Source organism: Aythya fuligula, chromosome 11, assembly GCF_009819795.1.
Source record: "Aythya fuligula isolate bAytFul2 chromosome 11, bAytFul2.pri, whole genome shotgun sequence".
Classification (NCBI taxonomy): Eukaryota; Metazoa; Chordata; class Aves; order Anseriformes; family Anatidae; genus Aythya; species Aythya fuligula.
This window is the reverse complement of record NC_045569.1, coordinates 131115-275293: the sequence shown is the minus strand read 5'-3', so window position 1 is coordinate 275293 and position 144179 is coordinate 131115. Positions and strand designations below refer to the sequence as shown.

The window sequence follows — 144179 nt, the reverse complement described above, 5'->3', positions numbered from 1 at the left end:
TGCACAAGAACAATAGAGTCCCCACCTGGTTACAGAGCCTAGCCGTGGTGTCTCCACTCCACTCTATGCTCCATACTGTTCCTTAGAGCTAGCACACCAGGTTTCCCCAGCACGATAGCATCTAAAGTTGGAAGCCTAGGGAACGCTCAGGTAATGCAGCTATGCCCTACTCTGAAAGCCTCTTCAATGCTGTACATTTTCTTTAAGTTTTATTTTCCTAGTTACTTCAGGCAATTACACCACAAAGCCATACAGAAGAGGTAACTCCCAAACTCAAATATGAAAGGTTTAGGACCAATCTTTCAGGGAAATGGACTGGAACAAGGTGCCTGAAGAGTGAAAAAGACTGGAGAAGGGTGGGAAAAAGACAGTTTATGTCCTAGAATATTTGGGTCAAAAGAAGGAAGATGGAAAGCAAATGGAACAAAGTCTATTCAGGAGCAAGCAGATTTGCTTAGCAGAGGGACTACAGTAGAAGCCAGAAGAGGTAAAGAGGAGACAAAGTGCTGTTGAAGAAGAACTGATGAGGAGATATCTGAGTGTAATGCTGAAAGAGTGAAAGAGAGACAAAAACGAAAATATGGAGTCAAATTGTGTAGCCAGGTAAATGAACTAGGTCTAGTGAAACATCAGAAATGCAATACAGGTGAAAAATCTGATGAAATGAGATCAGCAAAAAGTATAAACAAATGGAGGAGACCAACAATACTGGGCAGAATGGAGGGAATGCAGTTACTCCAAGAGGCTAGAATGCAACCAGAGATTTCCAGGTCTCATCTATCTTTGCTGTCAACAAATGTCTACAAAACCCATTAGGAAATATCTAAGTCCTTGAAAATGCAAAATACAAAATCATTAAGTGTATCAGAGCATGATTCCCAGAGGAACCACCATCCACCTGGACTCCTACTATCCTTTTTCTTTCTGTTGTCATCCTCTGTTAAAGTTCTTTAGTATCTGCAGTGACATTAACTTCAAAGTGCCACTGGAATTTGATATGCAAAGAATAGTGGTAGCCACTTACAAGAAAAACTTTTTATAATATGGCTGAACTTGTCATTTTAAATGAGAGACATAATTCCTCACTCTAAGAAAATGTTTTTTCCTCTGTGTCCTGTGTATCAAACATGACAAATGAGAAAAGCAAATACCAATTCAGTTACTCCTCACACAACTTTCCACAATGATCTACTCTCTGCCAAAAACTGCTACTGTCACTGGTAGAGAGAAGATTAAGCTCAATATTATTGCTACAACAGCTAAAGATCTTTTAAGGATCAAGCTATCAACTTGTAAGAGATAAGGTAATGGATTGTGCAAGTGGATTAGAGGATGAGAATGTAATTACACCTGTAAAAGTCATGGTGGAAGAAGGAACAGCTGGTTCACAAAAGGTTTTTGAGTTTGATACAGATGCAATGGTAGAAGACAACTTTCAAACCAGTTATATTTTAACAGTCCTGTGTACATCAAGAAAAATAAGGGACAATTTCCACTCCTAGACACATTACAAATAGTCTCAAAACATTATCAGTGATTTTCATTAACACTAGTGGATGTTACTGGAGGGACCGCAGTAAATTGCTTTGCATTTATTTATTGCTAAATAAATGCAAAGCAATCCCCCACACTATTTATGCTGAATTATTTCAGAAGACTCTTGACCTGAGAACTCAAGGAGAGGTGTATCTATTCCGGGACACTTTTTGTGAGGATAATTGCTTGCATTCTTGTCCTTGATCAAAGTTCACTGAGTAGGGAGACAAGACTATTTCAGGACTCACTTACAGATTTATGCTTTATCTTGATCTTCCTCTTCTGCAGAGAAAAATTATTTTGGAATTGTACATCTTACTGAGAACTCTGGAGAGTGAAGAAGCTTGATTGCCAGTCTAAAGACCTCACTCTCCATAGCTGTAGAATCCCTTTATACCTACTATCCACACTATTGCAATGCCCAGAATACTCTGTTTCCATCTGCCCACTGAAAGATTTATTTTCTGAAAACTTCTGAAGTACAATGCTCCCCAAGATAAGTCTTAATTAATAGATAACAAAGGCTAAGCCCCAAAAATATTTTGCAATAAGTGAAAAACCACCAATGCTCCTAGCATTTCTAATTTTCTGTTACCTTTAAAGGAAATAGATGAGTATTTTCTGAAGTCTTTGATTTTGACACAACAAAAATTAAACTTTTTTTTTTTTTAATAAAAGGAGGATACTCAAATGAAAAAAAAAAAAAAAAAAAAAAAAGCCTTCGATAAAAACTTTGACTTTCACAAGTGTGCATCAAGGCAATTTAGCCCATACAAGGCACATCCAGAAACACATCAAATTTTTGCTTTTCTCTTTTATAGTTCACCAGTAATTGTGCAATAAATTTGTTTAGCCCAGATACTGTATCTGTCTTGCTTTGTGAGAACAAGTGCAATTGCTTCTGCAGAGACATTCTGCAGAGAGAAGTTTTTCAAAGCACTACAGCTTTTCCATCTTATTTTTATAGTTCCTTAAGCATCATGGCAGACTGTATGTAATAAGTATTTAACTACCTTTTAATATATATATATATATATGTATAATATATATAAATATCATAAATAAAAATAAAAATTGTTATAACTGAAACAATTCCCAGACCAATGGTGTGTTATCCATTTTAATCAAACCCCACCAACGTAGGTACACAATATCGAAGGACTCTGAAAAAAAAAAATGGACATTAAAAGTAATGAGGAATGTAGCAATTAGACTGATCATCTATATGAAATACCTGAGATTTTGTTCAAGGTCAAACAAAAACTCCAGTAAAAAATTAGCCACAGAATCCTCATCTCCTGATTCCTGACCCGAACACGAGCATCCCTCTAAATCCAGTAATGTCTCAAGTGTCAAATGTTCACAGGTAAATCAATGAGATAAAAAGTTCCAATGAAAAAGTGTTCTTTGAACCGTTGAAAAAATATCAGAAAGATTTATTCAATATTTTCATATCACTTAGTTCTTCTGGCTTGCATCAGAAGAGCTCTGACAGCTGCATGTCAATTTTCAGATTTCAATATTGCCTTTGATAGGTGTTATGCTTTGTATATATCTGGTTTATTTCAGAGCTTTATCCTTCTAACATTCACCACTCAGCTGGATCTATTTTTCACTGTCAATGGCCCAAACAATATGATCACTTAATGTGAAAGAACCCATGATGCAGTATGGCAGAATGACATGCTACAGCATCAAATTTTGCAAGATCGTTCTCTATTACTTAAGTTGATGTGACTAAATCATGATCTGGAAAACTTAATTTTGGAACTCAGTACTGAGTTTTGGAAGACAGTTCTTAATTGAAAAGTTCGTTTACTAACGAAAGTGTGAGGTGGTGAAAGCTTGGACTAGCAGACTAGATCATTTGAGTCTTTATTAATAACATGAGTTCATTTTAATTCAGTGAAGCACATAATTGGCATCAAGCTTTTGAAGATCAGCACTCTTTTCTGTGACTAGAATCTGTAATATTTTAAGACTTTTTTGATGTTATGGCAAATGTTTTTATTATTTGCATTTTTAAATGAGGTTACTGTTAAATAGTTCAGACTAATTATAAGCTTGTTGGTTTTATTGAGCCCAGTGATATCCACTGGCCAGCAACAAATCTTTATAAGTCAAAACCTGAATTCTTTGTAATTAACTCTGCAGTCATCTAGTTCTACAGTATAGAGATGAATGGGTCCCCCTGAGATTACTCCACCTTGAATAACCAGAACAGGGCAATGGGGTCAATTACTGTCTCAGTTTGCCCCACAGCTGCTGCATGTGAATCAGTTTACCAGGAGCTCAGAAAGTAGTTTAATAACGTTTATTTCAATGTCTTCACCTCTGCATGTTTCAGTCATTCTTGATGCAATGAAATTCAAAAGCAAAATAGGCTAAACTCACTGGAAATGGTCCTAGCCATTTAGAACAGCAATCACTACTCTGTAAGAAACTTTTTAATGTTTGACATACTGCCTACATCCATTTTACTGGCATACTTGACTACAGAAGAGATATGTTAAAAAGCAAATAAACAATTATAAAAAAAAAAAAAAAAAAAAAAAAAAACACACAACCATAATGCAATATTCATCACTCAGACATAGGTACCATTCTTTTTGATATGAACTTTTAATCAGTAAGGTTTGAGTACTTGTACACTGTTAGTGTTAGCAATGCTGGCATTTTCCAAATTATTAAAGGGTGGGTTGTTTGTTTTTTTCCAAATCCATAGTTTGATTTTAGTTCAGCTTTTCAAAAGAACCTGTGACATCCAAAAGCATAAGTCTTATTTCATTAGTCTTTTTGGCACTGACAAACTTTACCCCCAAATAATTGACAATTAATATTCTTTATTTAACTAGTTACCAGTTAAATTCCTGTTTGTTATTCCACTTTACTTAAGCTGATTATTTTTCTGACTTCATGTTGGGAATCTGCAGATCTAATTTTTTTTGAAAGAAATAAGGCTTAGTACACAGCTAAAGATAGAAACAATCTTAAACCACCAGTGGGTATGTTAAAATCACCATCATGCATCTCTCTGCAGAGGTTTATAGCCCTTATTACCAGAATTTTCTGTTTTAAACAGAAGTAACGTATTGGATTGGTCTAACTAAAAATGCTCTAAGGTATTTTTAGGAGATTTTCAGGGGTATAAATGAGAATTAGCTACCCATCTAGCAATGGAAAACAATGAGTTTTGAATTTTCTGAAAGCCTCAAGTTGTCATGATTGAGCAATAAGGGTGAGATTTTTCTCATTTTATTAGGCTGCTGAAGGTGGCAAGAAGAAACAGAGACGCTATGGTCAATGCAAGTAATAACTTCTGCTTTCAGTGATGCCAAGACCGAACAGTAATTCTCATTTCTCTATAGCATTTTCTTGGCCTCAAATACAACCTCTTCCTCTAGCATAGCAACAGAATCCAAACTCTACAGAGCTTACAAATTCATAAAGTCTCCAAATCTAAGATTCTCCTTTCTGGAGAAGCATCTCACCAGAGCAGGAGCTTAGATGGAGCTCTTCCCATGTATATTTTCTGAAGCCTAATATGAGAGACTATCAAACAGAAGACCTGACAGATCTTCCTTGAGATAAACATTCAGACTGAACTATTTTCATTGCATACATAATTATATCTTTTTTAATAATTCAAAAATACATGATATCTTAGATTTAGTAGACATCATTCAAGAGCCTAAAAGGTGAAGATAGGAGGTAGCAAAAGGACAGACAACATCTTAGCACAAAACTCCCACAGAAGTATTTTTAGCCAGTGTCCAAGGTCCTTGAATTTTGAAGTCATAACCAATCATGCTGCATTTACTTTAGCATGCTTTCTTATTCCTTCAAGGAACTGCATGAGAAATTGATTGCAAAATTTAAGCTCTGTATTTTTTACAACATTTAGACAATGGAGATGTATTTCTTTTATCCCAGAGTGATCCACAATTTACTCCAACAGAACCTGCACAAATAATGCTACACTGTTTCCTGCAATCCTTTCAAAAATATAATTTAAAAACAGCTGACAGTGTTCTATTGTTAATGAATTAAAAAGCAACAAACAATAAATTTTTCCAATACAAGAATCTCAGGACAGAACCGTGCACAATCATCACTTCTGTAACTGCCTCTAGAAGAGCTTCCCTTCAGTCTTTCATTTCAAACCCCTCCAGAATCTCAGCAGACCCCATAGCAGCTGTTAAACACAAAGTACAATTTATGATACAATGTCAGCTGTGTGGCAGCTCCAAGAGCATGTAATGCAAATGGACCAGTTCTGGCTGCCAACCAACTCTTAAGCAGCAAAGTGAAAATATTGTTATCAGCATCCCAAGCAGAAAGGGACACAGTGATAAGGAGCTATTCAGTCTTCATGGGATGACAATTTTACTTAAGGTCAGATAAGGAATCATGCAAACACTATGTATGCAGCAATTTAGAATATGTTCTCTCTCACCTGCCCATACACATAAAGGGAAGTAACACATATTATCAAGTCATTGCAGTGCACTACAATTAAATTCAATTCAAATTAGACACCTGACACTTAATAAAAACAAGCTGAAACAGCCTCCAACTGAAGAAAGTACACAGGCAGAAGAAAGCACTAAAGCCAAACAGATTAACATTCTTAAAGACCATGAGGAGAAAAAAAAAAAAAAAAAAAAAAAAAAAAAAAAAAAAGAGAGAGAGAGAGAGAGAGAGAGGAAAAAGCTTTATGTATTTCCTTCATAAAAATGGATTACATCAAATGAGACAGAACAATGTGTATCAAGAAATTTAATAACAACTGGAAACAAAGATATTAATCATTTTAAAGGGGAAGGAAGGGTTTAGGAGGTGTAGCAAGGAAATTTATTCTGATTTTAACTGCTACAGAATCACAGAATTCAAGGAGTTGGAAGGGACCTCAAAAGATCATCGGGTCCAATGCCCCTGCCAAAGCAGATTCCAGGTTCCTGGCTGCCCAGGTAGGCATCCAGACGGTCCTTGAGTATCTCCAGAGAAGGAGACTCCGCAACCTCCTTGGGCAGCCTGTCCTAGTGCTCTGACACCCTCACCATGAAGAAGTTCTTTTGCATGTTGGTGCAGAACTTCCTGGGCTCTATCTTGTGACCATTACTCCTTGTCCTGTCCCTGCAAACCACTGAAAAGAGGTTGGCCAAATCCCTCTGTCTCCCACACCTCAGGTGTGTATACACATTGATGAGATCCCCTCTCAGTCTTCTTTTCTCCAGGCTGAACAGACCCAGGTCTCTCAGCCTTTCCTCATAGGGAAAATGCTCCAGGCCCCATATCATCTTTGTGGCCTTCCACTGGACTCTTTCTAGGAGATCCCTGTCATTTTTGTACCGGAGAGCCCAGAACTGGACACAGTACTCCAGGTGAGGCCTGACCAGGGCCAGAGTAGAGGGGGAGGATCACCTCCCTTGACCTGCCGGCCACACTCTTTTTAATGCACGCCAGGATCCCATTGGCCCTCTTGGCCACCAGGGCACACTGCTGGCTCATGGTCAACCTGTCGTCCACCAGGACCCCCAACTCTCAGAGCAACTCTCCAGCACGCCATCCCCCAGCCTGTACTGATACATGCAGTTGTTCCTTCCCAGGTGCAGGACTCTACACTTGCTCTCATTAGACCTCATTTGGTTTCTTCCTGCCCATCTCTGCAGCCTGTCCAGGTCTCGCTGAATGGCAGCACAGCCTTCTGGCGTATCAGCCACTCCTCCCAGCTTTGTGTCATCAGCCTGCTTGCTAAGGGCAGACACTATTCCCTCATCAAGGTCATCGATGAAGATGTTGAACAAGACCGGACCCAGCACTGACCCCTGGGGAACACCACTAGTCACAGGTCTCCAGCCAGACTCTGCACCACCGATCACCACCCTCTGAGCTTAGCCAGTTCTCAGCTCACCTTACTGTCCACTCCTCTATCCCACACTTTCTCAGCTTTGCTATCAGGATGTCATGGGAGACAGTATTGAAAGCCTTGCTAAAGTCAAGGTAGATGACATCCACTGCTCTCCCTCCATCTACCCAGCTGGTGATGCCATCATAGAAGGCAACGAGGTTGGTCGAGCACAACTTCCTCTTGGTGAATCCATACTGACTACTCCTCATAGCCTTCTTCTCTTCCAATTGCTTGGAGATGGCATCCAGAACAAGCTGTTCCAACACCTTTCCAGGGACAGAGGTGAGACTGATTGCCCTGTAGTTTCCTGGATCCTTCGTCTTGCCCTTCTTGAAGACTGGAGTGACATTGGCTATCCTCCAATCTTCAGGCCCCTCTCCTGTTCTCCAGGACCTTTCAAAGACAATAGAGAGCGGTTTGGCAATCACCTCTGCCAACTCCCTTAGCACATGCGGATGCATCCCATTGGGACCCATGGATCTGTGTGCATTGAGCCCACTCAGACGCTCCTGAACCACTCCCTTGTCAAACAGGGGGGAGATCTCCACTTCCCAGACCCTTTGTCCTCCCTCCAGGGTCAAGGAGTCCTGGGCAGGAGTCCTTGAAGCAAAGAAAGCATTCGGTATCTCTGCCTTCTCAGCATCTCCCATTACCAGGACACCCCCCTCGTTCAGCAAGGGACCCACATTATCCCTAGTCTTCCTTTTACTGTTAACATACTTAAAAAAAAAAAACCTTCTTATTATCTTTTATCTCTTTTGCAAGCCTCATCTCTAGGTGGGCTTTAGCCTTCCTTGTCGCATCCCTGCAGGCCCTGACAACACTTCTATACTTCTCCCAAGAGGACAGACCCCTTTTCCACATTTCATAGACCTTCCTCTTCCTTTTGATCTTACCAATGATCTCCTTGCTCATCGACGCAGGTTTCCTGCCCCCCTTCCCTGATTTTCTACTCTTAGGGATGCACCAATCCTGAGCTTGGAAGAAGTGCTGTTTAAATGTTGCCCTGCTCTCACATGCACCCTTGCCTTCTAGCAACCTAGCCCATGAGATACTCCCAAGCAGGTCCTGGAAGAGGTCAAACTTGGCTCTCCAGAAGTCCAGGGTTGCAATTCTGCTTTTACCCTTACTTCTTCCACCAAGTTCCATCTTGAACTCCACCATCTTGTGGTCGCTGTATCCCAAGCTGCCCCCAACCTTCACATCCCTAACAAGACCATCCCTGTTGGTAAGGACAAGGTCCAGGAGCACCCCCTTCCTCATCAGCTCCTCCACCACCAGCGTCAGAAAATTGTCTTCAACGCATTGTAGGAACCGCTTGGACTGTGCGTGCCTGGCCGAGTTGTTTGCCCAACAGCTGTCTGGAAAATTGAAGTCCCCCATGAGAAACAGCACCTGTGATCATGAGGCTACTACCAGCTGCTTGTAGAAGGCTTCATTGACCTCCTCCTCCTGATCTGATGACCTGTAGTATACCCCCACAACAGTGTCCCCCATACCAGCCCACCCCTTAAATCTCACACACAAGCTCTCCACTTGTCCATCCCCCTCCCCCAGGTGGAGCTGGGTATGCTCTAATTGCTCCCTCATATAGAGGGCAACCCCACCCCCTCGCTTCCCCAGCCTCTCTTTCCTAAAGAGGACATAGCCCTCCGTGACAGCGTTCCAGTTGTGCAAGCTGTCCCACCGCATCTCTGTGATTGCAACGAGATCGTGGCCCCGCGATCAAACACAGATCTCAAGCTCATCCTGTTTATTTTCCATGCTCCACACATTGGTATACAGGCACATTAGGGAACCACCAGGCACAGTTACCCCTAGAGGGATGCAAGAAGAAAATTCCGGAGGGGGTATCAGGATCATCACCTTCTCTGAGGAGCCCTCAGATGATCCTATGGGACAACTCAGAGGTTTTTCCCTACTATCTTCAACAGCGACAGCAGTGACAACTTCACCCAGCCCTACTCTGTCACTTTTAGCTCCCTTCCCTTCCCCCATCAAACCTAGTTTAATGCCCTGGTAATTAGCCCAGAGAGCTTGCTCCCCAACACACTTGTGCCCCACTTACTGAGTTGAAGTCAGTCAGCAGCCCACATACCCGGCTTCTCAAAGGGCTGCCCAAGATCGAAATACCCAAATCCTTGGTCCAGACACCACCCCCTCAGCCAGTCATTCACCTGTCTCGTTCTCCTTCTTCTTTCTGTGTCCCAGTCACCCAGAGGGAGGACAGAGGAGAAAACCAAGGTGTCTATCAAAACAAGGTGTCTACCCTTAGTGAGTTATCTGGTCTATTCACCATTACTAGTCCCATTATAATTTCTATCACATTTATGTCAATTTAAATAGTGAAATCTATAATCAAAGTTGTATTTCAATACTAAATAAGCAATTAGCAGCCAGACACTAATCTTAAGCTGACATTTCATAGGGATTTTTATATCCTCTGGATCCAAAGTTCAGCCTGTATATCCATTTACTATGTGCACTATTTTTTAAGTAACACATTCTTTCCCAGCTAATTTAGTGATATAATACTACAATTTAGAAAGATTAAATACATCATTTTCAGACTGCTTTCCCCATCTCATGACAGAGTACAGGAACTCCACGTCAGATCTAAAATAACTTTTTTACTGGGATGGAGATCTGAATTTAGTAGGGTCAAGAAACCTACAGTTTTGTTCCTGTAAAGCAAACATCAGCCCCAAATTTAAGTGTTATCTCCTCCAGCTGTCTGATTTCATACACAGTACTACATAGTTTAAATCTTCACTCTAGAGTCTATACAGGTAAGAGCTCTGCTTGTAAAATGGAGGCCAGTTTTTGGCAGAAGAAATTCCCCTTTTACTCCTGATACAACTTTGATGTAGCCTGTGGTACTTAGAGCTGGCTAATATGCTCAGATACAATATGTATTATTCTTAGAAACATTCAGTTTTTCATAAATCTAATATGTAAATATTAAAGACTTAAAACAGCCTCTTCTTGGAAGTGACACTCCTATCTTAATCTTCTTGCCTGTCAGATCTCCACCAAACAATAGAAAGCTTCTAGGATGATCTAGACCTGCACTTTTGCATCATTTTTTGTGCCTTAGTCACCTCTGACACATGTATTCATATCAGACTGAAGCTGAACAGCTCCTAGACGGCTTACTAACAATATTGAGCATAACCACTCAAAGTCTTTACACAGAGTGCATGATTTTCAAATGACTCTTTCCTAATGAAATTTCCTAATTAGGCATTAGCCAAGCAAAAACACCTGTATGGTAGCAAGTTACAGTTACTCTTCCTCCATGACAATTCAAATAACCAAGCAAAAATTTTCAAAAGACATTTTCATGAGAAAAAGTCAACACCTCTAAGTTCTCTGCCTGGATACACTCCTCCTGAGTGCAAGGGGATAGTAAAGCTTCAGCAACAGGAGAGAGTAGGTTTATCTTTTGCTAACAGCATAAGACATATTGACAAAAGAAGCATTACATTGCATAACTGCATAGATGACAGCCAGGAACATGTCAAGGCCATTACATCTAGACATTTTAATTGCACTATTAAATTGCATGTTTATCTTAAAATATTAATATAAAATAAAAACCACCTTCATATGAAAACATCATAATAGCAAAGTACTCAGTTTCATGTTATGCAAACCTAGGCATTTCTGAGGTCACATAGCATCAAACTTACAGGTAGACACATGATGAAAGAAACATTTTTAATGTGATTACATTATCTGACAATTAAGGATCAACTCAAGCACAGGTCCCTCATATCCATATTAATGTAATTTTATTTTTCATGTGATCAAATCCTGCTCATTAAACAGAGAATATGAACCACCTTCTTCGGTACTCAAAACCTAGGAGTAATGCAAGGGCACAAAATTAGAGTGCTATCTCATAGCAGTTGACAGCCATTAGATCACTACCATTTTCCCACAGGTACTGTGCTCCAATATTTCTGCCATGGCACTAAGCCTTCTGATAGAGATATCATCATCTACTTTTTCAGCATTGCATGGGATTTAGCCACAGGAGTTACGCAGCTAGTCTTGTTCATGCATTGCCTGGAAGATTTAAACTGAAATGATTAATTATTACCTTTTAGCACTATTTTCTGCATAAAGACTTTAGAGTTCAGGAGCCAGTCTTTCAGGAAATTACTGCTTAACATATGTCCCTCTGTGCTTCATAATAAAAAGTTCATTGCAATGATTTTTCACAGGTGAAAGTTTTTGGATTTTTTTTTTCTATACTCCTTACTTGAACACACTTTGTCAAACCCTTTTCATTTATTTTTGTTCTCCTTTTGGATTGAAGAGATCATAATCTCAATGAAATTCTTTAGTACTGATTGTAATTAACAATCACAGCCTGAGATACACCATTTACTTACTGGGCATCTGGCACTTTTCCTGCAATCACTGACTGAAAGTAACAGTGACACACTGGGAAAAAAAAAAATAATCCAGAAAATCAGATGTCTTTGTTCAACTTTTTTTTTTTTTTTTAATTTGATGGATGTTCAGAAATAACATTTACACTTTTGTGGACACCAAGCCTTTCTTGGCAAACTAATAAATAAAAAAAAAAAAAAAAAACAAAACAAAACAAAACAAAAAAAAAAAAAAAAAAAAAAAAAAAAATTTTCCTTTGTTTTCCCTCTCTACCCCAAAAAAGGTCAAAAGTGATTTCAGATTACATGCAAGAGTCATCTTCTGTCTACTAGTAGAATTAGGATTCTGGTGAAATTGAAGTAAGCCAATATTCTTCCTTTATATTTGTTGATGCAGCTTCTTTCAAGGCATTCCCAAACCCTGATTACATAATTATAGAATTAGCTACAAAATACACTCACATGGCCAGAGAATTATGCTCCAAAATACATGGCAAACATCACAGAAGCATGATGTAAATTGTTTTTTATAAAGATGCTATTTAGTTTGAGAAAAAAATAAATTAATAGAGTGGTCTCTACAGAACAGCTCTGAGCTGACTTTACATTATGAAGTATTGCATAGAAGATGGTCTTCCTTCCAAAAGATGCTAAGGTCTATGCTTACCAATGACTTCCAGTGCATAAAAATAATTTATGAGGCAGGTCTTCCACTCTCCTAACAGAAGGAACCTTGGATGTGAAATGCAGAAACTGGTTCCACAAACTGGTAAATGTCTAGATACATAGTGCTTTTAACTTTTTTTTGTCTTTAGCTATATGTTTGAATATTTCTGAACATCAGGAGTAAATAAAAGGGGTAGGAAGGAGAGGGGACATGAGCAGAAAAAGTTGAACTCTCCACTTAACATACTGCATTTTTACAGAGGTGCAAATAAGGATACTGTCCACACATACAATATGGGTTAAATGCAGAAACAACTTGACTAGAAAGGAAATGGATGAGTTAGTTCAGGAAGCCAAAACAGAATCAACCCAGAAATGAAGAGAGGATTTCTGCTGAGCTACACACGTGCTGCAACCTCATTTTCGCAGGAGAGGAGACTATCGTAAAATATTCCACTTAGCCTCATCTCTAGCTGATGCTGATCATTCAGTCCACTGAGTTCAGTGATCCTTCAAGCCTGACTAAGTAATTCCACCATGAGACAGTTAGCTGGAGGCATAATGCTCTGCATGTTCAAAAATTCTGTGACCTTCTGGAATACAACTCCTACTTCTTTTAATAGGAGACTTTTTCTACATAATGTGCTTAAGATTTATAAGTTGACAAAACTTCCAATGTGAAAGAGATGACGTGGTATATTAACTGACTATGTAGCTGTAAGAAAGGCAAGCTGACGCTATAAGTAATTTAAGCTCTTGCTGAAAAAAAATAATAATGCAAGTAACATTTATCTATATGCACAATATTATTGCTCTATTCACAATTTAATTTCAAAAATGAGTGATTATTTCAGCATCCTAAAAGAAAGTGTTACCTAGATGCTTCAGTTTTAGGATTCAGAGCCTAGAGTCATTCTATTCAGATTAGTAATAGTCCTTCCAAGGATTGCTGGGAATTGGCATTCTTATTTGTGTCTGGTGTTCCTTCCCTGCACAGAGATAGCACCCTTAGGGTACGCTAAGTACAGAGGAATTCAAACATTAGTAACCTCCCAGAACAACTTTTCAGCCAGTGAATTCAAGGAGAACCACACAAACTGAAACCATCACAGTGACATAAAAATATAAAACAAAATTATTTTAAATCAAACCAATTAAAAAATAAAAAAAAAAAATAATAAAAAACAACAACAATTCAGATCAAAAGGGGAAGTGATAGTATTCTGGAACTGTGGCTTTTCATTTCCACAATAGATTTTTACTCATGGTCTCCAAGCTGCCACTGTAACAATATCAGGGTGAATTTTGAAGTAATATCAGATTAGTCAGGGAAAAGCATATCACAGAACATCCAAACTTTGAAGGCTGCCATAAGGCTTATTTGCTGACCACCTCAAAGTCTGGCAAAGTATAGAGACATGAAAGCAAAAATAATATTATGAAGATGTCTTGTAAATAATGCTGACAGTGTAAACTGAGTATACATTTCACTAGGTATCTTTAAAATAATCAAATACGTCAGTGCACATTACAAATCCAAGTATTCCATATTGTCTGTCTTCACCACAGAAATGTGTTATAGAAAAGACTCCAAGCAAAGTGTAAAATATGAGCTATTATGGACACAGTCTGCAAATTACCTCATTCTCATAATCCACACTAAAATCTAAGCAGTTGTCTATATTATCTGTTCTTTTTCTACCTACAGGAAGCTGCAAAGATGCACGTGTGAACTGATGTCTAAGGTGACCCAGGTTAGTAATTGTCCCTGATGAACTTTCTTGAAAAAGTTTTTTTTTCTAAAGAAATCCAGTACCTGAAATTTGCTCAATTAAAGAGGCAACCTGCTCTCTACTGCACTGTGTGTTATATACGATTCCTCCCCAGTGCTATTAGAGAAAGACAGGTTTGGAGAATACTTCAGGATTGAAGTACTGGTACAGTACAATAGGAAGAAATATTTTTTAGTTCTCCAAGGCTTTTCTTGGAACACACATTTACTCACTGCTGGTAGAAGACCTGAAGGGTGAAATGGATATCTTTGACCTGAGGAAGTATTGCCACAATATCACTGGGAGAAAATGGAGTGTTAGCATGGAAGAGGTGGAAACCAAACCAATTGCTGCCTGGGGCTGCCTGAAATAACATCTGTCTTGGAAAGCACTGAAGCCGATGTTCTGAGTCTGGAGATTGCAGCAGTTTCAACACAAGGTTTAGGCATGACTCCTTCAAAATGTAAGTTTGTGTGATTGCAAAACAAGCACTACAGTATTTTTGGAAAACGTGGGGAAGACCAGACACATTATGCATCTCCCCTAAACCCACTTAAGATATGTTTCTCCTTAAGAATAAAATAAGGAAATAAATAAAAATTAAGCTTATCACTTATATTTCACCTGAACTTTCTCCTTTCTGAACAATCAAATGTAAGTGAAAAGCAAACATAAAAATAAAACCCTATTCAAATTAGTCTCCTGTAAGAGTCTCCTATAACAATGACAGAAGCCGTCATTGATGAAGTATGCCTGCTTTAGTCAGCTGTCCTCACGTGGTGATAGGACTGTGGTGTCATCACAGTTGTCTGCAGTAGTGGGATGAGGAAAGGTTTGTCCAAGTTTTCTCAGTATTGGCTCTCTTAGGAAAACTGTGGTATGGAGAATAGACAATTAGAAAATGTGGGAAAAAGTAATGCAGAAATTCTGAGATTAACTTTCTTGGTAGGAAAGCATTAACATCTCCTTGCCAGGTGTGTGTATATTCTTAGCTGGCAAGTTCCGCATTTATTTTGAAAAAAAGAAGAAAAAAAAAAGGTCAATTGCAGTATGTTGCATTCCACTGCAAATGGTATAGCTCTGGCAGCATCAAAAACAAATCACTGAACATGGCCAGAGTATAGTCAAAAGTGATTAATTATTTTGCAGCAATAGCAGGGTTTCAGCAGGAATTCATCCCAGAAAATCATTAGGGAAATACACAAATGTTTTGTGATGCTTAAAAGTGTTGTAGATTATTTCTACATATGTGGTGGTTTTACCGTGCTGGGCAGCTAAACACCACAACTGCTCTCTCACTCCCCCTCTTTAGATGAGGAGGGGGGAGAAGTAAAGCAAAGAACAACTCATGGGTTGAGATAAGTATAATTTAATTAGAGGGAAATAATAATAATAATTAAAGAAAGATTATTATGAACTAAACTATTTAACTAAAGGGAAATAAAAAGGGAAAGAGGAAAAGGGAGGGGGAAAGGGAAAATAAAAAAAAAAAAAAAGGAGGAAAAAAACCAAATAAAACAAATGAAGGCTATGTGGAAGTGCAGAGGAAAGAAATTACTCTCTATTTCCCACAAATGAGCGATGATTGACCATGTCCTTGAAGCAGGGCCTCAACGCACGTAGCCGGTGTTCGGGAGGAGGGCCGATGTTTTCACAATGAGAGCCCACCCCTCCCCTCTTCCTCCTGTTTCCACCTTTTATTGCTGAGTGTGACATCACATGGTATGGAATATCCCTTTGGTTGGTTTAGGTCAGCTGCCCTGGTGATGTTTCTCTTCTCACTTTTTGCCCACCCCCTAGGAGGGTTAGAGAGAGGCCCGATGCTGTGCCAGCACTGCTCAGCAGTAGACACAACACTGGTGTGATAACACTGCTGTTCCAGCTACAAGTACAGAGTACGGCACTGTATGGGCTGCTGCAGGGAAAGTTAACATTCCAGCCAGACCCAGTACAACATAACATAATGATCTTTAAGGTTCCTCACAATGCAAACCATTTTATGATTCTATAGCTAGGGTCGATTTTTCCTGCTCATCTTCTCAGCAAAAGTCTTTGTCCAAGCTCTGTCTCACATACTGCAATACCACCTTTCCCTACCAAAAAAAATCAATAAATAAATACAAAATCTGTGCATGAAGAGGTTACTGCATTCTCAACCAGTCGTGTTGACTGTGTCACTGTACTTCTGCTTTCACCATCTGGCAGAGTTTCACAAGGTTTCTTCCACCTCAGGAAGGAGTGCCATCTTCCTGTATCTGTTCATCAAATTTGAAATGAAGCATCTCTGGGTTTTGTTCTTCTGTGATGGAAGAGATTCCTCATGAACAGCACAGAAACCAAGCAACATCACTGTTTTCCTCTCAGTCCCTTCCTAAACACCTCACTCAGCAGGCTGCAGAATGTTGTAGGATGGTTAGGCTACAGGTGAACTATGACACCTCACTTAACAGACTGATTGATATCATCTCATTTATTTGCAGGCCTCAAGTCTGCTGTCTCGTATATTTCAATATAGTGGTAAGCTCTTTCCACAAAAAAGAATAGTTGTGTGTATGTCTGTGTGTGTGCATGCATGTGAATGTACTTATGTAAGTGTCCACTGTAATTATATCCTAATTCCTATTAATAATAATATTAGTGTCCTATCCTATTAATAATATAAAAGATTAATGACAAACAAAGCTGGAAAGCTGATGGGGTTAAAAAAAAGAGAGAGAGAGGAAAAAAAAAAAAAAAAAAAAGAGAGAGAAAACAAAACACTAACAGTCACAGCTTCCTTATGCATGGAAATGCTGATCAGGAAAACCAGATACTGCTTCTCATGCAGCATGGTGCACTTCCACTAAAAATATATTTCTTAGATAAGATCATTCCATGAACCTGTGTCCTCATTCTAGGCATCCTCACATTCTCTTTTTCCCTTTTTCGTCTGAATTGCCTTCTCTCCTTCAGCACTGATTGAATGACTAATTAATTGTAATAATTTTAACATTGCATTTGCTGTTCACATTAGAGATGTCATTCATTACAGTGAGAAAAGAAAGATAAGCATTTCTTAGTTTGCCTTTCAATCCATGTATATATAAGGCCTAAAAAGGAGAAGGACACTAATGTTTTCAGGGCAGTTATGCTGGCATTTGTCAACTGTGAACTCTAAACATCTTGAGGCAGAAGGATCTTGTTACTACAGCATGTTTCACAGAATGTTGTGACCACTGACAGAAATGTCCAAAATACATGCCTTGCAAATAAAAAAAAAATTAAAAAAAAAAAAAAAAAAAAAAAAAAAGCTTTTTCAATGTCTCTATTAACATTTGCTCTTCCTCTACCCTAGCTCTTATTCCTGGCTGTGCTTCAGTGAGTCTGTGGTGGTCAAGAATGAATGACATTTAAAAGAAAATATATATGTTTACATGACCAGTTTTTGCAGTTTTTGTTTTTTACTTGAACAACTTCACTAAGTTGTTTTAGTTATGACTTGCATTTAGGTAGTACATAAATTCTTATCAGACACTTTTGTCATCCATGATCAGAGTCTATGTTCTACATGACTACATGTCCACTATGAATTCAATATGAATTCAAGAATGAATTCAATCCAGAAGCCTACAAGGAGCTGGAAGAGCAAAGATTATTTAATCCTACCATAACTCAACCACAGAGAAGCCAACTGTTTTTATTCCCTGTACCACGTAGTTCTGTCCAGATTCAGGACCAAAGGCTAAGACAATCAGATTTGCATTCTTGTCAGATAATACCGCAAAGTACTGACAGAAGCCCCAGAAGACACTTAATGTCACAGCCCTCGAAACTTCCTGATCCACTGCATTATCACCTTACTTGCCAGTCAGGGATTCAGAAATTACACTGTACTTCCTATGCCTCTAATTATTTACATCTCAGACATAGGCTGTCACTCTAAAGCAAAAAATGAACAACCAAGGAAAAAAGAATGGCTGCAAGAACACCACAGAGAAACTACATAGCACTAAGGCAACTTTTTAAAAATATAGACAAATTCTTAAAAGGCTAGGATGAACCCCCCTTGCAAACTACTACCCACCCCTAAAAACAACCTTATGACCCTATGCTGACTGTAAGAAGAAGACAGAAACCATCAGGAAAGAACTATAAAATGTGAAATTCAGTGTGTAATGAGGAATGCATTTTTCTTCACACTGTGCATACTTTGGTCAAGCTCATCACACAGCCCTGCTATGTCTACAGTACCATTGTCATTGTGGCAGTAATGAACACTTTTGTTCACAGAAGCAACATGAAAGGGAAAAATGCTTTCATGACACAGAATTCTGCCTAATGCTGCCCTCATAAGATGTAGAAGTCATTAAAGGAAGGGTTAGAAATCTTTTTACTACCTTTCCATTTGCCATTCTTTGGTAATCTAAAAGACCCATTCAGCAGCAGTTTTTCCTCTCTTCCCCTCCTACATCAAAGTCTCCCCTGAAGCACAGCACAGTAGCACACCAGACATAGAACAGACCAGTTAATCTCATTCTCTCTGTTTACCTTCCCAAGCACTGTTTAAGACCAGAACAAGCACTGCTTATGGCAATTGCCAAACAAGGATTCCACAATTAAATTAAATGAGAGGATTGGGGCCTGCCTATAAATATTCAAGGGATGGTGTTTTATGAGGAAAAGATAAGCAGGTAGATCCCAACATGAGGATAGCAAGACACTAATTTTTATGCAGCAAATGAAATGTTAGGTCACAAGCAATTCTCAGGGAGTCAAAACCTCATTTGGTGTGAATGGACTTCTAAGGCAAAACAGATTTACGTCAGTCAAGGATGGCACTTGTTTCCAGTTGCTCTAGCTTCGTATAAGTCAGGGCTTGATTTATTAATATTCAAGGCACTTTGGAAAGTCCATCTTTTCTGTGAGCGTTTGTGGCAGAGACAGATTGATACATCCCAAGGGGTTTGTGATTCAGGATTGTAAGGTGGATTTTTTTTGAAATTAACATAGTCAATGATTAAATGAATTGCATTTAGCATATAAATTCTCTATCAAGAGTTACATTGTAAATAATATGAGGTGGCTAGAAGTGGCAAAAGTGTCAGAAAACAATCAAAATCTTTGTCAAATATGAAGAAAGCTGCACAGAATATGAATTCCTTCTTTCTCTGACAATGCTGATTCTATTCCTTGTTTATCCCTTACCACTATTTTCTACTTCATTTAGGCTCTAACATATTTCATAATAGTACAGATGTTTAAATTCATACAACATACATCAATTTATTATAGTCACTTGTTCACCAGGCAATCTAGTGAACAAAAATTTTCTTTCACCAGAATGCTTTAAGTCAGATGGTGTCATGCATTCATGTGCTAAGGCAAGCATTTAAAAGAGTTTAACATTTTAATGTTAGATAAGTAGGCAGTAAAGTCTATTAATAGTGTAAATGAGTTCCCATCTCAACAAGAGACGAACTAACCACTTCTTCATTTCAGATGATGATTAGCTTAGGCTTCAGGCAACCACTTTGGCCATGAAAACAAATTCCTATTTGCAAAAGCACTTAGAATTTAGAATCAAATGGCATTTAACTGTATCTGTCTTTGGTTCTTAACCAATTTAACTTTTGGGGAAAAAAAAATATATATATATATTATTTTGACTAATTTGCTTTATATTGTAATTTGAATAAAATCGAAAAATAAAACCATTGTCTTTAACAACAGGCAGCTATGTACAACAGAAGAAAACTATGACAAAACATTGCCATACCACATATCATGAATACATATCTATTAATGGATAATCTGGTGCCTCTTTAGCAACCTCCATCCTCCAGGCTCTTCCAAAATCAAAATTATATCTATCTATCATTTCCTTGCCAGGCCTAGTCACATGCTCATATAAACTGTCCTGAAGAAACGGAATGCACCATGTTAATTGACCATGACATTCTGTGGCCAAATGTGGTAGCTTACATTGTCAGAATATGATCACACACTGTATCACTTACCAGGATACTGGTAAGCAAGTAATGGGATGGATGAACCGCTCAATATGGTTTGATTCAATCAATATATCATCAGGTGGCCAATCCTGAATTGGAAATTTTTCAATACATACAATACACCACTGGAGACTTACATGGTTGTCTACCTGAAGGAAGGGGGAGATTTATATGATTTATAATACAACATATTTCCTATACAATAAAACTAACTTACAGGTCACACATTAAAGCTATCTAAGAATAGCTTTAATATTCTTTTACAGGCTATAGATATATTCACCCTAGTTTCCCTTCGTAATCAACAGAAATCTATTTAAAACTCAGTGGAATCTAGTGAGTAATTCAATTCACCCCAAAGTAAACATTTCAAGCAGATCAGAAGAATCATTATTTCAGTGCATCCATAAACACAGAAACTGTCTTCACAGGCCTAGATTTGTAGGGCTTACCTGGAATGTGGAGAGCTGAGTTAAAGATTTCCAAATAAGGCAAAAATAAGACATTTTGATCCCAGAGCCTGCGTATTAGTATCCTAACTGGACAGCTAATGACTAGTCTTTCCCATGGTCTACCATTTCACTGTTTTTCACCAAAAGCTCCCTTGTGGATTTAAGAAACCATTCAAAAACAATTTTTTTTTTCAACTAATAACCTTAGTTGGAAATAAACACCATTTCCTAATGGGATTTTTGAAACATAAAAAAATAAAGATCTAAAGATCAAGGTAGATATCACAGAATGATAGAAAAACCCAGGCTGGAAGAGATCTCAGAGACCATATGGTCCAATCCCAGGAAAGGAAGCTTGCTTTTAGCATTCCCAGTGTTCTCATCAGCTGAAAACAAGATTTGTAAAGCTCAAGTATATTCTCACATCGTTCATTTCACTGAACAAAATCTGGCTTAAAATTAAAAAAAAAAAAAAAAAAAAAAAGCTGCATTACTGAAATACTTTCAAATATGAACAAATCACCCTGGGTTGAGGGCTTTTAGGAAGGGCTTTTTATATAGTTTTTTACTAAACAAAAGGGAACTTCATTATTTTGAATTTAAAAAAAAAAAATCAACATCACACGCATTTCCTTCCATTTTTTATGGTTCTTTGCCAAAAATAAATAGCAGCATGCACACACAACAAGGAAAAACCTAACAGCTTTTATAACTATTTCTTTTTCAAACAGAAAGGAATAGCAATATATTTTCTCTTAAATTTTTGCCCAAAGACATAAGATTTATAAGTATTTGAAATAATATATTTTGATCTCACTTTTCACAAAAACACATAGCAATTTTTAAGGCATTTCTAGCTGCAAATACAAGAATGACTGCTCTTCTTTAAAATGTCCCCCACAATGTATACACTTAAGGTGACAGACAAGTATTTCACTAGGAAAAGGTGTCAGAACAGATCAAATTAGAACAAGTAGAAAAGCAATGAAGCAGAAACCCATAAGCAAATCAGTAGAATTCAATGACTTTGTTTAGGAAAAAAAAAATACATTATTCCAGTCTTCCATCATAAAAATCGTGAACTAAAAGGTGTCATTTGATACATTGCCATTTATCTCCATGGGATTTGATCCCATCTAAGCATGTAAGATGTTCTTGGTAAATATCAGCCTTATTTTATGAGTTGCATAGCACATGCCTGGATGTGTCATAAATAAATAATACTATATTAATAAATTATAGCAATAAATAACTAGTATTCAAAATAACCTACTAATAAAGTAACTTAGTGATTAACTTATTTTAAATTCAGATTTTTCTAATTCACTCCTTGTTCTATACTGTCACAATAGTACTACGGAGTACATATTTGCTATGTTCCAAAATGTAAAACTTACATTAACTTTAAATATCACTCAGTTTAGTTTTATCACTCAGATTAGGAAGTAGCTTATGCAATGACTTATTTTATAAATAATAATTTTAAAAAATCAACAACGACAAATGATGAATTTGATAAAATTGAAAAGAAAATTTAAACATTATGTAGAAAAAGCCATTGCCTGTACACATCTCAGAGCAAATGTTATGCACACGATGCTAGAAGCATTCCTGGATTAAAACCAGTGGCATATCATATGACATGAAAAGGGGAAAAAATGTTATATAAGTTTTAAATGATTTTGTCAACTAGATCATTTGTTGCATATTCCTGAAATAGCATTATTTTAACAGACCCCTGCTTACAGGTCACTTCTAATGCTCTAGAATGGAAAAAGAATCCTTGGAGTTCTTCACTCTGAAAAGTACAGAAGCAGGCATTCATGCTACAGCCAGCAATGAACCTGTAAAACTCACTTTACATTTTTGTTTCAATGGATAATCCTCCTTTTGCTAAATACCGAGACAGCAACTCTCCTTAATATCAATATTCTTGGCACACATTGAATGCTTTCAATTTTTCCAGAATTTTGCTGGAATTAGTCTGACTGTATAGAGACAGAAACACTGGGTCAAACTGGATGTTACATCATGGAATAGGTGGAGGTTAGGCCAAAGAAGAGCAAAGATGACTTTAAAAGTCATTTAACTTGTGGTATCGTTCTGTAGAGTGATTTGGATCAAACCCAAGGTGCCTTAAATTAGGACTTTTTGTGGCTACCTAAATCTGTATGATAGCTGAGAATAGCTGCACTGTATTAACATCTAGACATATGCCATCACACTTTCATACACACATACGCCAGTTAAAACTATGTGCATTCCCCTACTAAGTGATGGGCTGGTTAACATTGAAGGAAGGCAAGCAAAGGAGCATGGATAGCACAAATAGGACTATGTAGCTGTATTATCAGGCAGCAAGTATAGAACACCAAAGGAAATTTTTTCATGCAACACATAATTGCTCTGTGAAACTCAGTGCTACAGAAGTTGCAGTCACTAAACTATATATGGCTTCAAAAAGATTTAGACAAATTCCTGGAGCGTAGATAGGCCTATCAGTGTCTATTTAATACAATGGTTTGGATACAACTTTTGACTTGGAAGTCCTTACACCGTTGATTGCCACAAGCTGTAAGAATATAAGATGACCCTTTTCTTAAAAGGGTATTTATATACCTTTTCTGTTAAAATCTGATGATGAATTAAATAGGTCTTTGGTCTCACACAGTGAAGTTTTTCTCATCTTACCCATGTTCTGTGGTAATACAAGAACTTCACTGAAAGTCTTTGATCTTACGTCTCCCATAAACGCTAACTTTCTTTATATTGTAAATGATGTCCACAAAGTCACAAGGTATATGCATACTCACCTACAGTACAGGAGCAGCAGTTTAAATTCCAATAAGCAAAAGATTTTGATGAAATAACACACTGAACAATGCAAAAATTTTACTGAATAGGAATATTATGTACAGATAGTTTTCTTCCATATTTTGATTTATTCATGTTAATTATGTTTTCTAGCAGTCAAATGATATTTTTATTATGAGCTGTTTAATCCTGTAGGAAGAATATTCATTGCATATTCACAGTATTAAAAAGATTTTTCAGAAGCTCATACACAATGTTTTCTTGTTGGACATGACACAGTTTTATATACACTGATGAGGACAATATTATTTAATAATAATGATAATAACAATAAAATAAAAAAGAAAAGACACCAAAAATATAGGTCTAGTTGATATGAATCTAACTAAGCAAACATCATGGGAGTCCAAGGAAAACTTATACAGTCAAATTGGTTGGTACAAGTGTTAGTCTGCTCTCAAATATGTCCAGATATAAAAAAAAAAAAAAAAAAAAATATGTTGCTGAATGATGTTCAGGAATTAGCTAGAGACAAAGTCTGGCACATTGTTCTGGAACATGCTTGCACATGTCATTAGTTAATAACAAAACTTAATATGCAAATATGGTAACAAACCATAATGCTGCCTTACACAGCAAACCTGCTAGACATGAATTGAGGTGGATAACGCATAACTACTTAAAAAATTGGGTGGCAACTCAGAAAAGATTCTGCTGACTGATATTGGACAGAACAATCCCAAAAGAGACCACACTGGGATACAACTTTCATTACCATATTGACTTGTTATATCTAAATTATGTAAATAAAAAAATTAAATGAGCAATGCCATCTTACTTAGAAAGGCACCAATTTGACTAAACAAGCTAATAAGTGAGACATACTATTTCTGCCCTTCTTTCATACCAGCATTAAGTATTAATAAGAAAAGAGATTCTTCACTGAAAATCAGTTCAATGCTAAGAATCAGACTGGCATGAATCATATCAGGCAAAGCCTCTCTAAAAGTGTAAGCATTTTGCATTGGTAAAATGCTAGTTTACTTATAAAACTGCAGGAAAATGTTTTGGGATCAATCTGGCCAAGGCTGCTGAAGTAGAACAGAGCATGTATTTCTGAGAAATTTTGTCCCATTTAAAAAAGTATATATAAATATTACTCTCACTGTATCTTCCTTTAAGTAATACCATAAGATCCAATATTTCTAAAATTTGTAAGGAAAAAAAAAAATGTATTCAGCAGGAAATTTTGACTTTTCAGTAAACTATCTTGGCCATTCATAAGCATTGGAAAAATATTCATTAAAACATCTCCGCTAGTGTATTACAGGTACTGTGAGCATGCATAACCAAATATGAATGAGTATGTCCATAGATTGTACCTCCCACAATACACCACTTTCCCTTCTAATAAAAGGAATCAATGACTGTGTCTCTAATCGTACTTACTTCTAAGAAACAAAATCTATCAAAGAGGGAAAAAAAAATAAAATTTCAATGTATTACAACAGCACTCAGAATCCAAACAGATGTCAGGTTTCTTTATAAGCTAAGTTTAAAAAGCCTCTATACCTTCTTTGGAAAAATTTACTTCCAGCACACAGTAAAAAATCTAAAATAATAAAAACCCCATTCTTCCATCAAGATCAGTTTCAATAGAATCACAGAATTTCTAGGTTGGAAGAGACCTCAAGATCATCGAGTCCAACCTCTGACCTAATGCTAACAATCCCCACTAAACCATATCCCTAAGCTCTACATCTAAACGTCTTTTGAAGACTTCCAGGGATGGTGACTCCACCACTTCCCTGGGCAGCCTGTTCCAGTGTCCAACAACCCTTTTGGTAAAGAAGTTCTTCCTAACATCTAACCTAAAACTCCCCTGGCACAACTTTAGCCCATTCCCCCTCGTCTTGTCACCAGGCACGTAGGAGAACAGGCCAACCCCCACCTCGCTACAGCCTCCTTTAAGGTATCTGTAGAGAGCAATAAGGTCGCCCCTGAGCCTCCTTTTCTCCAGGCTGAACAAGCCCAGCTCCCTCAGCCGCTCCTCGTAGGACTTGTTCTCCAGGCCCCTCACCAGCTTCGTCGCCCTTCTCTGCACCCGCTCGAGCACCTCGATGTCCTTCTTGTAGCGAGGGGCCCAAAACTGAACACAGTACTCGAGGTGCGGCCTCACCAGAGCCGAGTACAGGGGGACAACCACCTCCCTAGCCCTGCTGGTCACACTGTTTCTGATACAAGCCAGGATGCCGTTGGCCTTCTTGGCCACCTGAGCACACTGCTGGCTCATATTCAGCCGACTATCCACCATCACTCCCAGGTCCTTCTCTGCCTGGCAGCTCTCCAACCACTCATCTCCCAGCCTGTAGCTCTGCTTGGGGTTATTGCGCCCCAGGTGCAGGACCCGGCACTTGGCCTTGTTGAACTTCATGCAGTTGACCTCAGCCCATCGGTCCAGCCTATCCAGATCCTCCTGCAGAGCTTTCCTACCCTCAAGCAGATCAACACACGCACCTAGCTCGGTGTCATCTGCAAACTTACTGAGGGTGCACTCAATGCCCTCGTCCAGATCATCGATCAAGATATTAAAGAGGAAAGATAGAAATCTTTCAAGTACTCCAATCTTCTACCTCATTAGCAACATTAAAATATCTAATGCTAAAACATGTGGCACTCACCCACTAGTGAAATATTAGGCAAGTCATTCCGATCTCTTATATATATGTCTCATTTAGGAGAAAACAAAGGCTGAAATAAAAACCCCATTTCCTACTGAGAACTATGCAGTTATGGCAATATTATGTGTAATAATCATTATATGCCTCTTTTGCATCCAGCGTGCAGTTCCTTCTATATGACTGTCCCTATACATTGAATGATGTGAGCTAGAGCACACAGAGTTTTTAGCCTTAGTTAATCTTGTTAGGGAAATGTTTTCAACAAGTCTTTTACCTGACCTTCCCATTTTACACAGTCGTACTTGGAAACAGAAAGTAAAATAGAAGTATATACGTGTATATATTGCCATTGAACTTCTACCACATGGGTACAGGACAGTTAGTACAGCGTTAAGAAGGGGAAAAAAAAAAAAAAAAAAAAGAGAGAGAGAGAGAGCACAAAACAAATTACCTACTTATTTTGTATTCTGAAAATTGGTAGCAGAATATCAGAATCTGGAAATGAAAATTTACTTCTTAAGCACAATAACTAGACATTTTTTATATTATACAGGTAATAACTGGGAATGGATCCAGGGGAGCCTTATATTTCAAGTGAAGAGAAATACAGTCTAAGAGGGGAATCTTGTTCCCTACATTTATAATCCAGGTTTCCACATTTGAACAATATTAACATAAGGTAAGCTGCCCTGCAAATAACACAATCATCACGCACATGATACAGCTTAACTACCTTCTCAAAATCTCTGGCTTTGATATTTCAGGTGCAGAGAACTGACACAAAATTTATACCATTAAAAACTTTTTAAAAACAAACAAAAAAAACTATTCTGCATTTTTGTTTTGATTTTCTGATTGATGTTTACTAGGAGTTTAAATGGACCAACATTTTATGAGTTAACACTTGCTTACTACACTGCATAGCTATTTCCATAGCTGGTGTCGGATTTCAGACAAAGATACCCCTCTATTGATCAAGCTTACTAAAGTGTTTGGTTACTGCATAGATATGCCAGATAGATGACTGCTTTATACAGAAGCCTAATACAAAGCAATCACAGGGTAGCAATTAATCAGATACATTAAACGTAAATAGAGTAAAACTGAGAAGGTACATCACTGATTAGGGACATTTAAACAAAAGGTTTTTCCTAACCAATATATTTTGAAGCAGTGAGACGTGCTGCCCCGACTTTTAGGGTGCGAGCACGGCACTAACCCCCCAAAGCTTCATCTGCAGTGCTGACACCATCCAGATGCCAGATGAGCAGAAGCAGACTCAATAATGAACGTGACTAATAATTAAGAAATTGCACCAAGTATAGACATGCTCCCTCTATAGTACCCACATGCACACCTCATACAAAACAGGCATAATAGGTAAGCATCACTCTTTGCTCTTTACCCTGGGGCTCTTCTGAGTGTTTTCTTTCTCCTCTACCAATAAACATTATAGAAGTAGCCTGCTAAACAAGAACAGAGCTCAGTTTTTGCATGCTAAAACACTAGTTGATAGCATAAATACATTTTGTTAAAAACATGTACCCATGGTTTCCATAGATGGTTTATTGATTAGTATAGGAAAACCAATGACATTAGTAGAGGAATGTAAAACTTGACCTTCAGCTAGACAGTGATTGGCATTCACTGTAATTCTTCATGATATTTCATTTAATCAACATGCAGATGCATGTGGAAGAAGAACATAATTAGTTGCTCTTGATCAGAGACCACTTTACATGAGAAAACAATCCAGCATTGGCATTCAAAAGTATAAGGGCTACGACAATTTTAAGTGTAAGTTAAAGTTATGGTGAAAAATATCAAAGGGAAGTTGTAAATTTATTTTATTTGAATGAAATAATACATTCACACAAGTTTTATACACTACAGACTGAGAAGGGATTATGGACTTAATCAGTTTCTTTTGTCCATGGATGCTGCAAATAGTATCCAAATGCCATTTTCACTGATGACTCTTTTTTCTATCTTTAACTTCTAACAGTGTCTCAGACAAATATATATATAGAAGGCTGTCTCTTCCTTAATCACTCATTTAGTTTTATTCAGCATTTATTGGGGACCCTACAAATATGAGGTGAGATCTACTGATAAACATCAGTTCTAGACATTAGAAGTCAGACTGGCAGGCAAAGCAGTACAGTTTCTTTTACATCAGTCATTTAAAGAAAAAATATATTCCAACATTAGGAAAAAAATTCTTTACCATGAGAGTAGTCAAATGCTGGAACAGACTTCCTAGTTAGGTGGTTGATGCCCCATGCCTGTCAGTTTTAAGAGGTGTCTAGACAGTGCTCTTAACAACACATTTTAACTTTCAGTTAGACCTGAAGTAGCCAGACACTCAGACTTAATAATCTTTGTATCTCTCTTTCAGCTGAACTCTTCTATTCTAGACACACACAGTTTGCTCTGATGCATATCACCAATAAAAGTTATTTACATCTTGCACAACAAATCTGTGCACAACTATACAATTGCACGTGTAACTTCAGTGGTTGTGCATAAGCAGTTAACAATCACCTGAGAACAAGCACTTTTCTGATATTCATGTGTACTTGCAATGACTGCACAGGCAAACATGGGTGGACAGAGCAGAATGAAACCTGGGCCTTATTAAAAATATGACAGTCACTACAATTAAGTAGAGGTTTTAGGAACAAAGAAGTAGAAGGGTCATCAGATTGAGCCCATTCTTACTGCAAGCAACAATGCCCTGTAACTGTTATGGGAACTAATAAAGTTGCAGTGTCAATAGGTCAGTTTCAGGGCTTTCTGGAGGGAAAAGGAAAACCGTATCAGCAAAGGAAGAAAGCCAGCTGTATAATATAAATTCCACCTTATTAGCTCTCAGTTTTACAAAGATTACAAATAGTACGTCAGACACTTCAACACCCACAGGTGCAAGTTCTGGATTGGGAATTTGAAAGCTACACAATTATATACTAAAGTTTGCAACTTCATTAAGCACTGAAGTCAGTTGAGACCAAGGTTCAATTCAAATATTTGGAATTGTGGACAAAACCCACCTCAGAATAAGTTGCATAAATCTAAATAACATTCTTCAGTAACAATATAATCTCTAGGAAACATTCAATGTGGGGGGGAAAAAAAAAAAAAAGATCAAAATGCCTTCCTTACCACACCTGCAATGTGTATTGGGTTTGTAAAACAGTTAATCCGATTATCAAAAAGCAAGAGTAGTTCTATATATAGCAGTTAGACCATAAAAGCAGGCAGCTGTCAACTCAAATTCAAACAGATTTTGTAATCATCTGGTCAATAAACAGGAGTTATTAATCAATACTCTGTTGTACTCATATTTGCTTCAACTTCAGGAAAACTTATTCACCACTCCAATCATGAATGCGCATATGTGCATTTTAAGTAAAACTCCACTCACTGCCCCTGTAAATAATTTATCCATCTTTTGTTGTTGTTGTTGTTCTCTAGTATAAAAGAGATATAATTTAATTCATGTTAAAAGGACTCTGGACCAAACTTGCTCAAATAATAAAACTCAACAGGAACCTAGCTTCAGTATAAATTTACAGTAGCCTCTTTTCCATCCCTCAGTCATATATCCTTATATTCCCCAACTATAATTCCAAAAAGATGATTGGAAAAGAGGCATCTCTTCAGTCAATTTGCAGATCAAATACAATAACAGTGTTCTGGTCCTGGGCCTCTGTGTTTTGAGCAGCATTCACAGTAGGCACATTTGTATAAGTCCCTAAATACATATCCTGGGTTTATATCTAAAATAAAGATACACCTATATGAATATAAGAGTTTGGATAAGGATTTCCATGCTGAATGTGCAGAGAGAAGCAACTTAGAGAACACTGTGGTGGTACTGTGTACCTTTACTAGGAAAAATAATACTCTATCTTTCTTGGTTATACACATGCACACACATACATACATATATATATTGGGAAGAAGGTCATTTCAGCTGGCCCCTTTTTAAAATATGAATATATTTTGAATATGAATATCTGTATGTTGCACATACAGATTTTTAGTACTATAAAAGGTCAGCTCTTCTGATTCTGCAAGTGTTTCTTGCAGAGTAAAGAAGCACTTCATGAATATGCAGGCGCACACCTCTCTAACACTTCAGTCACTGTGCATTAATGTGTGTTCTCTGTATATTTCAAAGTCAAACAAATAATACCTGTCATGAACATGAATTTCTAATATCTTCTATATTTCATTTTAAATGAAATGTCAAAATGATGGAAAATATTTTCCAGAAAGTTTGCAAAGGGCAGTGTCTAGTAAAAAGCTGCAATATGTAATTCTGCACTGGTGCAAAACATCATTAAAGGGACAACGGCACTTTTTAAATCAGATTTTTAAAATCATTATTTTACTTACCTTTGTCAATCCTTACACAGTGCAAACTTGGAGCTGAAATCCGTTTGTAATCCTGATTTGTCATTCTCCAATTACACAGCTAGTGATACTTCCCTGAAGCTCAGAAAATGGATGACAATATATTCTTTTTCCTTTGTAATACGATATCATGTTGACATAATATTTACAATGCACACTGAGCTGGAAGCCAAGTTTGGATGAGTGGTGCTTGCAAAAGATGGATTTTCCTGGCTCTGTCACCTGGCATGTATAAAAGTGCTTTTATACATTTATTCACTGTCATTGGTGCAGTTTATTAAGCACCAAGGAAATCTTAATCAGCATATGTGGGGTATTCCCGTAATGTTAGCTGCCTTTTGCATCAGCAAGACAGACCTATCAGCTCTCCTCAGTTCCTTGACTTGATATATTTCTCATCCCTTCCTCATAGCACTCAGGTTGTATTTTTTTGTAGACACTCAATAGCCTGCTTCTTTTATTTTTCTTCCTAATCACACAGCTAGCAGCTTCTGACATTCAAGGAGGGCACAGCTGGGCTATCCTACATCCTCAGTACCTTTCTGAACATGCCAGAAAGAGTTCATATCCACTTCTTTCTCAGGCCACAATTGTGTTTTCCTGTCCTCTACTTGTCTCTCTCCAAACTGTCCAGCCTCATTTCCCCACCAACAGAAACATCAGAACTCAAGTCCACTCAGCCTGCACACCTCAGCTCCACCCTGGATTTCTGATCTCCCACAAACCCAGACTGGTGACAGCTCACATTCCCCTTAGAAGCAAAGCTTCTCAGGACACTCTCTGAGATATACCTTGAGGAGAGATTTTTTTTTTTTTTCTGGCAAATACAAAAATATTTAACCTGAATAACCACCAAAAAGAAGACAGGTGATTACTAGTAAGTAATCACTTATGTTTAATTTGAATAAGTTACCACTACAATGTTTAATTCTGCTTGGAGTAATCCAACAGTTTGTAAGTACTTATGTTCCCCCTTAGTATGCTGCAGGTTTTTTGTTTTTGTTTTTGTTTTCTGTTAGCCCTTCAAGGCCAAGTACATGTACAGCCTCTCCATGTCCACTTGCATAGTAACTGCCCCCTCAAAGGAGCACTTTGTGAATGAAAACACTGGACTTGAACTTTAGCAGGCACAATTTAGAGCAACTCCATTAATTCAAAGTATCTATGTTGATTTATGTCTTTAAAGGTTGCTAACAAACGCCTGGCTAATAAATGCTGCTGTACCCACTTACAAGTGCCCAAATCATTCCTTTTTAAAACATATTTGGCAAAGCCAGTGAGACTTCCTTCTTTTTATTTGAACAAAGACACCTTGCCTCAACTTCCTAAATCTTCTGTATACAACCTTTTTGATCTTAAAGCATTTTTGAAAGATTTGCGTCTTTAAGATGTTTTTTACTAGAAGTATATGATAGCTGTTTGGTATTTCTTGTTTACTAAAAGAATGCAAACAAGATTTTGTGTTCCTGAACACATTATGAATCAAACAGCAATACAATTTCTTTAGTTGCTGTTTAAGCCTCTTGGCAGACTGTAGCCTGCCAAGATTCTAGCTCTTGCTCACTTTTTTCCATAATTGCTTCTTTTAAACAATATATCTGTCTCCTCCATATCCACATTTTTGTGTTTCTGCCTCCCTCAATTTACCCATTACCCAAAAAGTCTTTCTTCCACCCGAAAAATGATACTTGGTCTCGTCTGCTCTAAAACAAAATATTCTTTGGCCATATAGTATAGATTACAGATGATCCAGCTACTTATTTCCTTTCTTACCCCTGCCTCCTCCGTCAGCTCACAAACTGCATGTTTGGTTTGTGTGTTGTGGTAGTGAATCTTTGTTAACACGGTAAGTCCATCTTTCAGTATATTAGCTATATTCATAAAAAGAAAATGTCATTAAGCCAAGTGACATAATTTTATCTTTAGCTAGTGAACACAAAAGAGTGGTTTGGGGTGGTTGGCTTTGTTTATGTTTGTTGTTTTTTTTAATGTTGGCACAGTCTCAGTTTCTTTCAATGTTAATATTTCAGACTTGTGAACCATCAGAACACAGTCCACACAGATGAAAAGATGAAAAGATCTTACAAAAAAAAAAAAAAAAAAAAAAAAAAGAAAGCAAGCATTGATTTTCAGGAAGCAAACAAATCTCTAATGTCCATACTACCTGCACTGTGATCTCTAGCAGATAAATTATTAATGCAAGTGTATGAACACCATTTTGTTGTGATTAGATTTCACTTAAATTTTAATTTAAAAAATGTCACTGGGGATCGAAGAAGCAGTTGCATAAGATAAGCGAGTCAGTCAAAGTTTTATTTTTCATGTTTGCATGGTGGGATTATCTGGAATCTTATCATTCATGCAGCAAATTACCAAGAACTATATTAAAAATGCGTATAGCCATTTTCATTTTTGAAAGATTCAAGACTATAAATAATTAAATGGGTGAGACATCTGTTATTTATGAGCTGAAATGACAGTTTTAATTTAGTTCTTCATTTAGCTGAGCCTGACGTATTGAGACTAAGTAAAAGAAAACATAGGAAATATTTTAAAATGACATCTCACAGAGCTTAGACCTTCAAAGTGTGCAAATCAAACACCGGGATTTTTGTTTGTTTGTTTTCCTTCAAGGCCCGTCAGAAAGCAGTCTTCATTCATGACCTCATATTACATGTCCACATGGATTCTGATGACAAGCTAGAGTAACCACAGTGGCTTCACAAAATAATCAGCCATGTTACTTCTTTTCAGATTTTCTGAGGAGAAATTGTTGATTTTGCACATAGATATATGTTGCTCAAAAACCACAGCAGTACCATAAAGCAAATATTATTTCCCTTACTTTTCCTATCCCCTCTCTATCCACAAACATACTCCTGTATTTCTTTATGTAAAATATTACACTGACCTTTTTTTTCTCTGAACATTGCTCACTGGAAGAACTTTTTTTTTTTCCTCAGGGCAAACAGGAACTTGGTTCGTTAACAGATAAAAGGGAACATACGCAATGATACATATATGAGTCCTGATTTGAATCACATTGTTGTGAATGGAAATATTTCCTATGAGAAAATAAAAGACTCCAAAAACAGTGTAAGAAGATTTTCAGAGAGATGGCTAAATCAAATTAAAAAAAAATAAAGTTTGGTAATTTGGTACCCATCTCCACCTTGCCAACCTGCATGCTGAAACTGGTGTTTTGACATGGCAATGATAAGTTGGCTTTTTCTCAGAGGATTCTCTCCCTCTGTCTCAAATACCTCTGTACCATAAAATGATCCCTTCCGAACAGACCTTTAGAGCTTCTCCCTCATGATTGATTGTTGAAACTACTTAACATCTCATGGCTGCTAACTTTAAAGGAAAAAGGATTGGGCACATATTACAGATGTGTTGTTCATAGCAGAAATTTTCAGACTTCAGTAAACAAAAAGAGTGATTAGAACCAGATTTTTTTTTTATTATTTATTTACATCTTTTTAAATAGAAGATTAAAAGATGATTTGGGATATACTTTCAACATGGGTTACAAAACAAAGACAATTTTTGTGATCTCAGTTATTTGTATATCCCCCAGTTTCATATAGCATATGGCCCTCAAAAACCAAGGACCAGAAAGCAGAAATCAAACTGAAGAAAAGTGATGTAAGTATGTTTATAAATCTATCATTACAATTAATTTCAGATTGAGTTTGCATTGGAATTAGCTGTCTTCATTCTCTATGTGAGAAATCCAGATTCATAGCCTGAGGTGACCACAGGTGAGATTAAGGAGAGGAAAAAACAAACAAACAAACAAACAAAAAACTAGGAAGGAAGCTTTCCAGTAGAGAGGATTGTAATTCTTCTCCTACTGAGGAGTTCAGGTCTGGACTCCCATGTGGTCAGCCTGAAACAGAACTGCTTTTCAGAGGTGATGGACACAATAGCTGTCACTGAAATCAATGACAGTTGTCATTGCTCTTTCTCTGAAAAACGCTGCTGTAATAGAAAGAGTTGATGACGTTGAATCCAAAGATATAAGAGGGTGATAGAAAAACTTCCTGGAAAAGGGCCCAAGTCCAGAGACATGAGTGTTGTAATAACAAGCTATCCTTTATTCAATCATTTATAATTTATATTCACACACAAACAAACAAAAAATTAAGTGAAAATGAGGAGAAAAAAAAAATAGTTGTTTTCTTACTGGAAGATCAACTTGATTGAAAAAAGACCAACAACTTGTCACATAATATGTGAACAATTACCTCACCCTCCCCCATCCCCACTCCCAACATGTAAAAGTTGGGACAATTATTAAAATAAGGGAATCTAGAAAAAGGCAGATGTTGAACAGCATTCAGACCAAAGATATCTGCAGTAGATTTCAAGAATATTAGAATAAATTGGGGACACACTAGAGGATGAACACGGGTGAAAGCTAGAAAAGTAAAAAGGTGTCAGGAGAAAAATTAAACAGTGCTAATCACACTTGAATCATACTTAAAAGCTTGTAGATAAGCAGTGTTGCCATGAATATAATAATTCATGGCCACAGAAGTGTTTCCAAAGTTGCAGACTGATGCACACTTGGTCATATACATCCTATAACTTTACAAAGGTGCTTGACTTTATTTCAAATCCATCTTTTTCCTTTTTTTTTTTTTTTTTTTTTTTGTCAGAGTGAACTAATATATGTCCTGAAAACAACTAATAAAAGATAAGAACAAGACTACACAAAAAAAAGACTGTTACAAGGTAATATTTTAGAGCATCTGGAAATCAGATGTCAATAACACCTTGGCTTTCAATAACACCTGCTCCAGTCACACGGCATGTGGGAGCTATTTCAGCAGTGGAGTTGTGGATTGCCTGATCTACAGAAATTTGTTGCATCTGGCAAACTCTGTTTAGCTCTCGTTGAAACACAGACTCCTTTGAAGTCATAGATCATTAAGGCATATTTGTTAATGTATTAATAAAGTACGATTTTAGTTTTGTGAGTCATATTTAATTAGGAAACTTTAAAAGCTGTATAGATCAGGTCCTGAAACTATGTGATACTACCAGAAGTATTGCTTCTTGTAGCCTTGAAACACAAGAAGAAACACATGCAAGTGCTCAGAGCTAAAAAAATCATCATTATTTATATGGATTGAAGCTCAAAGCCTAGTTATTGACAAGGAGGTATTAGCTGTCTTAACAAAAAAAAAAAAAAAAAAAAAAAAAAAAAAGGTAAACTCTATGCTAGAAATGTTTTGCCATCACAAAAGACAGGGCCTGACCACAATGTAAAACAAAGGGAAAAGGCAGACAAGTGCTGAAATATGGAAGATCTGAGCCCGTAAACATAAGCTTAATGTTTAGTGTCTGAAGAAGGATTATGAATTCTGTAGTCATATTAAGGGTAACATAATTCCAGCAAACTACAAGTACTTATTTTCTCCACCTTAGTGCTGCAAAAAGGAGTTGATAATAAATTTTCATTTCCACTTTCCAGCAGAGAGAAGTCAGAACTGAAAAATTTTCCCAACTGGAGTAATTCTGGAAAATAAATGTCACTTCAGGGAGGAGAAAAAAAAAAAAAAAATTAAACATATTTGTATCTGAAAAAAAAAAAAAATTAGCTGTATCAAAGTTTTAGAATACTATGAGCTAACATAAATATTTCAAAAACAGATTTGCCTCTAGCTCATGGAGTGCTCATTTTCTATTTCATGACAAAAAAATATATATATGCTTTGTCAGTGGCATACTACTTTAAATGAGATTCAAACATGAGTGTTTCTCATACCAACTGGTAAAGTACCATCAAGAGTTAAAATCATAAATGGATACAGTCGGTTGGATACACAGCTGCCTTTCTAATCCACCCACACAAAAGAAACCACTTGCCATTCTATATCAATGCTTCTAAGATGTTAAAAAAAAACAAGTTGATAGGATTTTAGGTTAGTTTAGTTTTTAATTATTAGGAAAAGAAGGAAAGAAAATCCAACTAAGCTTTGAAAGGAGACGCAGCTCTGCATGTGCAATTCATGTTTCACCACGGTTTAAGTACATACTTAACTATTTTAAATCTATTATGTGCAAAGCAAAAGTAATAGAAATTTTTTATTCTCCTCCCACTTGCATAATAGCTGACTGCATTTAATTGAAACCTTCCTCAAAACTTTTGAGCTGAGACTAATGATGGCAGTTTTGAGACAGCAGATTTTTTCAAAAATATGAGTTGGGGCAGATAAAAAGAGGGCTATAATGAAAGTCTGTTTGCTACATTAACTAGAGCATTCACTGGTGCAGAAATACCAGAAATTATCAACATACATCTTTTGCTCAGGTAGGCTGCAAATAAAACATACACAGCAAAATGAGAGATTTTTCACTGGATTTCCACAAGTACATTACCCCAAAAGTTCACGGTGAAGGAAACAAAACAAAACAAAAACAAACAAACAAACAAAAAATAATAATTTCTACAATCTACTTGCCCAAGTTCCCCAAAGAAGGGAAAACTGCCTCTAGATGTACAACAAAAAGTGAAGGGCAAATCAACAAATAAGAACTATATTAGTATTTCTTGTGTGACATGTCCTAGTAGCTGTTCAGGCGTGAAATAAAGGTTTTGTTGATCACAGTAACAAGCAGTGATATTTCAGTGTAGTCTACCAGAAACAACAATTTCTATATCACTGATCAGTTTACACAGATACTTGCAGTCATAGCTGGGGAAAATAAATAAATAATGTTGATATAAAGAAGTCCTATCTCTGAAATAATTTAGCAGTCTCTAAGCTAAAGTAAAAGCTACTGAAATTTGAGAAATGGTACATGTTCTATTGCATTAATGCATAGCATTTGCTGTTTTATAGGAGATGGAGAGCTAGATACAGTAAAAGAAGTCATCTTGGAAGCCAGATTTTGAAGCCAGTTGCTTACCATAATGTTATTGTGGGGAAGAGAACCTACAATGTCAACCTGTAACTCTATCCAGAATGGAAACTCTTTAAAACATCAGCTGAGTTTTGCTTCATGTTTACACAAAGCTTCATGTATTGAATCCCTGATACTGATTTAAGTCTTGCAGTGGTACTGTAATAAGTACCAGTAAGAACAGTTAAAGACACATCGGCTTAAAAAAATAAAAAAATAAACAAACAAATGTTGATTAAAAAAAAAAAAAAAAAGTGGTGTTCATTTCACATGTTGTGACTAACAAGGAAAGAGGAGAGAAAAGGATGATTGCATTATTATGTAAAAAGAGAAAAGAAAAATAAAGTTATCAAAGAATTGATCCAGGTCCTAAGCCTGCCTAGGCAGATGTGGATATACTGCAGTTAGGTAACTCCATGGAATAACTGCCCACATTTAAAATCTTCCAGTAACACAGGTATGTATCATACCTGAGTGCAATTTTCGCCTACAGATCTGTGTGGCTATGGCATGTGAAAACAAAGAGCAAAGCAGTTCTACAGAAAGGCCAAACTCTGTGCTGCATCAGTCAGTGTAATCTCAACCCAAGATCCATGACCTTACACAGCCTTTGTGGTATGCAAGACCACAAATCATTACAGCTTAATAGAGCTCTAATAGGAGGACCACCTTTCTTCTTTGCTCCATGCATCTTTGAGAGAGTGAGCTGACATCCAATAGAATGGTAATCGATACATACCTGACAACAGCGATGTACGTAAAGTATAGATGAAGGATCATTTAAATACATTTAAACAGCACAGTTAGCCCCTCATATGCACTTGAAATGCAGATCTTGTTATACAAAAAATGGTTTGTGGTATAGAATTGTGCAGGAAACATTTTTCAGCAGTAGTAGGTCACATTACAAACTGGCTGAGTTAAAGGACCAGATGGTTCAGAGAGACAATACCATCAGACTAAGAATAGTAGCAAACCACCAGATACTTCCCACTTTCCCAAGGTCTTGGTTCTTTATATCAACAGTAATTTACCTTAAGGTATTGATTGCCTTCACCAAAGTGTTCCTTGCTTAGCAATCGTGCCTGATTTATTGCCTGCTTCTTACTTCTACATTTCTGCTTTTTTGACTGCTTTGATTATCCTTCAGGCCAAGAAGCACTGAAGGCACTACTACCAGTATTATATTATATATGTTGTCCATCCCTTTGCTCAAGGACCTGAGCTAAATAAAGGCACACATTATCATTCTCATCTTTCTTATGCCACATTGCTCCAGAATAATTCCTCTCAGAGCAGTTCCTCAGCCATGTCTTCTGTCTTAAGCAGCACTACACTGATTTACGCTAGTTAAGCAATCCAACCTATGAACTTAGTATAAGCACAAGAGAAAAATCAAGGCCACAAGAGAACTGTTCTTTCTGTGGTGTCAGTGAGAAATGAGCTGAAGCACTGACATAACTAGTCCATGCACTTGTCATGGGCAACCTTCTTGTTTTTCTTCTTTATTCATCTCTTTCACTTGTTTTTCCCTTCACTTATCTCTTGTTTCTCCTCTGTTCTTTCAGCTTTGAGGGACAAGAGAAAAGGCAATTGAATTCAGATATTCTGCTGAACAAAGACTAGGCACCCTCAGAAACAGGAAACTACATAAGTTTATTTTGCAGTAATTGCCAAGGAGTAAGTTAGTACTCCAGAGACAATTCTACCTAAACTCATAACACCTGACTACTTCAAAGGTGTATTAGAGGAACTTTTTCAACATTGACATAGTTCATATGACAATGTTCTTGTCATACACAAGGCATGGCCAGTTCCACATAGTGCATTAGGCAAACTATTAGATCTAATTTGGTCACTAAGAGAAAGTGTCAGGTCAGTAAAACACCAAAAAAGATTTATTTTATGTTAAGTTTATATGAAACCTTGTTTCCTTCTGTCCCATAGATAATATGCTCACAGCTTCTGAGTCTAGTATGAAGAAACTGAAGTAAGAGACTGTGCAGCAGTAAACCAGCACACACAAGAAGAGAAAACTTGCAAGAGTAACTGATAAAGAACTCTTTGCTCCAGCAAACAAATTTTTATCACTGTGATCATGCCTAGCTATTCTCCTCATTACTTAATTCTTTTCTTGAAGAATACAACTTAATAGTCCATCCGTAACATAGTTCTTACAGTCAAAATGGCTTAATTCAGATTTTAATACCTCCCAGCTTTTAGTATCTGTTCAGCTATTGCAAGAGTGAAATTTCCTATTAAAATTTTGACCAAACAATTTTATTGAAAAACATTTTTCCTTTACTGCAAAATCATTGTCTAGTTTGAATTTAAAGCTAAGGAAAGTTGTTCTGCTCACAGCAGCAACAAAAACATATGAGCACAAGACTCACCTTGATTCTAAGAGTTTTACCCACAGAAAAGGCAAAAAAGCAGCTAGAAGTGTGCTGAAACTAAACTGTCCCTTCAACCCTGACCATTCCTGCAGCATAGAGAAAATCGCTGGCTGGTATAGAGCTAATTCAGGCTACATCCAGCACAGATAACAAGAGCTCAGTTTCTGACAACAGCCATGTGCCTCAGTGCAAGTGCAGAACTAGTGAAAAAAACTGTACTGATGAACTGATTAAATAGCACATATCCTCTATGCTGCCACACAGCTGTAATCCAAGTCATTTTAGGTGAGTTAACACAAGGTGCAGTTACCACAACCATATGTATACCAAAATAGATTATTTTGATTCTAAGTACCCACAAATTCATAAAAGCATACCAGAGGCTGTTTATAATATACTGGTAAACCCAGTTTTAATTCCATCAACGCTACCCATGAATGAAAATAAATAAATAAAAATTGTCCAAAGAAAGAAAATGTCCTACATGGCCTAAGAATGAAAATAGCTATGTCAAATATTTAAATTGTTCTAAAATCTTAAGCAGGGGTTCAAAAGTTTAATTAAATTAAACAAAACATTGCTATCAACTAAAGTAATTTTCTTTCTTTGATTTTTATACATGTCTACTGACAAAAATTCTACTTTTCACAAACAGGTATTGCAAAATAATGTTGCAGCACAGAACATAGCACCTAAAAAGCGGTTTGATTTTTTTTTTCCATTATTAGTGATATCAATTATCCACATATTGAGGACAATATTGTAATCAGAACTCAGTCTGTTGGTTCACTACATGTAATTCTTTCTGAAATAAGTTGGTAAATAATACCAGGTATGCAAAGAGAAAAGGATTGTGCTGTTGTATAAATCCCCAAGTTTACCTTTGGTGTTGCTGCTCTGGTGATACATTGGCTTTGCCTACAATACATTCTTATATATTCCCTTCATCTTATCACAAGTACTATTTACTTATTGTTTCTACCTAAGTATACATGTTGAATGTCAAGGTCAGTAGCCAGTATTTCCCACAATTCCATCTATATAGACATTAATTTAATGGTTGAAGACCTGGGTCTGGCCTAGAGAATCTAAAACCTAGTATTTAACCACTTCCAGTAAAAATAAGTACAGCCCAAACAACCACATGCCTCTACTTATAATTAGACACAGTCTTATATCATTCCTGTTTGACACAGCGTGTCACAAGAGTACCACGACATTGTCTGCATCAAGTGTTGAGTTACTGAATGATCCATGGCTAGAAGGACAACACAAAGAGGACTTAAGCACAAAGAAGCCAGAACAAACAGGACTATACAAGCTAAAAATGAATATAATGAGCCTTGGTAGGATTTCTGGCTTAACAAGGGACAGGAGAACAATACCTGAAACTGCTGAAACTGCTGAAAAGTTGTGGCATTGAAATCAACATGGACTAATTTTATCAGTAGCCTATGCTGACAGCTGGTTGTGGGGGAAAAAAAAAAAAAAAAAAAAAAAGGAAGGGGAAAGAAGGGGAAGGAACGGAAAGAAGGGGAAAGGAACGGAAAGTAAAGGAGGCACAGAGCTGGTATGCATACATCTGTCAACACGTAGAAGCTGAGTGTCCAGGGTGGAACAGTTACAGTTATAGGTTGGTGCTGAGCTGCCCACTACTACCTTACACTGAGACCCGCTGGAGCAAGTGTTGGATCTCCATGACTCACCTGTGCCTACCTGCCAGAGTGACAGGTCTCAGCTCATTCAGTGCATAAGTGTTTTTAAAAGTATCTCTGACATAATCTATCCCTCACCTGGTCTGCTTTAGAGAGCTTAATAGTATCACGTTGTTTATTACTCTTTTTCCCATGTGAGACAGGGAATCACTCATAAATGATTTAGCCAAGACATCCTTTATCTGCCACATCAGCATTGCTGACAGCTTTCCAAAGGAATAAGCTGTCAACCTCATTGCTGCTGAGTTAGGATCACAGCAAAATACACAATTCAACAGAGACACCTGACTAGAAGATGCTCGTACATTTTTGCTCATAAGACTACAAAGACATGAAAGTGAAGAAACACTTTCCTTCAATATCCTTAGACTGCTAAAAGATAAACATGTACAAATTCAGACAGCTTTCAGCAAAAAATCTTACATTTTCAAATACCACTGCAGGTGTCACAGTGATGAACTCACCAATGTAAAAACACATTGTTAACCCATTTGCTAACCACTGAACCAAACCAGCCCATCATGAAATATTCATAATAAATCAAGAAATCATACAAGCTAGCCCATTTTTACATGTAGGTTTTGCAGTGAGGTTAGAACTAAGGTGATGATAGGCTAAAGCTTCTGATGATCCAGATCTGTTGTGCAATGAACCACAGCTGAATTACAGCTTTATAGTACCACAGTAAACAAATAGGTTGATTCACATTTTTGTAAGCCTTCGCCTGCGTTCCACTAGAGTTCTGGGTTTCACTAAGGTCAGGTGATACAGGTAGAAGTGTGAGCTGGTAAAGTCAATAAAAATGAGTGTTGCTAAAACAAACCTGTGCTCATTTTCGGTGAAATCCAAGCTTTTTAAAAATAAATAAATAAATAAGGAAGAAAGAAAAAAAAAAAAAAAAAAAAAAAACACTCTCTCTAAAAAGTGAGCACCTCACTTTACACTAATCTCAATTCACCATGCTGCAGATACGAACAGCCTAAGCTGCCACCTTCCAAAAACTGTAGTTATTGTTCACATCTCACACTACAGGTTCTTCCCAGTTTGTTTTGGTTTTGTTTGTAGCAAGTGTCAGTTCACTGTGAAAACTACTATCTGGGAAAATATTCTGAGAGATTTGAGAGATTGAAAAATACTTCCTGCAAGGTATACTCTGAGAATACATCTTGAGATAAGCTTTAAAAGGCCAAAATGGTGGAATGATATTAGACTCAGAAGTTAGGCACCATACTGCTTTGCTTTACCAAGAACACCAAACCAAAAGCATGGCCAAAAGTTGCCTAACATATATTACTGAGAAAAATTAATTTCCTCTGGACTTCTGGCAGGCTGCTCCAAGCTTGGGAAGCAGTGAGCTTTAAGAACTGTGATTTTAGACTGAGCTCTTACATCCTGTTATATATCCAGCTTTTAATCCTATTTTGCTCAGTCCTGGTCCCGAGTACCATTTTGCTATGAAAGTTTTCAATCTGTCCTTTCATGTAGATCCATACCACTTCAGTGCAACCACATTCAGTGTCTGCTAAAACAGACATCCCTGCAAAGACTTGTATTAAAAAAAATATATATATCTACAAATTCATCCTCAATTCTATTAACAGAGCTGCAGTAACTCTTGCAATAAATTAAATCTTCAATTCTTCAATTCCTGTTCTACAAGTGAAAGAATTACCTAAACAATTGTTACGTGCAAATGCCTGTAGAAGGGAGGCAGCAGAATGTATCTCATATGAACAAGCAAGTTCATCTCATGTAAACAAGGGCTGAACTGTACAGCTACAGTTTCCCCTTCCCTAGATCCTAAAAGCAAAATACCTGCCATGTTCATAAATCCCAGGTAGCCTGTGAAGTCCCGAGAGCTACTGTGAAATGTGTTTCCACCTTCAACAGAACTACATTATTCAGAGGACCTTGCATTTCTAATTTGTCATCATAATATGTTCTTCAATACCTTGCACTGACATTGTGTAATTTGACAGTGTTACGTGAATTGGTCTCTGAGGAAGAGTTATCTAGTAATACTCCCAGCACCCATTAGTTTCACTGCTGAACATGGCCACTTCCACAAGAAGGACAGAGGATTTAGTTATTGCAGAATAATTATTTCCATATTGGTTATTTTTTTTTGCAAAGTTAGAAGTGGCATCACTAAAGTTTAAACAGCCTCCACCACCTCATCGCTCTCTCTCCAACAGAGGCTTAAAACAGCCGAAACTGCTGAGACAGCAATGATCAAAATTTATCATGTTTTGCAAAATTGTTCTGAAAAATCGGTGTGGGGGGGATGACTCTTTTTTGTAAAACAGCACCTAAAAGACTCTCCAGAGTGGCTCAACAGACTAAAAATACATCAAACAATGCACTGCCTACAAATCGTCAACTATCAACAGCACTTGGCTTGTGGATAACATGCTTCACTGAGCAAGGGACAAGGGAGAGAAGACAGAGGGGCAGTAAATGAAGAACACATGCCAAAACATATACACCAACTTTGGCACATCAATATCTCTATTCAAACAAATAGCACATTTTTCTAATGAAGAGTAACTTTTTTTTTTACAGCTGTTATCCATAGATTACTGTGATAATGTAAACTAGACAGATAATGTTATCACAGACAAGTATCTTAAAGCATATTTTAACACAGTTTAATTAAGAATCAGGGAACAGTTATCACTGCAATCAGTGAAAAGCATAGCTCATTAGATCAGACTATTATGGATGGAAAATATATATATATATTAAACAAAATATATATTATATATATAAAACAAAACTATTTGATTGTTTAAAAACTACCAAAACAATGATTACATAAAAATCACTGCTAACAAATTTTAAAGAAAGGTATTTTCAAAAGAACATTGATTGGAACAAATAAGTCTGTCTTCTAAGCAAAGTAATACAAAGGAATTTTCAGCTTTACAAAATTACAGCTTGATTCCTGATAATTCAGTATACTTCTCCCTCTGCTGGAAAATCCATTCTGTTACACAATCCAAACATGCATAAAGATGAAGTATGATTATAACATATTTCTCTGACTCCTCCTGCTGAGACTTTAACCTAAACACAGCTCAGTGCTTTTATAATGAATGCTGCATAGCTTCAATAATTTATTCAATTTCCTCTTCAGATAGGAGATTCATTTTTGCGAGTGACTTGCAATCTGAAATCAAGAAATTATAACTGTTACTAGTTAAATATTTCAGTTGGTGGAGACTTTTAAAAAGTTCATTATTAATTAACATATTTACTCCTTCTACCCACTTTTTTCCAGAAAGGAGGAAAGGAATCCTGTATACGGACAAATTTCTAGAAACCCATCGTTTCTCAAAATTGAGAGAAGGGGGAAAATGTGTTAGTGTGCAATTACTTTAAGAGAACTTCTGCACACAGTGATGTAAAAGATAAACTCCTACCTTCATCTTCTAGAGATGCTGAAATCAGTGCTTAGGTGTAAACTGATGGGTGAAATCAATAACAGAGTGTAGCATGTAACCACACTAATTTGTAGAAAACTTTTCCACTCACATGAACACCTGATGGAATTACATGTAGATGCTCTGTACAAGTATTTCACAACTAGCATAACTCCTTCCATTGTTTAACATTGCAAAGAGGTTTCACTAGCACTTTGGAGTACAGAGGTTCTGGGGTAAGTGTATGTAAACTTCCATACAGAGAAATATATATGCAGACAGAAAGACTCTTTTATGTTGCTGTCTGTTGCCGACATACAAGCAACAGACAGTGATGAATTTGGGCTGGATACCCATCCAGACTCAAACCACTCCAATGTTTCCAAGAACCAACTAGCAAAATTTCACTCGAGTCAGCAGTTCGATTCCAGTATGCGCAGCAACCTCTGCGTTCAGTTTACACAAAGAACAATCAGAAAGAATGAACACATCAAAAAGCAATTTCTTAAATGTGGTATTTATTTTGTTTAATAGCTACATCACACACTCTTTGATGATACTCTTCAACTTAGTTATCTTAATAGCATCATGATTGAACCCAATTTCTGGAGAGAACAAACTGTAATGAGTTTTGTAAAACGGGAGCCTACTTGAAAGTCAAAAAAAGTAAGATCTTATTAAATGGAAAAGTAGCACCCCATGAAATCCTGTGCATAGCTTTCAGTCAGCAAGGCCTGACTCAGATACCTCCTACATTTTATCTCCTTTTCTGAAAAAAAAAATGTATGTACTATCTTCCTAGATCAACAGTATTTTAAATTCCTTGTTATGCACACGTGTATTAGCTACATAGCCAGATAAGATAAAGGTTAAGAGGACTGAGGAATCTTGCTACAGCTTTTGTTCATATTGGCCTGAGACATAAACACCTTGAAATATCATGCCCAATGTCTGATGACATCAAAACCAACTCATCCATTAGCAGAATTAGAATGGGAAATAAGAATTTGATTTAAATGTCAATATTTAGCATAGCAATCCTGCTCAAGTGAAACTAGCAAAAATACCTCATCTCTGACAGCAGAAACCTTAAAAAGAAAAAGCTCGTAGTTTAGTAATAATGATCAAACACTACAAAATTGCACTTTAAAACCCGTCTGCATCACCAGCTTTCCCTTTCAAGCAGCTGATCTGCACATGGCACATAAAGCACTGCTGAAAACTACCCTCCACCCTGAACAGGTAGTACATAAGATACATAAGTACATAATACATAAGAAGTTCCTGCAAACATTGAAGTGCTAGTATCTTTGAAGCTATTACTTTTTTAATCCAGGGAAGAGCTAAGACTGAGTTTCAAATTGACATACATATGGACATACGATTAGACTGAAAAGAAGAAACAATAGTAAAGTAAATAAAAAGGTACTCAAAGACTCATTCAACTCAGACAAAATAAGTATCAGACCATAATGAATAATGCAGAAGATCTGAAAGTTGAGATAACATCAATAGAAACATGTAAAGGAAACCAAACCAGAGAGGAACAGGAAACAAATTACACTGCAAGTTTCACACACAGCTGCGCAATCAGTGATAAAACCAGAAACCTCTGAGTAGGAGATACTTCCGCAGAGCTGTTTCAGAGTGAATCCCAGCTGGCTGATTTCTCTGCAGCACTTTGGAGTTTATAACTTTAATTTACAAATCATTAAGAAAATCCGGTATTTTCTGCCACTTTAAAATGTGATCACAAAAGATGCTGCTATAGTTGCCCTTCAGGCTGTCTCAATTTTCAAACAAAATTACTGCAGTTTTGTTCAAGTAAGGTATTGGATTGGGAATTAAAACTCATTAAAATTTTAAGTACCTTGGCACCATGCATTAAACTAACATACATCTTTGACCAAGATGTAAATAAACCCAAGAATAAAAAAAGAGTATTTACAACAATTTCTTGGGAAACAGGACTGATCTAATCAACACCTACATTTCCAAGTAAGTCACTACACAGACTGTGTCTATCAGCAACATTTGCCTAACAATTTTCACAAGGAAAAAAAAAAAATAATCAACCTCTTCAAATCAACAGCACTGATGATTTTCATTCCTTCATCACTCCCTTGATAGGAAATAATAACCTAGATCTATGAAGACAGAATGTAGGCATTATGAAGAGAGGAATCAAAAATGAGTTTCAAGAATGACTGGGATTATGTACCATCCAGATACTGTGTGTTACCTTGGAGCAGACGTTCCTCTCCAACACCTTTTATATTTGGTCTATCCTCAGCTTCTTCTGAGATTGTCATAAACATTAAGATACTTTTGGCTGCTGGGCTGTCTCACTACACCAAGAACTAAACACAAAAGAACTTTCATTGAACCTTTAGGAAGTTCAGACTGCAAGCTAGGAAAAGGTTCTTCACTGAGAGGGTGGCCAGGCACTGGCACAGGCTCCCCAGAGCAGTGGTCACAGCACTGAGCCTGCCGGAGTTCAAGAAGTGTTTGAACAGCTCTCAGCATAGGGTTTAATTTTAGGTAGTACTGTGTAGAGCCAGGAGTTGGACTATGTTCAACTTTCAAAACTGGGTATTTTTTTTTCCCTTAAAAGTATTTGTGCACTCAGCTCCTACACCCATGCTAAGTAAATCTTTGACTACACACCTGTCTAAATCTTTTATACTTTTTTCATATCATGCACAGAAAAAGCTCAGAACCATCACCAGGGCTCAATGTATACTTACTGACTCCAGTAGGAGATTATGTACGTATAAACAGCTTTGGGATTTTTTATTTTATTTTTATCCTCCCCCATTTTCCCTTTCCACAGGACTTTAAATCCTTTAAATCCTAACCTTTAAATCCTAAAGGTTAACTTTTATTTTTAATTTTGTCACTGGCATATTTACTTTGAATTTCCTGCTGTACTGTGTAAATGCATATATTTCCCAATATATGGGAAAACCTTTGATTTTGCAATGTTATCATGCTGATTTATTTTGAGATATATATATTTAAGTTAAAGAAATACTGCAGCAGTCCCTGGCAGTGGTTTATGTTTGGAAACAGTTTCTATGCATCTGAAACTAGAGGTACTATTATTCATAATAAATTAATATTTTGCTAAATTTATCCCATTCTTTTCCTAAATTGTCCACATTGAATGTTATTAATTTGAGCAACTGTGAATTGTGAACCGTGAATATATACATGTATCTGCATGAATACATGAGCCAATGGGTTGATCGAGAATTGCGTGCTTTTCATTCTCTCTTTTACTATTGTACTTGTTTTCTGACTTGTCTCTTTTTAGTATGATTTATTATTCAGAAATCAGAAGAATAATAAGAAAAATAGTTTTAAATCAATAGTATCCAACCCACATTCCATTCACATGTGTTTCTCCTTACATCAGTGTTTGAATGAAATGGCCATTCCCTGAATTACTTTAAACTCCCGTGTGCAAAGGTAGGAAGAGCAAATGTAAATGTCTTGTTCAAGACCTAACCAAACAGCCATTTAGATTTCAAGTGAACTTGAAAAGACAATGCTATATTAACTCAAACCCAGCAGAATAACTTCACCCACTCTATTTACACACCACATGTCCTCATATGCATAACTTTTGGAAACATCTACCCTGGGATTGAATTTTTTCAAACATTCTCCCTATCAAAAAATGAACAGTTTGGTAAATAAAAACACATTGCCTCAGCCATTTCACTTAATCACCTGCAAGTGCCAAGAAACTGCAAACACTTCTCAACAGAAAGATAAAACTGTTTGAAAATTGTATCCTTGGTACCAAACTCATCATCTCTGATGATACCTCTCTGATGCCTATGTCTGATTTGTGAAGCTGAAAAACAACGACTGTTAGAAACTATGTTCTGAGTGTTCACTAGTTAGAACTTCAAATTTTGGTAGAGTCTAACAGACTCTTGAAACAATCCAACACTTCCTTATGAAAAGTTATTCAAAACATGCCTATTTTAAAGAAAAAGTGGTTGTTGCCAATGTACTGTTGAAGATGCCTACTCCTCTTGCAGTAGCTCCTCTTAATACTGATGATCCTGTACATCTAATATACCATTGTTATCACTGGGTACAGATTCCCCTAAAGTCTCTCATATCCACACTGTTGTTTTTTTTTTCCACATAGCTGAACCCAGCCAGGAATTTTAAATAGATCTCCTAAGTTGTAGGGTTTTTATGCAAAAGAAGAAGAAATTCCCTTGTCAGTTCATTGCAATTTTTCTCATCAGTTATGATTTTGGAAGAGATTTTTTGTATAAAAAAAAAAAAAAAAAAAAAAAAAAAGTATCTTATTTAGAGAGATTAAAATCTGACTGAAACTTGCAAGGTGCATGTGCAATCAGCCAGAGAAACCACAGCATTTCACTAATGACTAGAACTCTGTGCTATCTGGACCAACAGATGTGCTCCAGTCCAACTCTGCCCTGCATCTATACTCTCTTGGTATAATGCTGTACTCAGCCACTGGGTGAGACAGAAACATTTAAACCCACAAACCTGGTGGGACTCCACTTATCCTATGATCATTCGGTGATGTCAGGTTAACAACAGCAGGCAGATAGTCTTTTTAGAAAGTCCTTCCTTAAAAGACCTGTCACTAAACTAAATGGGATTTGTAGACAGCCAGAACAGACTATCTTTGTAACACTGCGAAATGTCATGCTGCACTACAAAAGTCCTATAGCTGTCACTGTGAAGCGTTGCTGCTTCATCTTGCTGAGGTGTGCAGGCATATTGTTACACTTGCTCTCTCACTTGATCTTGTTCCCTTCACTTTTCCCTTGGCTTTAAGCAGGCTTTCAAACAGCACCATCTCTTCCACTAAAATTCCTTGTGTGTGTAAGAGTCCTCACATTTATAAGCTAAAGGCTAGTAGCCTAAGGCCACGTGTACATGAAAGAAATGTGCCTCATGGCAGTTATGCTAATGTTGTCACACTGGAACAGATACATACCACATACATGCTGTAACTTCACAAGTTCAGCTTATACCAGCTTGACTTTATCTGGCAGCACAACAAAATACATTATGTAACTATAGTAAAAGGAACTGCCAAATCACAGAATGGGCTTAAGATAATGAGTTTTTAGAGGTTTGGAGCTGACTACCTATGACCGTCTGTCAAGTTTCATAGCCTAACTTAATATATGCTCTGTACTTTAAATGTAAAAGAGGGCTAAATTCCATCTGCTTTAGGATATTCTTTCTTAATTCCAGTCTCTACAAAGCTGCCTTCCAGTATTGATAACAAGTCATATCAGACATCACAAAGAACTGTAAATTATCATTTTAATTTTGCATTGCTAAATTTAGTTAATAAGAACAGATGCAGTTGCTTCCTTATCTACATAATTCTCTTTGTGCTGTTTAGAAAGTACAGGCTATGTTTACGGCTTTGTAAGTAACTATGAATCTGATGCTTTGTTTCCAAGAATTATTTTTCTTATTCCATCTTGACTGGAAATGTCAGAGCACAGCAATCTGCAGAACAATCTCCATGTTTATGATTAAAGAGTTTTTCATGGTATTACTCATTTCTGTGGGAGATAGGATAAATATATTCTGTAGTTAAAGACATACATCTGAAGAAGAAAAAAAAAAAAAAAAAAACAATATTTGAATATTTCAGCTCAAGTCTTGTCAAAGGCAGATATAAGAAAATCAATCTCACCCTGGTCTCATTTTGATTTCCTGGATTCTCTCCATTCATGAAGCAGAGTGTTAGCCAATCTGACTGGAAATAGTATCTGTCCTAAAATGATAAGTATTACCCAGAAATGGACAGGAAGGGTTACTTGCTGAAAAGACAAACTGAGTGCTGAGTGATATTCAGGTTTATGATCAGTTATTTTTGCTGCTCAACCCAAGACTCGAAGTCAGCCACTTAACAACAACACCATCTCTTGTGAAACGGATACTGAAAAAGTACAGCCATATTCTGTCAGATGCTAACATAACCTTAGCATGTGTTGAAAAGAGAATAGTATACTACCAGGAAAGAAGCATGTAGATGTTTCATTTTTAGTAATGAACGCAACAAAAGTTTGGAACAAATTCATGCAAAGTCAATGACACTGAAAAGGTCATAAGTCATATTAGCTAAGCATTCCTTCTAAAATTGATATAAAACCTGATGGTTTTAATGTGCTTGGTAAACTATGCCTGCCTTTGATAGAAGTCTCACAGTCTTTCTTAACAGCAATAGGATTTCATACTGATTAAGATCAACTGCAACAGGCTTCCTCTTCCACAAAGCCATATTTTCCCTTCCTATTGGTGAAACACACATTTTCCTTTCTCTGTGAGAGAAGATGAGAGAAGACAAAGTTTAAGTCCACCAATTCAAGTACCTGGATATGCCATCAGCATGTGTCCCATCCTACCCCTCCTTCACTAAGCTTTTGTATATTTAATCTCAAAAATACAAAAGCACTGATATCACCATTTTAACAGATGACAAACAAACATATATAGAACTACACAACTTGCTCACATGTGAAAATACGGAATTGGACCCAAATCATTCCCATGAAGCTTAAAGGTTACATCACACCCTAGGTGTACAGAGATAGGTTCAGAAGCTATGTTTCTATATTCATTAGATTACCTCTTTTTTTTTTTTCTTTCTCTCCCCCCACCCCTACCCCTTCTCATCTCCCTCTCAACTCACCTTTTGCTTTCTTTCTCTAACTTTCTAAAAGCCAGAAGGGTACTAATATGACTACACCACGTTTGTGCTGCTGGAGTATGAAATTCCTATTGTCTAGCCCTTTCCCATCCTGAATTGTATACCGATACAGTGTACTATTTTAAAGTGTGAAATAAAGAGCGGAGCAAGGAGAGATAGAGAAAAAGGAAAAGCAAATTATTCCTTGTATCACACACATGCAAAAAAAAAAAAAAAAAAAAAAAAAAAAAGCACTTTTCGAAAGGCATGTGGACCTCAAACAGTTTTTCTGCAGGTTCTTTGAGGTCCACTTGTTACAAGGAAAAAAGGCTTACAATAAGTTTTATAGTGTATCAGACTATAATCAAATGTAACCACTGGGTGTCACTAATGTTCTATTTAAAAAAAAATAATAATAATAAAGGACAGCAATTTACTAGCTTTTATGTGTATTTTCAGGTGGAAATATTTCAGCATGCTTTGGCCATCCCCAATCTCTGAGTCTTCATAAAATACCCACATATTTAGGACCAGCACTAAATTTAAACAGATGAATAAATGGGAGTACAGAATCTCAAGAGTTCTGTGTGCTTTCCCAAGAATCAATACTATTCCTGCCTCAATTCTAACTGAATAGTATTCAATTTAGCAAGCAACAAAATCCTGCCACAGAATAACAATACAGGAAAGCAGCTGTTTCTATGCTGTTGTTCTGAGAACAGACCAACCTAATTAGTTGGTGTCAAATACAACAAAAAAGGCCAGTGTGTTCCTACAGTAAAAATCAACAGATCCTTTGTTATCATTGCTATCAATTGATAGCAAATCCAGCACTGATAAGAATTTTTCAGCATGCTTTGTATGACTGCATGGTTGATCTGTAAGTGAGCTTTGAAGGTGAAACTCTATAAATTTGTTCTCTTTTTGCCACCAGTAAATTACCTTTCCACAAGCAATACTCTGGTTCAGCCTGGATAAAGGAAACGTATTAAAAGGATATTCTTTCATCAGATCTAGGGAAGGGGGTTGACAAGGGTCAGGTTGTCGACTTTCTAATTACTTCTTAACAAAATATGTACAAACAATAAATAGTTTAAGACAAAAATCCACCCTTTTAAAGTATGCAGTTTCTGCCAGAGCAGATCAACATTTATGTATACAGAAAGGCAGTTTTCTAGGTGTGTTATCTAAACAGATATTTTGATTTTATGTTTGAAAGATCAACACTAAGAATAACACTTTAAATCTAAAACTACTGAAATCAAGTTTATTCTTGCTGTTTAAGCATCTTCTTTTCTTATTAGCAATTCTATTTTTTCTTTGATATTTTAGTTTGTAAAAAGGAGAGCATTGCCCATTCCCTTGGTTCTTGAATATTGATCGTTATTCAAAAAGAGTAAGCTTTTTACTTCTACACAATCTTGCTATAATACACTGAGTGTAAGGAATACAAAAATATTACGCTAACAACAGTATACCTCAGAATAAAGTTTTATATCATCACCACTGGTTCCATGGTTCACATTTCAAACTAATCATGTCCAACTTAATGAAGGTTTCTGTTTGTGATGACTTTATGCTGCCTAATGGATGACAAAATGACTGCTTCCCTTCCTCTGCTACTTTGTGATCTAATTATAATATCAGATATCATCTGACATGAAAGTCTGTAGGGTCATATGTAGATAATGCATACGTAATGTACATAATATATGTTTCTTCCTGCCTCCTTTTCCCCAATGCTATGTAACTTTAACATTCAGTATGCATCACTCAGAGAAGCCTGACAAGATAACATCAACAGATGCAGACTAGTTAAAATAAAGCACAGAAAAGCTAGCAAATTTATCTTGCATTTTTTCCCCATCCTTACATTATTCATTAGATACTAAAATATATATTTTATGTTTTTATTAAAAGGAAGAGATAGATACGTAACGGAGATATATATTTGAACATTTTAATGAGCTGGAAAATGACCCTGAAATGATGTAAGCACACATAGGCCTGCATAAAGACAGAAGAATAGGGCTGAATTGCATTAACCAAGGTCCCAAGTATCTCTTTGGTAAGGGCCATTTCTAAATACGTTTTCCTTGAGTACAGCATGAAGAGAGATATTCTGGGATCAGAAATACAGATTAATAACTGAAGGTTCTCTGGTGTCTGTCAAGCCCACAACACCAAACACACACACATACTTTGGAAATAAAGAACAAAGCTAAAAGTCACTATAAGACAAAGATCTTGTCTCTCGCTCTACAGGCAAAGGAAGACAGAATTTTTCTATAATCACTTCTCTGAACAGGTGGCCCTATTCCTACATTGTTGGTTTTTTTTTTTGTTGTTGTTTTTTGTTTTTTTTTTTTTCTGTGTATGTAAATTGGATATTCGATGTTTTTTGTAATCTTTCAGGTTTTCAGGGGAGAGGGGAATTGGTTTGCAACTATCCATGTTCCTGGAGATATTTTCTTTAACTTATAAAACTGTAATAAAAAGACTGAAAGCCTTCTGCTGTATTTCTCTAAGCATCCATTCTGTCAGTATATGCTCTTCCTGGACTATAAAGTGTTATGTGATGTTGCCCTGGAGGATGCTTAGTCATTTTTCTAAGGCACATACAAGAGTATTCCTTGGGCAATTGTTCTGATCTATTTCACAGTATTGGTACTTACTAATTACTAGCAAAGAGGCGCAAATTTGCACTTTGGGACACTAAACTGGAGGCCAAACAGTAAATATTTAAGAATAGCATAGCTGAGAACAAAGCTATACAAATGCATATTTGTTTGGCTACCATAAATCATCTGGACACCACCTTGCAGACAACACTTTTTCCCCAAAATGTTATCTGCAGATAAGAATCCAGAACTGTTAAAGTTCCTTCCTCCTTCCACTCCTTTTTGGATCTTCTACTAGACATCCAATTCCAATGCTGTTCTACCTGCTGCATGCTCCAAAACATGGAGGAGAGAATTTAATGGAAGTGATCATTCATTTTCTCCCTTGATTGGTTAGGACAAAGAAAATTTAGTGAATCATTTTGATACTTCGTGTAGTTGCTTCATATTTTTTTTAAATAGCAAATTTAAGGTCTGCTGAACTCTGAGATGAACTTACAGGCAAAAATAATTTACAATTGCACCTTAATGGGCAGACAAACTATGAAGAAAAGCAATGTTGTGAGAAGCTTCCTTTATGACCAGTGTAACATCTAATGAGACCAGTGGTGATTTCTACCATTGGCAGAACCAACAAGTCTGAAGCACCTCAGTTACCATGAGGAACATTTTACCAAATGAATCACAGAACTTTCTCACAGCTACCACCAGCTGGAAGTTCTGAAATGCTAATGTTTCTTACCTTATGAATCCAACCCCTTCTATGTATAGTAGCACAGACTACTTCCCCTCCTACTGCATCCAGGGAGAAACTAAAGCAAATTTTGACACACAAACACCGCTCAAAAGGTACTTATATATTTTTATTACCTTTTCTGCCATAAGTGTGCTGTCGTCCCAGATTCAATAAATAAATAAATCACACTGGCTGTGCTGGCTTGTCATTTTATCTCCCACTTCCATCTGTTCATTTGCTCTCAGCTGGAAATAGGAGAAAAAGCCAGCAACATTCAAATACCCTGTTCCCTGGAACATGGAGCAGTGAAGAGACCAAATTTAACCAAAACCAATATTATATATAGCCAAAACAATATATATATATACACACACACACATTTTTTAATGCACTATTTATGTATATTGCATATATTTTTTTCCATCATAAATACAAATTGTATAGTCAGGTAGGTCAACATGACTACAAAATGACTGAACACAAGTGCAGATAACAAAATTTCTGTAGGACTCTGGGCTCTATAGAGCAAAATACATAGACCCTGTCACTTCTCTTCCCCATAAAATAAATAAATAAATAAATAGAGCTATTTTCAGTCTCTGCAGTTGGAATTGGAAAGAATTTCTGATGCTTTTGTAGCACCAGTTCCCAGATTTCCCACATTAGGTGGAAGAAGTGGTGGAAAGAAAAAAATAAAAATCACATTTTTGGCAGCTCAGTGTCTGACAGTCCCAAATAACTGAATTATTACATCAACTGTTTTTTTGTTGTTGTTTTTAAGTTTTGGAATTCCTGCTTCATAGTTGTTCTGGTTTAAATTTAATAAAGTTTCAAAGTTTTCTGCAGAACAGGGATTTCAGTCAACAGCCAGCTCTATAAATTAATCTGTTTGTTACTTTGTTAGGAGAACTGCACAGATGGAGACTACACTGGTGCTAGAGGTCTAAGCACCCAAGCATCAAATTAAGCTGTTCAAACCATAATAAATTATTACATAGCTGGATTGCAAAGTAGCTGATTTATATCTACTACTTTTCTTAGTCATGGCAGGACTAAATAATTAAGTCATTTGCAGTGCTGCACCATCTCTCCTAGGCATCTCTCCTTTTCAAAGTTGGATTTTATTTTTTTTGCATTTCAGGCTAAGACATAATGGAATAATTAATCTTTGTGCTGAGCCTGAGCCCAGCTCAAGAACCAAACAGAGAGCACTTGGCTTCTCTCAAGCTTGCTGTGGTTACTTCATATCTGTGATACAAAGCAGAACAAATGCAAGGCTGACCTCACCGACCACTTGCAGCAAGAGACAAGGGGTACTGTGCTGCCATCCACAAAATGCAGCTGGAAACAGAAGAAATTCAGCCTGGATGCTTCCTATTCTAGGGGATCTCTAGAGCAATGAGGAGAGGCAGAAGATAAGAGGTAGCAACTACTGCTCCCATCACAAGAATATGTCAGCAAAACAGTGACAGATGCTTTAGCTAAATGAAAGCTGATGACTCCAGATCAGGTTGATGTATCACAATGATGTGCTGGGACAGTGAACTGGAGACCATTTGAACATCAGAATATACTGCTTATAGATCCTATATGCTGTACTTCACATTTTTTAGCATGCTTCAGTAACACAGCACAGCTGGTGTCCATACAGATGGAAAAACAGCTATCCAAGGTGTTGAGTTTGTGGCCCTACTCATACAGCTGGTCCTCTTAGTAAAACCATACATTTAAGACCTTAACATTTATCCCTGATAAAAGCTGGTAGCCTGAGGCACTATACGGGTGGACCACCACACAGCCCTGGTGGGGCTGCATAGGCAGCGACAAAATAAAGTTTCTTTAAATAGGTTATTTGACCAAGAATGATGGCAAACACCCTTCACCAACAAACACAGCAGCAATTGTCATTTTTTATTTGATTTGCTTAACTCTGAAAAGGAAAACATAGACTCTCTGATAACTATAAGGTCATAATGAAATGAACCTTTTTGGGTACTTCATTAGTAATACATAAGAAATACCATAAGATTCAAATAATAGACTGCTTGTCCTGCTACCTTAATTTCTGGATTTATATATTTGCTGGAATAGCAAAGCAAAGCAAAACATAATGTTGATCAGATACAGAGAAAAATATTTTTTACATTGATAAGGCTCCTTTACACTTATACCATCCATGGAAATTCCAAATATTATGAACAAAGAGATTTGACTTGTTTTCAGATGACTTTCAGAAAACAAATATCCATGGGAAAAAAAAAAAAAAATATATATATATATAAAAAAAAAAAAAAACAAGTTTTTCCACAATTTTAACATGTGGAAAATTATACAATTTTCTACTCCTCTTACCACAGCAAACCTTTGTGAACAGATGGTAGCAGATCTGTGTGATGCAGTGGGCAGCATTTCCATATCACGCTGCTGGCAAATATCAGTGACATTTAACTCATTTACTCGTGCACACCCTCAGAACACACATGCATTGCTGCTCTGTCAAAGGTGTTTGGCACATACAAGTCCTCTCCTTAATACTACCACTTGCTTCCTCTAACCAAAGGTATTGACATTAGTTTCCTCCTGTGCCGAATGAGCCAGAATGATCACGGAATCAAAGAATGGCTTGGGTTGGAAGATCTAGTTCCAAACCCGTGGCCTGGGCAGGAATGCCACCCAATAGATCAGCTTTCTTAGGGCATCATCCAACTTGGTCTTGAATACCTCCAGGGACGGGGCATCCACAACAGGCGCTCACTGCAGCCTATCCACCAGCATAAGCCTAATTAAAGTTCTCTTCTTTACCCCACCATGAATTTCCATAGTATGTACAAGGGACTTCTGCATGTGATCAACCTGAGTTAAGGAATTCAAGAGTTTAGGGAGATGGAGTGGGAAAAATAAAAATAAAGCAGAAAGCATTGGAGGGGTGGGGGGGATCACAAGCTAACAGGTAAGAAAACACAAGACCCCAAAGACATACACACACAAATTAAAGAAAACCTGAAACACTCTTCCCACCAAGTCACTGGCAAAAACTATGGATTTAATTAGGTCCAAATTTTACCTTTTGTCTCAACTTAATTTAAGGTATGTAACAGGATAGGCACAATGCCCTTTCAGTGAACTCTTTGCCCACTATCATTAATAATGGCTAGCATTCATTTCATTTCTCATATCCTGTTTGCGGTTGTGGAAACCAAGAGGATGTTTTCCATAGGCATCATCTTTATTACTATCTCAGAATTGTCTGCAAGATCAGAACACACAGCTCACGTCCCAAAATAATCCTAGAGATTCTCAGTACTACATAATATAAAGATTCAAGCAAATGTCACTTTAACACATACTAAAGCATTGTGCAGATCAGTTTGAAGACTAGAGTAAAATCTACATGCTCCTTACAGACATGTTGATTGGCAATCAATCATCCTTAATTATCCCTGCACGGTGAATCTCCACAGTTATAAACCTCTACAGATCACTCAAATTCACAGGAGAGAAGGTTCAAAAAAAATGAGTTGTTCCATTGATAATCTTCTGGGAAATATATTTAGCTTACTGTTAACAGTAACTTGTTTTTTATTATTTATTATTAGTAACACAAATCCCACAAAGGAATGCCAGTCACCAGTTTAAAACGAAGAAGGCCATAGAGCTTCATAGATCATACATGTCATCCTTGAACTGACCTCTGAGAAATCTTGCATGAAACACTATTTATTTTAGCAACTGAATACAGGGACAGCACTTTGCTCGATGCATGTGCCAGAAGTGCCACATCCTGAGTGGCATTTGCATATATAACATACATGCAAAGAACATTATTAATACTTAAGGTATAATTGATAAAAAAAAAAAAAAAGCCAGGTCATTTGGTCATGCCAAGCAAATACCTGTCAGTCCCTTTCCTAGTAAATCAATTTGCAGTTGCCTCTGAACACAGGACTCTGTCTCTAAACTATTTCCTTAATCTAAAATAAATAAGTACATAATTAAATGGTAATTTAACACTTTATTAAGAAAATGACAGTAACTCAAACCTAACTCACTGAAAGGCTGCTCATGAGTATTACTGTTGCTTTCTACCTCCTGAAGTTTACTTCACTGAGACTGTTTTAGAAAGGATAAAAACAGCTAAATAATATTCATTGCAACTGATTCCCATGAATTTAGTTTTCATCTAGAGAGGCATATAAGTTCTTTGCTTCTTATGTTCACAAAGTGGTCAGACTGGAGATACTTGGTGAAAAAAGAAAAAAAAAAAAAAAAAGATGTTTAGTTGTTGTTTCTCAGGAGATTTTGTATTTTCAACTTTTTAGTCTGATATATAGAAAAAAAATATCAGAATCCTGTATAGTCCCAGTTACTACTAAGTACATGCTCAGTTCTATATCCACAGCATTTTAAGAGTTAATTAGACAAGAGAAACTCGAGTTTAAAAATAAATGTCATCAGTGAGCAGAGTTGGTGAGAGATGCCTCAGTTATATCAGTAAGGAAGAATATTGATAACTATTTTACTTCATTTCAAATGGTTCAAATGGTCTTGACACGCTCACTGGAAATGCATAAAGCTTGTGGTCCCAAAGTTACCCATAGTAACCGCATTTGCACTGCCTAAGCCACACCCCAATATACACTGTTGTTCACAAAACAAGAAAATACCATCGGGGTAACTAGCAATGGTTTGGCTCTTGAGTATCAACAAGGTCACGAAGCATATGCTACTGACTTGAATACTGAAGAGTTAATTATTAGCCCTCAAAAAATTACCAAACCAAATCAAAACCTAGCAGCTTGCGCACAGATCAATTACACTGAACTGTGACCTGTTGCACAATGAACTAGTTCACAGTATCATTTAGTACATCTCTCTTCATGCTGCATTCCCTGCAGAGTCAAGAAACTGGTAAACTCTTCTAGAGAGCACTTAGAAAAACCTACAGTTAGGTACTCTACATGAGTTGTTCCTCAGGTTGCTCTGTTGAGCACATAAGGAACACAAATTAAACTACTTGGATACTGTTTCCACTCCTTTTCCTCAACCAATGCTAATATACATTTATCTAGAAAAACAGTGCTTATTGTTTTTAATATTGCAAATGTAGAAGAAAATTGGTTCATAGTGACATTCAACAGCTAAATACATAAGTGATTTCATATTTTAGTTCCATCTGCAGTTCAAAGGACACAAAAGTGACAGCTATAACATTAAGAGCTCAGTTGTTTTCACTTGCAACTTAAAAGCCCATATTACAATCATTTGAAGTGTAGATAATATTACAGTGGGCTCAAGGTAGTCTTACCAAAAGCCAGTGAGTCTTAAGAATCTGTTGTTTTAGGATACATTCAGATACACATGGGAAATAAGTTCGGCAGAATGGCACAGCAAGTAAAATGTAGATTTATATGTTGCTTTAAAAAAACACTATGTAAGTGCCAGCAAAATTCAAGAAGAGTACCAATAGGAAAGCAAAATGAAAATAAGACAAGAGAAAAGCTACTCCCTTACAGATTCTTGATCTTATTGGAGTAACAATAGCTTTCTTATAAAATAAGGATGTATTAGTGACAAAGTACCATGAATTTGCAGAAATACACAGTACAAGAGCTACCAAGAAAGCAAAACGCACATAAATTGAGAATAAACTTTTCAAATGAGGGTCCTGAGATTTTTGGCATATGTTCCCCAAAAAGGCTTTTAATTCAAGTCTTCCTTAATTCTTCCTTGAAGAAACAGTCTGTACCTGAAAACAGGCTTCAGAAATTCACAATCGGAATCTTGTTCTGGTGTCCTCCAGTTTCTAGATAAGAGCCTGTACTATAAATAACCACGTTACACCTTTACAGCCTTAAGGACAGAAATCTCTGCCTCTGAGACACAAAAATTAAAACCTTACTGTAGCATAATACAACTCAATTTTGTTTCACCCTTCTTAAGGACATATGAGTCTGAGGTTTTGTTTGTTTGTTTAAAAATATGACCAGGAGAAATGCCTGGAAAATCCTTCACATACATCTACTGCCTTCAAAACAGTCTCATATAGAATGCTTTATCATGGGTCAGGAAAGTTATTTGTATGTAATTGACTATAAAATCATTTGTTGTTTTACTGAATCATCATTTAGAGTAAAAGTTGAAGAATATGCACTTAGAATCCCTCCACTGAGTTCACAAATAGCCACATGTATTAATCCTTTTCTTCCTGATGCTTGTGAGATTTATAGAGAAGATACACATGATCAGAACTGCAAAAGTAGAAAGCATCATTCTTCCATCTGATGAAAAATATTTATTAAAACAACAGTACCTCCTACTGTATGTTAGTATCTAAACTCTCTGAAAGTGATTCCAAACATTTGATCACTAAACATCTCACTAAAATTGTCTATAGCATTAGCATTTAGCTACTTGGAGTAACTTGGGTTTACGTTGTCTCTGCTTTCTTAGCATTTGGGTATTTACAACAGAAAAATAAACAAACAACTCAATCATTGCTTAAAAAAACACCCATCCCATACAACTCTCTCCAAAAATTCTAGCCATCTGGAGCTGGCATCGTGATTAGACAGACTGGGAAGGAAAGAAAGAAAAACCTTGAAGCTTCTGAAGAAAAGTAAGATACAGGGCTTCCAGAAATCACCTGCCTTAGTCATGGAGTCAGCACTGTTAAACAAGTGCCTCAAATCCTTTGTGCTGTTTTAACTATCTGTCCTTTTCTCTACCCCACAATTTAATTAGATTACACTTTTAAAACAGTGGTTCTTTCCCTCCAGAGGTTTCTGATTGTGGTTTAAAAGAACTCTTGAAAAGATGCAATTTAGGAGCAGCTTTTAATGTTATTGTTTTTTACTTCACTCAGCTTCATTCTTTAAAACTGAAGCATTGGTGATTACAGGAGAGTAATGGTCCACAGTGGTGGACATGTTTAGACACCCAACTACTGCAGAAAGTGTTCAGCATTTATGTACCCTTGAGGAAGGAGAACTTTCAGTTTCTAGAAACATGATCTTTTAAAAATATCCAAGCAAAAATGGTGCTGTAACAAGGTCTTTTCAGCAGTATAGAAGTGATCGTCCTTCACAGATGAATGTCTTCTTCAGCACACAATGAGCAACAGTTTACAAAGTTAACCTGTTAAAAGCCAATCCTATTCTGTCAGTAATCCTATTCTGTCAGTTAAAAGCCAATCCTATTCTGTCAGTAATAGCAAAAGTACAGCAACAAAAACACATTCCAGTTTAGAAATTAATAGCAGAGAAGAGGTGCCACTTATTATGAGTTGAAGCATGTGATTTTCTCCAAGCTAACAGCTGAATTTGAGTTCGGGGGTGGGAAACAGACAACTTTTCTTCAAATAAAAATACAATTTTTTCAAGAATTCAGTGAAGATTCAAGGCAGACATCACGAATCACGAGGAAAACATTCACAGAATCATAAAAGCATTGTGCTTAAAAGCTCTGTGTCTCTTGTGAACAGGTAAAGGCCTTCAGCAGAATAGGAACTGACACAGTGGTCCAAACAAGGTGTGCTCCTCATTCTTCAAGATACCAACTCAAGAATGCAGCATTTCACTTTTGAAATAAAATGAAATGTGTCCAATATGGCTATTTATCTTCCATAATGTTTCTTCAGACTTCCCCTCCTCCCCCAGGCTATGGGCAGAACATTTCTTTCATATGTGCTTTAGGACTTCTTCTTGTGCAAATTCCACAGTATAATCTTCTGAACCATTTCTTCCCCTCTCCATAAGACACTTGGATTTTTACCCTTCTACCACTAAGGAAACCTAGGAAAAAAAAAAAAGCCTATATGTTCTTTTGTTGTTGTTGTTTTGGTTTTGCTTGTTTTATAATCATTATTTCTATACCAACATATATTTCCTTCTGATTATTCTGTATATCTTATTTTGCCAAGCAACTATATTCCTTCCTACAGCAAATGAAAAAAAAAAAAATAAATAAAAGTTATTTCTCCATAGCATCTGTGTAGCTCAGTGCCTGCTTTCTAAATTTGGATCTCTCTCATTTGCCTCTCTCTCACTCATTTAGGAAGCCACAGAAAAGAATGTGAAAGTCCCAACCTTTGAATACTTACAGGCTTGTTTTTTTTCTTTCCCTGTTGTTTGGGGAAGGCAAACAAAGAGTCATCCATACATACCATGCAAACAAGGTCTTGAGAGGTCATCTAATCCATCCTACCAGACCAAGCCAGGAGCAAAGTACCCTAAGCGTTCCTAATTAAGCGTTCTTATTAAATCTCCACCTAAGGTGCTGCTCCAACTGTGGTTTATTAGCATAAATTAAACTGTCATTTTGGTTCTGTCCAGCAGCTGCTTTCCTGCAGTAATAGGACCTCTTCTCCCCCAGTTCCAATTAATTTCAAGCCAAAGGAGGGAATTCCTGGGCAAACAGCTTACAGTAGAGGTAGTGCCAATACTTTCCTTGCTTTGTAACCCTAAGCAAAGTTATTGAGCAATGCAACAAGCTAGTCAGGAACAAAAATGAAAAAAATGCCCCTTACGTGTTTCTTTTTCCCCTCAGAGAGAGAAGGAGGGGGGAGAATGGGAGAGATTGCTACATGTTCTTGTGCATAGAAACCACCGCTATATGCACTGAAAACCATTTCAACATGAGATATTTAAGTCACAAATAAGGATGAATCAAGATAAATGAAACTTGATCTGTCAGCAAAACTCAGGTGAAAATATTTTTTTTCAGGAGGAATGGGAAGGGCTTATCTGCAGGTACTTGGAGAGCAATTCTTGCACAAAGGTCTGCTTCCACAGCCCCAAACACAGTATTTTACTAGGAAATCCCTATTTTGGCATTATTTTCACTTTAAAGAGGAATCTTACCTGCTTCATTCTCTGTCCCATAACAAAGTCACAGTGGAATAAGAGCGCCACACAAGTCAAACACTAAAAAATCCCTCACCAGCTCAAACAATAAGTCTCTCTCACAGCTGGCACGCTTAAGAATTACTGGCACTCTTAGTCTGATTAGGTAACAGAAGTCTGAGCTAAAAGCCCGAACTCTCATCAGCCATGTCTGTCACCCAGTAAGATCAAAGTGGTCCTGCAAGTACTCTACTTGCACTAAAGACTCTTTGCAAAGAAAACCAGACAGCTTCACTACACCTAGGAGAGGAAAATGCTTTTCTTAAGATCACAGTGTTCTCCTGTCATCCTACTTAATATTATGCCTGCCTGCACTGATTTTCTATTCAAAAGCTCCTTATCTTTTCAGGCATTAGTTAAACTTTATTCCACTGATTTCCAAAAATATACTGGTTTTACCTTTAAGTCCTCCTGCATGCATTTGAAAAATCTTACCAAAACAGAAACAAAATTAGCATACATTTTATGTGGAAGTTAATCAGAAAAGTTATGGAATAGTAAGTATCAGTGGAAGCATGAGAACATTCTATAGTAGCTTGATATGTAACCTGGCCAACTGAAGATCAAAATGGTTATCTCCCATTTCATCTCAAATAGAGATAGCATCCCCTTTAAAAGGGAACAGACATTAAGTAGCATGGGAATAGGGTCAATCTTACTTTTTTGACATTTTTGTTGGGTTTTTGGTGTGTGTGTTGTTGGTTTTTTTTGTCATTAAAAGGTGACTTCATTATATTTTAATTTACCGCTGCATTCTGAGTAAACTCATTTGTTCAGTAAGAGATGTGTACTTTCAAGAAGCAGTATAAGGCAAGAAAAAAAAAAAAAAAAGCAAGGGGAAATAGAAACGTTGGGGTGCAGCTGGGCCTTGGGATGCGGGACCGATGCCTCCTGCCAGGAATAAATGTCCAAGGAGAGGAAAAGGTAGTAGTTTTCTCATCAAGGTGCTGTAAATAGACGTTTACAAGTTTGAAACACTTGTTTCTCATTGACACGAAGCAGCTCTCTTAATCCAAGGGGGCCTGCAGGGCTCCTGGTACCCACTGCAGGCTGTACCATCCCGCGGGCTCTGTTCAAACGTGAACAGCAGCTGCAGGGACACTCACTGATTCCCAAGAGCTTGGTGAGAATTTTGAAACGTGACAGAAAGTGACGCTCTTTAATGGAAAAAAATACTCTCTAAAGCAAAGTGAATAAACGGGCAGCTTGCTCTCTGCACCTGCAGAGCGCAGCGCACCCGAGCATCGCCGGTCCAGCCGCAGGCTTCCAGTCACCGAGGCGCTGCCCGGGCTCCTCTGCCCCGAGCGCTTCTTCCCTCACGCCTCCCGCTCCCCAGCCCACCTCCCGGCTTGATTAAAACCCCTTCCCCCTCCCAGAAAAAAAAAAAAAAAAAAAAAAAAAAAATCCCTCCCTCCTGCTCCTAGGAGGCGCCCTGCCGCAGCCTCACCTCAAGGCGTAAGCCGAGCGCCCGGCACCCCGCGGCACCCCGCGGCACCCCGCGGCACCCCGAGGCTCCTCAGCGGCCGCCCGCGCCCCTCCGCTCCCCCTCAGCCCCTCAGCTCTCCTCAAGCGCCCCGCGCGCGGGGCTCCCCCCATCCACCCATCACCCGCGCAACGGCCGGGTGCGCGCATAGGGGCTCTTGCTGCTGCTCGCGCCTCACCTGACTCGGGCGCTGCCCGGCGCGTGCGCCGCCTCCCCCCACCTTTCCCTTTGCCTTCCTCCCTCCCGCGCGCGCGCGCTCCCGTGGCGGGCAGTGCCCGTGCCCGTGCCCGTGCGGCGGGCGGGAGCGCGGAGCCATCCGGGTCTCGCTCGCGCGGTGCTCGGTGGAGGCGGCGGTGGCTGAGGCGCTGCCGTCCCCGGGCGAGCCGGGGTGTGTGTGTGTGTGTGGGGGGGGGGCCGCCATGCACCTCCACCAGGTGCTCACCGGCGCTGTCAACCCCGGTGACAACTGCTACTCGGTGGGCAGCGTCGAGGACGTCCCCTTCACGGTAACGACGGGGGGGGGAGGGGAATCGCTGAGAGGGGGGTGCTAAAGCGGAGGTATTGTGGGAGTACAGGCGGCCGCGGGGGCGCTACCGAGGGGCACCGGAGCTCTCCCGGCTCCGCAGCCCCCCAGCAGGCAGGGCCAGCCCCGCCGTGGCCGTTGAGGGGGAGCCGGGCGGGCTGCGGTGCCCCCGCGGCGTTCCGAGGGCCAGGGGCCCTGTGCCCTGGGCTGGGGGAAAGCCCCGAGCTGGGCGGCCCCAGCCTGGGGGTCGTTTCCTCGCCTCTTTGTTTTTTTTTTTCTTCGTTTTTTTCTGAACGCGGATGGTGTTTTTCTGCACGGAGAAAATACTGTGTTGCACCAGGCATCTGAAGAGGCCTATCTGCTACCCATGGGCAGTTGGCTTCAGTTACTGGGGTTAAAAAACCTCTAATTTCTTTGGCAGGTGCTCCTGTAAAAGTAGATGAGAAGAAACGCCTTCGGCAAATTTCAGGGGTCTGTGAATTTACATAATAAATCTGCTTATCATCCACGGGCAATTTCTTGTCAATTCCCATGTCGATTTTGTGTTCCTCAGTTTCTGAGGTGCCTGTCTGATTTTAACGAATGATCACCTTCTGCAGCACTTAGCACACGAAAATCTAATCAGTATGTTGTTATTTGTGAATAAATTGTCTTGTTAGACTTTGTGTTAACATCTACAAGATATTATCCAAGACACAAGCAAATTCCAAATTAAATGATATAGGGCATCATTTTTGGTCTCAGACAACCGCCATCAGACTTGTCAAACGTTTAAAGCTTACTTTAGATGATCACAGATGTCTAATTTCAGTAATGAATGCTTGAAATTCATAAGTAAAAGGTGCCATCTTTTTCTTTCTTTCCTTGTTCTGCTGCTATGCAGCCATACTGACATTAAAGGGACCTCTTACTTCTGATATTTATAAGTAACACACTCACATTCGCATTCTGATGTGTTGTCTTTCCTGTAACAATTTGAAAAGTCAGTAAACTGCTACAATAAAAGACAACTTTTTGCTATTTCTCATGGCAGTTTTGATAACATCAAAAATTAATATTGACATATATTACAGTTTAAGTAGGACTTTTCTAAGACTTCAGTCACTGTTTTCTCTGTCTGCTGTGACCAATTTTTTTTATAATATATTTAAGAAGTAGCTAACAGGATGGGGATGACTTTATAAATGTATTTCCTGAAATTCTGCAGCTGTAGTTTTCCTCTTTCCTTTTTCTCTTTTCTCTGTATTTGTGGTAGGCTTTTAACTTCCAGGTCAGTATAGCCAGAGCTCAGATGATATGTTCTGCCTAAAAAATATACTGTTTTAAAGCTTTACTGAATGGCATCTTAGTTATTCTGAGAATGACAAAGGGAAAAGGAATGTTTGCCATTCGTTATTTTTTATGTGCTAAAATGCTAGTATTAGTGACTCCAGGGAGTGAAACAAGAACTAGGATCAGACAGTTTTTTCTTTTTTTCTTTTCTTTTTTATTACTAAATGACAGAAGTTCTGTTTTTGTCATTTCTGGTGATGCTTCAGTGCACTATTTGACTTGCTGTTGAGCTGGGCTTCCCATTCTCATTTCAGCAAATATTGTTAACTGTGTTTCCACAAAGGAATTCACAAAAGTTACAGGCAGTCAGCTGATATTTATATAAATGGGCCTTACAAAGTACACACCCTGGCTAAAGAGAAAAAGCACACAATATTTGAACCTTGTAGTCTAATAGGCAACTAATGTATTGTTAAAGCTTGTAAACTATCTACATTTTTGAAGCAGTATTTGATTTTACATAGCTTTTGTCATTAAGCAGCCTTTTTTAGCTAACCCAACTTCAGTCACCAACCCTAACCCTAGGTGCTGTGTATGTTACCAGTCTGAGTTCCTGTGACCTGGAATAAGGTGGTTTCTTACAAAGATGAGCTGTGCTTAATCTGTTTGTATGACTTCTGCCCTTTGTCCGAACTCAAGGCTGTTTTTTTTTTTCAGAAACTTTGAACAGAAGATAGCTGTTTCTAAGGTCAGTCTAGGTACCTGTACATAAGCACTTTTCTGATGGAGTTGAAAAGTTTTTAATTTAGGTTTTTAGTTTTTGAAAAAGCTTATTGGCATCTTCCATGCCAGCACTGACACTTGGCCTGGAACTGTGTGTAATCACAGAATGGCTGAGGTTGGAAGGGACCTCCAGAGATTATCTAGTTCAACCCCACGCTGAAGCAGCATCACCTAGAGCATGTTACACAGGATCGCATCCAAGTGAATTTTGAATATCTCCAAAGAAAGAGACTCTACAACCTCTTTGGACAGCATGTTCCAATGAATTTCAGAAACAGTTGCAGGTAGAGTTTCCCACACATATGTCATCTTTGGCAATTAAAAAAGCAAAATGTTCTTCCACAATAACTGAGAATAGGTTTTCTGCTCTGCTGTGCATTTCTCCTCTACTTCATCCTTCCTGAAAAATCACTTAGTAAAAGTTTCATTTGAAATCCCACTGTTATTTATTGCATGTAATCTGTATGTTCTCCACTGTGTCATGTTTACACGAATGGCACAATAGACTCTTTACTTCTGAGTCCTTAGTACATTTTTTTTCTGTGAAACTCTGTGTGTAAACATATTGTAAAGCATTTAATCACAAATCTGTCTCAATGTCAGTTTAGGAAAGCCTACTCTACCAGCACATGCTAGCGGTGGGCTTTTTGGACTTATTTTGCCAGTTTGCATTGACCATTTGTAATTCTCCTGGTGTTTGGGAGAGAGAAGGGGGATTGTAAATGTTCTGTCTGTTGATAGCTGTTTGAAAAGGTTTCAGAATCCAGGTGGCTTCATTGCTAATAGGAGGGAATAGGAATTTCTTAGTCTTACCTGTTTACTATCTATAGCCGCAACTTTAAAAAAGTGTTGTTATACAGGAGGAATAGCTGAACTTTTAGATTATCTCACAATACCAATACAGGCTTTAATTTAGGTTTTAATAAAGGTGAACTTTTTTTTTTTTTTTTTTTTTTTTTTTTTTAATACCACTGTTGGCTGATTCTGATTTTGTTTCTTTGACATCATTTGCCATCTTGAAATGCCTCTGTACCCGTAATAGTAAACGTTAGAGCTTGAGAACTTCTGGTCTATTTCACTCACATCAAATTTGTAGATACTTCCAGGCTGTAGAAAGAAGAGAATCGTTTTATATACAAAGAGAAATATAAAATAAATATTACGTATTTATAAAACATTGTTACAATCGGAGAACCAAACAGGAAAAGACAGACATGTGAAAGATGAAGATGCACATGCCTCTTTCTTAGTATCTGAAAATCAAGGATATAGCATGAACTGTCACAGTAGGATACACAATGTCCTGCTTTTTCAGAGGCAAAGCCTGGTGCTCCTGCATTCAATTAGAGCTTTGTCATTGTTCATTTCAGTGGTCCTAGCTCTTGACAGTTAGAGCAGACATTGGCAAACTGTAGCTTATTAGTTGCTTGTGAATCTTGCAAGTCATCCTTGCATTCTGGCAGTTTTCCAATTCCATTTAATTTTCTGTTTAAAGTTATTAGTGACATTAGAAATGGAGGTTGGCAAGAATTCCATGTGGGTGGTTTTAATGCACTTGTTTTATTCAGTGACTGCTTATAACTCCCGTTTGTCTGAGACCTCTGCACTGCTTTCACACATTACAGTACCTTAGCATCTTATTCTCTACCTTTACTTTTTGTATGGCTTACCAGTTTTCCATTCCATTTATCAGGCTGTGCAGATCATCACTCTGTTGCCACAAATATGGGAACCACTCTTCTTCTGGCAGGAGAGGTCTGTACTGCCATGAATGATCTCTCTGAAGATGTCAGCTGAATCCTTTAGAAAGAACTACTGATGTTAAATATTATGGCACTTCCCTATTCTTTGTCAGTGTAGGGTACTTCTACTGTGTTACTAGCTCAAGAAATTAAAGGACAAATTAAAAAGAATATGAAACACATTCTGTTCTAATGTAAATGTGCTAATATATTGAGTATACTAGAAAAGCTTAATAGAAGTAATCAAATGTGAAACTTGTATTAAGATATATAAGGTGGTATGTTGTGGTGGTTTTACTCGGGTGGGCAGCCGAGCTCCACCACAACCGCTCTCTCACTCCGCCCTCTCCTCAAAGAGGAAGGGGGAGAAAATACAACACAAAGAGCTCGAGGTTTGAGATGAGAATGGTTTTATTAAAGGGAAAGGGAATGGGGAGAAAAAGAAACAAAAACAACAATAAGGCTGCGCAGAAGCACAGAGAGAAGGAAAAAAAAAATCTCTACTTCCCCTTAATGAGCAATGTTCGGCCACATCCTGGGAAGCAGGGCCTCAAAATGTGTAGTGGTTGTTCAGGAGGAACAGCCCCCTCCCCCACAAGAGCCCCCCTTTTTATTGCTGAGTGTGGCATCAGGTGTTACGGAATATCCTTTTGGTTGGTTTAGGTCAGCTGCCCTGGTGATGTCCTCTCCCCATCACTTGCCCACCCACAGCCTGCTGACTCTTGAGGGCTTGGAGGGAGTCGTGATGCTGTGCCAGCACTATGCAGTAATAGACACAACACTGGAGTGATATCAGTGCTGTTCCAGCTACGAGTGCAGAACACGGTACTGTGGGCTGCTGCAGGGAAAGGTGATTCCATCCCAGACAGACCCAACACATATGTGGAAATACCTTTCGGTACTGGAAAGTATATTGACCCCTGCTGTTTTGAAAAGCTTGGAGACTATAAAAGTGAAAAAGTGAATGATTATTTTAAAATATGGGCGTGCCTTTTCTCAAAAGTGGCAATATGATGTACTTCATAAATAAACTTAAGTTTTAAAGTAAATATACCTTTACATAGTTTCAAGAAACAAGAACCATACTCAGAATAAATATCTACACTAAGAAAATGACCCCAAAGACAAGAGACATCACTTACTCAAGGACCCTGGAGCTGCAGGCTGCTACCTGTTGAGAATGTGTTCCAACTGAGGTCTCTAAAGAACTAAATCCCCTCTGTTGGCACAGGACATGGGGTATGCTGCCAGCTGCTTGTGTAGTCCCAGGCACAGGCAAAGAGAAGGAAAGATATGAGTGACAGTGGTAAGATTTTACTTAGAGATCTCTGCATTTTGATGATTCTTTAAGGAAAAAAAGATAAAACTTCTACTGTAAAACACCCTTTTATTTAAAGTTAACCTTTAAATAGTTAATTTGAAGTTAACCTTTTCAGTTAACTTCATAAAAACATGCTAAATAGTGTAATTATCCAGAAAAATGTTCATTTGCTGCTATAATATAAAGGGGTACATAGGGGACAGAGGAGGAGAAACTGAAACGTTGGAATAAGCCGGATACTGAGTTCTCTTACTTCACAAAGTAAACAACTGTACACAGTTATTAAATCTTTTCTGGTTCATGCATTGTCAAACTACACACATATATGAATGCATATTTAAGAAAATTAAGCACCCTTCCCCATATCAATTTTGAGGCACGTGTCCCTAACTCCTTCTAACAGGACTGAAACTAGTGATAAATCATGTTTAATTGAAATTGAAATTTGCAAGTTATCAATACCAACATTGAAACAAGGGATTATCTGAGAAGTTTAAGACCTTATTTTAAGTGGATCAGTGCCTTTTTTTGACTGTATTGAGCAACATTTTAAATCAAATCTTTTTAGCAGGTTTGTATCAATAATTATGAGGCAGATTGTTGAAATAAAAACTGAATTTGAATCTTTCGATTCTTTACTGTTTTAATTGCTCGCCCTTTGAGAAAAGTAGTGGGAGATTAAACTGCTTGTGAATACTGAATTCTGAATAAATTATTGAAACTGCAGAACTTGGTTCTATTTTTTTGTCTACCTGTGGGCATTTGTATCCTGGATCTCCATGGGGACTCGGGTGTCTCTAGCAGCATTGCCTGGTATCCATCCTGGTCTCCATCTCCCTTACTACTTGTGAATGTTTGCTGGACTGACCAGCATTTCACACCACCAGAGGAGTTGGTTTTGCAGTAAATTCAATATATAAAGTTGGAGAACAATAAGGCAAAGAGATTTTCAGTTCAGTGCCAAAAATTATTTCAGTGTCTCAAGTCTTTTTGTCTCCCACTTTCTGGAAGAAATCATATTCAATTTAAATAATTATTAAAATAATAAAATAATTAATAATTATTTTTTACCTCCCAGACCGGGTCAAACAATTACACAGCCTAGTCATGAAGGAACCAGGATATTCTCTTACACAGATAATGTCCCTCTAACCACCTTTTAGCAATTTTTTTTTCCTCTCTCCTGCTTGCAGTATACTGATACTCTACTGTCAGTTCCTTAGAGCTTTCCAGAGTGATTGTAGACTTTGAGGACACATAAAGACAACACTGTGTCACTTTATTTTCATGAGATGGCCTCAGAAGTCTTTCAGACAGTCTGCATTTCATACCTTGTTTTCATTTTTATGTGCAATTGCATAGCTACTTTGAATATTTCATTGCTGCAGCTACTAGTAAAATTAGTATCTTCATTTCATGTTCAGATAGGCACTTAGCAACTGGGCCACGTCATACGGGACCACATCAAAACTTGCATGTTGGCCGGTGATGATAATGCTCACAAAAATAGGTGTTCACAAGCAAAATGTATATAGCTATTGAACCTAACTTTCTTCAGGTTGTAAAATGTGTAAACGTGTTCTCAGTTAACAACTGTGCTAATAGACATCTTCTGGAGCAACAAATTGCAATACATTTAAAAAAAAAAAAAAGGAATAATTGTTTTTCTTTAAAAGTTTCTTTGCAAGGACATGCAAGACCTGTTACTTTAAATATTTTGGTAACAAGAAGGTCATTTATAGAAACACAATGATTTTCTGGGTTTCAGGAAACTAATAGCAAAACATTTTGTCACAGTCTTTCTGAAGTCCTGATATTTTTCTTTGTGTATTTTTTGCCAGTTCTCAAGTTGGGAGATGTAATATTCTCAGCTGAAATTCCACAACCCTTTCACTTAGAAACAAAGATCCAGAATTCTAGAAGTTTTAACAGTCACGCATTATGATTCTGTAACAGGCCCAACTGTTTGGAAGCTGTATGAGATTTATTTTCACAGTTGTGACTGAAAAAATTATTAAAAGCTAAAGCTTTATATATGACAGGCAACACAATGTTTGGGGAAATGTTAGCACAAGAAACAGCTTACAGGTCTGCATATTAGATAAAAGTCGGTAATCTACCTCATGTTAATTTCTTCAGTCTGAGTATCCGCTTTTCTGCTTATATTGCAGTTTCATTTTTGTTTGTAGCAGTGGCTAAACTTTCACTAAATTCAGCATTTTTCTTCAGATTTTCTCATTTGATTCTCCTTTCCAGGAGGATCACTGCTTTATTCAGCTGTTGTAAAATTTCTGCCTTCTGTATTGGAATCTATGGAAAAAAATCAGGAAACAGACATCTTACTATAACTTTTCACTCTGAAACAGATTGTTAGTATATTGATGAGAGAATGGGATTTCTATGCTTGAATGTGGGAATTCGGTGCAACAGAACATCTGGAGAGATTAAGGGGTTTAGAATACTCTAGTGCATTAGGACAGGTAAAAGGTTGGCAGACATACATACTTATCCTGCCAAAAAAAAAAAAATGCTCCAAACTATCATTGTATTATAACCTATTCTTAAACAAATTATTTAGGCTGTAGTTTGTAATGTACAATGAAATACAATATACCCAAGACAAATTATTATTATAACACGTTTTTTTTAATGCTCAAAAGTGCAGAAATTGTATTCTTGTGGAAAAACTTCTCTTTGATACACTTTTTAAAGGGGGGGGCATATTTAAGGAATTTTTATGCAAATTCAATAATGAGTGCAGGGAAGAAAACTTGAAAAACTTTAAAAAAACAACAACAAAGAGAAAGTGAAAGTACACACAGAGCTTAAATTCTGTAATGAGTATTTCTTACTATTTCGTTTTGCCGTGGAAGATTTAAGCTCTCCTTTGCTAGTTTGTTTTGAAATGGGTTCATATTGCTCATGCCCTTGGAACTTGATAACATAAAAATTGGTTGCATAAAAATGGAAACCAACCCTTGTAAATCTGTTATGCAGGAAGAGTACAATTGTTCCTGTATTAAATATGTTTTCACTGATACTAAGGAGCAGCAGCGTTATATAGCAGAAATATCTTTAGGCTCTGCTTTCATTTTTAAAAAGAAAGTCTAATATGGTTGTGTAAATTAGCAATGGTGTAACTGCAAACAAATAGAATTTTTCTTCATTTCCTATGATGCTGAAGAGAAAACAAAATTATAACCATGGAGATTTTTTTCCCTTGAAAGTAGAATAAACATTTTTAATATAATACTGTCAACATCTGACAGTTAGAATCATAGAATCATAGAATATTCTGAGTTGGAAGGGACCCTTAAGGATCATCAAGTCCAACTCTTGACACCGCACAGGTCTACCCAAAAGTTCAGACCATGTGACTAAGTGCACAGTCCAATCTCTTCTTAAATTCAGACAGGCTCGGTGCAGTGACCACTTCCCTGGGGAGCCTGTTCCAGTGTGCAACCACCCTCTCTGTGAAGAACCCCCTCCTGACGTCAAGCCTCAATTTCCCCTGCCTCAGCTTAACCCCGTTCCCGCGGGTCCTGTCACTGGTGTTAATGGAGAAAAGGTCTCCTGCCTCTCGACACCCCCTTACGAGGAAGTTGACATTATTTTTCAATGGGTGTTATACTCCACTGTCCGATAAATGTAAAAACATACATTTCCAAGGCAAGGTGATAGTATTCATTATTTTATTGTACACTTAGTCCATAAACTGATCAAACCTCAGTATGTTCATATCTGTGCATAGCTGGACATACCCTTTCACCACTTTAAGTTTCTCAATGTGTCAGCATCATCTGGCAGAATTTCTTTTCCCTCCTGAAAGAATCTTTCCTAATCTGAAAGACTTTGAAGACTGACCCTTAAAAGTTGCTTTTTACTTGTTGCTTATCCTGCTGGTGTTACCAAGATGATGAGGAATAAACTCTCTACATAGTAATAACATAAAGTTCATTATTTGTGTAAATGGAGATTTTCACAGATTTTTTTAAAAAACATAATAATTCTAATAATAATTTAGTTGTTTGTTAGTGCTTTTGTAGATTTTTTGTTTGTTTTTAATAAACTTTAAATTGTATTTCTTATAAATTTATTTCTTTTAAAAATTATTTCAGGCATATGGTTCTGGCTGTGACATTGTTATTCTGGCAAATGACTTTGAATGTGTACAAATTATTCCTGGTGCTAAACATGGAAACATCCAGGTCAGTTGTGTGGAGTGCTCCCAACGACAAGGCAGGGTAAGGATTTTAATTGTTTGTTTGTTTGTTTTATAAACTTGAAGAAGGAAAAAATGAATACTCTAAATGACATAATTAAACATAATATGTTAATGCTATTACTGAATTAATTTCATGACAAATATTTTTACTGATCTTTAACTTTCTGAAGAAAGCTTCTTATGCAATCCTCCTTAAGCAGAAGATTGTTTTATTATAATAGTAATTTATTTTTGTAAGTTTTGGGTTGGGGTGCGGGGAACAAGCAGGAAGCATCTTTTAAAAATGGATTTTATACCTTTCCAGGATGTACAATGACAAGTCTCACAAAATGTAGGAATATGTATTAGTTACTGTATAGCAATGGTATTAAAATTTTTGTTTTGTGAATGCCATTATTGTACTCTTGCATATAGCTAATGACAACAAGAATATATTCATGTATACACACTCACATTTGTTTGTGTATATTTGTGCTTCCTGCAAAGTAATGAATTAAAAGTTCTTTATTTTTCAGAAAAGTCTAGGCATGTTTAATGTGTTTCAAAGTGCTACAGTGTGAGCTTTTGCAACTGTGCGGCCCTTGACTAGCTGCTCGGCTTTACTTTTAATCCCCAAACAATGCATAGCTTTATTTTTAATCCCCAAACAATACTAAACAGACAGTCTAGATTGCTGAGAAAAAGAAAACAACTTTCTATGAGGTATTGCAGAGCACTGAGCAAATTTTGCTTATCAGTTTTCCCTGCCTACCACTGTTAGCTTGTAAACAAATTGGTTTTAGTATTTAGAAAGCCCCAGTTAGAATTCAGGCAAGTTTAGCTGGCAAGGCCCCTGCACTACAGCCAAGCAGTCCCGGTGGGACTGGAAGAGAGATTCCATCTGCATGGGGGACCGCTGCAAGATCACCATGAACCCCTGGGTGCTTCTGCATACAGGACTCTGAACTCATGGTCAGTTTTTCTGGGGCGAGTGTGTTATTGCAACCTTTTTTTTTCCTTACCCCGTATGAAGAGGAAGTAAGATTTCATAAGAACAGTAGTGAAACTTTTGCATAATTTCTGTATTGAAGACACCAAATCCTGAATGGGAGAAACTTAAACAGTTGTTCTTTTAAAAATCTTCTAAGCAAGAAGACAGAATTTACAAGATAGTCAAAAGTACTTACAAGCATTTGAATATTAGGAGCACAACCAGATTAAATTCCTAATAAAGGCCATTGTGTAAATAGAGGTTTCTGTGAAAAAAAGTAGATGAAAGCAATTAAGGAGTGGTACAAGTACTTCAGTTTTCCCATTTACTGTTTGTCTTACCTGGCAATATATTTAGCTATTCAAATGGAATCAAATTTCCTCCCATTTTTTAGTAATTACTATTTAGAGGTACAAAATGGAACACAGGATCACGCTGAGACCCAGACACTAATAATTATTTCATTAGTTAGTTGTAAAGTAGAGCGAACAAGAGTAGAAGTAGTGAAGATATCAGCTTTCTCTTATGCATCAATGGTAGTTGCTTTAGAAGTATGTATTAGATCTGATGGACAGTGTGTATCCCACTGAACAAGATGTATTCTCTGCTTAAGTTAAGATCTTAAAGATGGGCTCATTCAAAGGTATGCATTTCTCAACTTCCTTTAGAAGGTATTTGTATAACACAATGAATTGCATTTATATTAATTTTACTTTTCTTGTTTGATTACACATAGAATTTGTACTGGAAATTCTTTAGCTATTTTGAAATACTAAAGAGCAGCTAGACTTATCTACACCTTACATCTTGAGTCTTCATTTTTTTTCCAGATTGCAGCATCGTATGGAAATGCTGTTTGCATTTTTGAACCACTTGGTATAAATAATCATAAAAGAAATAGTGTAAGTATGTATTTCATGGCTGTAATTCAGTTTAGGTTCTTAGAAAAAAGTATGTCTGCCAGTTCTTATTGAATTGGCACACAAAAGACTAGTCAATAAACTTTTTCCACCATCCGTAATAAAATCGGATGGTCAGGATCATCTACTGTATAAACCGAACTGGGCATTGCACTTTCCCAAGTTCCCAACATCTCATGCTAGAGTGACATGGTGGTGAGCTGGTATTTCTTTAAATTGGTCTATCAGATCTGGAGTACAGATACATGACTTGTTTGTGTATATGTGTTTCCAAGCTAGTTTTAACAACGTGGTCATGACTGAATGCTCAAGTCTTAACTGTGCTCTTAAGTGTGTTTCACAATCTTTGTTGTATCTATAGTGCCATTCCGTATATTGTTGTAAATGTATGCCTGGTTTACGGTAATCTACAAATACATTTGTGTATGTGACAGATCCAGGTCAGGTTCACACAGCACTCTGTGATGCATACAATTTTTTATAAAACAACTGAAGAAATTATTAAAACTAGATTCCACAATCTGGCGCTGGGTCCTGAATTTGTATGTAATAGGCTAAATAGTAATTTTCTAAAGAAAGAAAGAAATACAAATGCCTTTGTATTTTGCTGTTGATGTGAAAATTAATTCTTTATTTTTTTTAAACTACAGCAGCTAAGGTGTCAGTGGCTTAAAACAGGGCAATTTTTCCTCAGTTCTATGACTTACAACCTAGCATGGGATCCTCAAGGTAATGTGGAACTTTTGATGCATTTGTTCAACATTTGTAGTTGAAGAACTTGAACACAAATTATTTTTATTGAAATGAAATGGGAGAACAAATACAGACATTTTAGATGGTCCATTCTCAGGCAGTGTTACATAAAATGCGGTGCTGCAATTAGCATTTGTGAAGATGCACTACCAAGTGTTTGAGAGTTTTGTGCAAGATTTTAGTTTGGGAATCATGGTGTTAAGTTGCTAACTGGCTTAAATCACTACTTAAATCATTTAAATAGGATTTTAGCACAATTGAAGTCAGCAGCGTACCAAGAGAGAGAAAATGATAAAATGCCTAACAATATGTAGTATTTGAGATGTTAATGGCTGTTTAGCATCTTCAACAGTCATTGTAAAATATGATCTATCAATTTAAGTCATTTAAAAACATCAAAACAAACATATTCTTTCTTAAAAGACATTAGAAATTTAAAATGTTTTGATAAAAATAGCTGTATAATATGATTGATTACCCTATCATATTTAAAATGACTTCATAAAGTTGTGCTTTCAACTTGTTTTTAATAATTCTCATCAAAATGTGATGACAGATGATGAATGCATCATCTTGGTTTCCCAGCTTTGATGTTGTTCACTTTCAGGTAACAGGCTACTGACAGCAACTAACTGTTTGCAATTGTGGGCCCCACCATCTAGTGACATTCTAGAAGAAGATGAAGATGATCCTGACAATCAGATGAAAGATGATAAAGTTCTCCCTGTTCTAAATGACTGGAAGTGTGTCTGGCAGTGCAAGTGAGTGAGATAACTCATTTTAAGACAGATTGCAATGCCAACTCATATATCATCTCTATCTTTCTCTAGAAAACCATATTGTAAAATTTGCTTTTAAATAGGCTTAAAATACCATAAAATTCAAACAATATAAGTTACTCAAAGTAAAAATATTTTTCATGTGACTAAGTCATCAGGTAACCTTGTCAAAGACTTGACTGTATCACTGGCAATATGTATAAATTGTCCCCCTTCTCAGCTTTGAAAGTAGTGCTGAGATATTGAATAAGACCAAACATAGGAGCAATAGCAGGCAGACATGCTATGCTGATCAAGATGAGAGGTGTTTTCTGAAACTTAGGAATCACAGAATCACAGAACTGTAGGGGTTGGACCTCGAAAGATCATCGGGTCCAACCCCCTGCCAAAGCAGGTTCCTCAGAGTTAAGAGTCCTGAAACGCTCTTTCTTCCCAGTTACATTTGAGATCCATGTTACAGAAGTGTTTCATGATCTGTCATTTCTATAGATATACAGACTTGGAAAGCAGCCACCCATAAACCTAAGTTTTGTCTGACTTTTGAAAACATTTCAGATTTTATGCCTATAAAGCACTGTGTAGGCTGCTTGCCTCTTTCAGCTGACCCATACATTTCAGTCATTGTGAAATAGCATTGCAAATTATCTAAAAGATCTTCACTTTCCTTTATTCCTAAGTCTTGGTTTCACTGGGAATAGAAAAGCAAGTAGAGCAATATTCACATCTGTGATCTCATTAGATCTAGCCAGGGCTTGCCATACTTAATTAATTTTAATATACTGGTTTTCTGTAGAGAAAACTGTGTGAGAATAGTAAATACATTGTTTCAATCAAGCAAATACTCTTATGCTTCTGCCGTTTCTAAAGTATGTTTAAAGTTACAGCTATAAATTTGAATATATTTCGTATAAATAATGCACAGTAATACTGAATCAACTGAATATACATGGAATAAAAACATGGAATAAAAGACTTTACTTACAGTTTAAAACTTTACTTTTGTGTCTTTAGGACTGCAGTATCGGTACATTTGATGGCATGGTCTCCTGATGGTGAATACTTTGCAACAGCTGGGAAGGTAAAAACAACAAAATAAATAAGTGCTTGAGATGTGTTCATTTCTTTGTCAAAAGTAAATAAGTAATTTAAAATGGTCCTATACCATATAAATACATTATAGTCTGAGCTAAGTTAAATTATCATCTCCTATATAATACATAAATTTCACATAATTCCTTGAACTTCAGCAACAAGAATTTGGATTTAGCTATGTACTGTTACTGACTACTTCAGAATTGACCTAGAAATACATTGACATTCATACGGACATATCATTATATCATTATGATATAAAACATAAACATTTAAACTGGTGTAATATGCATATCACTGCATAAATTAGAAGAGAATTTTCTATTTACAGTGAAGTCTGGGATCAGTTATCAGTTCCTAACTTCTATTTCAATTTTTCATATTTTTTGTCAAATTGCTAGTCAAGCTAAGATTTCAATTAATAATTCTCTTTAATTTTACTCTCTCATTTGAGTGATTTCCTTTGTTTTTTGAGGCAGGATAGTTAAGCATTTATTGCTTGTGCTTAATGTTGGTCAAATGATGAGATGAATTTTAGTAAGCATTATTTTCTTACACTTACTAAAGAGGACAACTGAATCATGAGCTCTGTTGTTTTATGACTATAAACATAGTAACACCACCTTAAAAACATTACATTTGGAATCAATGTGATTATAAAATTAACAAAACATTTGCTTTGTTTCATATTTCTGCTTCCCATGAATATACATATATTCATGTGTATATATGTATATATGTATATATGTATACACATATATATATGTATATTCCCATATATACATAAGAATTTGACTAAGTGTGTGAGGCTGTTGGTTCCAGTAGTTATTTCCTATTTGTAGGACAGCTCTATCTTAATTCCTATATAATCTTTAATCATAATTCTTAACAGGGCTGTCTATCAAACTTCTTTCTTGCAGAATCTGTGATTAGATACTGTATTTTTAGGTGCTTGTCAGGAAATACAAATAAAAGATCTCTCAGAGATAATTAATTCATTTATTTACTTTATTCTGTATCTGTACTCCAGCAGCCAGTCCTGAAATCCAGGGATGTGTCCTGCAGCTGTATACAATGTATTTTGGTCGTACTAGTAATGTTGCCCTTAGCCCACATCAGTGTAGATGTATTCCTGTCTCATTTATCAGCATTTGTTGTATTGCCGTATCAATATTTCAGTTGTCTTTCAGTTAACTACATCAGTGGTGCCCAACAATTCAAACCAGAAAGGTAGCATAGATTGCGCTAGTGGAGAGGAAGGTTGTATCATACGGTTACTGCTCAATTATGTGCCTATGCTCAGTAGATACAGTGCTTTCTGTGAAAGTAACGTTTCCTGTCCATGGGAACCAACAGTGACTTACAGCACAAATTTTCCTAAGGGAGAAACTGATTGCTAATGAGTTTAATACTGTCCTGTGAGTGGCAGCCCGTTTCTGGGTTCTGTCTTTGCAGGGTAAAGGATGTGGGATTTAAGCATGCATATGTGGTATGCAGAAAATGCATAGACAACCAAGAGGAAAGTAGGGAGCCAAACAGACTGCAAGAAAAATTACTTCTGGGACTGATGTGTTGCCAGCAGACTATTTATTTGGTCCTCCAACTCATTCCAGGATGACCATCATTAAAATACATGGCCTCAGGAATAAGTTGTATGGAAAACGGTAAATAGTTCTGTGCAATAGATTGAGTATTTATTAAAGATACTGGAACAGCAGTTTCCTCATCATTTAGCATTTTATTTTTGTGACATTTTCACTTACAGATATCTAATCCTGTGTCATTTTGCTGATTTAACTAGGATGACTGCCTCTTAAAGGTTTGGTATCCTGTGACTGGTTGGAAGTCATCTCTTCTGCCCCAACAGAATGAAGAGAAGAAATGCTCAGGGGTTGTCCACTTCTCATTTGTCTATTTAGCTCATCCTCGAGCAGTGACGGGATTTTCATGGCGTAACATTAGCAAATACATGCCCAGGTTTGAAAGATTTTATTTAAAAATAAATAAATAAATGTTTGAACTTTTTTTTAACACACTGCTTAAAATTTGGCTACAAGAACATGGTTCAATTTCTCTGCTTATACTTTCAAGAAATAAAACACATGAGTATCTTCACGTATGCTTCTGGATTACCTAGTACAACAGTCATAGTCACATTAATAGGAGAGACTTATTTTAAAATATGGTCTTAACTTTAGTGCCTTCTCAGGTTATGCCAGAAAGCATAAGGCTTGGTCTTTATCAAATAGTATTGTGGCATTGGAAATAGAATATTTGCTTAAACAATTAGCACTTAGAAGCTTTGTTTTATATACTCATGTTTAATTAGCTGATTTCACTTTTCAGGATTGAGTAAAATTGTATTCTTCACATAATCCAGCAAGCCAGATAATTTAGGGAGTTTCATGTCCACAGTTTTATGGTAACTGCTGGATTTAACAAATAATAACCATTCTATGTTCACATGCATTTTTGCTAATAATTTATGAGTTTATCTATCAACATACTAAAAGTCACTACTCATATAAAATGTTTAGTTAGCATAGAAATTTGGATGAAGTAATTATAACTGCTAAATACCTGTACATTCCCCTGATTTTTGCTGTGTCCATATGCCTAATTTAATTATATTGGATAATTCCTTGATATGTCTATCTTTAGGGGTTTAGTCTGTAATGTGTTACTCACGTCATGTCTTGATGGCATCTGTCGGCTGTGGGCAGAGACACTGTTACCAGAAGATACTCTTCTGGGTGAGCAGATCTGTGAAACTAGCACTTCCAGCATTAGCAGCACCATTTCTCAATCTGGAAAGCAAAAAGACAAAATACAGCATGCACTAGAGGTACAATGCTTGTCAATTTTTAATTTCAGGATTGTTAAAACTTGTAAATGTTTACTAGAAAAATTAAAGTATGTAGAGATATAATATCTATATGTTACATATTAGAACTATATCTAATATCTAGTTCTTACAAGCATAACAGAATAGTCTGAATTATTTTATATGAGTTAAGTTTCTTATTAATCACTGAAGAAGTCAGAGACATCTAATAAGCTTCATGTTTTTAAAACTACTACTTTTTCTGTAGCTAATTAATAGCATTGGGAAGAGACTAAATTTTATATAGCTAACTGATAGTGTTGGGAAGAGATGATGTTTAATATGGAATATTAAGATGGTTTCATTCTGAATGGGTATGAAAATAACAGTAGAAGCAGTAAATAAACTCTTCTAGTTCTTTAATTATCTGATTTGATAATTACATTTCCAAAAGATGATACTACAGGGCTATGAGTTTCAGTGGTGGTCATGTGAAGTATATTAAATTTACAGGAAAAGAAAACATATCAATGTAAAAACAAAACTGTACAAACAGTAATTACATAACTATGCATTTATATCTTTTCTTTTTTTTAGTATTGCTTAAATTATGCTTTCTTATTATACCAGACAATTCACCATTTGAAAAATATGAGAAAAGGACAAAGGAGATCTTCAGTTCTTGTTACCCACACAGATGTATTACCAGACCAACAGGGTACTCATGAAGTTCAGCGTCACATTTCACACCATGCAAATGCACTTGGTCATTTCCACATAGCAGCAACCATCAACCCTAATACAGGTGAAATAGAACTGCTTATTAAACTGTTAATAATATATTTTCACAAAAAGGAAAAAATAAATAAAGGGGGCTGAGGTGCATGTTCTTTGCTTTGCCTAATTGAATAGAAGGGATTTGTAGGAAGAGTGTTATTTCACAATTCTGTCATTTGGCTTTGAGTTTTGTAAGCCAAATGAAGCTGTTTTTTTTATTTTTTTATTTTTTTTCCAAAATTCACAGACTGCCAGAATGGTTGTATTGCTTAAGCAGGGTCACCTATACCCAGTTGCCCAAGACCTTCAGCATTTTTAAAAGCCATAATTTCGTTTTTGCACATCAGAAAGCAAAAGAAATTTAGCTACCTAAATTTCAAGTCTGCTTTGTACTTGATTTGGGGAGAAAACAGTATATGATGAATGGATTACTTAATGGGAAAAAAGCTGTACAAGATTTTATTAGCAGGAAAACAGCTGCTTTTTGTAGAATAATTTAGAATATTTTAAAGAAGAGACTGAACAACAATCCTGTGTGTAAAATCAGTAAATGATATGACAACACTGAAACTGAGCAATTAGACCCGTTGAATCTCATCTACCAGTCTCATTTGAATCAATTGTTTTACTTTATTTCTTGATGCTAAAATGTCTTTCCTTTTTTTTTTCTTTTTCATTTTTTTACTCAAAACATATGTAGAAACTTGATCTGTATCTTACCTTTTCTAAACGTACAGGCACAAGGTCTGTTCTGCCAAAAGTGAGTTAATTGTCTTAACCAAGAAATTGTCTTAACCAAGATATGTGTGTGGGTTTATTAGATGAAAGGTTTAAGATAAAAGTTTTTGATTTGTTTACAATTGTCCACAGATATCCCATCAGTTTTGGCTGGAACAGCTTTTAATATAGATGAAGGCAATGGAGGCTTTGTTGTTCACTGGTTGAATAATAAAGAATTTAATTTTACATCATCTATTGAAGTATTTATGCAGCATCTAAGAAAACTTTCTGAACAACAACTAGAACAAGATTTTGTTGATGTTGAGGTTGAAGAGGAAGAAGAAATGGAAGAAAAAGAGAGAAGTTTGCATATGAAATTAGATCATGGTTAGTAATCTTGATCTATAGCACAAGAATTATTCTGAAACACATTTATTTAGTGCAATAATTAATGCAATTATTTAACACATAGTAATGTATTACTAATCTAAAATAAATAGATATAGATGCAATTTTGGCTCCTATAATAATTTGGTGGCATGAAAAACTTACGGATGTACTCTCTGTTGGAACACAGTAATAATAAACACAGTGAAATAGAAAGGTAGCTCTGGTTCTTTATTTCCATTTTGGAGCTATTCCATAAAGTTATGAAATTATAACTAAGACTTGCTCTTGATTCACCTTACAATCTCAGGACAGTAATGAGGCATGAATTGATGGCAAGCTTTAAGGAGGGTTGGACATAGCTCCATTTTAATGAAACTGCACTCTTTCCAGTAGAGGTAAGCTTTACATCTTAAACCTTACAGCACACAATGATCCCAATCGTAGCTGTTCACAAAGGAAAAGGAAGAGAAAGACATATTTTGAAATTAATGATGAAAAACATGCCCTACCAGAAGGACTTAAGATTGCTTCAGGAGCATCACCTTAGCCAGTATTTGTATTCCTTCCATGTTATTAAAGATTACAAATCCCATTTGTTTAAAATTTGAAAAACTTATGTCTTCCCTTGTATTTGTAAAGTTAAGAATGAAGAACTATCTTAAGAATTTGTAAAAATAAAAGCCTTTCTACTTAAACCAGTAAGAGCTATTAAAGACAATAAACTGATGTACATTTATTGTCATTTATAAAGCTTAGGTTTTTAAAATCTAGGTTAACAATGCAATTTATGACTAAGACTTGCTCGTGTCATCATTCTTACTGCACATGCAATACATACTACTTCATTACTTGTCACATACCATGTTTCATAATAATCAAATAAATTTAAAAAAAAGACATTAATTTGGAGCCAGCATCCATATAAAATACCTGTTTTTGTATAGTTGAGCAAAATGATCTTAGAGCATTGATGTTAAGTGTCTGAATTTTTATGGTTGTATTTGTTATTACTTGTATTCCATAGTTAGGATCAATAATCAAATGCCAGGGCCTCTCACTGTTGTACAAACAGATGAAAGATGTTTCTACCTTCAGTTTGCATGAATGTTCTTATAAGATAGCACTATTAACAGATTCTAAATATTGTTGTTTGGAGTGGAAACTGTAGTAGGATGATACCTAGAATTTGAAAATAAATAAATAATATTTTCTGTTGCAGACTTGTCTGTAGATAGAGAATCAGAGACAGGGACTGGAACAGGTTCTTCAGAACATGAAGATGGAGAAAGAGAGGGAAGCCCCAGAACATCTCTACCAGCAGGCCTATGCATGCCTCTTCCAACAGTTTTGTTAGATCGGAAAATTGAGTTGCTCCTAACCGAATGGAACAGAAACCCAGATATGCTTTTTACTATCCATCCTATTGATGGTACATTTTTGGTGTGGCATGTGAAGTATTTAGATGAACACACTCCAGGCATCTTTCGACAAGTTCAGGTGTTGTATATTTGAAATTGTTTTATTATTTATGATCTTAATGAACAGTCATTATGTTCTTGCTATTTAAATCTGGTCATCAGAATTACTTGAAATTAAACTAATTCCTGTGAAACAGTTGACATTCATTTGGACTTACACTGGGTTGTTATATTCTAATTATTTTTTTTTTTCCCCTCCAGGTTTCATTTTCTTCTAGGATTCCTGTTGCATTTCCTTCAGGAGATGCTAGTTCCCTTAGCAAAAATATTATGATGTATGCTTGCCCTGTCTTATTAAAAGATAGTAATGCTGTACATCAGAAGACAGTGGACTTTCCAGATAAAACCCTAGCAAGTAAAGGACCAGGCTTTGCTCAGAACAGCACAAATGTGAATATAATTTCTCCTATAGTGATGATGATTTCCAAACATATAGATGGCTCTCTAAATCAGTGGGCAGTTACTTTTGCTGATAAATCAGCTTTCACTACTGTGCTAACAGTCTCACATAAATTTAGGTACTGCGGTCACCGTTTTCATCTTAATGACCTAGCTTGCCATTCTGTTTTACCATTACTGTTAACATCTTCTCATCATAATGCTCTACTAACTCCTGAGTCAGACAGTTCTCAGGATTCTGACAGCATAAACAGAATAATGGATCCTATAAAACATGTAAAAGGTTCTTCTAGGCAGCAACTTAAAAATGCAGCAACCCGTACATTCTATGACCCAAATGCAATCTATAGCGAGCTGATTCTGTGGCGTGTAGACCCTATAGGACCTTTGTCATACACTGGAGGAGTATCTGAGTTGGCTCGAATTAACTCTCTTCATACCTCCGCTTTCTCTAATGTGGCCTGGCTTCCAACACTTATTCCAAGCTATTGCCTTGGTGAGTATTCTTAGCAAGATCCCATATAGAGTTAACACTGGGGGCTATAAAACTATTTTTTCAAAATAAATTCATGTTGTATTTGGAGTATATTAACTTTTCAGCAATTTCTTTATATAGTGCCAGTGAACAGTCTTCCTTCATTTGAGACTATGCTACTTCAAAACAACATAGTTCATGTGGGCTAAGAGTTTGTAGTTACCATGGATCACCTGGCATGGAGTAACTTCTTTGTGTTAGTTAGCAATCAGTCTCACAACAGAAAAACATGATCCCATTCCTCAGTGCTTTAGGCAACTTTGCAGAGTGCTGTCTGCATTGACATGGTAGTTAAGTGTGATGATCACACTCTGCAAGTGTGATGATGGCAGAAGTATCTGGGTTGTTGGCCTCATACAGTTGCAGGAGGCAGTGGATTGAACAGAACTAGTGATTGGACCACTTGATTGAAAAAGTTCTAGACATGTTAATCTATTAAGCCACTCAGATACTTATTTTTTATTTGTAAAGATGTTGTAGTAGTTGTGTACAATACTAAAATGTAAATTGTGTTGTGAATATCACATTAGTAAGTTTCATACTAATAGTGCCAGGATATTTTATTATACTAAGGCCAATCTGACCTTTGCAATTTTTAAATGGGTGTCGAAGATATTGTGCAACCTCAAAAATCTTAAATGTGTTTTAAAAGGCGTAGCATTTCTTTGATTTAAAAATAAAAAAAATCCCTTTGCTCACATACTAATGTTCTATCCTGTCTCAATCCCACGAAGGAGCTATTCTAAACCTTGTTTACCTTGGATTTCTACTCTAAATCATCTCCAAGAACCCCGAGAAGCTAGAGTCCCTAAGCTCAAGTTCCAAACACCTCCCTTGGAGGTGACAGTGAAGAGAATGTAATCATTTTAAAGGCAGCATTCTTTTAGGTGTACTGTCTATTGGTTTTTGCATGTGTGAACAATAGTTATAAGCAATAATGAGTTCTGCTCAGGTTATTCAATATTTATGAGGAGTTTTAGTTACATAAATGAGCAGAAAGTTATTTTGAAGTCTAAATAATGTTTTAATGTACGTAATTTCTTGGGGTGTTTTTGCTTCAGTATTTTATGACAGTCATTTTTAGAAACATTCAGATACTGTGAAGTGGATTATAATTGACTACGTGATACTATTTCATGCTATTTTTTTCTTTAACTATAATGTTTTTTTTGTGTTTTCTGTAGGTACATACTGCAACTCCGCTAGTGCTTGTTTTGTTGCATCTGATGGCAAAAACTTGAGACTCTATCAAGCTGTTGTAGATGCAAGAAAACTTCTAGATGAACTATCTGACCCTGAATCATCTGTAAGTTTTATGTAGCAATGGCTTGAAAGTTTTAAAATAAAAATTAAGGTAACTTTTAAACTTTTTTTCCCTCTCCAGTGATTTTTCTTATTTCCTCATGTCTGTATATTAGCTTATATAATTACATGTTTTGCAGATGTCTGTAAACATTAGCAGACAGTAATGTGGATATTACTACTAACAGTGGCTGAACTGAAACAAAATACCCCTGATGAGTTTCCCCAACTTGTAGTATGTGGTGAAAGAAAAAACAGATTTTTTTTCTTTGTCTTCTCAGAAGAGGGGAGTCAGGAGCAAGTGGGCAGGTGAAGATAGGTGAAGACTAGGGTGTATACACTTATACACTAGGGTGTGTATATGAGGGGGGACAGAGATGATGGGATAGAAGGGAGTCAGGGCAGGTTATTGCTAAGGGTAATACTGGCTCTTATTTTTGCTGTTGTAGTCTGTTCTTTCTGTTCTTTCATTACATTTTGTTTCTATGACTGAGCAAAGTAAAATCTGGCCTTGTAACTATTACCGTATAAATAAGTACATTTTTCATTTTTCCATTCTTCTGTTATTTTTTAAGCTATCCTGCAAGCTATAGCTTGTCAGTATTCAGATCAGTCTGAGGAACCTATTACAGGAGCAGTGACTGTGAATGCTCCAGCAAAAATCAATAGTACATTCCATTTATATATAAGCTGTATTTATTTATTTATTTATTTGTTTGTTTGTTGTGACAAAACTGAAGGTTTAAAAAAGTGAAGCGGTGTATTTGAGTTTCTCATAGTACTTATATTGTTATGTTATTATGAAAAGATAAGTCTTTAAATAAACATTTACTTTCTATGTAAATTGGTATGCTATCCCCATGAATAGCTGCAGACTGAAAACAGTGCAAATGTCCTGATGAATGCATTATTCATAACTGCCAAAATGACAACAGGAAGAAGCCTATTACTATTTACAGCAACAAGGAAAATTATAGCATCAGTTTATTGTAAATGATTGCAATTTCCTTCTGTCTAAAGAAAAAATATGCTAACTCATCTCATTTTCCTCTGTTTCAGAAACTTATTGGGGAAGTGTTTAACATTGTGAGCCAACAATCTACTGCTCGACCAGGATGCATTATTGAACTCGATGCAATAACTAACAAAGTAAATAAATGGTTAATTCTTTAGGGTATCACATAAAAATGTTTAATAGCTTTGTTGCTGATTAACCTAATCTGTTGAAAATACAGAAAAAAGAGGACATTTCTCTATGGTGATAAGGACTGCCTTGAATTTTTGTGAATGTTGAGATACCTTGAATGTTTTTATGAGACAACTTACAGTTGTGAGGAGCTCAAAGCCTGTTGTTATAGAGTGTAACAAAATTTTCTAGGCATAAATCTTGTTTAAAATAAACTTGACTGAATACTGCTTTACACCCATCATAATTTAAAGAAAGAAGAAAAAAATCACAACTGCCTCCAGAAACCCAAACAAACAAGAAGACCACCACCAACAACAAAAAACAAAAACTACTTAAGTCTTCCAAAATGTGGTAATAATAGCCTTGTATGACTTACAATTTTTTGTCTTTCTCATAAGACACGCTTTTACCTGTTAACTAATATAGCCATGTGTTTCAATCAATGAAATGATTGAATGGTAGTGCTATGAAATTTAATTCGTATTATTATTTTGATCTTGCAAATTCCAGTGCTGTTTTCTGTTAGGTAGCAGCCTGGGAAAGTAATCTACTTTACCATTTTTTACTTAGACATATAGACATTTTTGATACATACAAAGAAGTACTTCTCTATTTGACAACATTTTGTTTGTTGTTGTTGTTTGTTTTTTTTTGTCTTGTAAGTATTAATCACATAGGACCTTCAATTTTTGGTTCAGATTTATCAAATATTTTTTAGAATTTTTATAGATTATTTTATGACTTGACATGAGGAGTACAGGGAATAGCTTAAGAGGTAAGAAACAGTCTTCTACATAAGACCTATGTTGTGGGAAAGACAATAGCATGACATCCTGGGTGTCTTTTATGTTTTCTATTTCTTTTAGCTCCTTAGTCATACTTTCAAGCCTCTAATGTCCTAGTATAAACCTTAATTAATATTTGTGGACCTTACCAACTTCTACAGAAATGGTAAATAAGTTAGTTGGGTCATTATTTTTCAGTATCTAAATCTTTCTTAAATGAATGTAGAAATCAATGTATCAATTCGGGAGGCTGAGACTAGGAAGAGCTTTACATGTAAAAAACAGCCTGCAAAGATTCAAAAGGACGGCAAGCTCTGGAGTCAGGAAGAAGCCCTCTCTCTTCTACAAGTAAACACTGAATCCAGTTTCCTTAGAGGACATCCCAATCATGATGGTGACCGAAGACTTTCCCATAATACAAATGTCATTCACGCATCCTCTCACTACCTCCTTTATCTCCATAGCACCTGCTGAAGCTCTAAAAAAACCCACCTTCTATATTGAGTCAGTCAGCTTTTGCCAATTTCATCCTGGTAGGATTTCAAAAATACCTGTGTGAAAAAAGATGCCTCTCCATGCTTCTCTGGAAAAAAATGTGTTCAACATGAAAACTTTGCTGTCACTGTCTTTGGGGGACACATTTTCCTTGTCTGCAGAAATGAATTTCACTGCCAGCAGCCTCCTTTGTAGAGGGGTGGAGGTACTGAAAAGAGGTCTGTTGCTGTCAGGAGGAACAGCTGTTGAGTTATAAGAGAAGGAATATGTGCAGTTTCTTCCTTTTATTTTGTTAGCAGATTTCTCAATCCATTGCAGTCAACTTTCCACTGAAGATTGATAGAAGTCTAAGAGTTGTTGCCACAGTCCTTTATTCTATACCTAAAATAATAATAGTAATAATAATAATAATAATAATAATAATAATAATAATAATAATAATAATAATAATAATAATCTGTCATTAGCTTCAGCAAAAATATTACAGAATTAGTCTAGTATGGTAGATTTCATTGAAACTGTTGGAATATATACACAATAAGTTCTAGAACATGCTGTTCTTAATGTAAGAGATGAAAATGTTCTGTTTTTCTGATGTATTAAGATAGTTTTCAAAATTATAAAAGAAAGTAATTGATCCTCAATCGATAGTTGGATTGTACAAAAAACATAATTATGTTAGTAAAAAATGTTGTTATACCATTCTGAAAGCGTAACTACTGCTTGATTTTACAGTGTGGCTCAAACACACAATTACTTCATGTCTTTCAAGAAGACTTCATTTTGGGATACAAACCACAAAAGGAAGATGTAGAAGGGAAGGAAACTGAGATATTTTTCCAGCCATCACAAGGTATAGTATAAGAATAACTACTATGAAGTAGGTACCAAAACTGGTCTTAAAGAATACTGAAATCTAGCAGACATTTACTAGATTCATTTTTAATGAGAATATATTGAATTCACTGAAATGGCTGATTCACGTTGCTCATATAAATCGTCTACATGGTAATGGTATTAAATAAAACTATTCTAATTTGCCTACAGTGAATTATTTTAACTTGTATGACAAGGTCTGTTTTTCAAAATGTTTTGTGTTATATTTTAAAGATGTGTACAAAGTAGACTAGAAGTGTATTTCCTGAATTAATATGTTGTTCCAGGTGATAAGGTGCATATGTCTGACTTTCCCTTTTATCCTATAGAAAGTAACTGGGGAATTTGGTACTAGACTCAAAAGCTTAAAAAAAAAAAAAAAAAAAAAAAAAAGGAAGAAAGCAAGCACTCTGAGAAAACTGAAAACTGTTTTATAATCTAGCAGAGCAGTTCAAATTGATTAGGAAGGCAAATACATCTAATAAGTTAGATTTGTCATTAATACTCAGGTTTGCTCTAAGTCAGTCTCTATTTTACTAAGTCTTCTATAACTCTGAACAAACTAAATGTTGATTAAAATGTTATTAATAGTACCATTTGAGTATTTTGTTTTGTAATCAAACAATTTCAAAGAGGAAAAAATACTTTTTTAGTATCAGTTTTTATCAATTGTTGAATGTAAACTTCATGATTATGGTAATGTCTTTAAATTACAGGTTATCGTCCACCACCTTTTTCAGAAAAGTTCTACCTAGTCGTAATTGAAAAAGATAGTAATGGCTGTTCTGTTCTTCAGATGTGGCATCTTCATCTCAAATCTGTGCAAGCCTGTTTAGGTGAGTGAGTGAGTAATTGTATTTTCTTAGAGATGAACATTTAAGTAACATAACAGAAAATTTGAGGCTTGGTGTTCTAGAAGCAGTAGAAGAGTAAGGTTTCTTGCAAACATGGATTGCATTCCATAGCTATGACAATATGAAAATTTGTTAAAAGAGTGAGTAATATACTTAAGCGCTGGATTCTTTAAACTCTCAGTATTTCAGAATACTATGGATATCTTAAAATGAGTAATCATAGCATAAAATTATTTGCAGTACAACTAAGCAGCCAATACACGATATAATTATTTTCTGCATAACCAAAACAATGCTATGAAAAACATCTGATTATAGCATGTTTATGCTTTCTCCTCACATACATTTTTAACATTGTTTGCAATGATTTTTCTTTCGTGTAGCAAAAACTACTGAAAAAAAAACTGTTTTAGCAGAGAATAAGCTTAGTGTACCTGAACAGAAGACAGTAGATTCTTCTCCAGATATATCACCTGGTGTAAGTCCCATTCCACGATCTTCATCAATCGCTAATCTTCAGACTGCTAGTAAGCTCATTCTGAGCTCCAGACTTGTATACAGCCAACCACTGGATCTTCCTGTTGGTGTAGAAGTAATAAGAGCAACTCCCTCAGCAGGTAAATTTAACTTTTTTCTAATTAATCCACTAATTTATCTGCTAGTTCATAAGCTAGTATGTTCTCAGCCTATCACTCTCTTGATTGATACAGGCAACATGGGAATAAACGGGCACTCTCAAATCCATGTCCATGTCTCCCAAATCACAAAAAGTGCATTTTGCAAATCACTCCTTTCTTCATTGTAGCAATTCCTCGTAGAAAAGCTTTTTCTGAAACTTACTGCTTTAATGACTGGAAACTTAACTTCTAGTCTTAATTTATTTATGATCAATTTATACCCCCTTGTTCACCGGCCAACATTAATCTGATGAGTATATGATGCTTTTTTTTTCTTTTGACTTGATGTACTTACCCTGTCTACTTCTGCCTGTTTGTCTCTGTGTCTCTCATAATACTCTTAAGTACCATAGTGCCCCTCTTAAGTTTCATTTTGGTAGGCTACACAAGCCTAATCTTAATTTCCCTTATTGTATCTGATTGAAGCTTTGTATTTCTTTATTATTCTAACAGTCCTTTTCTGAATTAGTTTAGTTCAAGTTTATTTTCCTTGAATAGTGACCAGAACTGCAGGTGATTAACATCTAAACTGTTAAGACTGTTATCCGTCTTAAAACATTTGCCCATACCCAGGTCAAAGTTAAAAAAAAAAAAAAAAAACACCAAATTGAAAAGTTCTCTATTAGTAGTTACAATGTTGTGTCTGTCTCATATAGGTATTTGACTTTTTATTACTGATACTAAATGTTTGTTCTGACTTCAGGTCATTTGAGTTCTTCATCAATATATCCAGTCTGCCTTGCACCTTACTTGATAGTAACATCATGTTCGGACAACAGAGTGCGATTCTGGAGATGTACTGTAGAAAAAGACCTGAACAGCAAAAATGAAGAAAGGGAAAAATATCATTGGAGAAAATGGCCTTTAATGAATGATGAAGGAGAAGACAACAGCAGTACAGTCACCATAGTAGGAAGGCCAGTTGCCGTTAGCTGTTCTTACACGGGACGTCTTGCAGTAGCATACAAACAACCCATACAGCATAACGGTTTTGTTTCAAAAGAATTTTCCATGCATGTTTGTATACTTGAGTGTGAGTCTACAGGAGGATCAGAATGGGTTTTGGAACAGACAATTCAACTGGATGATTTAGTTAGGGTTGGAAGTGTCCTTGATTCAAGGGTCAGTGTAGATAGTAATTTATTTGTTTACAGTAAATCAGATGCATTTTTGAATAAAGACAAATGCCTGGTGCCCAGTATCAAGCATTTGGTGCATTTGGATTGGGTATCAAAAGAAGATGGTTCACATATATTGACAGTTGGAGTTGGTGCCAACATCTTCATGTACGGAAGACTTTCAGGAATTGTAACAGATCAAACAAGCAGCAAAGAAGGTGTAGCTGTTATTACTTTACCACTAGGTGGAAGCATAAAACAAGGTATAAAGTCAAAGTGGGTGTTGCTTAGATCAATTGATTTGGTATCATCTGTAGATGGCACTCCTTCACTACCTGTTTCTCTCTCCTGGGTGAGAGATGGTATACTGGTGGTGGGAATGGACTGTGAAATGCATGTTTATGCACAGTGGAAACACGCTGTCAAGTTTGGTGATGGTGAAAGTGATATTTTCACTACTGAAGACACAGCAACTAAAGATCCACTCAGAGCAAGCTTGATAGCAAAGAAGACCAGTGTAATTGATGGGGCAGGTATTGTGGATGATGTTTTTGGCACTCCAACTGTAATTCAAGACGGAGGCCTTTTTGAAGCTGCTCATGTTCTTTCACCTACTCTCCCTCAGTATCATCCAACCCAGCTATTAGAACTTATGGATCTGGGTAAAGTTCGCCGAGCCAAAGCCATTCTGTCACATTTAGTTAAATGTATTGCAGGAGAAGTTGCGATAGTTAAAGACACAGAAGCTGGAGAAGGAACTGGTCCTAAACGCCATCTTTCTCGCACCATTAGTGTAAGTGGTAGTACTGCAAAGGATACCATCACAGCTGGAAAAGATGGTACTCGAGACTACACAGAGATAGACTCCATTCCCCCACTGCCACTTTATGCTCTGCTTGCTGCAGATCAAGATGCCACTTACATTTCTGAAGAAACTTCTAAAATACCTCAGGGATCTGAAGATCGTGCTAAAAGAAAAACAGAGGATCAGTACTCAGATCTATTCCAGATTCAGCCTGTCACAACTGATGACTTTATTGATTTCGAGCCTGAAAAGAGGGAAAGTAAATCCAAAGTTATTAATCTCTCACAATATGGTCCGACTTACTTTGGCCGAGAACATGCCAGTGTCCTTTCAAGTCACCTGATGCACTCAAGTCTGCCAGGCCTCACTCGACTAGAGCAGATGTTCCTCGTAGCTTTGGCAGACACCGTGGCAACAACAAGCACTGAACTAGATGAGAACAGAGATAAGAATTACTCAGGTTAGTAATGAGCATATTATTAAATTAACATTCTTGCTCTTCCCAGCTAAGGCAAGCTTACTCCTTGAGTATTTTGGGATTAAAAAAGCTGAAAGCGAGTATCAGTTATTCAGATTAGATACAGTAGAGCAAAAAACATTTTATAAATTACTGTATTTCAAGCATAATACTTTATCACAAACAACAAATTTAGAAACATACATTCCTTACATGCTGCATACAGTAAGTCATATATATGCCCCTGTAGTCATCTGCATATTCTAAAGTCAGTATTTTGTATTTTACAGGAAGAGATACCTTGGATGAATGTGGCTTACGATATTTGTTGGCTATGCGCTTGCACACCTGCCTTCTGACATCACTACCACCTCTGTATCGAGTACAGCTACTTCACCAAGGTAATTCTTGGAATGTGGCATTACTTTCATTTTATCCAGTTGAGCTGACAGGACCTGATAATATTTGATTTATATTGTGATACTTTTATTATCTCCATATTAATTTTAGATGACACCTATTCCATTAAGGCCCTTGTTTTGCAAAGTATATGCTTCCCTGCATGCAGTGTGAACAGACAAAAATGTAAAGCTCTAGAACAGAAGAGAGATTCTGTGCCATTCAGTTTGAGCATGAATAATTTCCCCCACCAGATAACATACAAATTGTATCATATTTTACATTGTTTCTGCTGGAGGACTGAAGGGTTTGCTTTACAGAAGTACAATTTTATCTTCCCTCTAAGATAATTTTATTATTTTCATCACAGCAGGTTTTTTTCTTGCTCTGAATAAATGCTGTTCTGACATACAGAAAGAAAAGCAATTACTGCCTCAACAGCATACAGAAAGATTTCTGGGCCAGGATGGATCTGTCTCTGAGATTACATATTTTTGCTTCTATCTAGCACCATACGAAACTCAAGAACGTATATAAACAGGTTGCTGGAAAGGAATGGAGGAAGCACCGAAGGGAAGCATGTATTTCACAGAGAAAGAAAAAAGATGCTTCCACTCTTTCTTGAACAGTTGTGACAAACAGTTGCTCTGACATCTACCAACACTCTTTGCAAAACTCCCTTTGCAAAAAAAAATTTGCCTCTCTAACATATTCCATTTGTTTATTAACAAGTTTTAATTTTCTGAATTTTATTATGTTATTGTTTAGGCCTATCTACCTGTCATTTTGCATGGGCTTTTCATTCTGAGGCGGAGGAGGAGTTGATCAACATGATTCCAGCTATCCAGAAGGGAGACCCACAGTGGTCTGAATTAAGAGCTATGGGTATAGGTTGGTGGGTCAGGAATATCAACACACTCCGAAGGTGTATTGAGAAGGTATTTTTATTGCTTACAAATATAGTTATGTGCTGTTATGCTCTAACAGATACTTAGGATGACTTGTGTAGAGCAGATCCCTTTGTACTGCAGCCCAGCTACTATTTTAACAGTTGTTTGTTTTTTTCCATATCCAGCACCAAAACATTAGTAGTGTTAGATAATGTTGGCAGTTCTGATTTACCACATTTGAGTTAGGAAAGCCATTTCTGGAAGACCTAATCATTTCCCCCACATTTCACAGTATGTTTAAGATTATATTACTCTATTTTAAGAACAATCCTTCTTCAGATATATGTGACAGCATATATCTATTGATGAAACAGGAAATTATTCAATAATGAGTCTTATTTAAGAAATAACCATTTCATTTTCAAAATGCATAAAAAATCCTCTTGTAAATTCTGTTGGGTTTGATAATAAAATAGTACAGAACATAAAAGGCCTGAGCAGAAAATAAGTGCAGCTTTTACTCCTTTCTGGAGAGTCACAAAAATAGTGTTTTATAGAAATATACACCTGTATTATATAAAACCAAAATAACATCAAATCCTATTTTCATGCAGAGCTTTTTTGTGGGAGTTCTAATAATAGATAAAATACAGTATATTTTTTAGATATTATTTTAAAATGTTTCCTGTAGGTATCCAAGAGATTTAAATTCTTAATTTAATAAGATTTTCAGCTTTCTTATCAAGTTTGATGGATTTGATTTATTTGATTATTTGTCTTTGCTCTGAATTACAACAATTAATGTACTCTTTGAGTTGTTTGTGGAACTTCATAGTTTACTAAATTTCAGAGGTTGTAAAAATAATTTATTTTAGTGTTACAGAATATTTGTTGAATCCAGGAGCAAAACTTAATTATTCTAGTCCTCTAAAGCTAATGCAGTTACATTGCCTAGTCCTATACAGGGGAAAAAAAAAAAAAAAAAAAAAAAAAAGGTCATTAAAGAAATACTTGTATTAGCTTACAAATATGTAAATAATGAATTGCAAGAGGAACTTCTCCTAATAGTATGAGCTACTGTAACACTTTTGATGAAAAGATTTTTATTTTCATGGTTGTAACGTCCCACTGTAGTGGTGGGGGGGAGGTGTTAATATCTGCAGTAGTGCTGTTTTTCTGAACCTTAAGAACATTAACTGTGTAATGAGCTGTCACCTATCAAAAAATCAGTTTCTGCAAAACATTCTGAAAGAAATTACTGTTGCTTTATGTAAATAGTCACCCAGACCATCCTCTCTGACAGAGAACATACATTCTTAGGTTAAAAGCAAGTTTTATATTTGCAGTAATAATACTAGATTTTGCTTACTTATAGGTTTTGCTTACTTTTACTTATAGGTTGCAAAAGCTTCATTCCAGAGGAACAATGATGCCTTAGATGCTGCACTTTTTTATCTTGCTATGAAGAAAAAGGCAGTGGTGTGGGGTCTGTTTAGGTGAGTTCTACTAGCTGTAAGTTTGATTAAATCATAATTGAACCAGGAATGCGAAACAGAACTCGTTCAGGATTAGAGTTTAATTGGTGTTGTTCAATTGATTGTATCCTAAGGTTATATAAGTTGTATATATTACATTTCTTTATGCAGGTCCCAGCATGATGAAAAGATGACTGCCTTTTTCAGCCACAACTTCAGTGAAGACAGATGGCGAAAAGCTGCTTTAAAAAATGCTTTTGCTTTGTTGGGAAAACAACGCTTTGAACAATCAGCTGCATTTTTCTTGCTAGCAGGTTCACTGAAAGATGCTATAGAGGTATTAGCTTTTGAGAAATTATGTTTCAGTTTCTACTTTGAACTTCGTAACTGCATCCTTAAAAGCTGTTCTGCTGATCTTTTTCACAGTGTGGCAGCAGAAAGGGGATGTCTATACATGACCCCCTTGTGCCCTGTAGACATGCCATTTACTTTCACACTACTGTTAAAAACAGCTTAGAAGATAATCTGAAGGCCAGAAGTATTCAAATACATCAGTTCTCAGTAGAATGGCTCCTGGGAAGAGCAGTCATAAACCCACTGGCAAAACTTTGGTTTGTTGTAATTAAGTTGTTGCAATGCTCTGTTCAGTTTCCAACTATTCTGCATTTCCTAATGTTAGAACATCAAGTTAAAAAAATAAAAAATAAAAAGGAAATCAGAGAGCTCTTTTGAAGCATCCTGATAATCCCTTTTTAGTGGAGCAGTGATATTTCCTGCGAAAAGGGAGGTGAGAGTTGTCAGCAGGGTCATAACTTAGGCAACATATCTCAGGAGATAAAAGAAATTAGAGAATTTTTATTTATCCTTCCTATTGTATGCAGTCAGTGAGTCTTTACCTGTGAAAGTACATTTCTGCAGATGAGTCAGTGGAAGAAAATCTTTCCAGTGATGTGCTAACATTAAAGTTGAAAGCTAAGTTTATTCAACTAGCTATAACGTCTTTACCTTTACTACTGGTATATTATTTTTTTTGTCATGCTGATGCACTGCCATGCATACTAGAATTGCTGAAATAGAAGTCAGATCACCTCTTCCCAAACATGGAAGAAAATGTCATTTGGATATATCTCACCACATTTTTGACTCAAAAATCAATATATACACAAAAGATCAGATATGAGATAAAAAATCTGTTCTGTAAACATATATTGCTATTCACTTCATTGTTGTTTTAAAAAACAACCTTTTCATTATAAAGAGACCTTTTCCCACCTTTCTTATCATAGGTGTGCCTTGAGAAAATGGAAGACATCCAGTTGGCTATGGTTATTGCTCGTTTATACGAATCAGAGTTTGAAACCTCTGCCACATACACCTCCATTCTTCATGAAAAAATTTTGGGTTGCCATAAAGATGGAACTGGGTTCAGCTGTACTAAGTTGCATTCCGATCCATTTCTGAGAAGCATTGCATACTGGATAATGAAAGATTACACTAGAGCACTGGACACTTTATTGGAACAAACACCTAAAGATGACGATGAAAACCCAGGTAAGGAGAAAACATTAGTGTGATGGAATTCTCTAAGACAGAGTAGAGAAGGGGTAATACTTTCTGTGTATGCACGTACTCCCTTTTCTTGAAATGCGATTATGCTGAAATCATTAATTGGATTATATACTAGCCCACTCAATTTCTTCTTCATTTTTTTTTCCCCAATTTCTTCCAGGGGCTTCTCTCCAATCCCCCTGTATTGAACTTAGTTTTGCTGTCAGATAAACTCTGGAGGGCCTTCCTTGTTTGGTACTTCCCTATAATACCTCTCTACTACTTAGTGCTGGCTAGTCTTTTCCAGCAGACTTCAAGTTCTCATTCTTGCTTCTAGGAATCACCATTGTCAAGCAGGGCTTCCTATCCCGTCTCTTTTGAGATTAATGTTAAGTGACAGAGAGGTGGCTCCATACATTTCTATAGTATATTCCCTACCCTAGGAAAATATCCATCTGGCCTTATCAGCTTCTTGTAGGCTTAGATGAGTGGAATATAGCAGCAAAGCAAATGTGAGTATTTCTTATCTTTCTACTCATCCAACCCATACCTTTAATCTTTTTTTGTGGGGAGTAAGTAATACTTTTGCTTTGTTTTGGCAACTAGACCCCAAACTGTCTTTGGTTTTGTGTTTTGATACATCTTTGTAATGCAGGAAATACTGCAAAGCAAAATAATACCATTTGAAAGCCATTGTCAATAGATGTCATATGTGTTTAATTCCTTAGTTATTGTCAAGTCATGCAATCCTGTGGTATTCAGTTTTTACAATTATCTTCGGACCCACCCTTTGCTCATCCGAAGATACTTCAGCTCACCAGAGGGGACTTTGGCCACCTTAGGTCTAAAAACTGAAAAAAGCTTTGTTGATAAAATTAATCTTATAGAAAGAAAATTATTCTTCACTACTGCAAATGCTCACTTTAAAGTGGGTTGTCCTGTACTAGCCCTTGAAGTTCTTTCCAAAATTCCCAAAATAAGAAAAAAGTCTACTATACCTACAGAAAAAGATGTATCTAGTCCTCCAATACAGGCTGGTATTCAAGATTCCAAAGCCCTATGGGGTGGTGCTGGAAGTGGTGCTATAGACTGGTCAAAGCCAATTTCAACTTCCTTTGAGCTGGAGGGTACTGTTGAATCTTCAGCACAATTTGACTGGAGTCAGCCAGCAGTAAAATTTGATGATGAGCCTCTTACCCTTGACTGGGGTGAAGACAAAAGTGAGTCAGACGATGAGGATAAGGATGTTGGCATAATGATGAAAAATTCAAAATCCAGTTCTGAGAATGAAGAACAAGATAAGAAAACCTCAGACATTAACGTCTCACAAACACCACATGGAGAGATTTCTGATATTGGAGACACTGAGGTTGATGTTATTGCTGAACAACTCAAGTTCAGAGCCTGTTTGAAGATCCTAATGACTGAACTGAGGACTTTGGCTACAGGTTATGAGGTAGATGGAGGAAAACTCCGATTTCAGCTGTACAACTGGCTTGAAAAAGAGATTGCTGCTATGCATGAAATATGCAACCATGAAGCAGGTGGCAAAGACTACTGTAAAACATATACCAAAGTAAATGGGGATCTACTCGATCATGAGGATATTATGGATAAGCCAGACATTGGTTCCTATGAACGGCACCAGATAGAACGACGTAGGTTACAAGCAAAACGAGAACATGCTGAAAGACGGAAGTGGTGGCTGCAGAAGAACCAAGCTCTTCTAAGAGTTTTTCTAAGTTATTGTAGTCTTCATGGGGCACAAGGTGGTGGTTTAGCATCTGTAAGAATGGAGCTGAAATTTTTGCTGCAAGAGTCACAGCAGGTAAAGCAAATTAAACTAATTTCCTTTAACAAGTCTGAACAGTTCTGGACTGACAGTTTTGTCAAATGCTTATGTTTGTGCCTAGATAGATACCTCATGTTCTGCAAGTCTGATGTGTTTGGGGTGAGAACTTGCTATATTAGAGTTTTGTGTATCCGCATCCTGGTTCTTCAGAATCTGTTAGGGGATTACGTTACCTGTAATTATGGTACATAAATGTTGCTGTATATATAGTAGCTGCAGCATTATATTTATGTTGCAATGAAATTATTATATAGGCCCTTAGAATATTGTGATCAAAACTGTAAGTTAAATTCACAGTTGATGAAGTATGATAAAATCTCATTCTCTACACCACTGCAAATCAATGCAAGGGGGCTATAAGGGGTGAGATCTTAGTGTCAAGGCTCAACAAATAATACCAAGTCAGACGGTGTAGTGCACCCTTTTACTATATTATGGCATTTTCTACATTTATTTCATACAGAATAGATATTTTCCAGCAAATGTTAGTGACTAGTCTGAGCAAATACTCTGATAATGGGCAAATCACTTAACTAGCTCCAGTCCCAGGTTCTTCACATTTAAAACAGGAGCAATAGTTGACTGTTTTGGTGGTGGTGGACTTAGTCTGTCATTTTAAAAGGGGGGGGAAGAAGGGATGACAAAAACCCTGTTCTTTTCCACTTGAGAAATGCAGATTAGTGCGAATTTGGCTTTTATTATTAAACTCAGATCAGTCACTACTATGTCAACCCATGCTACTTACTGCAAATGCACATCTAGTTACTGTTTCTAAGTAGACAATCCCAACACTCCTTAATGAACTACATAAAAATACTTCTCCTGCACTAAATCAAAAAATGTTCTAGCAAACTTGGCTATAAGGTCATTTGTGTTCTTGCAGTAAATAAGAATTAACTGAGTAGATGTCAGTGAAAGAGAATAAATAACCCTGGAAAAAGTATAAATAAAATTACTGGGTTTTGTTGTTGTTGTTTGTTTATTCTCATAGTAACCATTTTAAATGCAATCTTTTATTTTAAACAGGAAACTACTGTAAAACAACTTCAGTCTCCACTTCCATTACCCACAACGCTACCATTGCTTTCTGCAAGCATAGCATCCACGAAAACTGTGATAGCTAATCCTGTGCTGTATTTAAACAACCACATCCATGATATTCTTTACACTATTGTGCAGATGAAATCGCCACCACATCCTAATATTGAAGACGTTAAGGTAACGAAAACAGTTCTCAGAAAAGGCTAAATGATTATTTATAAAGTGGCATTAAAATACGCCCACAAAAATAGTATATGAGTTAACTTTTCAGCACTTACCCCTTTCACAATAATGGCCTTCTCACTTAAGCCTGATGAACTGAAAATGGTAGATAACCACGTGTTTTCTGACATATATTGGAATCTAGTTAGTTCTCTTTCATCCAAATTCTGGTCAGTCATTCTCAGGAAAATATTCCAAGTTTGGATGTTCACTAAAGTACTGAATTCTTGCTCTTAATCATGATCCTATAACTGTCATCATCCAAGGTAAATCTGGTAGGGAGATTATGAAAGTAGAGATGGGAGGCTGTAAGATATAGCTTTCTCTTAGTATAGTAACTATAAATCTTACTCCAGCACAAATTTCTCCAGTTGTACTGATTTTCCTGGAATTGTGATGAATTACTTTATCTGGCTCCATACCCTACAGTGAATAAAGTCTGTTCAGATTCATTAAGTAGACGGAGAAAAAAGCCAAAGAGCCCAAGACTATTGCATTGTTAATTAGTAAGATGCTAAATCATTAGGTTGTGCATTTAGATCAGTACTCATAGTCATTAAATGAATTTGATTTTCTATTGACTAGATAAAAGTAGAGAAGAAATAGGAAACTAAGTGGGTTGTCCCATTGCAAGTCAAAGATTTCTAAAACTGTAACCCAATGTCATTTATTTCTCATTTACTCATTATGCAATAATAAGCACCTTTTTAACTCTAAAAACTCTAATTTCACATGCATTTTTATTTAAAAGAGAATTCAGAGAAAACTGACACTTACTAACTGCAAAACTCTTTAGATAATTTATATCTTTAATCTGAGATCTAACATCTTATTAAATAGATGGTAGGAAAAGATGGAAACAAAGAATTGATTTTAAAAAAAGCTTACAGGCTTACATTTTTAGCAGTTTCACATTTCCATTTTCATCACACTTTGGATTCCATCAGACTTTCCAAGAAATTTTTGCATTTCTTCTTCTATTTAAGAACTGGAGCGTTTCTGCTGCATTGCAAGGCAATAACAGAGTACTATTCTTGTTACTGAGAGACTTTTAAAAAAAATTAAGCATATGACTGAGGTGAAAACCAGATTATATATAAAATAAAATAATCATACAATTATTACACAAACTTTTGTATTACCCATATGAAGCAACTAATACTATATTGAGCTATGATGTCATATAATATGGCTTCCAAGAACCATTCCTACTATAGAAATCATTATTATAATATTGTGAGAGTTCTATATAATCAATTACCTTGACATAATATTAGAAGGCATAATATTAGAATATGTATGTTTAGATTTTGACTGTTATTGACTAATCTCCATCAACCAGTTGAATTTTTAAAATACTGTATTGTAAACCTAGGGCTATTTTTAATTACCATTTCCTGCACTTGGTTTAAAACTGGGAGATTTCTGCATAACACATTTTTAAATGCTGTTTAGAAAGAAATATGCTTTACACACCATTTATGTATAATTTATATATAATTTACCAGCTGTTTTTATTTTAGGTGCACACGCTTCATTCTTTAGCAGCTTCACTTTCTGCATCCATTTATCAAGCACTGTGTGACAGCCACAGTTACAGGTACAAATAGAAGTTTTCTTAGAGTCCTACATTTGGAGTATACTTTGTGCATCCAAAATGGAAATTCTTCATGCTTGTGTCTAAGAAAAGTGATTAAATTACTGTGTATGGCTGTAGATAATTATACAGCTTACATTTTGTTAGCTTTGATACTCCAAATCAGTTTTATACAGATAAAATAACAGCAGTTGTTTTTTTCCAACAAGTAACAGGACAATCTGCTGTCACTCTTAGGATACTTCTGAGAGAACATTTGAGTGCTGGTTTTCACAGCACATCATTGCTGTATAGGGGTGTGCAGGAAATATTTGAGCCTAACTTAAGTCAGGTTTCAGAAAATGTATATTTAAAGCTAAAACTGGAAGAGAAAGCTGTAAAGCATACAAAGTTTTAATTTTAAAAAAACATTTTGTATTCCATGAAATTATATAACTCTTTACTTAATCTTGTAGAATTTTAAATGTTGCATTTTCTAACTAACATGAGAAATGTACTATACTTGATTGAAAAAATATTCTAAAATCCTTTCTCATCAGAAAAAAAAAAAAAATTGATTTGTATTTAGCAGTCAAACAGAAGCAAATCAGTTTACAGGGATGGTTTATCAAGGACTGCTTTTGAGTGATCGACGCCGACTGAGGACAGAAAGTATTGAAGAGCATGCAACTCCAAATTCGTCTCCTGCTCAGTGGCCTGGTGAGGCAAAAATAATGGTTATTTTAAACACCACCCACTGGACAAGCTCCACATTACAATATTTTCTCACTGTTCTGTAATACTTGTATAATAACTTACAGTACAACTTGATGCTAATCTTTCAACCAAATCTGGATGAAATGATGGATGATCAATGATGGATAAGTGTTTTGTATTTAGTTCTCAAATTAGTAACAGCCTTTAGCTTCTTCACATATCAAAACAAACAAAAAAAAAAACTTTATTGCAAAACCTTATTCAAAGAAGAGATGATGATCCTCATGATAAAGTCTGTAAGCTGTTACTTTGTTGTCCTAAAATGTTTTCTTCCAGTCTTTCTCACCCCCAAGCAAAGCTTTTCCATTAGCTGTTTAAACAGTACTGTCTTACATACATGCTTTACTTGCTGTAGCTGTCAAAACAGCTACTTTTGATGTACTGACATAGATTTAGTATTTTGAAGTCAACTCTGGCAATAGTGCAGGAGGCATCAGTTTCACAGGCAAACTGAACTGAGACACAAGTCAGAAGTCCCAGACTAAAGAAGGGTTTTTTCTTTCAATCTTTATGATTTTAAGAAAAATAATAATAGTATGTTTCATCCAAATAAAAGTATCAAGTGGCTATTAATCTGTTTACCATAAAAAGTAGAGATGTCACATTGACTTTTTCCCTGTTTGTAAACCTACTCATTTAATGCAGAACTTTTCCTCTTCTCTTTGCAGGTGTGAGTTCACTTATAAATCTTTTAAGTTCAGCTCAGGATGAAGATCAACCAAAGTTAAACATTCTTCTTTGTGAAGCTGTTGTAGCTGTCTACCTGAGTCTGCTTATACATGCCATGGCAACCAATTCATGTAATGAATTATTTCGACTAGCAGCCCATCCACTGAACAGCCGAATGTGGGCTGCCGTTTTTGGTGGCGGAGTGAAACTGCTTGTAAAACCTCGAAGACAATCAGAAAATATTCCAGGTACTCTGTTTAAAGGTCATACTAATGATTTGTATTTTGTAACTTTTAGTAACTTATTAGAGAAGATTTTTAAACACAAAAAACCAAGTAAGCATTATTTTAAGTATTTATGGGCAAGAAATCTGTTATGTTAGTAAAAAATCCAAAACAATGTTAGTCTTTCTCACAGTTGTCCTTTGTAATGGCACCCAGCTTATTTTGAATTTACCATTAAAACAATACAGGTACATAGTCTGTTCTGAGAGTAGTAGGACTTGCTTTTTCCTGGGCAAACAGGCAGACAAGAGACGGTCTGCGCGCACAGGATCGGTGGAGGGGGATATTGGGAATGCTGGGAAAAATCGGCAGTCAGCTGTCGGCTGTTGAAGAGAGCAGGTCACTCGTACTGTGAACACCTGTCGAAACGCCTTGTCACGGAGAATCATGGAGTGTTTACTGAAGCAGCGATACGCAATAAAATTTTGTGTAAAGCTTGGTAAAACGGGCAAAGAGACTCACGACATGATAAAGGAGGCCTACAGTGATGCTGCCATGGGTAGATCGGGTGTTTTTGAGTGGCACAAGCTGTTCCGAGAAGGTAGGGAAAGAGTGGAAGACGACGACTGCTCCAGACGCCCTTTGACCAGCAAGACCAATGAAAATGTGTCACGAGTGAAAAATTTACGTGGAAGTCCTCACAAGACTGCGAAAACGCATTGCTCGTGTCCGCCCAGCCATCGTCAACAATTGGCGGCTGCACCATGACAACGTGCCGAGCCACACAGCGTTCTGCGTAGTGGAGTATCTTGCCCACAAGGTGGCAACGCTGCCTCAGTCCCCCCACTGCCCCGACTTGGCCCCACCAGACTTTTTCCATTCCCGAGAATAAAATCGACGCTCAAGGGGAAGCATCACGCATCGGCAGAGGTGCTTCAAGAGACCGTGACGAGGGAGCTAAACAGCATTCCGGTCCAGGCGTTCCTGGAGGCGTACGAAAACTGGAAAACTCATTGGCAGCAGTGTGTAGATGCGGAAGGGTGCTACTGTGAAAAATTCTAATTGTTTGTTCTATTCTCATTAATATATATATTTTTTTTAAATTAGTCCTTCTACTTTCAGAACAGACCATGCATTTACTCAGAAGGCAACTTTTTAATTTGGCCTGAAAATTTAACTGTAGTAGCGGTATTAATTTTAATCAGGACTTGAAGACTGAGCACTTGTTAGGTTAAAAAAAAAAATCCAGACTTCATCTTTGTGACTGACTGTTGTCACAAAAAACAAGAATGTCAATGGCGTAGAGTTTTTATTTTTATTTTTTTTTTTAACTCTACTTAGAATGAATATAGAAAGTCTTGGATATAGACTTCTGCATTTAATTACTTTTACACACAACATAGTTTTCTTGGGATTTTTCCTTCAGTTTTTCTAAAACAACGATGAAAAATTTCAGTTCAAGGTAAAGCAAAGTGCTTAAACAGCAAGATAACAACAATATTGTTAACAGTCAGCCATCACACCAAGTAGTTTTGACAAGTAGTGAAGAAATCAGTGTTGTGACACAGGGAATGTATCCCAGAAGCATGGTAAGCAACCTGCACGTGGATTGCTCTGTGTATTTCCCAGTATAAAAGTTTCAGAATTATTAGTATACACCATTATTTTTCTTAATGTAAGAACTGATGGCACTTAGAATGGAATTGCCAGTACTTTTGTGTCTCAAACTTGCATTTGATATTAAACTACCAAAAAAATAATTAGTGATGAGTAATTTTAACTCAGATGTTTTGATTCAAACAAACGTACTAATCATATTTCTTTATGAAACTACTATTAGGTGCTTGCTTATAACACTTTTCAGTGCTTTCAGTCATTATTTTTAGTGAAGAATAGATGGTATAAATCAGTGCTAATACCTAGGTTTTCTGTATGTGAGAGGTAAGCCCTACTGTACATGTATAACTATTGCAGTAACTTGGAAACAAGTTACTTCTAATCTCAATAATTGCTGTCATTGATGACATTATCATACAGTCACCATTGGTCAATTAGCATTCTGAATTGCATCATTGTAAGTATTCATAACTTATTTCTCTTTTATGGAGTAAATTAAGTTTATTTGAGAATAATCATTTTAGGAATGATCGTTTATTTTGACAATGTGTTAATATAAACAACTTTTTATAAGAAGTCATATTTTCTTTAAGATGTATTCTGTTTTCCTTTAACCTACAAGCTGCTACAGTTTCTGATGTTTCAGAGGATGTTAATAAAGGTTTGTAAAAACTTGCAGTGTAGATGAATGCTAGTGATGGCTTCTAAAAAAAGTTTTTTAATATCTACCTCCTTTATAATAAAGTAAGTGTAATCTTCAATGTTACCTGCTTAATGACACTTTAAAAGACTAATTCCACATTTATATTTTGATAACTATTAAGATGGTCTAAATCATAACATTTTGCAATAGACTTCAGTTGTCACAAAGACTACTCAAATTCTTTTTGCTATCTTAAGAGTTCCTTGACTTATATTTTGAACCACTAATGCTGATTGTGCAGTTTACTGTTTAGTGAAATTTTATATATTGCTTCTATTTCTGAACAGAATATCTTAATTTTTCTTTCTTGAGAAGCTAAATGCTACATCTACTGAAAACTTCATCCAGATAACAAAACGTATTTCTTATGATACACCCAATGCTACGGTTATTGAATTTATCATAACGGAACTTTTTGTATGATTACACTTAATTTATTTAGGCTGGCTTTGATTCCTGAATTGGTAGAAGTTAGTACCAATAATAATATTTTAATGTTCTTCAATTATAAAATACAACTACTTTGCAAGATGCAATGTTAACATCAGCTTTTCAAATTATCTGAGTTTAGCACCGCCTCTTCCTTCAGAAGAAATGGATAAACATCGTCGTCGTTTTAATATGAGAATGCTCGTGCCAGGAAGACCAGTAAAAGACAGCGCTGTACCACCACCTGTGCCTGCAGAAAGACCCTCTTACAAAGAAAAATTCATCCCTCCAGAGCTCAGCATGTGGGACTACTTTATGGCAAAGGTAATTTAAAATGGAAAATATAAGTTCATAGAATCATAGAATATCCCAAGTTGGAAGGGACCCATAAGGATCATCAAGTCCAGCTCCTGGCACCGCACAGGTCTGCCCAAAATTTTAGGCCTGGTGACTAAGTGCACAGTCCAAATGCTTCTTAAATTCAGACAGGCTTGGTGCAGTGGCTACTTCACTGGGGAGCCTGTTGCAGTGTGCAACCACCCTCTTGGCGAAGAACCTCTTCCTGCTGTCCAGCCTAAACCTCCCCTGCCTCAGATTGACACCATTCCCTCGGGTCCTGTCACTGGTGATTATGGAGAATAGGTCAGGGCCTTCCTCTCCACTCCCCCTCGTGAGGAGGTTGTAGACAGTTACAGTTACAGTTACTTTTATGAAGTTACAGTTCACAAAAGAGTATTTCTACTCCCTTAAGTTCTATAGGACAAAAATAATGTGAAATTTTTCAGTGCTCTTCATAGTAAGCTGCATCATCTTAAAAAGCTTTATCTTAATAAAAGATAGAGTCTCAAGTCTGTTACTTGCCTCAGATCTGTTACTTAACTTTCAAAACAGGGCTCTTGCTTATAATAGAGATAAACACTGTTCCTGTTGCTACTTGTTTGTTGTTTTTTTTTTAGGGAACCTTATTTATATGTTAAGTTGTTGTCATTGTCAAAGAGTTTAAATGATACCTAAACTAGAAGAGTTTAAAGAGATCAGAAAACTACTTTTAAAGCAGACTTCTATTTTGTATTGCAGCCATTTCTTCCTTTGTCAGACAGCGGTGTAATATATGATTCTGATGAAAGCATTCATAGTGATGAGGAAGAGGATGATGCTTTCCTCTCTGACATACAGATCCAGGAACACAAAGATGCCAATTCTTACAGGTTAGAAGAGATTGCTACTGTTTTAGAATAATAATGTCACGTGCTTACCTTCTCTTCCAAATTAAAGAACATACAGGTCTTCTACACACTCCACAGGTTCAGTTGAGTATTTTTAGTGCCATGGTTAGATATACCGCTGTCACTGGGATTACAGGAGCAACAAATTTTGATCACAGTAACAAACATTTCCCCGTTTGCTTTCCCGAAGAAATTGGAATTAGCAAGTCAGAGATGTGTTTTGGATTTTCTTGGTGGGAAGGGAAATAAACAAGAAATACCCGAAGAAGAAGACAAGTAATACCTGTCATCTTTAAGACACAAGGAACATGAGCTACTACAATGCCAGCTTTAGACTGATGTTTCAGAAAACCGATTCAAGTGTGATTGATCCTTAGTTCTTGAATTACAGACAGATTAAGTAGAACACTTAAAGAGAAAATGTTGCAAGATAAAATGGAATAAAACAGATGAACTTAGCATTATAAAAGTGGAGAAAAAATACGTCTTTTTAAAATCTGTTCTACTTTTCAATTCTCTCTTTAGTCCTTACACTCTACAGGCTTTGTAATTTTAGTACCTGTGAGACTCTTTTACTTGGGAAAACTTCTAGCATGAATACCAAATTCAAGCAATTGCTTGTCTGTTTCATTTTGATTTAACTGGAGAATTTCAGGAAGTATTTCAGGAGGCTTGTACTTAATTCACATTCTTGCAGAGGCTCACATGTGCACACTCTTTTATATGATATGTTTTTAATGGAAAATAATTCAATAATCTTAAATTTATAAAGAGAAAGTGATGCTGACTGTTATGGGGGGGGAGACAGCCTTAAATTGAGTAGTTGATAGATATGTCTTTCTTTACGTGTCTGTTAAATTTAAAAACCTTGGTGAAACATCTCTGCCGTTTTTCTCACCTGTGTATTAGATAGAAGGAAAAAAAAATCTGTTCTGCAGACAGATATGTTAGTGTTGTTTTAGCACAACTAAAACTATTCTTTTTATACAGCTGGGCTCTTCTGCATCTGACAATGGTAAAACTAGTTCTGCACAATGTTAAGAACTTCTTTCCTATTGCTGGTCTGGAATTCATTGGTACGTGAAATTCAGCTTAACATTTTAGTTTTCTTAACAAGTGTCTTTCTGTCAGACTTTACTTTTAAATACATTTATTTTACTTTTTATTTTAAAATTTATATAATTTAAAACACTATTTGTGACAGTTGCAAACAAATACATTTTCTTTGAAGATTTTTTTTAATTACTATTATTCTACTTTTTTTTAATATGTGCTGTAAGTTATATTATTTTTTCTCTAAGTCTTACTTTTTTAATATTTCTGTTTAGATCTACCTGTAACATCACCATTAGGCATTGCTGTAATAAAAAATTTGGAACACTGGGAACAGATTCTTCAAGACAGAATGGACCAGTTTGAAGGCCCACCGCCAAACTACATTAACACTTATCCTAGTGACCTTGGAGTAGGTGCAGGACCGGCTATTCTCCGCAATAAAGCAATGATTGAACCTGAAAATACACCATTCAAGTAAATATTTTTTCCCTAGAAGAAAAAACACATTCCTTGACCATAGACATATTAAAGATTACTTCCCCCTAAAGCTAAACAGCCAAATGAAGCTTAGCTAGATTTTAGTTCCAGACAATGCTTTACAGAAACCATTTTCCTATGTCCCTATGTGACTTCTTATGCAGCCATCTCCTGCAGCTGCTTTTCTTACTCTGCTGCACTTTTCTCAGCTGCATTAAGAAAGGAAAATAAGAAGGAAAGAGCAGTTCTTGGAGGACTACAAATCGAGGGCATTAGCTCCGGCTAGGAAGACCCTATTCAACCTCTTTTGCTACTCCTCCAGTAGTAGCTATCTCCCACCCTACCTCAGCAACAAAAGTTATACAGTATATGCAGATGTCAATAGGAGAAGAGAAAAAGAGTTGCAGTACAGTCCTTATAAAGTCAATCCTCCTATGTTGGACCAGTGTCATGCTTGCAGGTATCTTTAAATGAAGATGTTGAAGGATATTTCCAACTCAAAAATAGTTTTGCTTTTCTCCATATACTAAAAAAAAAAAAAATTTTGTTTTGTTAACTATATGTGACTAAATATGAGATATATAATTTGCATGGTTGGTACTGTAGGATTTTAAGATATTCTAAGAAATGTAAAAAGAAAAAAATACATCCCTTGATATTTGCCATGTACAAATTAGAATTTAAATTTGGAATTTCATTTATAGTAATTTGGAGTCATTCTCCAAATTTAGGGATGGATGGGGGGATGTTATCTACCTTTAAATAAACAGAAGTCTTTTTCTTTTTCCTGCATCATCCAGATCAAAGGATTATTCAGCTCTTCCAGCAAAAAGGCTATGGCATTTTCTTGTGAAGCAAGAACTTCTTCAGGAGACCTTCGTAAGATACATATTCACAAAGAAAAGAAAGCAAAGTGAGGTAAACAAAGCATATAACTTTATTTTATTTTTTTTTTTAAGAAAGTTCAGTTATAACTGTTCTTCAGTCTCTTCAGTATCTTTTAAATTTTCTTTCAATTTTTGTTGGCATTTCAATTTCTTTCATTTTACAGTGTTTTTCATTTAGTCAACATGACTATCATGTTGTTTATTGAAATACTAACCAAACCAAATATTTTTAGACAAGACATATTTCACCTTACCTTTATGTATTTGAATACTGTCCTAGTAAAGAAAAATAACATTTACAATAGAGGTAACAAGTAAATAAACTTGAGTATTCATATATTTTTTGTTGTCATATTGAAAAATAAATTTCATTGAGCTATTACTTTGTGTATATGTATATATGCATGAGTAATATATACATATAAAAGTAATATTATATAATAATATATAATATGGGGTTTTATGAATTGTACCAGTTACAACTGTAATGAGTTGTAATTGTAAATTTTAACCAACACCAGTACCATACAGAATAACTATACTATTTAATATCTTTAAGGTTTCTTGTAAGTATGGAGTTTGTGTGTGTATTACTCCTCCATTTATTTGCTATATCATACATTTTGTGTTCATCTAGGAGGCATTACATTTTAAGTGAGTTTGTTTAGATTGCTGTCATAGTTCCTGTGCCTTTTATAAGAAGTTAATAATACATTTGTCATCATTTGCTGACAGAGTGGCCTTTAAAATCTAGTTTGGAATGTTTCATTCTTTTTTATATTTGTTTGTGCATGTGTTTTGTGTTTGTGACTGTGTGATGTTATGTAGTCTGTAGAAGATCGTGTGGAGCAGGTCAAACAAAACTGCGTAGCAGAAGATCACAAAAACAAGGTAGTATCCCTTCTCCCAAACCTCCAGCACATTCTTAAAAGTTCTGTGGAACTGGCTTTTCTTTCTCTAATGTGACTAACAGAAGCTATGTGTTCTGTGTAGTCTGTGTGGCAGGCTTTTAATCAGTGAATGAATTAACTTTGGATGTCCTATAATTGGGATGAGTGAACTCCTTGTAAACAGTGTTGCACACACAACTTTGTGTTTCTTACACTCAGACATAACTTCTGACTTTTAGATCACCAAAGCGTATGATAATTCTAAAGTTTGCTTCCTAAACAATGCTGAGGCCACTGAACTTTTCTTGCATGAATTTTGTATCGACTTTTGCAGTCTGAATGTACCACTACAAAATGGATTTTCACTCTAAGTAAAATTTCTCATAAATGTTTTGTAGGTTGAAGCAGATCTTGGCTACCCTGGAGGAAAAGCAAAAATCATTCACAAAGAATCAGATATGATAATGGCATTTGCAGTTAATAAGGTAAGCCTTAAATATTACTAGGATGTGCAATAAATCCTAATTAAAGTTAGTATAAGTTTTTTATTTGTTCTGCATAGGCAAACAGCAATGAAATTGTTTTGGCATCTACACACGATGTTCAAGAACTTGATATTTCAGCTCTACTTGCTGCTCAGTCATTTATATGGATTGGGGAAGAATATGACAGAGAGTCTAAAAGGTAGGATTATTTCTTTGTGGTTATAGTAAGAGTTTACCGTGAGGCTGGGTATATAGTTATAGTAAATGTTGACTGTACACAAAAGAATGTTAATTGGATAATCTTCAGTAGGTTTTAGATTACATTCCAAAGTAGTAGTGATGAGGGAAGGGAAAAGAATATTGCTATGTTCTACACATGATAAAAATAAGATTTTGAGGGGTTTAACTATATTGGGCTTGTCTGCACTGTTCAGTGAAGTAAACTCCTGTGATGCATAAGCTACTAAAGGAAGCACTACCTCAGAAACACTTGCAGTTGCATCGTTGCAGTGTTGAGGCTACTTGTGGTAGCTGGTGATAGCTGTCTAGTGCAACAGCCTGAACTACAGTAAGCTACTACCATTATCATGGTGAGAAGCATGAATGTGTCAGCTGCAGCAAGCACTTACTTGCGCTACACCTTATTGCACAGAATAGATGCACAGGTCATCAGCTTTGGATGCTGTATTTTCCTTTTGTCCATACTCTTACCAGCAATGTTCTCCTCAAGGGAGCTTGTATTCTCAGCATCTACCATGGTTGGAATCATCTGTGGAGGTTTAAAATTGATATATTGATAATAATTGATATAAATTAAATATAAATTGATATAAATATAAATTGATATATTTGGAGCATTTGGAAAATGTTTGTATAATGTAAGTGTAGGAATTGTGCAATTATTGTCTCATTATAATTACTTCCTCTACCCACTGCCATTGGGCTCTAAACCATGAGATAAGCAAACAACATTGATAGCAAAGAAGCATTTTTTTAAAGCAAAACCTGCCGTGTTTTGTTTTGTTTTGTTTTTTACAGTTCTGATGATATTGACTTTCGTGGTTCTACCACAACACTAACACAGTCAACTGCGCCATCTCTTGGAGTGAATCAGATACAACCATCTTCATCTATGCCATGGTTAGGCAGTGGTCAAACTAGCACTGGAGCTGGCGTGGTAAGTACTTTTGTTTCATGCAGCTCTGGACACTATTACTATTTTTTTGCTGTATTATTTAGTAAAGTCCTGGAGTATATAAACCATGTTACTGTTAATTCAGTGTTGACATAAAAGCCTGCAGTGACCAAGACCTGACAAAACTAAGTATTTTCGTGTAGATTGTGGCATAGAATTATTAGAATTTAGAAAAAAAATGGGACAGTCAAGTTTTTCTTACGGGACCTTTGAGGAGCTAGGACTAGTAGTTTTTCAAAAAAAAAAAAAAAAAAAAAAAAAAGACCTTGCTTTGGGACTAATATCAGAATTATTGCATCAGATCTCTGTACAATAGAAGATAACATGAACTGAAATTTCATGACCGAAAATCTAAAACCTAAAGACAACTAGACATAATTAGCTACAAATAATGTTAGTTTACAAGCTTTTTAACTGGGGGGGGCATTTACATATAGTAGAATAGTTGAATAATGTGTTTGTGTCTTATATTGATTTTTACTTTAAAATTATTTTTATTTCATTTTTTTTATGAAGCTTATTAAAAGAAATCTGAATAATGTCAAGAGAATGGCTTCACATCCAGTCCATCAGTATTGTAAGTAAATCAGAATTGCCAGTATGAAGTAAATATTTTTTAATATTATTCTGTATTAATGAATATCTGTTTTTGATCTCAGATCTTACAGGAGCACAAGATGGTAGTGTTCGAATGTTTGAGTGGACAAGGCCACAGCAATTGGTATGCTTCCGACAGGCTGGGAATGCCAGGGTTACAAGAATGTATTTCAATTCACAGGGCAATAAGGTAGGTACAATTTAGGATTTTAAATTTCACTATTCATAAAAGAACACATTTGATAGTGCTGTGACCTCTAAAACAGTTCTAATTGATAACACACAAAACTCGTAAGATGGCATAACCAGTATGATTTCATTTTCGCTGCATACGGAAGCTTTATAATAAACAATGACCTTTATACTTGCTTCTTTTCTATCAGCTTCATGCTGATACATGTGGGGTTATATTAATACAAAGCAAGATTTTCAGTAATCTCCACTGTCTTTACACCTCAAGAGTAAAATCTATTGCAGGAGAAATGCACTGATTTATATCAGCTTGACTGTCTTCTCTTACCTGTCCCTTCCTAAAAGAACTATGTATTCCCTTCATAGTCTAAGCAGTCTCAAAACTCTCTCTCTCTCTCACACACACACATTTAATCCCTCTAAAATTTAACTGATATCATTTACAAGATGTATCTGAAGCCTCCTTCCTGCTGTCCCTATAAAGGAAGTCTAACGTGATTCACTCAAAAGGGAACTTCCAGGGACTGTCAAGCCATCTTATCTGTCTGTTAATTTCTGGCTAGTCTTTATTATTAACTACATTTTAAGCAACTCTCAGTATTACATACCCCTTTTTTCCCTATTTTCAGTCTTCTTGTCTCCCTTTTCTGAAATCTGTGTTTCTACTTGGAGGGTTTTTAAATTAAACATTAAAAAAAATTGAACTAACCTATTTTGCAGAAGCAAACTTGTATCAGACTAGGTTTAGGTGTTCAAGAAGTGCTTCGTACTTGCTTTCTGGCTATGATAAAGTTTTGACAGAATGTGTTACCTAGAAGATAATTTCGATCCATTAGTTAAAGAGAGTAAATCTACAGTGGAGAGAAATAAAAAAACTACAAAACAGCCACATACTTTGGCCAGAAATGAGCATGAGGTAAACTGCAGAAAAAGGTAGACAAAGAGAAGGGAATTGGGAGAAATACCCACCTCCTCAGTTTTTCATATAGTACGTTCTGTTATTTCAAGAAGTCTTGTCCTCTGCATTTTACTGACATAAAATGTAGCTTTTTAATTTCATTATAGTTAAGGGGCATAAAAAGTGAATTAAAGGAGTTGGCATGACAACATTTAGAAACAGCATCTGTCCCATTTAACAGCATCTATCCCATTTATCTCTCCCGTCACATCTTTTTTCAGGTAGCATAAAACCTCTTTTTTTTTAATCAGTGTTTTGATTATGTTTGAAATATTATAATCTAACATCATACGGGAATCAATTTTAAAAAGAATGAATTATCGCTGCTGGTTCACATGGAGGTCACTCAAGAAGGACTCATGAGCAGACAGAGAAAATATGAAAAATAATTCTAAATGTTTCTAAAAACATTTTGTAAAACATTTATAACTGTATGGAATATACAGTATAATTGCCATGCATTTGGGTTAATTGGCTCAGTTGTTAATGGTATACTAATGATACATGATACAATATGGTCTTCCCACAATTGTGTTCAAAATCATGCTTTTATGAGATGCTGTCATGCATCTTACTTTACTAAGCATTTTCAAACAGTCGGGGAGTAAGGATTCCTCTGTAGACTTTAGTGTTTAAAAACAGGATTCAAATGATAAGCTTCCACACTTAAAATGCTTTCAGTTCCAGAAAAGGTTTAGGCATGTAGGAAAGCATCCATCATTAATCATTAAACAATCAGTGCTGAACTGAATTGCCTTTTAATTTGCTTGTTCTATCTGAAAACCATTGTTGTTGATATTTGATGTGTAGGCAGTGGTTTCGTGGGTTTGGTATGTTGTTTTTTTTTTTCCCTGAATTCAGCTGTTTGCTGTCATGAAGCAAACATCCAGTAACCAATAAGTTATGCAAATAAATGCATTTCACTCCTTGCAGTGTGGTGTTGCTGATGGTGAAGGATTTCTAAGTATTTGGCAAGTAAACCAAACCAGCTCAAATCCTAAGCCCTATCTGGTAAGTACGTAGACAACTTTTTTTTAATTCTTTTTATAGACAAAACTTGGGTCTTCAAGATTTCAGGCAAGCCAAGAGTGTAAGAGTTTCACTGAGGCATTTTTGATTTTGCTGCTTTTTAATTAGCATACTTTACCAGTATGTATGGTTTCAATAATATGTTTTTGGAAAAGTAATTGTAGAAGAGCCATAAGCTACAATGTAATTACAAATACTACCAGCATTACCCTTGATAAAATTAAAAATCAGAACTCACAGTAATGACTTTACAGCCCCAAGACGTAGTAAAAGTACACTCTTTTTTTTTTTTTTTCACTGCTAATTAACTGTACACAAAGACCATGCTTAATTTGAAATTCAGGCTAATGCTATGCTATGTGTTTTTTTTATGTATGTAATTCAATTGTTGTATTACATTTTTATACTGTTTTTTTAATTCATTACTTCATCCTTTGGACTTCAAGCTGTGTTTTATATCCGTTTTTTAGCTTTTAAAACTTTAAAAAACTGCTTGCAGTATGCTATCAGTAACATGACACTAATAGTAACTTTTGTTGCAGATGACAACTAATAAGATTGCATCTGTGTTTTTGTTTTGTTTATAATAGAGTTGGCAGTGTCACAGTAAAACCACAAGTGACTTTGCATTTATAACCTCTTCAAGTCTAGTTGCCACATCGGGACAGTCCAATGATAACAGGTGTGTTTAAAGATCACCAATCAAAAATTTCACCAAAGCTACCAATTAATGTCCATTAACCTACTGCCTTTCATGCATTAATGTGTGGCTGACATTGCAAGGATCAGCATTATAAGCTTTGTTACAGCTTGGACTTGACAGGTTGTTTCTTTGAACATCATTCCTTCAGTCGTTTGTTTCCCAACTTATAGTTTGTATAAGGTATGGTCAACAGCTGACCATTTTTTTCAAGGTGTATTCCAAATACAACTAGTTCTGAGGTGCTGTTGTTGCTAGGGGAGAAATATGTTCAGTAAAGTCAAGGTAATAATTTTTCTCAGAAAAGAACAACTTGTATAATTTCATGGTATGACCTAGGATTAGTACACGTCTTAAAGGCAGAAAGTATAGTCTCCATTGTGAAGGACAAAAGAGCACAGAAAGCATTAAGCTCTTAAGTCTTTACGTGTGCTCTCCAATGACTGCAAAGAGTCAAGGGCTCCTTGTTCAGTTCTACCTTGTAGGCTTTGACACAGAACACAAGCACCCTCTGAGTCATGTCACACCATAAATCACTTCTCAACAAGCCATAATGACTTTTTTTCCCCTTCAGAAATGTGTGCCTATGGGACACGTTGGTTTCATCTGGTAACAGTCTTATACATGGTAAGTGCTGCAGAGAAACTCAGATGTCTTCTTTTCACTGACTCAGGAAATATAGTTTGTGTATGCATTTGGTCCAAGGGGAGAAATTTATGCCGAGGTACTAGTCTAGGAATTTGTGTGCCACATGAGTGCATGCACCAGGACTGATACTATGTAGTCTCCAGCATGATGATAATCTGCTCTATAGAAAAGTATGAAGAAGGGTGATCATACATAAAGCTATTTTCGTGACAATATTAATAAAGCCTGAACTATTTGAATACAGTCCTGAAAAACTAAGCATCTCCTGAAAAACCAAGCATCTCCATTATTAAAGTTTGAGTGTATGCAGGCTTTCACTTAAACTAGCACTTAATTAATAGATCCACTACTCTACTGAAGTACAGGAGAAAAGACAATTATAGGTAATAGTAGAAGCAACTCAGAAAACATTGTCCATGTTTTTCAGCACTTGGACTAGATTCTTAACAAGATGTTCTATTTGTTCAGGTTCAATAATTTCATCTTTACATAAAGAACTAAAGCAAAATTCTATCATCTTGCACTATGGAAAAAAATACAAATTTGATATCTAGGGTTCATAAAAGAGCAAATTCAACCATCATATACAGCCATAAACACTTCTAATATGTGAATAAACATAGCAATTACCTGTGTAAACAGCAGGAGCATTCTTACTTTCATATTTTAAAAGTAGCAGATTGCACAGAAGTTCAGTCTCATTTTGAAGAAATCGAGTTAGGGCTCCTATGCAAATTAGAATTCAGGCAATTAGAATATATACATTTTAAACTTGGGATTTTAATTTAGTTTAATATATATGGTGAATTTTATTTATTTATTTTTAATTCATGTATGTACCTGTATTCTAACTTTAATTAGATTGCATATCACGCTTCCTTGTGCATTAGACCTGTGTTGCCCTAATAATAGCAAAGAGCTGTTAACTGATATGACATTACCAATATGAAGGAATGCATCTGTCGGGTTAGAAAATGTTCAGATAACAATTCATAGCAGAAACGCATTTTAAGATAGAAAGTTACTTACAGTTTCAAATCAATTCAACTGTGGCGTCCTTCTTCAGCCTTCGCCTGTCATGATCATGGCGCCACGGTACTTCAGTATGCACCTAAACATCAACTGCTAATCTCTGGCGGTAGGAAGGGATATATCTGCATCTTTGACATCAGACAGAGGCAAATCCTTTATACCTTCCAAGCACATGAATCAGCTGTAAAGGCCCTTGCACTGGACCCTTCTGAGGATTATTTTGTTACAGGCTCAGCAGAAGGTAACATGAAGGTAAGCCTTAAGAGTAGCTGAGTCGTAATAAGAGAGTATTTACCTTAGGTCCTGTATAGATATATTTTGATCAGCATGCTGTAAATTGCCAGGTGAATGTGGTAACAAAACAGTAAAAAAAAAAAAAAAAAAAAATCCACAAAACTTCTACACTTGTTACACAGGATACTTGCTTTGTATTTATAATGGAAGCTTAAATATACTAATGTGCTTCTAAAGGAATTAGCTTTTGTTCTCCACTAAAGAAAATAGAATAGTCTTTTAAAAGTTGTATGACTGAATTTTAAATGGATAAAGCAAAATGCATGATTCTGAAATCTTAGATTTATTTTTCCGTCTTAAGGATGTGTTGGTTTTGGCCTTTGGATGTTTGTACTACTCAGCAAGCGCTCAATAACCTTAACATCTCATAAAGTTGTTGTAACACCAACTTCTGTTCACTTCGATGTCCCAGGCAGCTACTGAGGTCTCATAGTAGTCAGACACACAAAAATTACAGAACAAAGTCCCTGTTTTAAAGGGCTTATTTTCTGAGCAGTAAAGGAAGGAAATACAAAAACATGGTAAAGAGATCGAGAGCACAGTTTCTTTCCTTTTAGACAGATTGTGCAGTGTTAATAGGTGCCTTCTGTGCCTGTGTGTGCTTGTGGCCTGCTCTTGTTGAGAGCTCCTTCAGCCTGGGACATAGGACAGCTCAGTTGCACTGCCACTCTGCACACTCAGTAATTACGCAGCAGACTTCCTGCAGCATTCCTTAGCAGAAAAGCATTTCCAGCTGCTGCAAAGCTGACACACTCATCTTCATCTTGGATAAAAATGCAGCCTGTTCATTTCTGTACCTTTCATGGGGAGGAAGCTGGCAGGCACTGCTGATGAGGTAAAACAGCAGCTTTGCCCTGCAGAGTAACCAGCTGGTCTACAGTATGGTAGCTTTATGGTATTTTACATTATGCTTCACCAAATGCCTTAAGACTCTTGGACTTGTTATAATTGTTGCTTATAGACAACAAAAATACCCTTTATCTTTGCTGAACAGGGTTTAGAACAGCTAAGAATCTGAAACACTAGGGAAAAAATAGAAATCCTAATTTTAACCTCCTTCTGTCTCATTTGTCATTCTTTTGATACAGGTGTGGAGACTGACTGGGTATAACTTAATTCATTCATTTAAAAATGAACATGCTAAGCAGTCCATTTTCAGAAACATTGGTGCTGGTGTCACCCAGATTGAAACCGTGCAAGGGAATCGTATGTTCTCCTGTGGAGCAGATGGCACACTGAAGATGAGGGTTCTTCCTAATGCTTTCAACGTACCTTCAGGCATTTTTGACATTCTGTAGCTTTATGTGAGCTGATCTTGTTTTTATATAACGTCCCTTTAAGTATCTAAAAATGCAGTGATATGCACTGTGGAAAGGAACTATTTTGTTGCCTTTCAAAGTAATTACAGCGGCATTAAGTATTATGGGAGGAAAAAAAAAAAGATTAAAAAAACCTTTTATAATAGGTATATTTTGAGTATGCCTATAAGGATCACTGGGGTGGAAATGCACATACTGTATTGCAAAAGCAAAGAATAAAATCCAGTACAGTCATAGGTGGGGTTATTGTTCAGTAACCCGCAAACTGCATTTAATAAGTGTATTGTAAAGATCCTGACAGCTGTTATTCACTTAACAAGCACTGTGGCTCTGCAAGTCAGTAAGCATTTCTGATGTGATTCTGATTATTTTTATTTTTTTTTCACATTAATTGAAGCATGTCTACAACTTCTCATTGTAAAATAGTTTACTTTTAACTAAGTGTACTCAGTGCATTTGATTTTCTCAAGAACATGTAATGGATGCAAATGCTGTGAAACAATGTGCAATCAAGAACGTACTGTGAAACATATCATTTTATGCTGAGATTTTTTTCCCTGTTAGTATTAATACATAGTTGATAACTTGCACATTAACTCATTTTTAAATGCAATTTCTTTTTTAATTTGTGCACTATTTCCATTTCTTTCTGACAGTTATGTTCCCTCATAGTCACCAGCCTTTACTTTAGGAATGTACTGTATGCATTAAATGTTTGTAGTGAGGACATCCATGATCCTGGTCAGCTTTTAGTTTGGAAAATCATTAGTCCAGAAAATACTTCATTAAATGAAGCTATTAAGAGTATACCAATAGACCATACAATACCACATTTCAGATGAATGTCAGGCTTTATGTGGCCAGCTAGTAAATAGTGGATAAAACTAATAATTAAATTATTACCACAGCATATTGTATAAACTATGCAGAGTTCAATATTGTTTGCTTGTAATATAACTAGCTACTGTTGTCAGTTGTATTTTTCTGTTGTAAACAAAAACCATGTTCTTAAGACACTGGAAAAGATGTCTGCATATTTAAGTGTTAACAAACTGTCTTATTCCTCCAATGAACATTTTGATGTCTGTGCTGTACTGTAAAATATACTATAATAAAAAGCACCTTTCTCCAAAGGCAATTTTAAATTGCAGGCTGTGAAGGAGGAAAAAGAAGAAAAGTAAATGTCATTGTTTAGTTTTCGCTTTTTAAGTTAAATAAATTTCATTTATTTCATGGAACAATTCATTCCAGAACTTTCTTACATTTAAATAGACTTAACTGAACCTCTGATAGATTGACTGGAGACTGCATGAGCTAGCTTTGACTTGGCCTCAGAATGTACTGAGGTAAAAAGGATTAGCTGTTTGCATTTTGCTTTCAGCTGTCCTAGAAAATTTTAAAGCTAACAGAATATAGTTCATCTCCAACAAAGGTAGCTGCAAGAAACACTTGCACTTACACAAGCCAGCTTCTGTCACCAAGGAAAGAGGCCAAGTTTGCTGTCCCTCCTCCAGGTTGAGCTGAGTGGGTCAACAATGACAGTCAGAAATTTAACATGGATTTAACATCTGCACATTATAAAAACATTTTCTGGCTTGAACTATATTTGCACCATCCTTACCATGCAAGGCCTGAATCATGGTCTTAGTGCAATTACCATGTATGCTGAGAAGAAAGGAGTTTAGCGAGGTATTTTTCCAGCACATCTGCTAGACCAAGGTTCTGCCTGCATAGATAGTCCTTCAGTGGTGCCTTGATGTCACAGGTATTAATTAGCTCAGTGCAGTCAGGGGTTTAAGTGATGCTTTGTTTCTAAATATTTAGATGAAAACTGCATGGGCTTTACCAATAAACACGGACGGCTCAAAAAACGCCAACCTAAATTTCTGAGGTAATGATGATTTTCCATTGAAACACACAAAGCAACAGACAGGATTTACCTTGCAACGTTAATTTTAGAAATACGAAGTACTGAGTAAAATTAAAATCAAAATTTCCTATCATTTTTCACCTCTTAAAAATGTGAATGTGAGTGGGAAAAGAGGAGGCTCAGCGGTGACCTTATCGCACTCTACAGGTACATTAAATGAGGCTGTAGCAAGGTGGGGGTTGGTCTGTTCTCCCACGTGCCTGGTGACAGGAGGAGGGGGAATGGGCTGAAGTTACACCAGGGGAGGTTTAGGTTGGATATTACAAAGAACTTCTTTACTGAGAGGGTTGTTGGACAGTGGAATGGGCTGCCCAGGGAAGTGGTGGAGCCACCATCCCTGGAGGTCTTTAAAAGACATTTAGATGTAGAGCTTAGTGATATGGTTTAGTGGAGGACTGGTTAGTGTTAGGTCAGAGGTTGGACTCAGTGATCTTCGAGGTCTCTTCCAACCTAGATGATTCTGTGATTCTAATTTCCAAACTAACAGTGACAAATTTGTGACAAAACAGTGACAAACAGTGACAAAGCACTATAATAAATACATGCAATCCTGCCCCAGGTATTTTATTTTTCTATGACTACCGGCAAAAAAAAAAATATATACCCTTCATTTTGTCATTTCATTTGTATGGAGGAATGTGAGGCAAATTTAGTAAAATATAACTTACTACAACTAAGTGTAGTTATAAGGAAGTTATACTTCCATGGAGTGGTAGAGCTTAGATGGCAGTGAGGGGTAAAGAAGAGACTGCAGCAACACAAGTAACTTGAACACTGTTAAAACAGAAATTTTAATCAAAAATTATACATGTTTTCTTCAATTTTGTACCTGGTTACTTTCCTTCCAACATTCTCATTACTAAACACAGTTTCATATGCTTCAATATTTAATAATGCCATTATTCCCATTTTCCTTGTACCTGGGCTGGATTTTGCTCTTAGTTATGTAACAGTTAGCTGAACTTTTCAAATTTGATTATTTTTTTTATATGCATCTATATTTAAGTAACTATTTCCATCCCCATTATATTTAACAGCTGTATATCTTTGTCCAAAACATGTTCAGAGAGGATCACTGGAAAGTATTAAGTGAAAATAACAGAAATGTTTTTGTACACAAGAGGTCATTATTTAGACGCTTATACTAAGACCATAATTACTGACTAGAAAATGATTGCAGATAAGATGGTTGTAACTGATAGTTATAAATAGTCACTGTCAAACACATAATCATGGAATAATCAACATGCATTATATCTAATTATCTGCTCAAGAATAGGCAAAAAACAAAAGCAAGTCTGTGCTATGTGCCAGCTGCAATATTGAACAGCTATGGTTTGAACAAAAAATAATTAAAAATGGCCTGTATAATTTGAGTGTTTATACAAAGGGGTCTGATCTCCCTTTTAAGCACACATGCAAACCACCATCAGTGAACAGAAAATGTATACCAAATGAAGAGACTTCGCTATGTATGTAATATAGCTTTAAATAATAATTCGTTTAGCCAAGCACAACTCCCTAACATGCTATTTTAAGATATATTCATCTGCCAAAATGTACAGGGTATACCATTAGGCTCCCATTCTCCCACGTGTACAAATTCTTGTCTCTAAGACTGTATGAAAGCATAGCAAGAACAGACTGTGAAGATCGTAACTCAAAACTTATATCAATCTGCTTTTCTTTCAATAAATCAAAAGCAAAACTTACTGTAATATCCTTAGTATCAGTAACATACATAACTCCACATGCTATGAATGCATTACCAGCCTTGGACTTAGGATATGTGGTATTGATATGCCGAATGACTGAAAATGTTTCTTCATCAATGTGTGCCACTATTATATTTTCATCAGTGCTTGAGGCATATATAATCCAAAGACCCTTTTCATCTACTGCCACGTTGAAATATGTCTTCGAGTTAGCAAAGAGGTAGTTACGACCATGATATAAGGCATTTTCAATTGGCAGTGTGCCCAAGGATGCTTTATCAAGCCCAAATCTGAAATGAAAATAAAATAAGTATTTAGTATTTTGTGTTAGAATTTTGTTTTTATATACAAAGGTTGGTTGTATTGATTCAGTGTACATAATGATAGAAACGTAGCTAAAAATAGTTGAGTTTAAAGACCATTCTGGTATTTTTTACGTTGTACTCCACTCAAAGCATCTTCCAAAACACTAGGAGAAAATTCTAGTGTAATAACAATTTAAAAGGTGTGCAATGACATGAACTCACTTTGGTAGGTTTCACTTTATTTAGTTTATGAACTTTATTATCTCTAGGGTGAAAGAAGCCAACTAAAAGAAAGAACGGGTATGAAAAAGAATTAGATATCAGGTGAAGCTCCAAACTTATAACTGAAATCAGTACTGAAATTTGCTTTCTACTGGATGGGAACAAAGGAAGAAAATGACCAAACTGGCATGAATTCTGGGCAGGATCACCTAGTCTTAGAGCTTGCCTTTTGAAAGAGGTTCAGATAATGCAGTGATTTGCTCAAATAAACATCAAAGGAATAGAAATTCTACTTTTGCTGAGCCAAAATTCTGACCTTGAACCGGCCTCCAACAGGACAGCCTAAATGTCTTATCTCTGATGTATAAAATTGTTTTTATTCCTTGAAATTCCTTAATAGGATGATAACCTGAGGACAGTGGCATTTAGCAGTTAAAATTGAGTTCCTCTACTAACTAGTTCAGAAGAGTAATCAGCTACTATCAAGACATATATGCAGTTAGTCACAGAACAATGTCGTTCTTTAGTAAAGGCAGAGTGTACTTTATCTTTTTAATTAATGTATTCTGTAGTGCAGAATTACAGCACATTTCACTGTGACTTCTGTGTAACTATATAGCTCATTTCCTCAAATAAAGGAAAAGCATTACTCGGTACAAGAATCTGCTACAGTTCCAAAAGTCTTCTGAATGGACAGACTTGACATGAGCACTTCACATCCACGAACTTTCAACATAAGAGAAAAATACTGGAACACTCATTTTTCTGTGAAGAGTTGTTGATAGCATATGCAGGAAAATCATCCTAAGAAAAGAATGACTAGACTATCAAAATGATTTTTGTCAGCTTCTGTAAAATTGAAGTATGCAGCAACTCTATATTCCAGCAGCATATGTGTGCACTAAAAAATGCTTCAAGGCTGGAGAAGATTTCTGAAAAATGCATATCAACTCAGTCAATCTTATTAATCACTTCATGTTGGTAAATAGCTTCATGCAAAAGCTACAAGAACAGACCTTAGCAGGAACAGTTATATAGAAATACAGCTTTTCTTCAGGAGGTTATTCTATAAATAGCCAACAAGACAAAAAGTATATCAAGATTCATTAGAAATGTGCAGGATCTGCAACATAGAACACCATGTCTTTTCCTCTTTCATGTGAAAATTCTGAAGGGAGCAGCAAAGTGATGTTTCATTCCTGAGGTTCTCTTTCTCTCACCCAATCAAGCACAGTCCAGCCTAGAACTCCAAGTGGTTCAAAGAGTCCTTAATCTTCTGCCAGCTTGGGGTAAACGGTGAGATTCAGGTAAACGTTTCATCAACCATGGGGAAGATCAAGCTACAAAGTTTTCTGATCATCTGAGATGAGTAAGTCAACCAAAAAGGAATACAGGTGGGAGAACATTAGACAAAGGAGAAAGGGGTGAAACATTCCAAAATGTGTCAAACAAAGCTAGTTTTTAAATGTGTTTTTATAGTTTTTAGTCAAAATAGTTTTTAGTCAGCTTTTAAATATGACAGTAAACTCCTTACAACATTTGCAAAATCAACTAGATAGGTCCTCATCTGTTATTCACATTAATGAATCAAATTCACATCAATACAAAAGTCCCAGAAGCTTTATTGCAGCCCAGAAACAAGGACTTTACTATAACAAAATTCACAGTGCCTAATCCTGTCTATGCTGAAGGTAAATAAAGTGAATAACTGAAAACAAAGACCATCTCTCAGCAAATTAGAGAGTTTTTGAAATTTCCACAAACAGCTTGTGTTTGTCTGTATATGAAGGCAGTTCCAAATTAGCAGTGCCCAAGCAAGGGCAAGGAACTTCTCTCTCATCACTGTGCATTGCTTAGACAGAGATGGTCATTAAAAAGGTTTAAACAAAAAGTCCTACAGATATTTAAAGGAGGTTACCAAAAATTGAGCTTGTCTTTGGCAGAACAAATATTATAGAATCCAAGCAGCTTGCTCACATTCCTTGGCATCCAAATGAATATAGGAAGAAGGCACTCACACCTGCTTGGGTAGAGACATCAAAGTATAGAAATGTTCTTGGCTCAAACATCAGAGTCATGTAGTGGAGCTTGAAAGCAGTTGCAATCTTTCACTTGCCCTTGGACTGCCTTTCTTTGGCACTCCACACAAGATGAGATTTTGGTTTTGATTTGTATTGTCGTCAGTAGAAAGTGAGGAAATAAAGATGTAATTCCCGGTTCAAATTCAGAAAGACACATTGTGAGAGTTACAGAAACTTAATATGAAGAAATCAAACAGCAGAACCACTCCTCCACAGTGGAATTTACACCAGGTCACTACGTCCTCAGCTGATGCCTTAGTGCATTCCTCTGCACTAGCAGCATTAACAACTCCTACCAGCAAAGAACAGTGCTATTTGAGAATAAGGCATGTGTGTCAACCCAGCAAGAAGCTCTGGAAAGCCAAAATATTCCATAAGTGGGCTTCAGTCATGGAATCCCGTATCTGTGTCCCCCAGACTGCAACTGAACCGATTTCCACCCTGATGCAGGTACACATGCACAGGTTATTTTCTTCAATTGTGCTCTTTTTTTCTGAGCCCCAAATTCATTAGTCAGTTCCCACTTCTTTCTGGCAATTATGAACACAGCAAAGAATTCAAGTGCAAGAACACCCAGAGCAGTGTAATGTATAATACAAAGCTCATGGACCCCAGGACAGACAACAGAAAAAATCCATTGTCATCTCTGCACGCAGCATCTTTTCAATCTGCAGGCCCAGTTGTCCTATATATATCATGTATCATGTAGCAAACGACATAGTTAGAGCTGAACAATGTTTAAAGAACTGACCTTCACATCAGAGAAACGGTTGAAGACTACCCTCCCAGTTCCTCTGCTCCCACAGATTCTGCACACACAGACTCTATGGAAGGCCAATGGCCAACATTCCAGTTGCAGACAGAAAAAAAAGTTAGTTGTTCTGTCCTGGAAAGAACTCTGAACCATTTCCTCTATTCTCCCTATTTTAGGTAGGACCAAAAAGAAACATAAAATGGTACAGAAAAAAAGGTTGTCTTAATCTAACTATATTTGACTTACTTCAGAATGACATTGGTTCCTCCCTTTTGATAGTACAGATGATTGTTTTGTACTGCATGACCACATCCATAGAAGAACCCTGTGATGTTAATGATTCTGTAGCTATCATTCAGCAAGGCATTGGAATTCTCATATTCTTTGATAGAGTTTCCTAAATGAAGAGAAAAACAGCTATCTAGTTTATCTAGTTTCTGAAATCTCTACTACAATTCAATCAGAATCAAGTTTGTGACAGACAACAATCTTATTTGTGTTTTCAACAGTGATTTAATGTTCTGGAATATGCTAAAATAACCCAGAAACAAACACCAAGAACCTACAGAGGTGTTCAAGGGCCTGCTTACCACTGAATGTGCTGAGCCCTAATTCTGAACATAGTTGGTAAATTGTCAAAATATTTCCTTTTTCCACTTAGTTCTTGGAAATTATCCTGCAGTAAATGTAGCTCATGCAGCATCTGATTAATTTTCGTGTTTTCCTAAATAAAAAGGCAAAAGTACTAGCTACAATTTAAGCTATTAAAACTATAAGGGAACCACTGAAAGAAAAGAATACAAAGACGTGAACAACAGACATTTAAATTTGCATTGATTAAAAAAAAATAATCCTCAAACTATTTTCAGTCAACACCAGATCCTGAAAATGTCAGAAAATACTTCAGATATCTATAGCCATATGTATAGTTAAGTATTATATTGGCAACATGGAAAATATTCTGAAAAATATGTGAGTAAAAACAGACTTTATGAGAAATATTAATTTGGATTGAAAGAATTTAAAAGCAATGTTAATATAAAACTGACTTTTGATGAGTAAGTACTACTACTATACCTGAAAAATGCATGGTAAGCCAAATCCTTTCATCACTTATATTTGCAGGTTCTCGCATCCAAGTTCCAAACGTTTGCTGTACACTGACAAAGTGAACAGGACTTCCTACAGATGTTATGACACATTCTAGTAGAGAAAGAGCACACATGCATTATCTATGTTAGAGTACAAAAACAGTAAGGAGCAGTTAGTCTCACCCCCTCTGTAATAGGTTACCAGCTTTTTTTGAATGATCAAGGGCTCTGTCTTCAGATTTTCCAGCCAGAGTGTCATCATTTGGTACAGCACATGTCTCACCTAGAGTTGAGAGAAAAGGGAAAACATGATATCTTTCTATATGCAACATGACAGATACATAGTCAATGACTTCATCAAACTAAAGTAATAACAACTGGGATTTTATTTCACCTGGAAAAAAGTAGTTCTGGTAATTAAAAAAAAAAAAAAAAAGAGAGAGAGAGAGAAACAGAGAGAAAGGGAAGATTTTAAAAAAAGGCATTTGCTCTCACTTCTGCCAAGGAAATGAAGTGTTTGTGCTTGTCTGTTCCCTTAAAATTGTTGAGCTGACAGACAACTTTGAGGAATAAATAATTCTGCCAACAGATTTAATTCTCTAGCTGTGAATTCCTGAGCAAGTGCTTAGAAAGACTGTGTTGTGCCTTTCCTTAGATAACAATAGATAACTGAAACAGCTGGCATCTGGCTGACTTATCAGTAATACAACAAATGCTTCCTTGAGAATGAGCGATGACTAAACTCAAGTTTCATGCCCAAATCTAGATACACCATCAGAGGGGGTGTGCTCTGTAGGCAACTGTGGAAGTTTTGCACTTGTCATTAATTTCCAAAACAGTAATGTACTAACACATACACTGAGCACTTTATGCATAAGAATGCAGGTCATTCATCCATGACATTAAAGTAGCAGAGGGAAGTTATACGCCACATTCCATATAGAAAAATGGTTCACAGAAGCAACAAATAAACAACTGCAAACATTTTCCCCCAGCCCTCAACAATTTTTTAAAGGTTAACTGATTGGGTAACTGATTGGGTTTTCTCTAACATTTACTGTTTAATCAATGCCTTAATTAAGTTATTTATAGAACTTCTTCTGTAAAGCCTTCTTTAAAAGACCTCTTTTCTGCTTTAAATCAGTGCAATGTTTCATTTTACTTAGAATTAATAATCACAGAGAAGAGTTCTCAGTTCTGTGCTGAAGATATCGTGATTTCACTGTAGGCTTGTTTTCTAATCTCATTTCTAACATTCATCTCCTTACACATTTTCACTGCCTAACATGCAGCCTGCAAATTCTTTTAGACATGCACTTTCATTGTTGCTTTCCAATAGATTTCTGGGCTTCATGGGGCTGTGATGAAGTTTAAATGAGTAAAATAGCAAAAATATGAAATAACTATAAAGTAATGCTGAAAGGGTAGTGTGACATTGAGGAAAGTAAGGGCAGATTGCACTGCATTGCTGTTTTCTCCTTAAAGTTATATCCTGTCTTTGTTCACAGAGAAAGAAAATACTCCAAGATAGAGCAAAAAGATCACATATTTCTCCCATCCATTTTTCTAGGACATTCACTGATATGGCATTAAACATGGTAATTGATCACAACTTATCTCTCAAAAAAGGCACAAACAGTCAATCCAGCTGTAGGAAGATGTATGCCTATAACTGGAATCTAGCAATCCCTCTAGGTCACTTTCCAGCTTCTGATCTCAAAATATTCTCAAAATATCTCAGAGAAGGAATCCATTCCACAGAAATTATAAATTGAAATGCACAATGTATTAGTCTCAGCCCAAGAAAACTGATAAAGTTAGCTGTGTGAGCAGTTCCCTATACAGTAATTTATCTAACAATACGGAATAATCAAGGTCCAAGCCTGTGTTTCTGGTGAAGCTGAATGCACTATTCAGATTTGAGAATGTTTGCAATACTCTCTGAGAATTTTCAGCTGCAGGAAACAGAAAACAACTAAGATTGAAAAGACAGTTTTGTTTTGTTTTTAATCAGAGACTACTATGTGAAATTTTCATTGCTTTCTTTCCACCAAAAAAAAAAAAAAAGAAAAAAAGATAAATATCCTGATTCTCATCCTAAAATATTCTGGATGACAGTTAATGGAGTTTACAAGATATGAAAACTATTGATTTGGTTTATCTGGGGGAGGGTGTGAAGGGATGTTTTGTTTTGTTTTTTTAGAATTAGCTAACAGTACCACTGAGATCAAACACACCTGAGCTTGCAACTAATTATTGTATTCTCTTAAGGAAATTAAATTTTGAAAAAAAAAAAAAAAAAAAGTAAAACTTGATTTAGATAAATCATTCTTATATTCTCAAGCAATAAGTTAATTACAGTTATAAATCAGCATGTGCATTCTCTTTTCTTCAAAGGGATATGAAGATTTAGTTACAAAAGGTGATTTATTTTTGCGTTATGGTGACACAGTCTACAGGCTCATAAAATGTAAATGCTCACAGAGGAACACCTCTTCTCTGCAAAGTTATTTGAATATAACTCCTATTTGCACACTGGGATTTCAAAACCATCAGAAATCCATGCAATAAAGGTTATCTCTCCAAAGCACTTCAGTCTGTTTCAACACTTGGAAAGAGGCTACCTGAGTAAATGGTCCAATTTTATCTTGTACATGTGTTTCTGAATTTCAAATAGGATCAGATTTCTGTTCAGCTATCCACTTTCCACTGTAAAGAGACTCTTTGGGCTCCTTTCTGATAATTCAATACCCAGCATCTCCCAATTGAGATTCTCACATGCTACTACAATTACAGTTATGTTCTACATTAAGAATAAGAGGCAGAAATCATTGCTGTATGTTCCATCCGGTATTAAATATTCTCTAGTTAATAGCACTTATTAAAAAAAAAAAAAAATCTTTTTACCAAACTGGAGAGTGATGGCTAAGGGGAAAAGATGATGCTAATGCAGGTACTAGTGTTAGCTCACTTGAAACTACTCTTAGCTAAAACAGACATCACCAACAGCTAATCACTAGTTTTCTCCTTGCAGTACACATTGTAGGTGCTAGACATCTTTAGACATGTTTTGCTTGCAAGATGAAGGGCTACTAGTGTCAAACTGGCAGAAGGGAGAACTATTTCAAATCCATTACAACTGAAACCTTTTTTCTCAACACTTGAGAACTGTGGGCTCCCTCTGCAACTTTACTATTGCAACATAAGATCAATATCACCCTATTAACGGTGAGACATAAAAATCAAGGTGCATGTTTTATACTTAATAACTACATGAATTTCTTGGTCTATTCCCTTTTGATATGCCTCTCAAGAAGCTACATTCCCAATTATAAAAGGAATGCCACTGAACCAAACACTGTCACAGAGAGCTACCTTCTTTTATAGAAATATGAAAGAAAAATTAGGAACTGAGACATTCTTTGTTATTCTTTTGTTGGATCACTCTGACCTCCCTGAAAACAGATTTCTCAGCTAGGGGAAAAATTCAGAACTGTAGGGATAGTAACAGTCACTGAAAGCTACAATCATTTTTGACATCAAATTTAATTCCATTGAGGGGTAAAGGATAAGGACAACAGGGACCAGATCCAGTATGTAGATCCAAGCCCAAAGGTTTACTTCCATTCTCAAGCTGGAGTAAGCTAGAAATACAAATGCTGTTCTAGCACAAGCTTCTCTTTGCATTTTATTATCAGTTAATAGCTTGAGCCAAATTTTCCAGTTATCACAATACAACAGTTTTTGCAGAGCCCATGTTCCAGAGCATCCAAGGCCAGCAGCTCATCTCACCTCCCCTTGTTTCACTGTCCAATAAGAAATGCTCTCAGATAACATTTCTGGTCAACATTTTCTAAAGTTCAGTGACTTCACACATCCATTTTGAAATACTTATAAAACATGGCTGCTGAGTTTTACAATAAAATGAGTGAGAACATCCTTGATTTGCAAGCACCAGGGTGTCCCCTTCACCTCCTCCCAAATATAAAAAGAAGGGAGGAGAAGAGAGGAGAGGAGGGGAGAGAACCTGATGGCAGCTCCTAAATTTTAGCAGACAATCTATGAACTGGCATTCTAACCAGCTGCACGGGTTCTAAGAGTATTTGCTGTGTAATTTGCAGCCAGTCACTGCAGCAGTTTGAAGGAAGTCTGCTCTGTTTTTAATTTTTACTTTCTGTAGCTCACCAACACAGATACAGTAGAGCAAATAAGAGAGTCTAGTTCATGAATTGGGATGCAATAATGATAAGAAGCAAAAAAAATGAAAACAAGTCAAGATCACCTTGCTCCAAAAACTTCCATAATCAATTAGACATGGAGCCTTTTGCCTTCCTCCAGCTAGTCTACCTTGCATTGGTTCTGTCAATAACCAGGCAATTTAATTTTGCAGAATACAGTGAAATGCAACCTGGTTAACAGGCATTGTATTTATACATAAAATTAAAATTCTGCCTTTAAAAGCTAAAAATATCAACAGCACTTCTCTTGCTTTCCAAATACATTCTATCTAGCAGAAAAACCCATTTGTAAACACTGTTTTAGCATTGGAATAGTATGAGTAAAAGACAAATATTATAGATAGCTTGCTGCCTTACCAGGAGTGCATTTCAACAAAACATATAAGTACATACTCAGCTTTAAGTTTTTTCAGTTTTACTTATGCCAGGAGAATTAAATACCTGCTTATTGTTCCATGAGCCTTGGAGCAATGGGTTTTGAACCAGCTAATAATATCAAAAAGAACAACGGAAAGAACTAACCTGTGCATTTGTTGCTGTATATGTTCTCCTGAAGCTGTGTTTTACCTTTACGTTTTCTTGGAGGTCCTGGGAGTCCAGGTGGTCCAGGAGGCCCAGGGGGTCCAGGTTCACCTTTTGCACCTATGTAAAAAATGAAGTACAATGTTGCAGCCCCTGCATGCAAGCAGACAATCTGCAGAAAACCATATATGTCCACATGATGGACTTTTGGAGATCTCTGAAAGAGCCTCTGAATTCTTAAGAGGTTTTTGTGTGATCAATAAACTCCCTGAAATGCTCTTTCTTAGAATGTGAGCCATCCAGAACTTCACAAGTTCTAAGACATGAATGCAATTTAATCTGTCTGGATTACAAGTGCATTAGAGAGTTATAAACCACTATTGCCTTTTATATTGTGATTTTTAGGACTTCAACTTAAGAGGCTACAGTTTTAGCAACTTATAATGTAGCTGCCATGATGTTTCCTTCATGTATTCGAGTGGAAATCTGCTCTCATTTTCTAATACATAAATAAAACTACACTGCAAGAAAGAGCAAAAGATCAACTGTCTTGAAGTGTAGTAGAAAGGGTGGAATTCATGTACACCTCAACACAAAGACCAAATAGAAGAGTATTTGTGAAGAATTGCATTATAAATGAAACACACTCCCCTAGGAAGTCCTTTTAATTTTTGGAGCTCCACACACCCTTGAGACTATTACTGACCAATACTAATATCTAAACTGTAGCAATACCCAAAAACTTCACTGTGGATAATGTGGTTATGTTAGTTGGTCCTACTCTTGCAGAAGCAGAGTGTATCTTTTTCTGTCATGTACGCTACTGCAAGAGACCTCTTCTTCTTCTTACCTTCTAACACTACATCATTGTTTGCATTCCCCTTTTCACCCTTTGCTCCTCTTGCGCCTTTTCCACCTGGCATACCATCTTTGCCAGGTAAACCCATTTCTCCAGGTTCTCCTTTCTGTCCTTGATCACCTTTTTGTCCTGGCATGCCTAGAAATAAAAAGCATTTCAGTACCAAGAACATTGTTGCATTAATCACACAGTTCCTAAAATCAGTGCATTTTGTTGAAATACAAAACATATTTACCCTTGTTGGTGGTTTTCTTTTGTGTTTGTTTGTTTTTTTCACTTGTATTTTTCTGTATTGTTGTAATTTGCTTTGATTTCAAAGGAACTTTATAACCAAATAAGCAGGGGAATGGTGTATAATTCATTAGGTGTGAAGAATGTTTTCTTTACCTAGTAATCTCTGAGTTTAGAACATGAAACATGGAGACCTGGGCCTTGCCAATGCTGGCTAGAGTATTTCTGGACTAGGAACACTAAGGAAAAAATATGAAGTCAGTTGTTTTACATTTGTAGGGCATTAAAGAAGAAGTGCACTTTCATAGCACCTCTTTTCTTAAAGCAATGTCTTTATGTACTAACTTCATGTACTAACATTACAACACATTGTACTTTCAACATTTTCTATGTCCCAGCAGAGCATAGACTCAGCCACCCAGCAACCTTTTCACGTGGCTACTATTCCCTGCCCCTACACTTGTTACAAGCATGATCAGTCCAAATATTTTTTGTGCTTTATCAAAGCAAAAGTAGCTTTGATTTAGCAAAGTAGCATTTTTAACAAGACATTCGTTTGTCCTGTGTAATCTCAGCTAGAATATTTTGCAAAAAGGAAAACAATGCTGTGTTTATAAAACTGACATATCAAAACTTTTCACCCTCTATCTTTGTGTCAGCTAGTATTTTCATGCTTTAGGAGAGAAGCATTAACCATCATAAGACTGGAAATATGTGTTCTTGCAGGCATAGGTTTCAAATACATTACATTTGTAAGCACTTGAGAGGAAATTGCTTGTTCATCTACTTAAAGTTTCACTGTTTAAATTGACTCTGTGAAACCAGAAACAATTACTCTTTTGGGGTGAAATCTGAAATGCATCTTTGGCACAATTGCCAAATTGCCATGCAATAGGGTGAAAAAAACAGACTAATAGGTGGGCCGCTATAAATATAAATGCTAGCATCAGCCAACCTACTTATTAACATACACTTCTCTATCTTCCCCTCACCCCAGCATTATCCCGATGCCCTTCTGTCTCCTTACTTTCCTACCATGTGCAAACCACTGTTTTGTCACTCTGCCTTGAAGAACCAATTATCCATCAGTGTTTTCAATTAACTATGACGCATCAGATATGTCTGTAAAGCAATTACTGCTTTACACCTTTACAGTAATTTACAGCCTCAGAGCACAGTAACTGTCACCCACTGCACAGTGATTTGTAGAATCAAGGATCTGAGAGACAACAGCACTTCTCTGTGTTATTAGCAGATATATGTCAGGGTGAAATCAGTAAATTAGGACAAACAGTTTCCTTGACCAGCATAGAAAATTGCTTGTGGACTGCATGCAGCCTATGGGCTATTTAGCAGAGTTACTCTATTTGTGTAGATTATATTAAAATAGTACCTAGAGACTCTGCTGCATTACAAAGTCTATCTGCAACCCAAAAAAAAAAAAAAAAAAAAAAAAAAACAAAAGCTGCTCCAAGAGTTTCCATATTAAACAGACAGTTTAGAAAAAAAGAAAAATATGGAAATACAGTTTCCCCGCCATGATTATTATGTATCTGAAAGCAAAACTATGGTAACATGAAACTCCCACTCCCAAACTCTTGCTCTGTTGGTTGTTTTTTTTTAAACCACCTGAAGTCAAAGCATCCTTATGTTGGAAGGTTGAGGGAATGGAAATATTCTTGTAAAGACAGTATTTAACAGCAAACTCAGAATACTGAGATGCAATTAATCTCATTCAATAGCTTTAATTTGCATTATTCAATAGCATATATATACTATGGAATAAATCTGAAGTAATCTACAAAAACTTAGTGTAAGACAAAGAATTTTACAGAGTTCTGCAATGTACAAATTCTTTGTAAACATTAAAACCCTTCTCCTTGTAACAAAGGTCTAAAAGTAATTGCATTTGAATATAACAGCAAGAAAGTTTTTTTTAACAGCAAAGAAAAAAAAAAATACCTATTTTTCCTCTTTTTCCATTTACTCCGGGTTCTCCCTTTTGACCTGGTATACCTGGGACTCCATCTGATCCATTGTAGCCAGGGAGCCCATCAAGTCCAGCAGGCCCTGAACAAGCCAAACAGCATAATTGAATTTTCACTGTTAAATGCAATTTAGCCTTAAAATCACTAAATCTATATATATTATATTTATGTGTATATATTCTTTAGAAATACAAGATCCTTTAATTGGCCATTATGCTCTCCATGCCAATACAGTATCCTCCTAAAAAACACCCACAAACACAAAAAGTGAGCATTTGCCCTGGCCTTAGCATAAGAAAACTGACTGAACTGAATGCTGCACATATTTCGCACGAAGACCAGCACAGATCAGGCCACTTGAATGATCAACACAGTGGAACCCATTGTTACAGTCACTGTCAACATCAGAAATACATCTTCCACAGGCTTTGACATTGCTTATGATACAGGCTAGACTAATCTAACACAAGAAGAGCATTTACCTACTCATCCAGAATACTGTAGTACCAAACTTTGACTTGATACAGAAGGTATCATTCCCTTTGTCACTATTGAATCCCCACAAACAAAAAGTACCCAGTACTTTTCTGATAGAATTACTCTAAGCAGACCCACAGCAAAAGAAACCTGGAAAGCAAGCAAGTAACCATTCATATAGGCTAGCAACCATTATGATAATAGAAAGAAGGAAAAGTTATTATGGAATTGGAGGGGGGGGGGCGGGGTCAGAAACCAGTAACCAACAATTTTTAAGAGATATTTATAGTGTTATATTAAAATATGTTTGCCCTTTTATATATGTTCTTCACCTAAATGCTAGTTAACGTTTGTTTTTTACCACATACATTTCAATAGATGTGAAACTATTCTCTTCCCTCTGATACAAAAGCCTCCCTCCCACCACTTAAAGGGGCATAGGTTGACACAATCATAAAAGTTATAAAGGCAGTCATGCAACTTTCCCTTATTCTAATAGGCAAAGAAAGACAGCTGTTCTATAAAGATACATTTCTATATTTCAACATTTATACCAGCTTCTGTTTCAGTTACCTAAATACATTACGGCAATTATCAAAGTACCTTACCTGGTGGACCTGGGGGGCCTACATCACGGACATGCAAAAGAACACAAGAAAGAGAAAATGGTGAGTTTCTCCCAGCAAGGAAACAAAAAACAATTACAAATAGAACTGATTGGCATTAGATCAGGACAATAAAAAGGGGGAAAAGTCCGTCAGATTTCAAAATGAGCACCTATGGTTTTAGCTGTTTTGTATTAAAAACAGCCATTTGAACATGAGCACAAACTCACCTAGACTTACTGAAAGAGTATCCTTAAAAGCAGTTACATATACATACATGGTCGGCCTTTTGCAAATTTCAGTTGATAAAGACTTGACAAACAGCCACCTCTACAATATAACCTCACTCCGTTTAGGTGCCTTTCCAATGCCACAGACCCAAGCCATCCAACAATTATTACTTTTCTTTTATATAAGTTTTTTCCAAAATCTTCTTACACTAGAAAAATAGCTTAATAACACTGGTGAATGGCATGATCCTGTTACACACCATGCTTCCTTGTATTTCTCAGATTTTCCATTACTGTTCAGTATTCAGACTATTTCGATAGGCAAAATGGTCTTGTCATTCCTGTGAACTACATCTAAACCACAAACACTATTTTTTGCATGTGATTGGTCTCCAAACTGGACCAAGCTTCCCACAGAACCTGGTTAGTGAATTGGTTGGTGCACTAGAAATTGGACTTGCTTCAGTTATTCTGCAACATGTAATACAACAAAATCTGTCTTATTCGCTTATACTCTCTGACTTAATTCCAGCTTAAGGCCTTCTATGAGAAGAAAAGCATAGCAGGCAGGAGTAAAGCATTACTTGAAAGTGTTTCTGTAACAAGCTACATCTTATGTCCAATACATATTAAAAAAAAAATAAATAAAATAATAATAATAATAATAAAAAAAGCAGGTTAGGAGAATACAAAGGAAAGTGGGGTTGTTGTAATTAAAGAACTAAATTAGTGCTGTCAACACTTTATTCAGTTAAGTAGTGTCTTGTTTCAACAAAAAATCTCTAAAACAGAAAATAACAGAAGTTGCTGGATTTCCCTAAAAACGACAGTGTTCAGCATTAATTAGAAAGCATTACAAGTAAAGGGAAAATCATTTTATAATACCATTACAGTGATTATTCCTTTTAGTCAGTACTGGCAGTAACATCACTTAACAACTCACTCCCAATTTTCCAGTAAATGAACATTTTTTCCACACTACAATGGTACATTAGTACCTACAATTACTTTGTCATCTGAAACTAAGGATCTTGAGTATACTTGTATAAGCATAAGATAACTAAGAAAGGTGCTTGAGAAGTAATAAGTATCACAGAGGGTACATCTGTGTACATTATGGTAAATCTCTTGTATGCTGAAATCATATAAGCCACTTAAAAATATAAAAAAGACAGCAAGTGAAGTGTTTTATAAACTCCTAAAAAGTGGCTTATTTCTAATCTTCTCATTTCCAAAGTGAACACAATTCAGTCTGCTACAGTCTTCAAACTGCACCATACCCCTTCAGTTGGCTACTGCCTGATGTTCTCTTCATCAAGACACAGAAATTGCTCACATCATTTTGTGTCCCAGCTGTTCTAACTCCAGACTGCCAACAAGTGAAACCCAGCACACTGTCAACATGTTCCTAAGGCAGGGTAGAGGCAGGGTAGGTTAGCATATTGCCCTTCCAAGTCCCACTACTCCACAGAAGTTACAACAAGGAGAGTAAACACATTTATCCCACGGTAGCCTGGAAGTGTGGGGATACATACAAAAAATACCAAGGCTAAACATCAACTAGTATTTTAAATACACCCAAATCTATAAGATACGATTACAAAAATTACATAGGAAAGAAATAGCTCCAAGTAATATAAACTGAATTCCTTGACCTCCAGCATTTACTATAAGTAGGTATAGGTAAGCCCCAAAATAGCTCCTGTTACTTTTTTTTTTTTTTTTTTTTAAATAAATAACCCAACGGATTTATAAACTCTGATAAATACCTTAATTCTTGGACATTTTAAACTCTATCTACCTCAAGTTCTTTGAAAACATGGTAAATCTGTATTCTTGAAGGTATAAGTGTAATGTTTATAGTAACAAACATACCTGTTAAGCACACCCCTTTTGTGCTGTTACATAAATCCACCATCACCCGGACCTAATATTGCAAAGAAAGTAAAGTTTGAAACAATGCATGCTATAACGATTCAAATAAATTTATCTGGTCTAACTTTGACTACAGAAATCATTTTTCTTCTGTCATAAGTCTTTCTGTCAGTTTTGTTTTCATGTTGAAGTTTCAAACGTTTTGTCCCCTGAGCAGCCTGATCTAACGTCAACATCAGCCCTGATCTGAATGGGGTCTTGGACCAAATGACTTCCCGAGTCTCAGACATTCTAAGAAGTTTTAGATAAATTTTATGTAGCTGAGAGGAGCTAACTGGTTTTGAATATCAGAATTTCATTTTTCTCTATTCCTTCATCTCTCAAAAAAACTTGGCTTCTACACTGTAATTTGTAAAATGCACCTTGCCTGAGTGTTCTCTAATTCAAACTGCATTTTAATCTAAATGGTTTTGATGAGACTGCTGAAAGGATTACAACTTGCTTTGGAGCCCTCCAATTATCTCTGCATTGTATTTGCCAACCAGTGTGATCCCGCTGACAGTTAGAAAAAATAAAAATATGGCATTCAAGGAGTGTGTTATAGCAAGCAGCCTACATCAGAACAAAAAGATTAGCAATACAGCCTTCCAATCATCCAGCCTGACCTTTGCCAAGTAGAAAAGCTACAGATAAAAGTACTTTGTTTAAATTCTAAAGGCTTCACTTTCTTCAGAGGGAGAAAGGGGAGCAGGGGAAAGACAAAATAAAACATGAAGTAACTTCTCAGAAAATTAGACAGAGAGATGTAAGCCATCACCTTTTGCACAGTTTTAAATCTCACTTTCAGTCTTGGTGCTTACAAGATTATTGGACTGTTACTCTCTCATTAGTCTTTCTACTAGTGTATATGTCCTAATTTCCTATTTTAATCCCCCCCCCCCCCAAAAAAAAATACATATATTTATAAATACATAAAAATAAACAAACAAAATGCCAGAACCTAAAATATACTCATGCTATTAATGCTAAAATAAGATTTTTGATGCCTAAAGTTATTTCAAAGATTCTTGAACAGTGGCCATCCACAAAACAGAATAGATTCCCCCCAACCAGCTGTTGTGCAGAGCAATAGGATATCAGTACCCATAACACCCAACCACAAAAATCTGTGCCTCTGCTGCAAGACAGACTCTGCTCAGAAAAGACCTCCACTCAAGGCCTATATTCAACAGAGACCTGGAATATCATAGCTGTGAAAACCTATGCCATACCATCTCATTAGTTCTAATATTAATGCAGATGTTATCACTGCAATGACTTACTGACAAAAACATCCATGGGATGTTACTGAAAAGGTATTTCCTGTGAGAAGTTTTTGGAACCAAAATCAATAGCCACATCAGTAGGAGCCTTTTCTCCTTTCTTTGTGGGCTTAAACCTGCAATCTTTATTGGGACAGACTTCCCATTCAGGTTCCTTCAACAGCAATATTTTTCTTGCATTTCTTCAGACTCAGAACTCAAAAGCTTCTAAATTAATCAAAACTTTTCAGCTACTTAACTGCTCCTACATAGCAAGGATAATTTTGCACTGAAGTGCAAAAAGCTATGCAGTTTTGCCAGATAAAGGGAATGCTCTTGCAGCTACAGTTCTTCTCTTTCGACCCTTCATTTAACACCTTGAATTTAAAGCTCGCTAAAAGGGCACGACCTATTTCAGAAAAGCACGATGTCAAAATACCGCCTGGTAGCGTCCTGGTGAGACGCAGGACAGAGACACGGGCGACTCCACCAGCGGAGCAGAGGTTTGAAAACCTGCCACCTCCAAACCTGGCGGGCTGACCTTTTATTCCACCCCTTTTTGCTGTAGCTCCACTGAACCTCCTAGCGTTTCAAAGTCTGAGAGCGCTCCTCTGCCCTACCGGCACCAGGGAGTAGGTGAGCATCATCAGCAGCTCGTCCGTCTCGGCGCGCACGTGCCCGCGGGCGCGCTCGCCGCGGCGGCTCCGCTTGCTGCGGGGGGCGCCGGGAGGCGCCCGGGAAGGCCCGGCGGTGCCGCCCAGCAGGTCCCGGCCGGAGCCGGGGGCCGGGGGTTGCCGCGCCGCCTCCAGCCCCAGCTCCAGCTCCCGCAGCGCCGCGCCCAGCTCCCTCCACTGCGCCAGCAAGAAAAGCGTCCCGGCGGCGCTGAGCGCCGACAGCAGCCCCACGGCGGCCAGCAGCGCCCGCAGCGCCCGGCCGCCCGCAGCCTCCATCGCCGCCGGGCAGCGGCTGCCGGCGGGGAGGGCTTTATGGCCCCGCCGCGGTGGGCGTTATGGAGGGGCCGGCACGGGGCAGCGCGGCCGATCCGCGCCCCCCTCCCCGCTCCATCCCCGGGGGGCACCGGTCCCGGCCTTGAGGACTACCCCTGCGGTCCCCGGGAGCGGCCCTTGGGCGATATCCTCATTGGTTTCCTTCCCCGAGGCCGAGATGTCAGCCGTCAGGGATCGCAGAGCAGGAAAATCCCTCCCGGTGTGCTGCCAGGCTGCAGCCCCAGCAGGCTCTTTGCATTCGTAAGAACAGTGTACAGAATTCACCAAGAGCACTACCTGCAGCTTTAGATGTCCAAGTGTGGCTGGAATTTTTCAGATTATTCCTTGTGTGACACGGAGTATCATGTTATCTCTCTCGTACAACCAATTTCACCCCTCATTAATTGACAGGAAAGATAAGAAAAGAATTATAAAGAGTTGAACTGCTGTGAGGAACAGCAGAATTTGCCCGAATACAAAGAGTTCATAAAGACCATGAAAATTACACAAGTCAGAAGAACATTTGTAGAAAAGTTGTTTAAAATGCTGAAATCTTATGTTCAAAGACAAAGTCCTTGTGCTTTCTTGTGTTGTTGCTATGTCAAATCAATCTTGAGAAATTCAGACACTTTAAACGCCAAGTTCCCTACAGGGAAGGGTTCTTGATTCTCAACAACAGTTCTCTGCATACTTCTGTAAGTGGTCGGGTACCATAGTTTGACACTATTCTAACTATGCCCTTGACATGCAATTCAAGTTAATCTCA

General features: G+C 36.5%; 2 protein-coding genes and 1 long non-coding RNA gene across 18 annotated transcripts; 1 reads left to right on the top strand and 2 right to left on the bottom strand.

Annotated features, from left to right (window-relative positions):
- Nucleotides 1-65881: 65881 nt before the first annotated feature.
- Nucleotides 65882-123240, top strand: DMXL2 (Dmx like 2). 4 transcript variants are annotated; one of them, XM_032194770.1, is made up of 44 exons: nt 65882-66041; nt 75295-75420; nt 77202-77273; nt 77942-78020; nt 78652-78805; nt 79835-79901; nt 81717-81892; nt 82577-82760; nt 83370-83544; nt 84387-84623; nt 85846-86123; nt 86306-86999; nt 88223-88344; nt 89400-89489; nt 91545-91662; nt 92402-92521; nt 92923-93156; nt 93920-95599; nt 95887-95997; nt 96764-96933; nt 98284-98381; nt 98532-98697; nt 99647-99911; nt 100637-101736; nt 102787-102978; nt 104547-104623; nt 105192-105319; nt 106045-106293; nt 109161-109342; nt 110096-110226; nt 111235-111320; nt 111573-111774; nt 112578-112695; nt 113493-113555; nt 113953-114039; nt 114117-114238; nt 115078-115216; nt 115751-115811; nt 115894-116021; nt 117915-117992; nt 118601-118692; nt 119285-119337; nt 120425-120642; nt 121773-123240. In XM_032194770.1, exons 1-44 carry the CDS (start codon nt 65955-65957, stop codon nt 121980-121982), a joined length of 9219 nt encoding a protein of 3072 aa, XP_032050661.1. In that variant the 5' UTR covers nt 65882-65954; the 3' UTR covers nt 121983-123240. The 4 variants fall into 4 exon arrangements, with proteins under 4 accessions (XP_032050661.1, XP_032050660.1, XP_032050663.1 ...); XM_032194769.1 differs by having other exon boundaries at nt 105189-105319; XM_032194772.1 differs by lacking the exon at nt 113493-113555.
- LOC116493398 lies at nt 69071-120452 on the bottom strand. Of its 13 annotated transcripts, none has more exons than XR_004253758.1 (21): nt 120388-120452; nt 119989-120084; nt 116733-116834; nt 114669-114808; nt 112534-112652; nt 110275-110368; nt 103920-104025; nt 103080-103295; nt 100911-101111; nt 95443-95568; nt 95257-95302; nt 92974-93117; nt 90807-91190; nt 83433-83535; nt 82604-82722; nt 79806-79893; nt 76568-76636; nt 73297-73486; nt 70998-71106; nt 69784-69913; nt 69071-69220 (listed from the first exon to the last, which is right to left on the bottom strand). It is a non-coding gene; the product is annotated as an uncharacterized LOC116493398 (long non-coding RNA). The 13 variants fall into 13 exon arrangements; XR_004253757.1 differs by adding an exon at nt 71929-72180 and having other exon boundaries at nt 119989-120430; XR_004253753.1 differs by having other exon boundaries at nt 100911-101188; nt 119989-120430.
- Nucleotides 123241-124696: 1456 nt separating the features above from the next.
- GLDN (gliomedin) lies at nt 124697-143392 on the bottom strand. The gene is made up of 10 exons (XM_032195290.1): nt 143048-143392; nt 141127-141178; nt 139025-139042; nt 137914-138021; nt 135712-135858; nt 134862-134981; nt 130304-130384; nt 130088-130213; nt 129257-129407; nt 124697-125938 (listed from the first exon to the last, which is right to left on the bottom strand). Exons 1-10 carry the CDS (start codon nt 143375-143377, stop codon nt 125479-125481), a joined length of 1593 nt encoding a protein of 530 aa, XP_032051181.1. The 5' UTR covers nt 143378-143392; the 3' UTR covers nt 124697-125478.
- Between the last annotated feature and the right edge of the window lie 787 nt (nt 143393-144179).

What these genes read in the sequence shown, in the direction of transcription:
- DMXL2 (XM_032194769.1), top strand. Translation starts at nt 65,955, where the DNA reads ATGCACCTCCACCAGGTGCTCACCGGCGCTGTCAACCCCGGTGACAAC. An exon ending in ACTTTGCAACAGCTGGGAAG is followed by an intron (nt 79,902 to 81,716) that starts GTAAAAACAACA and finishes TGATTTAACTAG; the next exon opens with GATGACTGCCTCTTAAAGGT. An exon ending in CCTGAAAATACACCATTCAA is followed by an intron (nt 111,775 to 112,577) that starts GTAAATATTTTT and finishes TGCATCATCCAG; the next exon opens with ATCAAAGGATTATTCAGCTC.
- GLDN (XM_032195290.1), bottom strand. Translation starts at nt 143,377, where the DNA reads ATGGAGGCTGCGGGCGGCCGGGCGCTGCGGGCGCTGCTGGCCGCCGTG. An exon ending in TCACCTACTCCCTGGTGCCG is followed by an intron (nt 141,179 to 143,047) that starts GTAGGGCAGAGG and finishes TTGCAATATTAG; the next exon opens with GTCCGGGTGATGGTGGATTT. An exon ending in GCTTACCATGCATTTTTCAG is followed by an intron (nt 129,408 to 130,087) that starts GTATAGTAGTAG and finishes CTCTTCATTTAG; the next exon opens with GAAACTCTATCAAAGAATAT.